General features: G+C 46.5%; 2 protein-coding genes across 12 annotated transcripts in view; both read left to right on the top strand.

The window, feature by feature from the left end:
- The first annotated feature begins 8,663 nt into the window (after positions 1–8,663).
- Positions 8,664–67,780, top strand: Dag1 (dystroglycan 1). 10 transcript variants are annotated; one of them, NM_001276492.1, is made up of 5 exons: positions 8,826–9,016; positions 19,484–19,540; positions 29,618–29,752; positions 54,231–54,628; positions 62,980–67,780. In NM_001276492.1, the coding sequence occupies exons 4-5, from the start codon at positions 54,350–54,352 to the stop codon at positions 65,380–65,382; spliced, it is 2,682 nt and encodes an 893-aa protein (NP_001263421.1). In that variant the 5' UTR covers positions 8,826–9,016; positions 19,484–19,540; positions 29,618–29,752; positions 54,231–54,349; the 3' UTR covers positions 65,383–67,780. The 10 variants fall into 10 exon arrangements, with proteins under 10 accessions (XP_030099901.1, NP_001263415.1, NP_001263414.1 ...); XM_030244041.1 differs by lacking the exon at positions 29,618–29,752 and having other exon boundaries at positions 8,664–8,861; positions 19,484–19,632; NM_001276486.1 differs by lacking the exon at positions 29,618–29,752 and having other exon boundaries at positions 8,683–8,861.
- Positions 67,781–82,221: 14,441 nt separating this feature from the next.
- Bsn (bassoon) overlaps positions 82,222–101,382 on the top strand; it is a 94,398-nt gene continuing 75,237 nt past the window's right edge. The window contains exon 1 of one of the 2 annotated variants that reach the window (XM_006511634.4): positions 82,222–82,597. In XM_006511634.4, the coding sequence (XP_006511697.1) occupies positions 82,383–82,597 (215 nt within the window). In that variant the 5' untranslated portion in view covers positions 82,222–82,382. The remainder of the gene's footprint in view (positions 82,598–101,382) is intronic. The other variant, NM_007567.2, reaches the window with a different exon arrangement.

The following is a 101,382-nucleotide window of genomic DNA, read 5'->3' as shown; positions in this document are numbered from 1 at the left end:
TGGTATACACGGGAGGCTCAGGAACCAGACACATAAACTAAGTGTGCAAAGACAGACTTGGCAACCCTAGGTAAGCAGACTCCTTTCTCTGGCGCCCTTATGGACCAGAGCTTCAGATCTCCCCTGAAGCTGTGCATACCAGGAGTTGCCCAAGTCCAGAAGAGCCCTTCCTCCTACAGCAGGGATGTCCCTTCCCTCTCAATTTTTCTCCCCCAAGGGCTGGAAGCCTGGGAGCAGACACTCCACATTCCAAAGAAGATAGAGTCAGGGAAAGTGATGCCTTTCTCTCTAAATGCTTGTTCTGACTTGACTCCCAAGATGCCTGATGCCCCACCTCCACATGACCAGCTTCTTTGCCCCTACCCAGCCTGCTGTCCTTCCTCCCCCCTCCTGTGTTTTCTCACCTGTCTTTTGACCTATGGTGGGGGGGGGGGTGGAGGGGCTGGCCGGGGGCCAGATGCTGCCCCCTCATCTCACCACATTCCTTTCATGAAGCCTGAAGGCGTCTTTCCCTCCTGGTGCCCCTTGCTCTGCAATCCTTCTATCCACCTGGCAAGCCTCAGCCTGGTTAAAGGTTAAAGGTCCCCTCAGAGCCTCAGAGCTTGTTTTTCCTTCAATTGCTCTTGCCCTTTCTTTCTTTCTTTCTTTCTTTCTTTCTTTCTTTCTTTCTTTCTTTCTTTCTTTCTTTCTTTCTTCTTTCTCTCTTTCTTTCTCTCTCCCTCTCTTTCTCTCTTCCTTCCTTTCTTTCTCTCTCTTCCTTCCTTCCTTTCTCTCTCTTTCTTTCTTTCTTTCTTTCTTTCTTTCCTTTCTTTCTTTCTCTCTCTCTTTCTTTCTTTCTTCCTTCCTTTCTTCTGTGTGTGTGTGTGTGTGTGTAGGTCAGAGGACAACTTGCTAGAACTGATCCTGCCTTCTGCCCTGTAGGGCAGTTCCTTAGGATTGAAGTCAGGTTGTCCATTTTGGTGACAAGTGCCTTTACCTGCCGAGCTATCTTCTGGCCCAGACGGCACTAAGAGACCTTTGACCTGCCTGTGGCTGTGGCCATTCCATACGTTGGTTACACCCTTTCCTGAAATTACTCCAGGATGTTCTCTTTCACCTTGTGCAGGCTCTCTGCCTTCCAACAGATGCCTTCCCATCACTAGACAAGACTACAGTCAGCTAAAGACAGCTGAGGAAGGGAAAGAATTACTTGTCCCCAGAGATGAGCCTTCTAACTGGCTATTCAATATCAAGTGGTTGGCCCTGAAATCATGTACAACCGGACTCAACAGGTTGCAGTTATATGTTTATGGATTTATACTTACATGTAAAAAGAAAGAAAAAAGAAAGCATAAGAGGCCAGGGCACTGAAGTGGCTCTGCAGTTAAACACATTGGCTACTCTTGTGGAGGAATTGGGTTCAAGTCCCAGCAGCAACCATATGACAAATTACAACTGTCTGTAACTCCAGAGCCTGGGGACCTGACACCCTCACACAGGCAGACATACAGGCAAAACACCAATGCACATGAAATAAAAATAATTTAAAATAAAAAATAATAAAAAAGAAAGAAAGAGGAAAGAAAGAAAGAAAGAAAGAAAGAAAGAAAGAAAGAAAGAAAGAAAGAAAGAAAGAAAGAAAGGAAGGAAGAAAGAAAGAAAGAAAGGAAGAAAGAGTGGAAGGCCAGGAATTTGAGAGGGAGGGAAGAGTTGAAAGCAGGAAAGGAAAAGGATTATATAGCTATTTAGATTTTAAAAAATTAAACAAACACACTAATGATCTCACATAGCTAACCCGGCCATTTTCTGACCTCCCATCCTGTCACTACTTGAGTACTAAATTTTTATTTACTGTTTGTTAATTCATTTATGAGACAGGAACTCCTTACTGTGTAGCCTTGGCTGGCCTAGAACTTGCTTTGTAGACCAGACTAGCTTTGAACTAACAGAGATCTATCTGTCTCTGCTTTTTAAATGCTGGGATTAAATGCATGCACCACCATGCCTTGTGTCTTACTTATTTATTTCCTATCCTATGTTAGGATTCAGGCGCTATAGGGCAGGGCTTCATTTGTAGTGTTTCTGGTATACAAGAAACTCAACAAATAGGCACGCATCTCTGGGTGTGTTAGGTTAGCTGTAAACCCAGTACTCAAGAAGCAGAAGGAGGAGAGCTTAGGACCTTTAGGCGAGCTTGAGCTGTGCAGTGAGTTCTGAGCTGGCAAGGCTACATAGAGAGATCCACAACCAACCGACCAACCAACCAACCAAACAAGCAGTCAAAGAAATAAAGCACATGTTTGTGGTTTTCTGGCACTTAGAAGATGGAGGCTGAAGGATCAGTTCAGAACCAGCCCCTGCTACAAGAGTTCTACAAGAAACCTGATCTTATCTTTAAAAAAAAATAAAAGTTTGGATTGAACAGTACATGAATGGATGTTTCACCCTGGCCAGGCCCTTGACTCAGACATGGTCTTCTGTTATTTTCAGTGACCACACTGAAATAGGGTCACGGGCCACGCATGCAGTCACTTGATGATGAGGTGGCCAAATGGCTCAGAACAAGTAACTTATACAATTATACAATGTATCCTTACATGGATATATTGGAGGCTCATGATGGGTTAAAGTCCTCCTCCTCTCCCCAACAGTGCTGGAGATAACATTCATTGGCTTTGTGGCTCTCCTCTCCTCTCCTCTCCTCTCCTCTCCTCTCCTCTCCTCTCCTCTCCTCTCCTCTCCTCTCCTTTTCTTTTGACAAAGTCTTGTTTAACCCAAGCTGGTCTCAAGCTTGGTATGTACTTGAAGCTGCTGGCCTTGAACTCCTAATCTCCTTCACCTCTCATGTACTGGGATTATATCTGGTCTCTGACCTCACCAGTGTGTTTGAGTACATATACAAATGCACATACCCACACAAACATGCAGGTATATCATAACATGGACATAGATAGATGAACACACAGAGATGGCTAAAGGGAGCCATGCATGGTAGCATGTGGCTGTAGTCCCAAAACAGCTCCAGAATCCCAGCAGAGGTGGGACAATATAGAGAGACCCTATATTGGAGGCGGGGTGGGAATGGGCAGGCAGGAACAACCACCAGAGAAACAGATGTCTGAAGGAGTTCTTCTCATTCAACTCAGACTAGGGAGACGAGACTTCTGGAAGCCAGCCCTCCCTGTCCCTGTCAGCACACAGCCTAGGGGAAAGTCTATTTATTTACTTACTTATTCGAGGTCCACAGTTTTCAGTGTTCCAAGGACATACAGACCAGCCTGAATATTAGATTTAGTAAATGCTGTATGACCCATCAGTATCTCTGATACTGGTGTTCTCAAGAGGGGTACTTAGGCCTAGGTCTCAGGCCAGCTCTGAGAGGGAGAGAGGAGTCAGACACACTTTAGGAGCTTTTGGATGAGGCTAATTTATTTGGGCCAAGTCTAGACTGTTGTGTCTGGCCAGTAGATCACAACCTGGGTTCTAGCCTGGAAAGGCATTTTGGAAACCTGGAAGAGAAGAGGGGCTGGGCTGCGCGAGATAAGGAAGGAACCAAGACAAAGCTCTCTGCTCAAGGTTCAATTTTTACTATTTCGGCACTCAGTTATAAAGGAAGGGGGAGGGGCCCAATTCCCGCCAAATAATCTTGGAGTCCAGTAGCAGGGTGATCACGCGATGGCTTCGGACCAGCAAAGCTGCAGGTTCCAGCAGTAGGCATGGCAGAAAGATTGAGCGGGAAGCTCCACCCCTGAGCAAGCAGGTTTCAGGCTGGGGGAGGGGAGACTACACTAAACCTAATCTGGTGTTTAGTCTGATGCTCAAGGATACAGGTCCAGTATTTTGGTAACAGCCACCCAAACTGACCTTGAGGGAACTGCCTTATCCTGAAGCCGGTAGAGAGTGGAATGTGTCACAGAAGGGCAGTGGACAGTGTGTTCCCAATGGGGATGAATTCAAACCATACTCACCCTTGCTGTGGGGTTCCTGCTGTATACAAACTTTACATTCAGCCAGGCGTGGTGGCACACGCCTTTAATCCCAGCATTTGGGAGGCAGAGGCAGGTGGATTTCTGAGTTCGAGGCCAGCCTGGTCTACAAAGTGAGTTCCAGGACAGCCAGGGCTATACAGAGAAACCCTGTCTCGAAACCCCCCCCCCCAAAAAAAAAGAACTTTACATTCCTAGAGAGGCCAAGTATGGCTCAACTGAGAGGTGTCACCCATGTCAACAGTTAAGAGCACTGGGTGTTTTTCAGGAGGACTCATGTTTGATTCGGTGAACCCACACAGGTGACCAGAAATCATTTGTAACTTCAGTTGCCTTGGTGCACAAAGTCACATGGTAGTCAAATATATATACAAACAAAAGACCATACACATTAAAGTAAAAACAAATAAATCTTTAAAAAGTAAAAATAAAGAAAGCCTGGTGGTCTGGTGTGGTGACTCACACCTGTAATCTCAGTTCTGGGCAGGCTGGGGCATGAGAACTTTTCAAAAGACAGTTTGGGCCACATAGGAGTTCCAGTGTAGCCTGAGGTATATAGAAAAGAAAAAAGGACAGGAAGGAGAAAGAAGGAAGGAAAGAAAGAAGGAAGGAGAGATAAAATGAAGGAAAAGAAAAGAAATGGAGCGTGGAAATGCAGTGTCTTACAATGGAACACAGAATTGGCAGCCAGCCGGGCAAGCCGATGGTGACGCTAAAACTTGCCTACTGGCAGTTTCTCTCTTATCAGCCATACTTTCTGCCCGGGCTGCAGGACAATTTGCCTAGTGTTAAGTCCAAACAAAGGGAACCCTTCCCTTGTTCTGACGTGGCTGGACGGGTCTGCCAGGCACTGTTCCAGGCATGCTTGCTGGTCTGGCATGTGAGTTAGTAGTCTACCCTTGGTCAGCACTGGTCTAGTCCTGCTCTGTCAGAAGAGGAGGAAGACTCAGCCCCAAGAGCCACACTCTTAGAGGATAGGGCACTGGCCCTTGGTGCCTCAGCAACATGCCAGAATAAAGAGCAAGCCCTGGAATCCTACCTTAGAAGAACGAGTATCTGTTCATGGTGTTTACTGGATTTGGTCTGAGGGAGAACGAAGGTCTTAGCTTTCACAAATCAGATCAGTCCCAAGCAAACATGGGGACGCTTGATTTGCACAGGGCTAACACAGGGCTTAGATCTTGGGAATGACTGCCAACCAGGAGGTAAGGGAGACACAACCCAAGTCCTTCCTTCTGAACAGAAATTGAGCTTTTGGGGGTGGGGTGGGGGAGCGGGGAGGCAGGGCAATTTGATATTGTAGACCTCAAACTTGCTATGTAACCAATGTTGGATTTTTTTTTTAAAAGACTTATTTATTGTTATATGTATCTACACTATAGCTGTCTTCAGACACACCAGAAGAGGGAGTCAGATCTCATTACAGATGGTTGTGAGCCATCATGTGGTTGCTGGGATTTGAACTCAGGGCCTTCGGAAGAGCAGTCAGTGCTCTTAACCACTGAGCCATCTCACCAGCCCCTCCCTCCATGTTGGATTTTTAACTCCTGATCTTCCTGTTTTTATTTTATTTTAGAGACAGACTCTTGCTAGTTACAACTCAAATAATAATCCCTACCATGAACAGCTATATAGTTATAATTAGGTGATGGTTACAATGTTAAGGCAAGCAAATTGTCAAGGGCTCACATTTAAGTGGAAGAAACAAATCTTACAAAACTGAAATCTTACAAACCTTCCTCCTTCCTGAAGCCTTAGGCTTCCTTAGGCTTCCTTAGGCTTCCTTAGGCTTTAGGAAGGAGGAAGGATGTTCTGCTGAAAGGTTAGGGGTGCTGAGGACAGACTACCAGGTCTCCCAGTTCGGAAGAGCCTCAGTCACAGTCACTTAATCTCCTCTTCAGGCACTTACAGCGTGGGTCTTTGAACTCTCTGCCTCCTGCTGTCTAGGCTTGGGATGGCTCTCCCTGCTGGAGTTCCAAGGCTGAGTCACTGGGGACCTTTTGCTGAGCTGGAGAATGGGCTGTGTAGTTCCTAAGGAGGAGAAAGGCTTTAAACTATCAGAACTAAGGGAAGTAACTAACGGGGACTTAACAACTCAGCCTTCAACCGCTTTCTAAAGGACCATGGAAAAAAACTGTTCATCTTTCTAAACCGTTTAGAATCCGCTCTCGTGATGGCTGTCAAGGGCCCATAAGGATTGGTGTTACCTTTCAGCCAGAACAGACTTCCTGTTTTCTAGGGCCTGAAAAAAAGGGGTAGGGTGGGGTGGGAAGAAACCTCAACTTAAAGCAAAAACAAAGATAGCAAAGATGTCTAAAATGTAGGGCTGCTCTGGGCTGGGGGGGGGGGGCGACATAGGTCGGATATGCCACGCCAAGAAGGCTTGAGGATAGGAGGGGGCTATCTTGGGGGGCTAGCATTCCAATGTCGGGAGGTAGGGATTGGAAAGCTTTGGTTGCCAGGATTTTAGGCAAACACTGGTCTTGTTTCTAGGACCAGGAAGGAGCTTACCTTACCCTTAGGCACTTGCTCGTCAGGTAGAGCGCATCGGTTCACCATAGTGAGCACAGAGCCCCATGGCCCTGGAAACCGTTTGTGCCTCATTTAGCAAAAGCAAGGCCAAAAAAAAAAAAAAAAAAAAGAAAAAAAAAAGAAAAGAAAAGAAAAGAAAAGGGAGACGAGGAGCAATTTGGAATCCATGTGTTCAATTAAGTATGAGAGGTTCTACTTCTTTGCAAGTAGCAGTACTCTGGAGGTCCTTGGCTCTACTCTGCTGTTTTGTTTGGAAATCGCATCTTATTTATTTATTTAGATTTATTTATTATTATATGTAAGTACACTGTAGCTGTCTTCAGACACTCCAGAAAAGGGCGTCAGATCTCATTACGGATGGTTGTGAGCCACCATATGGTTGCTGGGATTTGAACTAATGACCTTTGGAAGAGCATTCAGTGCTCTTACCTGCTGAGCCATCACACCAGCCCTTACTTATTTATTTTCGAGACAGAATTTCTCTGTATAACCTTGTGTACTCATTCTATAGACCGGGTTGGCCTCAAACTCAGAATCAGAGATCCACTTGCCTCTGCCTCCCGAGTTCTGGAATCAGAGGAGTAAGCTACCACCACCCAGCTTTTTTAATATAGTTTTTTAAAGTTTTATTCATTTCAAATGAGTATACTGTAGCTGTCCTCAGACACACCGGAAGAGGGCATCAGATCCCATTACAGATGGTTGTGAGCCACCATGTGGTTGCCGGGAACTGAATTCAGGACCTCTGGAAGAGCAGTCAGTGCTCTTAACCGCTGAGCTATCTCTCCAGCCCTATATCTTATGTTTTTATTGTGCTTGGAGTTGGTTCTTTCTTTTCACCATGTGGGTTGTGGGGACCCAACTTAAGTCATCAGTAATGTCTTTACTGTCTAAGTAATCTCTGAAGCCCTTGATTAGTTTTTGAGACAAGGTATCACTCTATAGCCCAAACTGGCCTGGAGACTCATTATGCGACCTTGACTGGCCTTCAATTTACAGCAATCCTTAAGTCGCAGCTTTATGAGTGTAAAGATTACAGACGGCAGCAACCATGGCCAGCTCATTCTCAGCCTTTCTAAAATGGTACAGTCTTAAAGTCAGAATCTGAGAAGCCATTAACTCTTCAGTTTATTAACATCCAAGGGATGGCCTGCTCTTGCTCTCCTGGATTTTAGTTCCTCTTCCTTTTCTAGGCTCTATGAGTTAGTCACGTAAGAATTGAGAAATTGCAAACAGGTATTTGAGGTAGGGCATTTCTTCCTGAAAATTTTTTCTCCTAGACTCTTCTGAAGAGAACTGCCCGTCCTTTAGGCAGGAATCCCAGGCTGAGTAGCCGCCGGGTCTGTATTCAGAATGAGTTTACTGATAACAGCTTGTGTCTGAAACTCCAGCCTGGCCCTAGGCCAAAGAGGAATGGATTCCTTCTAGCAGTGTGGGGTCAGTTAGGAAGGGAGCAGAGCCTACCACAGTTCTGATTTCCACAGGTATTATGCACTGTCAGGTTTAGTAACTTGTTAAATCTCCAGTCTCTGGAGTTTGGGCCCTCTGGTGAGCCCAGGAGAGTTAAGAACTACTTTAGGACCCTCCATAAATGGGGGAGGCCAGATTCTAGCAGTAACCACCCATCTAAAGAATGTGGGCCACCGGGGGGTGAGTGACCTGTGCTAGCGGGTCAGAGCTATTTTGAGCTCCAGAGGAGGCATTGGATTTTAGCTTTCCAAGGAGGGGGAGGGGAAGCCTGTTGTATGGCCAGCACTAAAGAAATGGGTTACCTTCCTGCCCACCCACCCGGATCTGGCCTTAGTTTCTCCATCCATATTAAGGAGAGGGTAACAAGGCCTCTCTTCCTTTGCAATTGGGAGGGCGCTTCCTGAGTGTTTGAATGGTTTAGATACCGCTTGCGTTTTGCTCGAAGGAAATTAGGGGGCAGCTGTGTGGTGGCTTGTTGTGGCCGGACCGGTTCGCCGGCCTGTCCATACCTCGATTTATTCTTCGGGAGAAGTTGGGAAAGGTGCCCCTCCCCCACCCCAGCTAGCAAGCGCTCCCAGCTACCCGGACTGGCTAAGGCGTGTCCCGGGACCCACTTGGTCGACTTCGGGGGCGGGGCCTCTACGTCGGGGCGTGGCTTTTGGGGCGGGGGCGTGACAGGCCAATGGGCAGAGAGGTGCGGGACGGGGCGGGGCCTGTGCGCGGGTGCGGCGCGCTGCGGGGCTAGCGACGCAGGCAGAAGCGGGCCGCGCGCTGAAGGCTAGTCGGCGCCGCTCCGAGTCGGCCGTGGGATTGGCTGCGGCACTCGCGTGTCAGGCGGTTGCTAGGCTCCGGCCGCGCGCCCCGCCCTCGCGCTCGGCGCCCTCTCACCGCTCGGTACGTGATCGCGCGGAGGCTGCGGCGCGGCGCTCGCGCTCCTGGGGCTCGGGGGCGGCAGCGGCGGTAGCTTCGCGCGGAGTCCCCGGGGAGTGGCGGCGGTGTCCCTGGGCCCGGAGGAGCGAACACCTGCCGCGGCCTGCCCGTGGTGCTGGGTGAGTGCGCCTCCCGCCTCTGCCTCCCGGTGCCTGCCTGCTGGGGCCGGGATCCCCGCTGCAGCCGACCGAGCCTTCCGCGGAACACCTGCTGCTGCTCCCTTTCGGCCCGGGGCGGGGACACGGCCACGGACGTCCTTGCGGGTGAGGAGGCGGCGCCGCCGCCGTCCGTGCGGAGCCGCCCCTCGGCTCTCCGTCCGGTAGCTGAAGGCTGAGGCCGGAGCTGCGCGCCGCGGCGACGGGCCAGGCCTCGGCCCCGGCCCGCGCTCCCGGGAACGCGGGGCCTGTGCATCGGCCGCGGGCGTGTGCGGCCTGCGGGCTGCCTCCGGGTTGCCAGTGGGGGTCGCGGCCCAGTTAGGAGGCATCTCTACTGTGGGGCTCCTGCCAGAGGCTGGGAAGGGCGCCGCCCCCGCCTCTTGCTTTGAGCTGCTCCGAGTCTTGGGGTTCTTTCCTCCCCCTCGGTTGCGCTTCTGTGGGAGACTCCTTTACTACCTTTGCAGTGGGTATTTGGGAAATCAGGTTCACTTGCGAGTATATTTGGAAAATGTTCCCAGAGGGAACACCATGTTGACTCAGAGTCCTTTGCTATAACTCCCAAGTTCATTTATTGACAAACTCAACGGGCAATTAAAAACACACCTCTTAATCTCTACAATTTGAGAAGCTTTTGTTAAGTTGAATTACATCAAGATTAGTTTTCGTGGTGATGACGAAGTTTTGACTGGTCCGCCTAGTCTGGGACAGTACCTTTATAGCCTAGAGGTCTAACTTGAGAGTCCAGCCTGCTGTTTCCCTAAATAAGCGAGTAGAAGTAGTTCTTGGCGTGGAAGCCAGACTCGTGAAGTGAGGGTGGTGTTTATAGAACATAACTCCAGCTAGAGTTGGGTGTGCTTCCAGATGTTTTGGAATCTGATGGAGATGGGGTGTTGCAATCATATTAGTATATATTGTGCTTAATGAGCAAGAGACATACTTTCAGAATGTTCTAGTTTAGAAAAAGAATTCCACGGTAACGGGTTGTACAGATCGATGGTTTAAATATGGAGAATTGAAGTTCTTTTTGCCTTGAAGTCAAGGACATGGTCAGCGTGCTTAAAGGACATAGGGGCTATTGGAGAAATCAGATCTCACTAGGGAGTTAGTTGCAAGGCGTGTGGGATCCTGTGTGAAGGTAGGAGTAAGTAGCACTATGCAGGCAGCACCGGGTGGGAATGTGCAAGCATTGTTGATATGTACCTCTGTTGAAATTGTCACCGGACAAGTCCTCATCATTCTAAAAAACCTGATTTGACAAGATGCATTCATTTAGTAAATGTTTGACTTTACTCCCTGGGGACTTCTGGGTAGGACTTGGGGGCCCATGTAATACATCTTGCTTTGTCCTTAACTGATTTTGGGTTCAGTGAATGAGAATCAGAACCCATGACGAGAATATGCTTGCTTGCATGGTAGCCTGAAGAGAGCCTTCCTGAGCCGTGCGTGGCCTTCAGGGCCAGCAGGAATTAGCTGGGGGACATAAAGGCTTGTACACCCGGAACCACATGTACATGGTTTAAAATAGAGCCTGGGAGTCTTCCAGCTGGACAGGTGGGAGCTCTGGGCCTTCTTTGCACATAGGAGCTCCAACCTCTTAGGGTACAGGAGCTTGAGAATGCTTTTAATCGTTTGAGTGGCATAATCTAGATCGAGTTTAGAAAGAGATATGTTGGTGGCATGTCGGGAGTGTCAGAGATGTCCAGACCTCTGGTAGTAAAGTCAGCCAGCTGAGAGGAAGGAGGACGAGCCATTTGAGAGGGGAGACTGAAAAGGTAGTGCAAAGTGAATGGCCAGCCTGATGGGAGGGGAAGCCTGAAGTCAGGAATGTTCAGGCCCAAAGTCTAAGAATGACCAAGGATTTAAAGCCATTGGGGTGGGGGTGGGGATTTAAAGCTATGTGGTAGAGATTCTGCATATCGTGGGTGAAGTTCTAAGTTTCAACCCCCAAAACCAACCTCCAAACTTTTTGTTGTTGAGACGGTCTCTTGAAGCCCATGCTGGTTTAAACCCATTTAGTGGTGAGGCTAGCATAGCATTACACTACTGACCCTTCTGCCTTTTCCTCCTAACTTCAGGGATTAGGCCTGAGCCACTATACTTAACTTTTAAAACTCTTGACTGCTGAATGGGTGGCTGACAGGTTTGCTTATCTGTTAGGTATTAAGAATGATGGGGCTTGGAGGAATTGGGGGAAGTTTACTTTGATTGGTGTTGTTGCTTATAAAAGAGATCTAGCATTTGATTGTTAAAAAAAGTCTTCTAGCTTGGTGTAGTATGGTAGCTATAAATCCTAGGATTCAAGCAATCTGAGACAAGACCCTAAGATTGGGGGTCACAGGGCAGTCTGAACTATGCTGTGAGGCCATGTTTCCAACTAACATACCTACACTGTATTTGAACATGGGGTGTTGTATTTCCTTTTTTCTTCCTTGAGACAGGGTCTCATTGCTTTAGCTCTGGCTGACCTAGAAGTCACTGAGTAGACCAGGCTGGTTTTAAACTCAGAGAGCCTTCTGCCTCTGCTTCTTTCTTGCTGGGATTAAAGGATCAGCCATCATGGTTGGCATGTTGTCTTCTACCTTACAGATAGAGGTAGTTTCTCCCACTTCCTGGGTCAGTAATGGCATGGACTGATATAACTACCATTTGCACTTAAAGTCCTTGTATTTCTGCTTCGTGTGTGTTGTTCTGATACCCAGTAGAAAACTTCTGTGTGTGTGGCTTAGCACACACTCATGAGGGCGCACTTACAAGTGGAAGCCAGAGGAGAATGTCTTTCTCTGTTACTCACCAGACTCTCGCTAAACTTGGAGCTTATCATTTTCACCTAGACTAGCTGGCTGACTGGGTCCTGGGATCTGCCTGTCTGTCCCCCGCCACCCCCAGGACTGTTGTTTCTGGAGTTACAGGTACATGCAGTCCTGCCTGCCCAGCTTGGGATCCAAATCCTTGCCTTCAGCACACACTCCAGTGTACAGAGTCATCCCTTCAGTTCCCTGGAATCTTTGTACTGCATAAAGAAATGGAGCCACAGAAAAAGGAACATGTCCACACTTTATGATAAAGTTATATGATATAACACAGTCAGGATTTGTTGTTGTTGTGTTTTCTTTTTCTTTTTATGTGTTTATTTTTAATTACTTATTTTTACTTTTGTGTATGCATCTGTGTCTATGTCAGTGTACGCCTAGTGGGTATAGATTCCTGAAGAAGAGAGCGTTGAGCCTCTGGAGCCGGAGTTAACAGAGATAGTTCCTAGTTTCCCAGTGTGGGTATTGGGGTCTGAACTTAGTTCAGGTCCTTTGGAAGAACAGCAAATGCTCTAAACTGCTGAGCTATCTCTCCAGTTCCTTGTTTTTGTTTGTTTGTTTGTATGTATGTATATATGTAGGTTTTCTTGAGACAGGGTTTCTTTGTGTACCCCTGGCTGTCCTGGAACTCACTGTGTAGACCAGGTTGGCCTCAAACTCATGGAGATCTACCCACCTCTGCCTCCCAAGTGCTGGTATTAAAAGCATGTGCCACCGCCACCCGGCTCTGACTAATACTTCTTAAAAAAGCAAAATTGATCACTGCAGCTATGCTCCAAGACCTTCGGGGTGCCCAGTTCCTCTAAGGCCCTCTATGTAAGCACTTTGGCTCCAACCTACCAGAATACCCAAGGAGTGAGTGTCAAGCTGTAACTCCCTAGAGCTAGCGTTACATACGTGTGTGTGCACATGCATGCAGGTGCCTTTAACAGTTAGGAAGCTGTAACTCCTAGAGCTAGAGTTGCAGGCAATTGGGAGCTACTCTACATGGATTCTGGGAACTGAACTCAGGTCTGCTACAAAAATGACAAGGACTCTTTTAAATCATTCCTATTTTATGTGTATGTTTTGCCTGAATGTTCTGTGTGTGTGCCTAATGACCAGAGATGTCAGAAGAGGGCATTGGATCCTGTCTATACTCCAGTTCTAGGGTTGTGTCTCGAAAATCAAAAAACAAACAAACAAACAACGACAAAGTAGTATTAGTCACAATCAGAGAGATGGCTTAGCAGTTACCTGAGTTCAATTTTCAGTCCCCACATGGTGACTAACTGGGATCCAGTTCCCTCGACTGGTGTGCAGATATACATGCAGACAAAACATCTATGTACATAAATATAAAAGGGAAGCAGCATTAGTGTTAATGTTAGTATTAGTCATTGCTCAGGTCTTGTGGGAAGCTAGTGGACTTGACCCACTGGGCCAGTAGTAAGGGGTGAGGTGGAGAGAAACTTAAGGTCAAAACCAGGAGTTTTGAAGGTGTTTGGGACCTGTTGAGTAGAAAGGTCAAGTGACCAAGCAGAGAGACTTGGAATTCCAGAGCTATCACTTTGGCTACGAAGAACACTTTGTGTCTTTGTAACTGGTAGGATTGATGAGCCACTTGTTCATCCTAGGCAGGGACTTTACCTTGAGCTACCCCAACTACATTGCTACCTCTTATCCCCCAGTTTTGTTTTTTTGAGGCAAACTCTTACTAGCTCAAGCTAGCTGCAGACTTGCAGTCCTCCCATGTCAGTATCTGGAGCAGTAGAATTAGGAGTCTGTACCATCGTGACTGGCTTCCATAACTCCCCCCCCGCCCCCCCAAGTCTCACAGTAGCTCAGGTTAGCATGGCATTCAGTCTGTCGCTTAGGCATGCCTTTGCTGAGTGCTAGGATTTATAGCCTTGATGAAGAAGGCATTAATGTACTGGAATGGCAGGTGACAATAGGCTCATTTTATGGAAGGTTCAAGAAATAAAAGAGGCCTGGCAGTGGTGGCACATGCCTTTAATCCCAGCACTTGGGAGGCAGAGGCAGGCAAATTTCTGAGTTCGAGGCCAGCCTGGTCTACAGAGTGAGTTCCAGGACAGCCAGGGCTACACAGAGAAACCCTGTCTGGAAAAAACCAAAAAAAAAAAAAAAAAAAAAATCTTAGCTGTAAGTAGTGCTACATGCCTGCAGTCTCAGCACTTTCTGTACTGGGAGGCTGAGGAATTCCAGACCAGGTTGGGCTACGTACATGGCATATACATCCTGAACAGGAGAAAGAAAGGGCATTTTATTGAAAATAAAAATGAGGCCAAACCTAGATCTGAGAACTGTTTCCTTATCTGCTGTTTAGACTTGAGTAGTTGCAGGTTGTGATTGCATGTGGATTAGGAGAGGACACAAGGCCTCATATGATCATCAAAGAGCAAGAGTGCTTGAGAGAACTTGTGCAGTGCAGGTAGGGTGTTGTTGAGTGCGTGCTGTGTGCTGTGTGCTGGTCAAGGTTTTCCCTCCTCTCTGCCTCTTCCCATGTAAAGAACATTTATTTGTATCGTTGCTACCATTTTTTTTTTGTTTTTCCAAGACAGGGTTTCTCTCTGTAGCCCTGACTGTCCTGGAATTCACTCTATAGACAAGGCTGGCCTCGAACTCAGAAATCTGCCTGCATCTGCTTCCCAAGTACTGGGATTAAAGGTGTGCCTCACCAATGCCCAGCTCTTGGCTACCATTTTTGAGCCTCTTTTCTATTTTCTTTTCCCTCCCTCCCTCCCTCCCTCCCTCCCTCCCTCCCTCCTTCCCTCCCTTCCTCCCTTTTTCTCTTTCTCCCTTCTCTTCCTCTTCCTCTTCCTTTTCCTCTTTCTCTTTCTCCTTCTCCTAGCCCTGGCTGTCCTGGAGCTTACTCTAGACCAGGCTGGTCTCAAACTCAGAGATCCACCTGCCTCTGCCTACCGAATGCTAGAACTAAAGTCATACACCAAGTCACACACTACTCTGTTGAGCTCCAAACCATTTCTTACTAGGCCCTCTTACTCTGTCTCCTCCACTTAACTGTGTTGACCCTGTAGGCTGAGAGTACAGTTAGTTAGTCTGATAACTTCATAGTAGATCTTTTGTGGTTTTGTTGTTATTGTTGTTTTTGGTTTGTTTTTTGAAACAGAGTTTCTTTGTGTATGGCTATCCTGGACTCCCTTGGTAGACCAGGCTGCCTTGAAGTCACAGAGATCTGTTTACTTTTGCCTCTCAAGTGCTGGGATTAAAGGCATGCATCACCCACCACCCATACTCTTACTAAAGTCTTTTTAAGCCCACACTTTGGTTATTCAAATAGTCTTCCTATGTTTCGAGTAATGGTACTGTAATTTCAGCTCTTAGTCTGAGGCTGCAAATTGGAGGCCAGCCTGTGCTACACAGTGAGGCACTGTCTCAATGTAGATAGCCTCCCACCAGAATCAAAGCCGACCAACCAAAACCCCAAGCAACCAATGGAAGAAAAGAGGCGGTCTTTCTCAGTCATCCTCAGTCTTCATCCTGGCCGTCCATCTCCCTTTACTCTGATCACTAGTAATACTGCTCAAACAGCAGTTTCTATAAATAGAGATTTAGAGTAGTTTACAAAATTGCACCAGCTACAGGGCCTAATTTAGCTTTAATGAATAGGGTTTCCTATTTATCTTGCTTGGGTTTGGTAAGTAAGCAGTTTTTGTCTTTGGGTCTGGGTGGAGAGAGAGATGGGCTGCTGTAGCTCAGGTTCATAAACTGTCGATAGCAAAGGTGATAAAGTCATTCTGTGACGTAAATCTGTACACAACTCAAGCAATATATGGACCTCATTTGACTCGTGTTTTATTTGATTTTTTTTGCTTGAGACAGTGCCTCATTCTAGACCTGGCTCATCTGGAACTCACTGTGTAGGCCTGGATGGGCTTGAACTGGAAGTGATCCTTCTGCCTTTGCTCTTCTAGTACTGTTAGCACATGCCTGGTATTTTAATTTAAATTTTTATGTGTATGTAAAATATATGTATGTATGCTTTTAAAATTTGTGTGTATAATGTGTGTTTCTGAGAGCATGCATGTGCATGACACATGTGGAGGGCAGACAGTAACTTTGTAGAATCAGTTCTTATGCGTGCCCTACTACGGATTTACATTCCTCTGTGTGTGTGTGTGTGTGTGTGTGTCTGTCTGTCTGTCTGTCTGTCAGTCTGTCTATCTTGTCAGTTTGTCTGTCTATGAATGAATGAGTCAGGCTCTTTGGCTGGCCTCAAACTCACTGTTGGATGACCAGACTTGCTATATAATGGAGAGTGACCTTCAACTTCTAATCTTCTTGCTTGTAGCTCCCAAGTACTAAGATCACAGATGTGTACCACCACACTCAGTTGATAAGATCAAATCCTGGAGTTTATACATGTTCAACAAGCAGTCAGCAAGCAGCTACATTTCCAGCTTGGACAGAATCAATACTGTAAGAAAAAATTAGCGTAACAATATTCTAAATAATAAGAATGTATAACTGAAAAAAACCCATGAGATGGCTCAGCAAGTAAGGCACTTGTCATCAACCTGACAACCTGAGGTCATCCCCACAACTCACTTGGGAGAAGGAAAGAATTGGCTCCCATAAGTTGTCCTTTGGCTGCCACATACACTGTGGTGTTCTCTTCCCAAATAAATATAAAAACAAGGAAACAAGAAAAAAACATAAAGAGCTCAGTTGGAGCCATGAGTAGGCACATGCTTTTTTTTTTTTTTTTTTTTTTAAAGATTTATTTATTTTTATTATATGTAAGTACACTGTAGCTGTCTTCAGACACTCCAGAAGAGGGAGTCAGATTTCATTCCGGATGGTTGTGAGCCACCATGTGGTTGCTGGGATTTGAACTTCGGACCTTCGGAAGAGCAGTCGGGTGCTCTTACCCACTGAGCCATCTCACCAGCCCGGCACATGCTTTTAATCCTAGCACAGGCAAAGAATTCTAGGCCAGCCTGGTTTACAGAGCAAGTTTCAGGCCAGTCAGAACTATACAGTGTGATCCTATCCGAACAAAACAAAACAACAACAACAAACCCCCTCCCCCCAAACTTTACTGACAGTTATGGGGAGGTGGCTAAATGGTTTAGAGCACTTGGGAACCCAGGTCAGTTCTCAGAACCCACATGCAGCCAACAAGTATTTTTTTTTTAAAGATTTATTTATTTTATGTATATGAGTACACTGTAGCTGTCTTCAAACACACCAGAAGAGGGTGTCGCATCTCATTACCGGTGGTTGTGAGCCACCATGTAGTTGCTGGGATTTGAACTTGAGACCTTGGGAAGAGCAGTCACTGCTTTTACCCACTGAACCATCTCTCCAGCTCCACCAACAAATATTTTTAACTCCAGTTCCAGAGGACCCATTGCCCTCGTCTAGCCTTTGTGGGCAATACACACACATTGTGAACAGACATATATATGCAGGCAAAACACCCATACATATAAATAAAAATAAATGCAAAAAAAAAAGTAAATCTCTAAAAACCAAAATTCAGCTGGAGACAGGTATATTTGCTCAAGCCTATAATCTCAGTACTAAAGGCAGGAAAGTTATCCTAAAGTTTAAAACAAACCTGAGCTACTTAGTGCATTCTAAGCTCCCTGGGTTACCAACTGAGACTTTGTTCAAAACAACCCCCCAAAAAGGAAGAAGGAAAAAGAAAGTGAAAAATATTCAGCAGATCATTCCCTCTAGTATCCTGTTTTTGTTTTTTGTTTTAAATATGAATAGGGAGGCGGATGGTGTAGTTCTTTGAGAGAATTCTTAATTGCCAGGCATGCATAAAACACTGGTTCAATCCCTGGACCTGAATTTATGAGTCAGGGATGATAATGCAAGCCTGAGTCTTAGACAGACAGACAGACAGACAGACAGACACACACACACACACACACACACACACACACACACACACACTCACCATCAAAACAGTGGAGCTGAGATGGCTGTATGTGCTTGCTGTTTTTGCAGTCGACCCTAGTTTAGCTTCAGAAACTGCATGTGGCCCACCTTCATCCATAACCGATCCTTTGTTCTGACCTTCGCTGACCCCAGGCACACACATTGTGTGTATACATACATTTTTACATATATACATACAGGCGAGCACTCATACATAAATAAATTTAGAAATAAGAAAAACCCAGCCGGGCGGTGGTGGTGCACACCTTTAGTCCCAGCAGTTGGGAGGCAGAGGCAGGCGGATTTCGGAGTTCCAGGCCAGCCTGGTCTACAAAGTGAGTTCCAGGACAGTCAGGACTATACAGAGAAACCCTGTCTCGAAAAAACTAAAAAAAAAAAAAGAAAAACCCTAAATGGAAAAACATCGCTGTACAAAATTTATATATGGTGGCATATCCCTGTAGTCCCAGCACTTGGGAAGTAGAGGCAGGAGGAGGATTAGAAGTTTAAGGCCAGGGGCTGGAGAGATGGCCCAGCAGTTAAGAGCACTGACTGTTCTTCCAAAGGTCCTGAGTTCAATTCCCAGCAACCACCCATAATGAGATCTGACGCCCTCTTAAATCAGCTACAGTGTACTATAATAATATATATATAATATAATAATAATAATAAATAAATCTTAAAAAAAGTTTAAGGCCATTCTCAGCTACATAGCTGAATTAGAGGGCTGCCTGGGTTATATGAGAACCTGTTTTAAAAAAACTCAGAGCTGAGCATGGTGGTGTACACCTTTAATCTTGGGAGACAGAGACAGGCAGATCTGGTGTAGCCAAGACTAGCCTGGTCTACATAGAGAGTTCCAAACCAGCCAGGAATACATACCTTGTCTCAAGAAACTAAAGTATGGGGGCTGGTGAGATGGCTCAGCGGTTAAGAGCACTGACTTCTCTTTCAGAGGTCCTGAGTTCAATTCCCAGCAACCACATGGTGGCTCATGACCATCTATAATGAGATCTGATGCCTTCAGATCTGGTGTGTCTGAAGAGAGCAATTGTGGTAAACTCATAGGCATAAAATAAATAAATAAATAAGTCTTAGGGAAAACAAAACAAAACAAAACTAAAGTGAATGGGTGCACTGAGGAAACAGCAAAACCAGGAATGGCAGCATACACTGTAACCTCAGCACTGTTCAAAGCTGGTCTGGGAAACATGAGAAAGAAGAAAAGAAATGAAAGTAGCACAAAAAATAGATGCTGGAATTAATTTTCTTTGCTATGTGAAGCTTCGTAACTTTTGGTTTTGAGTGGACTGTACATCAAACATTTCTTTACAGTGGTCTTTTCACAAGCAGGGTGACTAATGGGTGAAATGGGCAGAATCGTGAAGTGGCATTGCCTGTTTCCCCTGGTGTTGGTTATTTCAGTTTGGGGACTCAAGACTATTCTTTTTTTTTTTTTTTTTTTTATAAGATTTATTTATTGGTTATATGTAAGTACACTGTAGCTGTCTTCAGACACTCCAGAAGAGGGAGTTAGATCTCGATACGGATGGTTGTGAGCCACCATGTGGTTGCTGGGATTTGAACTCCGGACCTTTGGAAGAGCAGTCGGGTGCTCTTACCCACTGAGCCATCTCACCAGCCCCCCCCCCCTTTTTTTTTTTTTTTTAAAGATTTATAAGACTATTCTTTTCTTCTGTTCCTACAGGGCCTGTGCTCTCTAGGAAGATAAGGTTTTCAACACTGCCTGGCACTGGAGGGTGAGGTAAGACACTTGAAAAGAAAAAACTCTGCAAAGGAGAGGGGTCGTGAGCTACTAGGCAATTCTAAAGCAGTAACAGAGGAGAAAGCTGCCAGGTAATACCCTTATTTACTTAGTGGTTTTGGGGACGGGGCCCCGGCTCTAAAGCATGTTAGGCAAGCACTCCTTATCACTGAGCTACATTCTTCTTTGACCATGTGGGCCTTGGGGTTCAAACTCAGGTCAGCAGGTATGGGTGGCAAGCATCTTTATCCCGGGCTGGTCCACAGACCAAGTCTAAATGCTCCCCATCTTTAAGAGTATGTATTGCTGGCCGGGCGTGGTGGCGCATGCCTTTAATCCCAGCACTCGGGAGGCAGAGGCAGGCGAATTTCTGAGTTTAAGGGCCAGCCTGGTCTACAGAGTGAGTTCCAGGACAGCCAGGACTACACAGAGAAACCCTGTCTCAAAAAAACAACAAAACAAAACAAACAAAAAAAGAGTATGTATTGCCACAGATCCATTCTTTTTTTTTTTTTTTTTTTTTTTTAAAGATTTATTTATTGACTATATGTAAGTACACTGTAGCTGTCCTCAGACACTCCAGAAGAGGGAGTCAGATCTCGTTACGGATGGTTGTGAGCCACCATGTGGTTGCTGGGATTTGAACTCCTGACCTTCGGAAGAGCAGTCGGGTGCTCCTACCCACTGAGCCATCTCACCAGCCCCCCATTCTTTTTTTTTTAAGATTTATTTATTTTATGTATATGAGTACACTGTAGCTGTGCAGATGATTGTGAGCCTTCATGTGGTTGCTGGGAATTGAATTTAGGACCTCTGCTTGCTCCAGCCCTGACAATTTAGCTGTCTTCAGACACACCAGAAGAGGGCGTCAGATCTAATTACGGATGGTTGTGAGCCACCATGTGGTTGCTGGGATTTGAACTCAGGACCTTCTGCAGAGCAGTCAGTGCTGTTAACCACTGAGCCACCTCTACAGCCCGATCTGTTCTTTTTTGAGACAGTCATAGCCCTTAGTGACTGTGCCAATTGGCGGGGAGCTCAAGGGCAAGTGGAACACTTGGACAGGGTGTGTCATATCAGGGAGACAGTGGCCAGTGCCCAGCTTAGTTGCCTCTTTTGGTATTTGCTCTTCATTTCTATGGAAGTTGCTTTGTATTTAAAGGTGGGTGTCTACGAACAAACTCCCCTTACGGAATTTTTTCTAATTGGTATTTATAACTTGGAATAAAACAATGGAGTTTGTTTGTTTGTTTGTTTGTTTTGAGCCTGGGTCTTACTATGCTGCCCTGGGAGGGTTAGAACTTTGTATAGACCATGCTGGCCTGAAGCTCACAGACCTGCCTGCTTCTACCTTTCAAGTGCTAGGATTAAAGTAATGTACCAATCACATTGGTCCTGAAAAAATTATTTTTTTTAATTTTCTTTTTTTTAAATTTATTTATTATTATCTCTAAGTAAATCGTATTTGTCTTCAGATACACGGGAAGAGGGTGTCAGATCTCATTACAGATGAGCCAACATGTGGTTGCTGGGATTTAAACTCAGGACCTTTGGAAGAGCAGCCAGTGCTCTTAACCTGCTGAGCCATCTCACCAGACCTTTTTTTTGATTTTCTATATAATGTTTCTCTGGGTAGCCCTGGGTGTCCTAGAACTAGCTCTGTAGATCAGGCAGGACTCAGACTCAGAGTTTGCCTCACAAGTGCTGGGATTAAAGGTATGTGTGCTCCCTCCCCAAGCTGGCTCTCTGACTTCAAGGGTAGCCTGGTCTACAGAGTGAGTTCTAGGACTGCTGGGTCTACATAGGAGCCCTGTTTCCAACAACAAAGATATGATTAGGTTAGCATACATAGTGTGGGTTCCAAGATAATGATTTGGGCTGGAGAGATGGCTTCTGGAGTGTCTGAAGACAGCCCCGGTGCACTTACATATAATAAATCAGTCAATCCGTAAGAAAACTGAGACTTGAAGACGTTCCTTGCTGATTTTGCAGTGTTCTGGTCATCTTCTCTTTTACCCTGTGGCCGTGCTGTGACCGCATGCTAGAGAGACGGCTCAGCAGTCACAAGTATGTGCTGCTTTATCACCGCATCCAAGGTAGTTGTTCACAGCTATCCACAAGTCCGGTTCCAGAGGATTGGACTCCTTTTAGCCTCTGTAGGCACTAGGCATGCATGTGGTACACAGGCATACATGCAGGCAAAACATCCATACATGTAAAGTAAAATAACAATCAAGATGATTCTCAGATTCTCTACCGTGCAAATGAAGCTCCTCATTGATTGTCATAAATGCCTCCTTAATTATCTCTGTAGTCATTCTGTAAAGCTGGGTTAAGCTAGCTTGCATGTGTATTACTGGGGATCCAACTTGGGGCTTGAGCATGCTAGGCAAGTGCGTTCCACTGGGCTGGACCCCCAGCCCTTTTAAATTTTGAGACAGGATCTTGGTTAACTTCTCCAACCTTGTGTCCAAATCTCTTTCTATCCTAGACTGGCCTGTAACATACTTTGACCTTCCAAATTCAGGGATTGCAGGGGCTGGAGATATGACTTGGTAGCTGAGAGCTTAAGCTGATTTCTAGAAGATAGGAGTTTGGTTCCCAGCATCCACATCCGACCACTCTGAACCACTTGTAATTCCAGTTTCAGCATATCCAATACCTTTAGCCTTGAGGCATCTGCACTTATGTACACAGAGCCCTCCCCATACAAGTTATTAAAATAAACAAAATCTTTAAATTATTGAATTTAAGGTGTGCCTCTTCATACCTGGCCTCCAACAGATTTTTGCCAAGAAAAGTAATATAAAAAACAATCAAATTCTAAATGGCATTAAAAGTTAGATATTAATTAGAACCTTGGACATCATCTTTTTTTTTTTTTTTTTTCTGGACATTAATTTTTTGGATGGAGGGGTGTTTCAGGACAGGGTTTCTCAGTGTGTAGCCCTGGATGTCCTGGAACTTGCTCTGTAGACCAGGCTGGTCTCGAACTCAGAAATCTTCCTGCCTTTGACTCCTGAGTGCTAAGATTTATATTCTCTTGCTTGAGCCTGCAGATCATCTTTGTATCAAATCTGTCAAGAGCTCAGGTAGCCTTGCTAAAGGAGAGTCCAGTCTGAAGACCTCTTGAGTAGGGTTAAATTTTGGGTTTAGGGAAAAATAAAGTTGATTGTTAAGTGTCACATTTTTAGATCTCTGAACAGTGTTGGAAAGATTGAATTGCCAGAATGGGAAAATTTGGTGGGAGAGTAGAAGGGAGGCTCTTTATTAAAGATCTAAAAATAGAGTCCATTAAAGTCACAAATAGATAACAGTAGGGTTCCTGTCTTACCCTTTCCTGTTCTGGGTTTGTGCTTCCAGCTGTTGCTTCTGCTTACCTGGAGAAGATCACAATATTTCCCAGTAGAGTAAGTGTAGACCTGCAACCCTGAGCAGTGTACCAATCTGTATAACTCTTGAGAATGGCAGTCTGAGATGGGATTGGGAAGCTGGGGTACAGCAGGGGTTCTCAAGGGGGCAGGGCCGAGAGAATGACTGAACTCCTTGGGACAGGAGGAAATCTTTAGCAGAGGCTGATTGTGCTGCTCTCAGTGCATCCTTGAGCTGACAGGGCTTGCGGGTAACCTGTATTCTCAAAGCCCTTAGTGTTATTTCCTTCTAGTTGGCATTGCTGACTACAGGAAGGCCAATTCTGTGGCCATCTAGTTCACCTGAGCTAATTGCTAGCATTTCAGGCCCCCCCCCCTTTTTTTTTCTTTTTAAAGAGGAGAGGTCCTCTCTGATTTTAACAGTTGAAGAAAATGACTTCCTGTTTAGGCTTCTGAAAAGTGCCCTTTCCGTCTGGTGTGAGGGGGTGGAGGAATGTCCTGGCCTCCCATCTTCCATCCTGTCATGGGGCTCCAGGGATAATAGAGTCTATTGTGGGCTGTGCCCAAGGCACAGCCGTCCTCTTCAGTGTCAGCTTTTCTGTGGCCTCTGTGTCTGGGCTGCTGTAGTAACTGGATGTTGGGCGAGGCCTGTCTCACTATGCTTTATTGCTGCGGAGGGCTCTAGAACATGACTGATACGACCTTACTTTGTAGTATAGGCTGGCCTTGAACTTGAAATCCTCCTGCCTTCTGAGTGCTGGAGTATAAAGTCACACGTAGTTTATGCCATGTATTATTTTGAGGTGCTGAGGGTTCAGATCCAGGGTCTAAGCAGGCACTCTACCAGAGTTACCTATCCAGCCCCTCATATCTTTTGTTTGTTTTTTTCTTTTTTCTCTCCCTTTTTTTTTTTTTTTTTTGTTTTCGCGACAGGGTTTCTCTGTGTAGCCTTGGCTGTCCTGGAACTCACTCTGTAGACCAGGCTGGCCTCGAACTCAGAAATCCACCTGCCTCTGCCTCTCAAGTGCTGGGATTAAAGGCGTGCGCCACCACTGCCCAGCTGTTTTTTTCAAGACAGGGTTTCTCTGTGTAGCCCTGACTGTCCAAGAACTAGCTCTGTAGACCAGGCTGGCTTCAAGCTCATGTGGATCTGCCTATGTCTGCCTCCTGAGTACTGGGATTAAAGGCATGTGCCACTATGCCCAGCCAGCTTCTTGATAAACATTGTTGTGAACTTCTTGTGGGCCTGAGCCTTGTAGATCTGAGGCCATATTTAGAGAAGCAGGCCTGCTATTTCCAAGGGTGGCTGAGTGCTCACTGACCATAGGAGGTTGGGCCTCCCCCTGGGCCTTTCACAGCTTCCAAACCATCTGTAACACATAGAATTGATTCGTTTGTGAGTGAAATTGCACACTTTAATCTATTTATTTACTTATTTTGAATTTTTTTAAAAAATATTTATTTATATTCTATGTATGTGAGTACACTGTGGCTGTTTCAGACATACCAGAAGAGGGCATCAGATCCCATTGCAGATGGTTGTGAGCCACCATGTGGTTGCTGGGAATTAAACTCAGGAACTCTGGAAGAGCTGTCAGTGCTCTCAACTGCTAAGTCATCTCTCCAGCCCCTACTTACTTTGATTTTTATTGCTGCTCAGACTTACTGATGATGTTAAATGCCAATCTTGCTGGTAGGTATGAGGATTTGAACTTTTTTTTTCTATGTTAAATGCCAATCTTGCTGGTAGGTATGAGGATTTGAACTTTTTTTTTCTATTTTGATGCTGGAGATTTAACCCAGAACTGTGTACATGTTAATTTAAGCATGTACCCTACCACTGAGGTATACCTTTAGCCCCAGGTTTCTTTAAAAATAGGTTTGTTCTGGTTACAGTTGTTTTTTCCTGAGATCAACTTGTCTTTGTCACTTCTATTCCTGACTCTAGGCCTCTGGTGTCTCTGGGGAAGTGTATGAGTTTGAGTCTCTCCCTCTTCCTGCCCCCCACCCCCTGTGTGTGTGTGTGTGTGTGTGTGTGTGTGTGTGTGTGTGTGTGTGTGCGCGAGCGTCTCCAGGATTGATAAGTACATATAGAGACCTAGATGTGTGACCGCTTGTGCTGTATAGGGTTCATGAGGGGAGCTGAGCGTGAGGGTAGAGGGCACAGGAGGCGGAAGGCTCTGCTTTCTCTGTGATGGCAGATACCTGCTGAGTTTGTAGACTTTGGAATGGTCCTGGACTTTGTTCTTAGTCTTCTGAGTAAAAGATTCCATTCTTTTCTCTTTTCTGTATATCTCCTCTGCTTTTGTCATCTCTCCATTTCTGTCCCCTCTTCCCTTCTCTTTGTAAAATACTAGGCAAGTGTTTTTTTGTTTTTTTTGTTTTGTTTTGTTTTGTTTTTTTGAGACAGGGTTTCTCTGTGTAGCCCTGGCTGTCCTGGAACTCACTTTGTAGACCAGGCTGACCTCGAGCTCAGAAATCCGCCTGCCTCTGCCTCCCGAGTGCTGGGACTAAAGGTGTGTGCCACCACACCTGGCTTAGGCAAGTGTTTTAAGCAATGAGATGCTCCCTCCAGCTGCTCTAGTCCAACTCAACCTGTTCTCTCCTCTGTTTGAGCACTGTGTTGTTTCTTTCTCTGTTTAGAAAGCACCATATCATTTTTGTCAAATGAAGGAATAAAACATATGTACCACTCTAGCTACGTTTGCTCACTCTTGTTATAAGAAGGGTTTTTAAGAGATCTTGGTCATGACTTTTCAGAGATTAGCTTGCTGCTGTTGAGCAAGACAGGCAAGATTTTTGGCATAAGCATGATGATGTTGGACAGTGGTAACTGTCCTCAGCAGTAGAGACCGGAGCTTGAGGAAGGGATCTTCAAAAATAGACCCTGAGATCCTCCGTGTTGTGACCTCAGGTGAGGCCTTTGCCTTCTCTTCCTTAGTGAGACTGAGACAGTGTAATCTCAGGCTGCAGAGGACACAGATGTCCAGCTAGCAGTGTGAATGGCGCCTGGCATGTGTCTGATCATTGGCACTTGATATCTGCCCCTTTTTATTTTGGTATAAACTATGAGTTTGATATCTCATAAAACCTGCAGAGTGGAAACATGCTCAGAAGCACTTAGCTTTTACAGAGGGTCTGGTTTCACTCCCAGCACCCACTGCTGGTTTACTCCATCTGTAACTCAATTCCAGGGGATCCAGAGCCCTTTTCTGACCTTTCTTGGTACCAGGCATATGTGCAGGTAAAACATTCATACAGGTAAAGTCTTTTTTTTTTTTAATGTAATATTTTATTTAAAAAACATTTTTTAAATTGACTTTACATCCTGATTACAGCCTTCCTCCCATTCTTTTTTTCTTTTTTAAAGGATAGGGTTTCTTGGGCTGGAGAGATGCTTAGTGATTAAGAGAACTGACTGTTCTTCCAGAAGTCCTGAGTGCAATTTCCAGCTACCACACGGTGGCTCACAACCATCTGTAATGGGATCTGATGCTCCCCTCTTCTGGTGTGTCTGAAGACAGCTACAGTGTACTCATATACATTAAAAAAAAAAAAAAAAGAAAGAAAGAAAAGAAAGAAAGAAAGGAAGAAAGAGAGAAAGAAGAAAAAGGGTTTCTCTGTGTTGCCCTGGAATCCACTCTGTAGATCAGTCTCGCCTAGAGCTCACAAGGCTCAGTGTACCTCTGTTTGCTGAGTGCTGGTATTGAAGGCGTGTGCAGCACACCATCCCTAAGCCCACAGTGCTTTCTTTTCCTGTCTTGGCTCCTCTTCTCCATGGAGTCTATAAAGCACAGTAGGGGGGATAGGTCTCACTGAAGGCAGTGCTCCTGAGGGGCGGGAGTTGATGCCTCTCTCTACTTAGACATCATAGTATGCACCATATACTTGTCTCCCTGAGAGATACAGTGGCTGAGGGCCAGGAACAGAAAAGATGGAGGGACAAGGCAGCTTGGTCCCGAGAACAACCTGATTTTAAAAAGAAACCTGAGCTAGGGGTGATGAGAGAATGTGCTTAATTAGCATGGACATTGTCCCTAGTTGAATCCCTATCACCAACCCAAGTGAAGAAACCCTGAGGGAAGGAAGTCTGTGTCTACCGCAGCCGATGCAGCCCAGACTCCTTGCTTTGTAGAGTGATAATTAATCTTGGTGGCTTTATATCAGACTTAGATCTAGGGTGGAGGAGGCAGGACATCTATGTACCTTAGCTAGGCTGCAGGAGTCTGGATGCTGATGTGTTCTGTGACTGGGTTAAGATGTATAGTTTGTGTATACGTGTATACTCTTCTGTTTTGAAACAGAATCTCACTATGTAGCCCAGGCTGGTCTTGAGCCCACAGTGTTCCTGCTTCAGCTTCCTTAAGTTCCCTGTGCTATTTTTTTGGAGACAGTGTTTCTATTGTAGACCTTAAGCTCACAGTCTTCCTACTTTCCCCACATGTTGGGGTTATTAGTGTTTTATATATGTGAGCCATGTTAGTGTCTGATTCGAGGGAAGAGCGTAAGAGGGCTTCAGATCCTCAGGAGGTTGTGAGTAGCCACCTACTGGTGGGAATTGAACCTGGGTTCTCTGCAAGAGCAGCAAATGCTATTTACCTCTTTGTCAGTTCTCAGCTCATGAGTATGGTTTTATTTACAGCATTTTTTCTATGCAGTGTGTCCGGTCAGCAAGGATGGATCTGGTGGTGATGACACAAATATGGTTCTTTGCTTGTCTTTAGACAGAAGAGAAGGAAAGACAGTTTCCCTTGGTTGATATTTTTCAGAAGACTGGATTAGTGATGAGATGCCTCTGAAAGTGACCTGAGCCAGGCTGTGTGTATTTCTCTCATTCTAGAAGGTTCTGTGAGAGTTTAGGGAGAGGGCTGTGGAAAATGGAGAAGCAGTAGTTTAGATTATTTTCAAAGCCAAATTCACATTTTGGGACATAATGACGTGACTGTCCCTGATCTTGATACGGGGCCCTAAGGCAGTAGTGGCAGTGCTCCAACGCCTGGTCAGAGTGGATTGCAGAAGCCTCTTGGTTTGCTCATGATTTGGATAAAGGAAGGCATGGGTGTGGAGGATAATTTGAGATGCCTTGGAAAGAGATGAGAGCCAGATTAGAAAATGCAAACATTGCTAAAAGGAGGGGAGAGAAGACAACTCATAGTGAATGGAAGAACTTTGCATCTTTGCCCTTAATTCCTACACACTTGGAGGACATAGATTGTTGGAAAGGTCTCTGTGGGCACAGTGAGGTATGGTGACTAGAGACTACTGTGGGTAGGTGGGCTAGCAGTGGGACTCAGATAGGTGCAGAGACATTGCCAGCTTTGAGTTAGTAGAGTTCAGGACACAGTAGGTAGAGCTATTTCTTGAATGGGAAATGAAGCAGTGAAGTTAGACTGGCCCATGGATGAGACATATAAATAAAATAAATAAATCTACATATAAGTACACTGTAGCTGTCTTCAGACACACCACAGCAGAAGAAGGCATCAGATCTCATTACAGATGGTTGTGAGCCACCAGTAGTTGCTGGGATTTGAACTCAGGACCTCTGGAAGAACAGTCAGTGCTCTTAACCGCTGAGCTATCTCTCCAGCCCAAAATGAATAAATCTTAAAAAAAAAAAAAAGACATGAATAAAGTATCCAGGCAGTTGGTCATAGTCACAGTATCATCTTGATAGCCGATGAGTGTTGGGAGAGTGGGACCTGAGCAGGTGACCTCTGGGGTGTCTCTAATGGTTTCTCTACACAGCTGGTTGTCTCTACTCACCCTTCCAGGCTTGGCTGTCTTGGCAAACTAAAAAACTTCTTCTGGGCTGTGCTTCAAGTTTACTTCTTCATTTTTGTTTTCATTTACTTATTGTATATGGATGTGTTTGTCACATATCCCGTGGCAGTTAGAAGACAACTTGTGGGACATCCTTCCCTCAGGCATGTCCCAGGAACCAATTTAAGTCATAGTCAGTCATGGCAGCAAGCACCGTACTGACTGAGCTATCTTACAGGCCCTGTTGTTTTTGCTTTTAAGTTTTTTAGATTATTTTACTTCTATACATTATACATGTAGCTATTGCTTGGTGCCCACAGAGGTCAGACGAGAATGTCAGATCTCTTGGAACTGGAGTTATGGGCACTTATAAGCCATCATGTGGGTGTTGGGAATTGAGCCTGGGTGATCTGCGAGAGTAACAAATGCTCTTTACCACTAAGCCATCTCTCTAGCCTTAGGTTTCGTCTTTTGACGCAAGGTCTTCGGAACAAAGGCTAATCTTAAATTTCTGATCCTCTGTTCTGCACCTCTGGGTGGGATCATAGGCCCCATCTGTAGTGCTGTGTGGTAGACACACTGTCCCGGAGCCTACAGAGAGCCACCTGTCTCTGCTTCTTGTGTGCTCAAATTAAAGGTGTGCATCGCTGGGCAGTGGTGGCGCACATCTTTAATTCCAGCACTTGGGAGGCAGAGGCAGGTGGATTTCTGAGTTTGATGACAGCCAGGGCTACACAGTGAAACTGTCTCGAAAAACCAAAAAAAAAAAAAAAAAAAAAGAAAAGAAAAGAAAAGGAAAGAAAAGAAAAGAAAATGTGTGCTTCGCCACACCTGGCTACAGGGTGCGTTATTAGGCACTGTGGTTTTAACCTTTCTGCCTTTTACTTGTGTTTCTAAGGTCTCTCTAATCTGTAGTTTTCTCCTCTGCTCTTCCCCTCTATAGTTTTTCTTCTCTTTAATTTGCTGAAGAACTTGAGAATGAAGGGTTACAGGCTGAATTTAGGAGATTGGACCTCAGAGTAATTCTTCTTTGTTACTTCTGTGAACTGGCTGCTGGATACTGAATCTTCCGTTTCAGGTTTGGTTCCTTTCAGGCACAGTGGGGAGGGGAGCACAGCTATGTCTTTTCCTGGGTCGCTGGCCTCTTTTTTTTTTTCTTTCTTTGTTCCTGACAGATGTCCAAGACACTACTTCTGTGCAAGGATATGAGGCCAGAGTGGAGGCTGGCTTTGTCAACAGTTTAGTCATACCTAGCATAGTGTGACAGGCATTGAAAGAGGACAGTTCTGGATGCCTTTTGAGGTTGATTCTCAGGATTGGGTTCATATACCACGCCATTCTTTTCTTAACCCCTCCCCCTTTCTTGCAGCTTCTCTGGTTGTCCTTTTCTACTCCCAGTCTTATCTCTTCTCCATTTCTTTCTTTTTCCTTTTGTTTAAGTAGTGTTCTGACTGGTTTAAGTTTGAGGATTAGTATATAGCTTCTTAGTACTGAGTAGCTCACTACATGGGACTACGGAAGCCTACACTTATCTATCAGTAAAATGAGAGACTATTATGTTTGAAACGGTTATCTTAAAGCCTCTTACTATTATTACAAGACTTTTCCGAGTTTCAGGGCTTTTTAGAGGGTTTTCCTGTTTCCTCATGTAGGGGATAGTTTTACCTATAAGGAAGTGGAAAAGTGAGAACAGCCAGAATTCAATCTCTATTTATAGCTACCTCCTCAACTAGGTGGTCTCTGGGATGGTGGTCAGTCTCTGTGGGGTGGTGGTCAGTCTCTGTGGGATGGTGGTCAGTCTCTGTGGGATGGTAGTCAGTCTCTGTGGGGTGGTGGTCAGTCTCTGTGGGATGGTAGTCAGTCTCTGTGGGGTGGTGGTCAGTCTCTGTGGGATGGTAGTCAGTCTCTGTGGGATGGTAGTCAGTCTCTGTGGGGTGGTCAGTCTCTGTGGGGTGGTGGTCAGTCTCTGTGGGATGGTGGTCAGTCTCTGTGGGATGGTGGTCAGTCTCTGTGGGATGGTGGTCAGTCTCTGTGGGATGGTGGTCAGTCTCTATGGAATGGTGGTCAGTCTCTGTGGGATGGTGGTAAGTCTCTGTGGGATGGTGGTCAGTCTCTGTGGGATGGTAGTCAGTCTCTGTGGGGTGGTCAGTCTCTATGGGATGGTGGTCAGTCTCTATGGGATGGTGGTCAGTCTCTATGGGATGGTGGTCAGTCTCTATGGGATGGTGGTCAGTCTCTGTGGGATGGTAGTCAGTCTCTGTGGGATGGTGGTCAGTCTCTATGGGGTGGTGGTCAGTCTCTATGGGATGGTGGTCAGTCTCTGTGGGATGGTGGTCAGTCTCTATGGGATGGTGGTCAGTCTCTATGGGATGGTGGACAGTCTCTATGGGATGGTAGTCAGTCTCTGTGGGATGGTGGTCAGTCTCTGTGGGATGGTGGTCAGTCTGTGGGATGGTGGTCAGTCTCTGTGGGATGGTGGTCAGTCTGTGGGATGGTGGTCAGTCTCTGCGGGATGCTGGGCAGTCTCTGTGGGATGGTGGTAAGTCTCTATGGGATGGTAGTCAGTCTCTGTGGGATGGTAGTCAGTCTCTGTGGGATGGTGGTCAGTCTCTATGGGATGGTGGTCAGTCTCTATGGGATGGTGGTCAGTCTCTGTGGGATGGTAGTCAGTCTCTGTGGGATGGTCAGTCTCTGTGGGATGGTGGTCAGTCTCTATGGGATGGTGGTCAGTCTCTATGGGATGGTGGTCAGTCTCTGTGGGGTGGTCAGTCTCTATGGGATGGTGGTCAGTCTCTGTGGGATGGTAGTCAGTCTCTGTGGGGTGGTCAGTCTCTGTGGGATGGTGGTCAGTCTCTATGGGATGGTGGTCAGTCTCTATGGGATGGTGGTCAGTCTCTGTGGGATGGTAGTCAGTCTCTGTGGGGTGGTCAGTCTCTATGGGATGGTGGTCAGTCTCTATGGGATGGTGGTCAGTCTCTGTGGGATGGTAGTCAGTCTCTGTGGGATGGTAGTCAGTCTCTGTGGGGTGGTCAGTCTCTATGGGATGGTGGTCAGTCTCTGTGGGATGGTAGTCAGTCTCTGTGGGATGGTGGTTAGTCTCTATAGGATGATAGTCAATCTCTGCGGGATGCTGGGCAGTCTCTGGGATGGTGGGCATGGCTTTATTTGCTGGTCTGAACTTCTGTATATAGAAACTTAACTTACAGGCTAGTTACCTAGCATGTATCTATGCTATCTTTACAGTTATTTGCACATTTAAATATTCATTTATTTTATACTTAAATTATTAAAAATTATTACTTTTATTCATTATATGTTTGTCTATGTATACTGACTCATCTTGTTAGCTCCCTATATAATTTTGATATCAAGTAATTAAGATTTCCTGTATATCATAGTACAAGCCTAAGTTGGTGTTTGTTGTTGTTTTGAGGTAGGTTCTTACTCTGTAGCCCTTGTTGGCTAAGAACTTGCTCTGTAGAATAGGCTAGGCTTGAATTCTGAGATCAACTGGGCACTGCCTCTCAAGTGCTAGGATTTGTTAATGTGTCACCATAGCTGGCTTCTTTCTTTTTATTGGTGATATGGTGGATTGATCCCATAGATTTATGTATATATGCTAAGCACGTGTTCCACCTCTGAGCTACAGACTTGACTAGGTCTCCCTAATTTAGTGGAGCTAGACGACCTACCCATTCCAGGCCTTGATGGAGTTCTTTACCGCCTAGCTAAATTCCCAGCACTTAGTTTTTGTTTTCTTGATTTTAACCCAAGTTTTCTGAGGGTTGCCTTTCAGGGAGAAGAATGTAAAGAATTTCAGTCAGGGAGGTGTGGGCTGTGCTGGAAAAAGGGCTGAAGGGCTAGCAGCAGGCAGGGTAGTGAGTCAAGTGGTAAATCTTCTGTATTGAAACAGTTGCTTGATTAGCTCAGAACCACACCAAAGTTCGTTATTAGAGGTGGCAAAGCAGCTGTTGGGTGCTGGTATTCTCTGGCTTATTGATTGGTAACAAAATCGTAAGAGGGGAGAACTTGCCTTATCTCAGGTGGGAAGCTTTAGGCAACAGTTCCCCAACTTCTACTTCTACTAGGCTGGAAGTTGTTACTTCATTCTATAGGCTGTGAGAACCTACTCATAAATGAAGCTTCACCAAATCTGTGTAACCCAGTAGTACCCAGTAGTAGTTGATTTGTTTTTGTTTTTGTTTTTCGAGACAGGGTTTCTCTGTGTAGCCCTGGCTGTCCTGGAACTCACTTTGTAGACCAGGCCGGCCTCGAACTCAGAAATTCGTCTGCCTCTGCCTCTCGAGTGCTGGGATTAAAGGCGTGCGCCACCATGCCCAGCTAGTAGTTGATTTTTATTGATGCCACTAATTTTATTTATTTTATTCATCATCATCATCATCATTATTATGTGCTTTGGTGTCTTGTCTGCATGTATGTCTGTGTGAGGGTGTCAGATCTTTGAGTTACAGTGGTAAGCTGCCACATTGGTGCTGGGACTTGAACCTGTGTCCTCTGAAAGAGCGAGAGTGTCAGAAACAGTTGTTATTGGCAAAAATTATGCTGATCAGAAAGAAAGCCCAGGAGTGGAAGTAGACTAGTATAGACTCGCAGGTACTTCTCTGTGTGCACTGGTCCGAGGCAGAAGGTTTCTTCCCAGTCTCCCAGGATCCTGGTTCTCTGGGAAAGCTGGCTTCTCACATTCTTCCAGAGCATGCCTGTTATTCAGAGGATAACACACAACAAACCTAGAGGTTTGGAAATAGGCTTTGGTAAAGGTGACTGCTTGTGGAGCAGTGAGCGTACAGTGTGGAGAGTAGATGTGTGAGCTCGGAAGCAGTGTCTGGCTTTCCTCTCCTGTACCTGTTCCTGCTGCTCTGAGCTTGGAGTTGTTCTAGGATTTGTCTCAGCTCCTAGGGTGCTGGAGGGTCAGCTACAGAGGCAGAGAGCGCCACAGCCATGCTATTATTTGCAGTAATTACTCAGCCCATATGTTTTCTGTTGGAATTCCTCTGAGGTAGTCAAGTTTGGCTAGAAAAACAGTGGCATGTTTTGATTCATTAGTTGTTTGGAAACTCATCCTCCCATATCTTCATGATCAATCAAGCAATGGAGAAGGTTAACTTCTGTCTTGTGCTGGTCAACCCTGCTCCATTTTCTCTTCTTTTCCTGTTCAAATTATTAATGAAGTGTTTGACAGTAACTCAATACCAGTAAAAGTAAGAGGAAAAAATTTAAATCCTTAGGTTGGGTATGAATTGAAAGCCATTTTGTTAAAGTCTGTCAGTTCCACATCTAGGATTTTTCTCTTCAGATGTGTCTATAGAGTGCAGGAATGTGTACGAGAGGCCACTTGAGAACAGTGCACACACACATGCAGAGGAATAGTTATGAAATATGTGACTGAGCTTTGAGAGTGATAGAAGAAACCAAGCAAGGTGCTGGATGCCTTTAATACTAGCACTCAGAGGCAGGCAGATCCCTGTGAGTTTACGGCCAGCCTGATCTGCATAGTGAGACTCTTTCCAACCAACAAACAAACAAACAAACAAAAAACCAAACTAACCAGCCAACCAAACAATCGAAGGAAAGAAGAGCTGGGTTTGGTTTTTAATCCCAGTACATGGGAAGTTCAGGCAAAAGGATTTCTGGGCATCCGAGGCCAGCCTGAGACCTTCTTACAAAAAATAATGGTGCAGAAAAAGAGATGTACTTGTTACGTGGGGAGACGAGCTGAAGAAACCTAGCCCTTACCCGAGGGCCTAGAAAGGGGACCTGTGTTATCTTTATAAGCTTCCTAGAATTGTTTTTGTGTGTGTACACATGTGCATGTATGATCAGAGGATAACCAGTGGAGTTGGTTCCCTCCTATTCTGTGGGCTTCAGGGGTCCAACTCAGATTATCTGTTTTGGGGGCAAGCACCTTTACCTGCACAGTCATTCCTAGGCCAGGCCCATCTCCTCCCCTCCCCTCCCCTCCCCTCCCCTCCCCTCCCCTCCCCTCCCCTCCCCTCCCCTCCCCTCCCTTTTTTTTTTCCCTCAACTTTTGCTTACAGTTGTTAGAATTTGTTTTGTGTGTGTAAATTTCTTTTATTTTATTTTCCGTTAAGTCAAAGAGGACACAGGTATGGTGGTGGAAACCTGTAGTCCCAGTGTGTGGGGAATTGAAGCAGGAGGATTTACAAATTGAAGGCCAGCCTTACCTATTGTAGTTCACCTAGAGCCAGTGTAGGCTATGAGATTCTGTCTCAAAAAACAAACAAAAGAGGCAAAACAGACAAAGCCTAGCGCAGCAGCCTGTTAATCGCTATCCCTGAGTAAAGCTAGAGTGTGGTGGCCCATTCCTGTGACAGCTGGAGCTAGGGTGGTGATAGGCAGCTCAAGTCACTTTCTACTTTGTAGCAGGTTTAAGGCTAACCTGAGCTGCATGAGAGCTTGTCTCAAAAATATTTTTCAAGTAAAAAGTAGTGGCACATGCCTGTATTTCCAACAGGAGACGTAGAAGCTGGGGGGATTACTATGAATTTGACACCAGCCTGGTCTATATAAAAGTGAGTTCCAGGCTAGCTATGAAAAAGTCAGAGGGGGACGAGCAGCCAGCCGGCCTTGGAGTTCTTGTGAGGCTGATGGGGATCAATAGCAGGGATCTGACACTGGCGAAGGCTGCTTGCTGGTGGACTTGATCTTCCCTGGAATTCTGGGCCTTTCAGCTTGGTGATGTAATGGCTCCGGCTGGGTGTTTTCTTCTAGGTGGGCAAAGCTCCTTCCTGGAAAGGGAAGATGCAACTATTTTTAATCTAAAGCAAATATAGCTCAGAGTAGTCATTTCAGGCCCCAGCATGACATTTTCTTTCATTGTAACCCAAGACACTTTTGAAACAAACAAAATTCTTTATGTAAGTTGTGTTTGTTTTAAAATATAACATGGTGAGGGGTGCCTGGTGGGCCCATGCCAAGGTGTTCCCCCAAGAAATTATGCCATGCAACAGCTCTGGTATAAGGAGGTTTATTTGGGAGAAGGGAGGGGAGTGAGGACCTGGAGGAGTAGAGGCAGACGTAGACATGTAGACAGGCAGACAGATGAGAGCAGAGCCATGAGGGCAGGGAAGAGGGGACAGAGGAGGACATGGAGGGAGGGAAAGAGAGGGAGTGAACAAGTGAGCTGACCAGGAACATGAGGCAAAAGAGAGGGGGCCTGGGTGGTGGGTAATCCTTTTATGCACACCTAGTGGACCACCTAGTGTGGCTTGAGGTGATGGCATGAGCAATTGCTAGGTCCCTGGGAGGAGCCTAGTGGGATTTCCTGAAAGCTAACAGTGTTGGTAGTGTTTCCAGAGGAGAATGTTGGTAAAATACCCCAACTTTGTTTCATAAACTTGGAGGGTTTAGGGTCCTGCTGGGTATGTGTTTTTAATAGGGCTGTCTGGTGGTTGGTTCCTAGGGTCCAGAACTGTAGTAGACAAGTGCTGACAATTTAATTAGTGCACAGGCTGCCCCAGTGCTGGGATTAAAAGGCATGTGCTACCACACCAGGCAGTTGTCAGGTTTGGCAAGTACCTTTGCCTGTTGGTCCAGGTAGTATTTTCTTACTTATTTTGAGTTCTGGGGATTGAACCCAAGGCATCATGCACACTAACCACTCTTGCCTTGGCTACATGTCTTCCAAGCCCAAGATGCAATTTAGAAGCAAATAAAAGCAGGTCTTATCCGCTTTAAAATAATTTATCTTTGCTTTAGTGATGGGAAATTATCAGAATCAGTGAGCTGATTTCTAAAGATTGATCTGCATGTTGAAGGGAGGGCTCTTGCTCTGGGCTGTGGAGTATCTGAAGCCCCGCTCTGTGAAGCTGTGCTGTTGTTGGGAACTAGAGAAGGTGGTATAATGTCTCTTGAAATGGCGGAGCAGATGGTCTTTACAGTTCTTCTGGGTAGGTTCAGTATCATGTGTCACCTGTACCTTCACTGTGTCACCCACCATTAGACTTTCAGAACAGATGTAATCTGGCCACTGAGATGACTACTGTGATAATTTCATAGAAAAAGAAAGGAGTTAGATCATGGGGGATGTCTTGGGCAGGTTTTGTGAGGAAGCAGTATTTGGGGGACTGGGATCTACACGGATAAGAGAACAGGTTAGAAAACATAACCTGCTCAACAGATGCTGATGCCTTTGGTGTGTGTAGGCAGCATGTGGACAGGGCTGTCTGAGTTAGGACTCTTGGAGGGGTGATGAGTAGGAAGGGCCTAAGGTGGATTCGGCTGTAGGCTTTAGGCAGAGGAGGGAAAAGGGCCATGTGAGGAAAAGCAGCCTCTCTGTGTGCAGGTGTCAGTGGAAGCCTGGAGCTGCTCTGGGAGCAGTCAGTACACAGAGAATTGAACAGATGGCTGGTTCTGCCTCTGTTTAGTTATGTGGGGTCTTACACTGAGCAAGTGTTTGGACTTATAGTTTCCTTTCTGTTTCCTTAAGCACCTTAAGGGAGGAAGAGCTTATTTGGTGTACAGTTAATTCATATCCCCTCATTGCAAGGAAGTCAAGGCAGGAAATCAGGACAGCTGGCCACATCACAGCCACAATCTAGGGCAGGGAAAGAAAGGCACATGCTTGTGCTCAGCCTAACTCCTCCACTTTCACTCATGCCAAAACCCTTTGTCTAGAAGACGCTGCCTTTCAGGGAGGGCTGGTTCTTCCTACAGTTAACATAATTCAGACAATCCCCTACATCAAGTTCAAAGACCAGCCGCAGTGTAGACAATCCTAGAAGACTCTAGGTTGTGTACAGACTTGATCCACAATAGCAGTTGTGAGCTGCTGGGCCCATGCGGTGCTATCAGTGGTTGGCTCTAGCAAGTGTACTTGGGGAGCTGGGCTTCAAGTCAGCTCTGCCTCTTGGTGTGGATCTCAGTTCTTAATATTATGTACAATACGTTAGCTGTTCAGCAGGGATGCTAGGGGGATCTTGAGTCTCATGCTAGCCATATGTTACATTCAGAACATGATATTCCTCACTGTGGCTGTTGAGTGCAGAAGAGCCAGTCTTTGGAAGAAGCAGTGGAGCACTTAGTCTGCACAGGCACCAGGCTTATCTGTCACTCAGCCTGTGCTGACAGTGGCCCTGTGATGCTTAGAATGACTAATGAGAAAGCTGGGTCACCCAGCAACTTCAGATATTTTGAGTTCAGGCTACAAAATCTTAGTGGAACAAGGGACTGTGACTACTACCGTAAGGAAGGACTGGGGTCAGAGAGGTAGAAGGAGCACTTCTGTCTAAATCTTTACTTATGAATGTCTTCCTTGTTTTTGTTTTTGTTTTGAGAGACGGTCTCACTCTTAGTTACTTTCCTATTGTTATGAAGAGACACCATGAAGCAATTTATAAAAGAAAGCATTTAATTAGGGATTGCTTACAGTTTCAGAGAGTGAATCTGTGACCATCATGTTGGGGAGCAAAGCATTGAGCAGGCGGGCATGGCACTGGAGCAGTAGCTGAGAACCTACATCTGATCCACAAGTAGGAGGCAGAGAGCAAGATTGGGAGTTGTGTGAGCATTTGAAATCTCAAAGCACCCCACTTCCAGCAAGGCCACACCTCCTAATCCTTCCTCAAACAGTTCTACAACTGGGGACCAGTCATTCAAATATATGAGCCTGTGGAAGCCCTTCTCACGCAAGCCACCGCACACTCTATCCAGGTGGGCCTGGGCCTTTGCTTTTAAAGTGATGGGATTATGGTGTATGTCACCACTTCTGCAGTCTGAGGGACAGGGATGCTTGTCTCACAGTGTAGTCCAGTTTATGTTTGTTTCTATGTTCTTTGAGGCAGGGTCTTAACTTTCCAGTAACTTTGGCTGTCCTGTATCAGGCTGACCTCTAACTCAAAGAGATCCACCTGCTTTGGTCTTCTGAGTGTTGGGATTAATGGCGTGTATCACTGCCCCCAGCTTGTTTTTGTTTTTGTGAAGCTGTTCTTTGGGACTAGATCCTAATGTTGTGATCCTTTAATCCAGTCCCTCATGTTCTGGTGACCCCACTCATAACATGGTTTTGTTGCTACTTTATCACTGCAGTTTTGCTATGGTTATGAATTGTAATGTAGATATCTGATGTGTGACCCCTTTGAAAGGGTCCTTTGACCTTCAAAGGGGTCATTAACCCACAAGTTGAGAACCTCTGAGTTAGAGAGATGGCTCGGGGGTTAAAAGCATTTGCTGTTCTTCCAGCAGATCTGAGTTCAGTTACCAGCACCCATGTTAGGCAGCTTATAAATACACTCTAGGAGGATCCAGTGACTTCTTTTGCCTTCTGCTGACACACAAACATGTATGGTGTGCACACAAACACATAAATAAAAAAAACTTAAAAAAAAACAACAACAAAAAACAAACAAACAAGAAAACCAGCTGGTCTTTGTAAGATTGGGGTTGTTCTCAGACTTGGGTTCTTGTGTTTCAGCCTTCTGAATGTTGTCATACAGTGTATGCCACGTTTGGCTTCTTCCTGTTTCTTTAGCTAGTTCATTTTGGATTTCTCAGTGCTCACTCACTCTGTGTCCTGGGTATCTCAGTGTACTGTCTACTTTTTATTTCAAGGTTCCTATGTCTTTAAAGTGTAGGGATTTATAATAATAGCTGGTTGAGAACTGTGACCTGGACATCAGAATCTTTGGGGTGTGATTTGTATAGTCTCTGCCTAGGTGGCTCCACTGTGTGGCAGGGGGTTTAGAGTCCTTGCTCTTGCTTTCGTATAACTTTTGTACTTTGTTGAAGTAAGAACTTAGCCATGCTTACACAGCGGTAGAACATTTATTTGTCTAGCCCAAGATACCTCTGCACCCCCACCCCCACAAAGAATCAACCAGTTTTATAAAAACAGAACAGGACATACTGTCCATTAGTTGAGTGTTTCCAGAAAGATGAATGCAATCTCTTTTCTGATTCATGTACCTCCTGAGGCCACCAGAAACACTCATTTCCTTGGTGACTGTCTTCCTTAGATGAGCACTGATATCCAACCCTGGAAATGTCTTATCCTTTCCAAGCTGGAGAAACAAGGAAGGTAAATTTTGGTATGGAGCCACAGATGAAGAAGAATTTCAGTGTATATTCATCCATCAACCAAATATTTCTCTCTTTTTTTAAAGATTTATTTATTTATTTATTTATTTATTTAATGTATGTGAATACACTGTTGAAGAGGGCACTGGGTACTATTACAAGTGGTTGTGAGCCACCATGTGGTTGCTGGAAATTGAACTCAGGACCTCTGGAGGAGCAGTCAGTGCTCTTAACCGCTGAGCCATCTCTCCAGCCCAACCAAATATTTCTTGAGCAACTACTTTATACTGTTGTGTTGTAGGAGTGAGTGCTCCAGGTGAAGTGGAGCATAATTATGTTGTAGGAATACCCCTGAGAGTACTCATTATGCAGTGAACTAGGATTTGGGGACAGGAGATGTACCAATAGAGGGCGAAGGAAGAAGAATCTTTCAAGAGAAAGAGGATGGATAGTCTTGAATGTATGTAGAGAACCCATGGTTTCAGTACACTCTGAGTTGGGCAGAAATGTGCACAGGTAAAATGCAGGGCTGAGGGATGAAGAGCCAGCCACACATCTGGGTATTGTCTGGGAATGGTAGCACACTTCTGTAATCCCAGCAATGGAGGCTGAGGCAGGAAGAGCTTGAGTTCAGGGCCAGTTTGGGCTATGTAGTAAGACTCTGACTTAAAAAAAAACAAATACAGGACCTAGAGACATGGATGGCTCAGTGGTCAAGAGCACCGTCTGCTCTTCCAGAGGTCCTGAGTTCAATTCCCAGCAACCACATGGTGGCTCACAACCATCTGTAATGGGGTGTCCGATGCCCTCTTCTGGTGTGTCTAAAGACAGCTACAGTGTATTCATATATATAAAATAAATCTTTAACAAGAAAAAATAGATCCAGAACACATGCCTTTAATCGTAGCACTTGGGAGGAGAAACAAGCATATCTCTCTGAGTTTTGAGGCCATTGTGATCTACATAGTTGATAAGTTATTCTCCATTGATGAAATGAGCCAGTTCAAGCAAAATTAGAGTTTATAAAGGCAGGTTTATTGGGAAGCCACTCTATCAGGGAAGTTGCCATAGGGGAGGGAGATTTAGGGGAGGGGTAGAGAAAGAACACACAGGGAGAGGGGAGAGGATGGGGAGACCAGAGTGTCTGGATTATATAAGGAAGAGCATCTGGAGTAGGGGGGTCCCTCCCCCCCTCCCCCCCCCCCCCCCGCTTTAGCTGGAAAGTTCAGGGCAGAGGGTGGGGCATGCCAGCTTCTAGTGAACTGCAGACACATAGGGGCTGAAGGATGCTGGGAGAACCTGGAGGCCTGGAGGCCTGATTTGATATTGTAAAGCATGCCCCTCAGCCCTTTGTCTTGTGTCTGAATCCCAACAGTAGTGAGTTCCAGGACACCCAGGTCTATGTAAAGAGACCCTACCTCAAAACAAAACCAGCCAACCAGACAAAACCCCAAACAACAAAACAACAAAAACCAGGTGGGGGGAAAAGAAGCTTGGACTTGCTGACAAGGCTGGTGGTGAAGAGATGGAAGACAATAGTAGGGCTTCAGGAGATGAAGTGGAGGTAAAAGGCAGTCCTCAGTCTCAGACCTTTGGCCTCATTTTGAACTGGACTGAATCTTTGGGTCTACATTTTAATCCTCTAAGGAAGAGCAAACGTGTGTGTGTGTGTGTGTTGTGTGTGTTTGTGTGTGTGTTTGTTTTTTTGAGACAGGGTCTCTCTGTGTGGCCTTGACTGTCCTGGAACTCACCCTGTATGTAGACCAGGCTGTCCTTGAACTCACAAAAGAGTCACATGCATGTCTCTACCTTCTCAGTGCTGGGATTAAAGGCATGTGCCACTATGCCCAGCTTATAACTCTTACTGTGTGTGTTGTGTGTGTGTGTCCTTCCTTCCTTCCTTCCTTCCTTCCTTCCTTCCTTCCTTCCTTCCGATACTATGGAAAAATGAAATGAGTAATATTGTTGAAGCAAGCAGTAGGTGTTCTGTGATACTTACTTTATTCAATGATAATTTGTTATTTGCCCAAGTAATCTCCATTCATGCTGCTAATTATTGTTGTAGCTGCTGTTATTTTGTATTTACTTAGAAATAAGGTTTTGAGAACAGACTGGATATATAAAAACAAATCTTGGCCAGAGAAATTGGTGTTGCTTATTATACTTGTGCTCCCTGCCACTCAGCTGAAGGGAGTGTGGAATCCCTGGTGGTCACTTAGCCTTGTCTGCTCTTGCCTGCAGTTCTGTTGGGTAGGGACTTCTGTTTGTCTTATGAAGGGCAGAGGGGATTTAAAATGTTCGTCTACCTTATATTTTTTTTTTAGAAATGATTTCATATTGGCTGTCTCATATCAAATAAAGTACCTCTTGCTAACCATTCTGAGGGTTTATGTTTGTATACATATCACACAGGCAGGGCATGAGAGAAAGTAATAAGTACAGGTGCATATGATAGGAACCCTATTTGAAGTGCTGTCTTAGATGCTTGTGGAGTTTGGAGCTTGTTATTTCTGGTGCCATGACCAGCATCAACTTTCATAAGTAGGGGAGACCAGGAACAAGATCCATCCATGCGATGTACATCCTCTAAACAAGCCTCACCCCCCTATCTGTACTTTCTCCCTCCCTGTCATACCATCAAATTATGAATTCTTCTGTAGGTTAATTCTGGCCAGATCACTTCACCATGACCATCAGCTGGCAACCAGACCTCTGACACATGAGCCTTTGGGCGATGTTTTAGATTCAAGCCATAGCAGCGAACTTGCTTGGTGTAGAGGAGCCTATACTAAACACTAAACATCGAACTCTAGTCTATATTTGGCTCCTAATAAGCTGCACAGCATCTTCTACTGGGAAAGCTAGCAATTTGAGATCTTCAGGACCTGACCTGGGAACCTCTGCCTCTGCAGTTCCTAGAAGCTGTGCGTTTGGGTGCTTCTTTAGGCTAGCCTGATCCTGAAGCCAGATATGGCAGGTATCCCTGTTCTCCCTATTTGACATTGGCCTGCCATACCAGCCATAGTGACATAGCTTTGCAAACAGGGCTCCCAAAGAGTCCACAAGATTCCAGGTCCTCTGGAAGAGCAGCCATTGCTTTTAACCACTCAGCCATCTCTTCAGGCCCTTGAAGAACATTTTTGAAGGTTTATTAGTAGTATCAGCGTGTGTGAGACAGATGTATGGGTACACTTATGGAGGGCAGAGAGCAGCTTTGTAAATCTGTTCTCTCAGCCTATCTGTGTGTGGGTTCTGGGAAGCACACTCAGGTTACAGTCGTGCACAACAGCACTTTGCCAGATGTCAGACCCTGAAAGAAAAAAGTTTTTTTTGGAGACAGAATCTGACTGTATGTATAGCTCTAGCTGGTCTGGAACTCAGAGCTCTGCCTACCTTTGCCTCCTAAGTATTACTAGGATTAAAGACATGGGCCACTAAGTCCAGCCTCTTGAAGAAATTTAAAAAATAAATAAGTAAATATAAGTGTAACTTTTTGTTTGTTTGTTTTTTGTTTTCCGAGACAGGGTTTCTCTGTGTAGCCCTGGCTGTCCTGGCACTCACTTTGTAGACCAGGCTGGCCTCGAACCCAGAAATCCTCCTGCCTCTGCCTCCCGAGTGCTGGGATTAAAGGCGTGCACCACTATGCTAGGCTAATATAAGTGTAACTTGAATGGATGGTATATGTCTATAATCCCAACACTAGGAAGATTAATACAAGAGGATCAGGAGTTCAAGGCCAGTTTGGAATGCTCTCTGAAACCCTGTCTCAAATGCTAAAACCATAAACAAATTTAATATAGCCTACACTGTGTTTGTGAAGCCAACAATAATGCATAGTAAGGACTCTGGGCTTTGTGTACGCTCACCACTCACCCTCTTACCCAGGCTCAGCCAGGCTTTCCAGTCTGGGAAACAGCTCTGCTAACGCTGAGAGCCCATATGGCTGGACTAATTTTTTTTTGGGGGGGGCAATCTTTTATCTTTTATGCTGTATTTCTCTTATGACTTTTCTATGTTTAGATATATTTGAATACAGAAATGTTAGTATATACAATGGTCAATATTATTCATTACACTCAGTTTCTGTAAGTTTGTGGTCAAGAGAAATAAGCCATACTATAAAACCTCAATGTAAATGTATCACCTAGGTTTGCATTATATGACATTCATATAACTGTCTGACACATGCTCAGAGTATACCCTCATCATGAAACAACGGATAGTCATGCTTTTCCAGGTAGGTGCTTCCCAGAACTAAAGCTGCCTTCTACCTTTCCAAACTCCATCTGTACTTATGCTAACTCCCACCAACTCAATACAAAGGGACAGAGTAGCACTACCATTTGAAGGCAGGGTCAGGAGTCAAGGAGACCTGCCCTGAGAAGAAAGGAGAGTGAAGAGGCCAGTGCAAGGTCATGACCATATTTAATCTGCTGCTCCCTCCCCCCAGGAGGCAGGGAACTCATGGGATATCTGCAAGGGTGAAGGGCTTCATTACATTCCTCAATGACTGACTGACCATGCAGGAAGGCAGTGACCACTTGGTTATGTTTTCAAGTTAAAAGCTAAGCTTCCTGGTTTGTTTTTTTTTCCCATTGTAATAGGAAAGACTAAAAACCTCTAAATGTAATCTGGCTTTAAAGAATTGAATTTAGAAAACTCTCATGGCTGCTGGTCTTTCTGACCTAATTGGCCAATGATGTAGAACACTCCCAAATCACTGCCCTGCTCCTTTTCCTCCACATACAAAAACATACTCTCACAGACCATTTACTGCAGCCAGTGACCCTGCCAACAGCCTGTGATACAGGGCTGAGACCTCAGAAGGTCAGGGCCTCAGGATCAAAGAGGATGTCACAGCTCTGTGACTGAGAGCCATGTACACGTACTTGCTCTAAGCTGCCATGGTAACAAGTGTTTTAAAGGGATACTTCAACCTTCTGTGTTTAAAGTCCTGACAACTTGCTTAAGCTACCTTCTTTCCTGAACACATTCGTAAAGCTTGACCATCAGGAACATATTTTTCATGCCAGAAGTACACACCTTGTTTATAAATCAACAAGACAAAACTGGTGCCTACTGTCTTTGCCCAGGGAATTTCCTGCTAGAAGAATTCCTCCCCTCCCACAGATAGTTTTGTTTAACTTGCTCTTTTACTTGATCTTAAATCTTAACCATGGCTGCAGCTTCTGAGAAATCACTAACTTTCCTATGTTAGGTTCATACTTCTAAAAGAACAAAATGCCCAAAAGAGAGAAGAGATCCACTTAGGGTTTCTGACACCCTTATACAGATATACATACAGGCAAAATACCAGTGAGCATAAAATAAAAATAAATTAGATTTAATTTTTTTCCTTCAATAATCTTACCTTACTGAAACTTTATAAATTTTTCAGGTTTTTTTTTTTTGACACAGATTAGAACACAAATCAATTGCACATTGAATGGCTCAACATAATTTCTTTAAGAATTGACTCTAGGGGCTGGAGAGAAAGCTCAGTGGTTAAGAGGTCCTGAGTTGAGTTCCCAGCAACCACATGGTGGCTCACAACCAACCATAAAGGAATCTGATGCCCTCTTCTGGTGTGTCTAAAGACATCAACATTGTACTCAAATACATAAAATAAATAAATTTTTATTTTTTTTGGTTTTTCGAGACAGGGTTTCTCTGTGTAGCCCTGGCTGTCTTGGAACTCACTCTGTAGACCAGGCTGACCTCGAACTCAGAAATCCGCCTGCCTCTGCCTCCCGAGTGCTGGGATTAAAGGCGTGCGCTACCACTGCCCGGCAATAAATCTTAAAAAAAAAAAAAATAGAATCTAAGGCCTCACATGCTAAGCAGGTGAACATCCACCCCAGTTCCAAGTTTTATTTATTTATTTATTTATTTATTTATTTATTTATTTATTTATTTATTTTCGAGACAGGGTTTCTCTGTGTAGCCCTGGCTATCCTGGAACTCACTCTGTAGACCAGGCTGGCCTCGAACTCAGAAATCCGCCTGCCTCTGCCTCCCAAGTGCTGGGATTAAAGGCGTGCGCCACCACTGCCTGGCTTCCAAGTATTATTTTTAATACAGAGTCTTACACAGTTGCCCAGGCTAGATAGGACAGATTTCTGTAGTCTAGGCTGAGCTTGAACACACTTGTAACCAGACTCCTCCCCTCCCCCCTTCTTCTTCTTCCTTCTTCTTCTTCTTCTTCTTCTTTTTTTCTTGGCTTTTATTTTGAACATGGTATACCATATAGCTCTGGGTGGCTGGGAACTCTCGATGTAGACTAGGCTAACCCAAACTTACAGAGATCTCTTCTAGAACTCTTCTGTTTCTGCTTTCTGAGTGCTGGAATTCAAGGAATGCAAAAAAAAAGAAAAAAAGGAAGAAAAGAAAAGCTTTTTTGTTGTAAAACCAGACAGGAGTGATGATTTATGCTTGTATTCCCAGTGCTTGGGAGATAGATACAGGAGGATCAAGAGTTCAAAGCCATTCTTTGCTTCATAGCAAGTTTGAGGCTCCATAAGTTACAAGAAATGCTGCCCTAAAACCAAATAGACAAAATATAGAAATCCCCCTTTCAAACCCACTTCCCTAGAAACAAACAACATAGACACCTGCTACCCTCTAGCCTGGGCCTACCCCCAGTTTTACCCAAGAGGTCTTCAGAGTCAGCTTTGAGTTCCCCCTGAAGGCTCTTCCAGCTGCTCTCTCTCCCCTTCCAAGTAGGGAAGTAGACCTTTAACTTGTGCATGCTGAGCAAATGCTGTACCTCAAAGCTACATCCCATTCCACCCCAATTCACACTTTCTTATTCATAAGTAGGAGTAAGTTCTTAATACTGAAAAGTATAGTAACTATATAAGCCAGCAAGCTGCTCCTTTTTAAATGTACTGTACTATATATAATTCTATATGCCCTACTGTTATTTGACTAGCAGCCTAGTAGGTTTTACCCAGTGGCCACAGTGTGAGTGCTACCTTGTATTGTGGTTAGGCATCAGGAACTTTTTAGCTTTATTGTAATTTTATATGGCCACTATCATAAATGTGCTCTAGAACATTGGTATGAGCCTTGTGACTATCTAGTTAAGTGGATTACTGTTTGTGTTTTGTGATTTGGTAATGCATATAAAGTCTTAATTGAATAGAATATGAAATTTAGAAAGACTGCTCAGTAATTGAAGCCTCACACCTATCCTTCAGGGTAAGCAGTGTGCAGATGTGTGCTGAAGTGTTAATTGTGTGGTCTTAAGATAATTGTAGTTTGCTTTCATTGGATTCCTGGATGCCGTGTGAGTTGAAGGTACATTCCCACTTGCATCCTACCGAGTCTGACCATCCACCCCTGGCCCCAGCCCCCACTTCCACTACACCTCCTGTACTACCTGCTTTAACCAAATGGATGATTAGATTTAGCCCTTGTCTCTGGGCTCTTTTGAACCCTTTTCCATCCTTAGTGACCAGTTTAGGCATTGATAGTTAAAGACTGGACCTTGTTATGGAAATGAGCTCCTAAGGCATCCTTGTGGAATTTTTTTTTTTAATGTCTAAATTGCATGATTCTGAGGAATGCTTTGATTTTTCTGGAGACAAGGCCTTGCTATGTATCCTTAGCTGACCTTGAACTTGCTGTGATCCTGTCGCCTGTATCTCTGCCTTCCTCCTGCTGGATGCTCGGTTTGAATAATGTTTCCTGGTTAGTTTTGCAGTGCTGTGGACTAAGCCCAGGGCCTTGCACATACTAAGCAAGCACTCTTCCAGTGAGCTGTGCCTCTAGCTCAGCTCTTGCATAAACGTCCCTGTGTGGTGTGTGTGTGTGTGCGCAGGAGTATGTGTATGCAGGGGCAGGCAGAGCAGAGGCCAAGTCCTCCACGGTGTTGAACTTACAGGGTTTATACTGCCTGGGAGCCAGAACTAGGTTCTCTATGAGAACAGCACACTCTGAACCTCTGAGCCATCCCTTCATTCCCAACTTCAAAGTCCATAACTTACTTAAAAAAAAAGATTAATTTATTTGTGTATATGAGTGATCTATTTGCATGTATGCCTGTATGACAGAAGAGGGTATTTTACAGAAGTGGGCATCAGATTCCACTATAGATGGTAGTGAGTCACCATCTATAATGTGCTGGGAATTGAACTCAGGACCTATGTAAGAATGGCCAGTGTGCTCTTAACCTCTGAGCCCTCTCTCCAGCTCCATCATGTTATTTAAAAATGTGGCATGTGTAAGTGCTTCATGTTCAACCCAGGCCCTTGTCCCATGGTAAGCATGTCCGCTAGCCCAGAGTTGGTTTGGTTTTGTTTTTGAGACAGGGTTTCTCTGTGTAGCCCTGGCTGTCTTGTAACTTGCTGTGTAGGCCAAGATGGCTTGAACTCACAGAGAACTGAGCACCTCTGCCTTCACACTGCTGGCATCAAAGGTGTGCTATGCCTGTCGCCCTGAGCTTGTTTATGCTATCATTTTCCTTTCTCTTTTTGTTGAGGAGGTGGGGCGTACTGGAGATTGAACCCAGAACCTCTAACCATTAGTTATAGTCCCAGTCCTTTGCATTTTATTTATTTATTAATACTCCTGAATTTGGGTCTTATTAAGTTGCCTGGGCAGGCCTTGACCTTGTATTCCACCTACCTCAGCCTCTTGAGTAGCTAGGATTATAGGCCTGGCTCTAAAATAAACAACCCAAAACTACTTTTGGAGATGGGATCTCACTATAAAGTTGAGACTTCAATTCTTTTCAATTTCCTGGCCTTAGCCTCCTAAATATTGGGATTGCAGGGAGGAGTTAAAATGAATCTTGTTTAAAAAAAAACTGCATAAGTTGGGCATAATTGTACATGCCATGGAGGCAGGAGAACCAGGAGTTCAAGGCCAGTACCCACTAGAGGGTTTGAGGTCAATTTGGGCACAATATCCTGTCTCCGAAATAACAAAATAGGAGAGAAATTCATGCCATAAAATCCATGCCATAAAATTCATCATGTGAACAGTTTTTAAGTGTGACTTAATAGTGAATAATATTTAACCACTGCATGTGGAGTGTAATGGAGTGTGGAATTGCTCAGTGAGCCTCCCACACAGGGTATTCAAAGTCAGCTTGGATTACAGACCAGGGTCTAGTAGAGAAAAGCTGTTTAGTTCTGGACTTTCAACTGTATTCTTCCCCCTTCTCTAGCACATGTTTTCACCTGTGTGTGTGTGTGTGTGTGTGTGTGTGTGTGTGTGTGTGTGTGTGTGTGTGTAAAGGTTGAGGTCTTTGCTTCATTTCTGTGATGATTGGAAAAAAAATCAAGCCACCATCAGCAGAAATCACTGCCCACTGTAGCTTTCCTTGGTACCTGTGATAAGTGAGGATTTACAAGAAGTTTTCTAAATGAGAGAAGCTTTTAAAGTAGCTTTCCTTGTTGATAGACAGGATAGGTGCGCTTACTTCTCAGAGGTGGCAACTTTCTCTCCCACAGATTTTTACCCTTAAGTCTGTTTATGTGGCCCTGGCTGCTTTTGACTGACTGGGCCTGGTTGTTCCTCCCCATGGCTTGAAATCATCTCTTACCAATATCATGCCAGGTCTCCATGGCAGAGAAACCCTGGTGCTTCCAGAGTGAAGAACAGTTCTTAGGTGAGACTTGAAATTCTCACCAGCAGCTTTCTTTATCTGTGTTACAGAGTACAAAAGACCTTTTAAAGACTGGAAGCAGAAAGTCCGCTTGTCTTTTTCATATTTGGAGTCCAAATAAATTTCACAGCATTGGGTTTCGTTGTGTTTAGATACCCTGTTTGCCCTTTAGATTGAACTGCTTTAAACTGGTTAACTTTACAGAGGTTTTGTGTTAATATTGAACTCACAGTATTGAATTATAACTTTTGTGTATGTGGACTAAAAAAGCCTTTTTGTTAGGTGTACCCTAAAGTGATTGTTTTAATTAAAATTTCTTTTTAATTTTCCCAAGACCATTTAAAACAGAGACATAGGACTTCATTATTTTAATTGTGTTTTAAGAGGAAAATCTCATTTTCCTTAAATGTTTTAATTACAAGAGTGAACAGTAGATGTCTGACAGTGTCAGTAAGGCTTTAAGGTAGCAGAGCTGGTGAGTGTTCCCCTCCATTCTAGCAGTGTGTGAAGTAAGTAGAGTGTGGTTAACAAGGAGTTGAATCTCACAACTTTTCCTTTATTCTTAGAGAGTGAAAACTTATAGCTGCTCTTTAAAGAGTTTTTAGGTTAAGATAGGTAAAAGTTTTATTCCTGGAGTTTTGGTTATTGTGGACTGAATATATCATATGTGCATTTAATTTTTGAACTCACTGAGTGAAGCACTAACTGAGTCCCCCAGGAGCACAGGCACACATTACATGTGGGGAGGCACCAGAGTGGTCCAGAGCTGCCTTTGTCCCAGGGCCCAGGTCTGTGGGAATAAGACTCTCTCCTTCTCAGGAACTCAAGCTTTCTGAACATAATAGGGTCATAAGGGCTTGGTGCCACACTGGCACCTACTTGTCCCTCCCAGCAGGTGACATGCTTCAGTTATGTCTAAGTAGGGCTCTGTATAGGTGATAGGAAAGGTTAGAAGGCCCCTTTCCTGCTGCATTCATTCTGCCTCAGCTGACTGGAGTCCTTGCCAGACACAGCATAGTGATTTTGAGTCCCCATGTATCAAATGGCTGATGTATAATTTCTACTTCCAAGGCAACTTTTGATATTTTGGGTTACCTTTTAGGTACTTATGAAATGTCACTTTGCTTCTGCCCATTTGAGACTTCCATTTTTAGATTAAAGGCATCTATCTGATAGATTACTGCAGACTTCCCAAGAGCTTGGTGGAAGTCTTGTCTTCAAATACTCTTCTACCTTCAGGCGAAGATGTGGCTGTTAGATGCTTACTGTATGCTTGGCTCAGCAGTGAGGTGGGGGAGTCTCCCAGCTCTCAGGGAAGTCCTGAGCAGCCTGAGAGGCTGCTCCTACACTGCTGTCAGAGAAAGAAGGCTCAGTCTTTTCCAGGTTCTGTAGGCACCAACACTTTTTTGTAGTCCAATCTGGCCATGTGAGTAGTGGAATTTAGGTGTGTACCACCCATCCAAACCTCTAACACATTTAATTAGTTAAACATTTTGGGGTGCAAAGTCTCCCTGTTGTAACCCTCCTGGCCTTGAATTTGCTAGGTTGCCCAAGCTGGGTGGCTACAATCTGTTAGGAGAAAGGGCACAGTGCTCCTGACGAGGCACACACAGTTAACACTTCATATACATGTACACCTTCTGTGACACCAGGACTCATGGCCGATCCTCTGAATGGACCGCACTTGCCCTCACTCACTGCTGTCAGAGCTCTCCTGAGAGATGAAGTTTGAAATCCTCATGTCTTAGCTTCTCTGCTGCTAAGATTTTAGGCCTGTGTCACCCATATTTATTTGGCTTCTTCAGCTCTTCTAATACCTTCCAAGTTTCTCTGGTCTATGGGGATAGAGAGTGTCTAAGGCTGCTGTCAGACAAACTTATCTTTTACCCTGTGTACCAGGGCCACTAGACATGTTGTTCAGAGAGCCAAGGTGTTTGTTAAGCTCCAAGAGGGCCTGTTTTGATGCAATTGTATTTTGCTGGCATAGGGCATCCCTGGGAGCGCAGATTTGTGTGCACTGCCCTGCATCCCTGTCGGCACCACACTGCTCATCTCTCAGGAGAGCTCTGACAGCAGTGAGTGAGGGCAGGTGCGATCCATTCAGAGGATCCGCCATGAGTCCTGGTGTCACAGAAGGTGTACATGTATATGAAGTGTTAACTGTGTGTGCCTCGTCAGGAGCACTGTGCCCTTTCTCCTAACAGATTGTAGCCACCCAGCTTTATACAGCAGTGATTGAATTTGTACTGTTCTTTGGGTTTTGATCCCTGCCAGAAGGTCACTCTGGTGACCAAGAGTGAGCATTTGAGACTTGTACAAAAATTTTCCAGAGCTAGTCAGATGGCTTAATGGGTAAAGGCACTTGGTGCCAATCCTGATGAATTATGAATCCTAAGATCCATGTGATAAAAGGAGACCCCAAAAGTTATCCTTTGACTTCAGTATGCCTGCTGTGACATGCACCCTCTCCCCAGTAAAGAAATCATAAAAATTAAAATTTGTCCCAGAGGGACAGCTTAATATAGGCATGTAGATATAATTTACAAGGCTTCTAGCATAAGCAGGCATGATTCTTGCTTATAGAAAGCCAGCATCAGAAAGATATTCGGGCTGCTTTTAGCCAAGTAGCAGAAACTGTCTTTTCTCCCCAGAGCATGGAAAACCAGCACATAGTAGTTGGAGTTGTGCCCTGGACATTGCCTGACTGCTAAATGCAGAGCTGTTAGTCATGCCTGTGAAACAGACACCCCATGTGACATGTGACCACAGATAGTAGGACTAAGCTCATGCTTTTAGTGGGGTAGGGTTTGTCTTATAACTAGTGCTGTTTCCAAATAAGCTAAGATTTAAAATTGAGAGTCAGGCTGGGGAAGTAAAAGATCTACTGGACCTAGTAGATTAGATGGAAAAGTAAATGAACTATATTAGAAAAAAAAAGTAGTAAAAATGAAAAGGCCCACACCCTCCTGTGCATCCATTAGGTGAACGCCTAGTACTGAAATGTACCCCTTCCGTGCTTCCAGGAGTTGAGCACAGGCTTTCCACATGCTCGACAGGAACTTCACTGCTGAACCACACTCAGCCCAGCAGCTGGGCAGGCTAGGGAGGGAGAGTGGGGAACAGACAAGTAGTGGAATAAATAGGGCAGAGTCTCCAGATACCGATGGGAGTTTGGGTTTTAGTTACCATTTCAAAATTTCCCCAACACTCATGGGAACAGAATTCAAATCCAAAAGTTATAAAACTGGTCTCCAACTCCCTATAGAGTCCAGGATACTTGTATTTCTGGTCCTCCTGGCTTCACTTCCCAGGGCTAGGATTCCAGGCCTGTGTCACCATGTTTTGCAATTAAGTAATTAATGCCCATACTACCCCCCCTTGTGTGTGTGCGTGTGCGTGCGCGTGTGCGTGTGTACAGTAGGACAACTGTGGGAACCAGTTCTTTCTTCTCTCTCCTGCCATATGGGTTCTAGCGATTGAACTCAGGTTATTAGGCTTGGTGGTGTGAATCTTTACTCAGCGGCATCTCGCTGGCCCTTGCTTTGTTCTTTGAGACAGAGTCTTGCTGTAGAGCCCTGGCTAATCTGCTGGTCGTTCTCCTTCCTTTTCCTTCTGCCTCCTGAGTGCTAGGATTTACAGGCCCAAGTGTGTGCCACCACACCCTGCTTAAGATTTATTTCATATCACATGATTCAGTAGAAAACACGCTAATGTCATACATACCTGAGTATGCAGATTTGTCAACGTTATCATTCTTCCATATTTTTATGATTGATCTAAGAAAATTTGGAGAGTCTAGAGAGATGGCTTAGTGATTTAAAGCATTTATTTGTAGCTCTTGCAAATGACCTGGGTTCAATTCCTGTCACTCATATGGCAGCTTAAAATTATCCATAAGTACGGCTCCAGGGGATCTGAAACGTTTTCTGACCTTTGAGGACACAGGCATACACGTGGTGCACATACATGCAGGCAAACCATTCATACATAGAAAATAACTCAGCTGGGTGTGCTGGCGTACTCCTTAGATCTCAGCACTCTGGAGGCAGAAACAGGTGAGTGCTAGGCTGGCCTGGTTTACAGAATGGGTTCTAGGGCAACCAGGGCTACATAGGGAGACCCTGTCTCAAAAACCTAAAATAAAATAAAATTAATAAAGATAAAAGGAAAAAAGAAAGAAAGAAAAGGAGAAGTTGAGTGTGGTGTTTTAGGCGTGTGTTTGTAGCTTTACTGGGCTGGGAATGTGGCTCAGAAAGGTCTCTAGCATTCCTCTAGGGGCGGGCTGCTTAGAGGCAGAATGTCAGCTAATGTCATTCATTTAGAGTTCCCTCTCACAACAAAACAAACAGTTGGACTTAATTCCACCTATTTGTATTTTACAGAATTTTTTTGTTCATTTAGTAATGTGAGTGATTTAATACGCTATAGTTTCAATATGTATTATCCCTTTAAGTTACTTTTCGATGATATATTCACTTATTTTATATGCACTGGTTTTGCTTATATGCATGTCTGTGTGAGGGGGTCAGATTCCCTGGAACTGGAGTTACAGACAGTTGTGAGCCACCATGTGGGTGCTGAGAATTGAACCTGGGTCCTCTGGAAGAGCAGCAAGTGCTCTTAACCACTAAGCCATCTCTTCAGCCTTCCCTTTAAATTACTAATGAGGTATTTTACGTTTTGTTTTTATATAAAATTTCAAACTTCAGTGTTATTTTACACTTACTAGACCAATCAGTTTCCATCAGTTTCCATCGCTAAGTAGCTGCTGAAGGACACAGGAGTAAGAGGCTCTAGTTAGGGCAGAATGTCTTGGCAGAACACTGGGGAAGTGTACAGTCTCAAAGCCGCCAACATGGTTTGAATGTTTGAATCTGTTCTTCTCTTGTAGGCTCTGGGTGCTCTAGGATGGAACAGCTGTGCAGAGGGTGAGGATCCAACCCTGGGACCACATCATTTGCTTTCTTCCTTAGCAACTGGTGGCTTGAACAAACACTAGCCTGGGTGAGGATGTCTGTGGACAACTGGCTACTGCACCCCCTCTGGGGACAGACCTTTCTCCTCCTCCTGTCTGTGGCTGTGGCTCAGGCCCACTGGCCCAGTGAACCCTCAGAGGCTGTGAGGGACTGGAAGAACCAGCTTGAGGCGTCCATGCACTCAGTTCTCTCCGACTTCCAGGAGGCTGTTCCCACCGTGGTTGGCATTCCAGACGGTACGGCTGTTGTCGGGCGCTCATTTCGAGTGAGCATTCCAACGGATTTAATTGCCTCCAGTGGGGAGATCATCAAGGTGAGACTGCATGCAAGCACAGCTGAGGAAGGAAGAGGCCCCCTCTTCCACTTAGTTCTGATACTCGATGCCTTTTCCTCTTTTGTTGTATCTTACTGATTTATCTATTGAGACTGGGCTGGCTCGAGCACTCACATGTATGTATGAATACCACATGTGTGCCTGCCACCTGCAGAGATCAGAAGCTGTCAGACTCACTGAGCCGTGACTCCCACCTGAGCCATTCCTCCTTTAAGGCCCAGGCTGGGAAAGCTCCCAGCAACAGCTTTTTCTTTCTTTTTTAAATTGTGTGTGCCACTGAAGTCAGAAGAGGATGTGCATTCCTTGGAACTGGGGTTACACATGGTTGTGAGCTCTCATTTGGGTGCTGAGAACCAAGCCCTCTAGAAGAGCACCCAGTGCTCTTCACCACTGAGCCGTCTCCAGCCACAGCCCAGCAGCACTTCCACTTTCGGCTCTCAGTTGAAACTTTCACAAAGTCTGGTGTGGCCTTTCTGACATACAAACCCAGCCTTCTAGGTTGAACAGCCGCAGATTCCATGCCAGTCTTACCTGGAAGAGGTGAATCTGTTGCTCCTTTCCTTTTAGTGTGGGTGAGCTTTTCCCTCTGGACTCCATTCTCTGTAAATCATAGTCTGTTTGCAGGGTGGCCTTACTTCGGAAGACCCTAGCTCATAGAGCAGGTGAATTCTATAGATCAATATCAGTTTCGATCTCTCTGTCTCTGTTGTTGTTTGTTTTTGAGACAGGGTCTCACCATGTAGCTCTGGCTGTCCTGGAAGTTGCTTTGTAGACCAGGCTGGCCTTGAACTCGAGAGATTCCCTTGCTTCTGCCTCCTGATGGCTGGGATTAAAGACGTGCACCGCCAGCACCAGCCCATAGAACTCTTCTACTCCAGCAGGCAGATGCTAATCTATTAGTTAAAGACTGGTAGCTCGAAGGATATGTTGCTTGCCTGATTTTATATGACCCTTTGAGTGTCCTGACTCTGCATTGGTTGCCTTTGTTCCGGTGGTTATTGGAATGTTTTACATGGGTTAATTTTGACCAGAAGTATCTTGAATTGATACAGTGACTTAGATATTTGTAGTATCTGGCAGAGACATATAATGAATGGGCTTACCAGGAGCATAAAGAGCTTTTACTGGGAAAACAGGATTTATCTGAACATATTTATCTGTGGAGAACAAACAGTTTAGTAGCTGATGAGCCTTTGGGAGAGCAGATGAAGTACTGGGGTGTAGTTCAGCAGCAGAGGGCTTGCCCAGCACACTGGACTAAGATTCCATTCTGTAGCCACCCTGCTCCTCAGAACCAGGGCTGTGTGGACTGAGGGTTTGGAAAGGTAATGCATGACCTGATTCTGGGAGCTTCGCTTTGCTTTTCTCGCCTGTGAAAATAAGCTTAAAGAGGATTTACTTACTTATCTTGAGACAGAGTCTTCGCTGGCTTCTGAACTATGATCTTCCTACCTCTTCTGCTGTGTGGTGGGATTACAGGTGTGTGCCGCCGACCTGAATGAAAAGTCAGTGGTAAAGCAGCAACCGAAGGGCTGGAGAGAGAGAAGGCTCAGGAGTTAAACACTTGTTCAGAGGACCTGGGTTAAATTCTTAGCACATACCTGGTGGCTCACAACCACTCATAACTTCAGGTTTCAAATACTTCCTCTGCCCTTTGAGGGCACAAAGGATGCATGTGGGACACAGACATATATGCCAGCAAAACAATCATACACATGAAATAAAGTAAATACATCTAAAACCAAAATTTTAAAAAAGTTACATACACTTGCAAAGTATGTGAGAGACAAAGGAAAAGTTTTTGTGGCTTCCACCATTTTCTATGCTTATTAAGAGGTGGATGTACTACATATACAGATATTTTAGACTGACCCAAGATTTGTAGGTGTTTGTGTGTGTGTGTGAGTGAGTGCCAGCTGTGTATGATTCTGCAGGATGCAAAAGAGGGCACTGGATCTGTAACAGCTGGAGACACAAGTGGCCCTGAACCACTCAGCATGGGTGCTGGGCACTGAACTTTGGGCCTTGTAAGAATTGTAGCCTTTTTTCCTTTTCTTTTCTCCCTTTTTTTCCTTTTTTGAATTGTAAAATAATTACAATGTTTCTCCCTTCTTTTGTCTTCCCTCCAAACCCTCTCATATACCCCTCTTTAGACTTTTGGAAATTCGTGGCTTCTTTTTTCACTCATTCATATATATGTGTGTGTGTATATATATACTCATATATATATTCATATATATATATATTTGTAAATACCACCTGCTCGGTCTGTATAATGTTACTTGTATGAGTGTTTTCAGGGCTGACCATTTGGTACTGGGTAACCAATCATCATGCTCGCCCTGGGGAAGGGCACCTCTCCTGCTCTCAGCGTTCTCAGGTACCCACAGTTGTCTGTGTAGGGTTGAGACCTCCTGGCCTTTCTCCATCCACTTTTGGGATGTCCATGGGTTTTATCCTTGTTACAGCTCACATTTGGGCAGTTATATTGGTAAGACCTATGGGTGTTTTATTTTGTTTTGTTTTTGAAATAGGCTTTCACTATGTAGCACTGGCTGGAGTGGATCTTACTATGTAGACAGACTATCCTTGAATTCACAGAGATCTACCTCTGGCTCCCAAGTGCTGGGAAGAAGAAAGTATTCTTAGCTGATAAACCATTTCTCCAGCCTTTACTGTTTAATTACATTTATTTGGGTGTGGGTGTGGTGAGGGGAGTGTGTCTTGGATCTTGTGTGGAAATTAGAGGAGTTGGTTCTCTCCTTTGATGTGGGTCCTGGGATCAGCTCATGTCTTAGTGTCAAGTCTAACAACTCCAAACACTGAGCCATCTTCTGGTCCTGGTTGTATTTTTAACGTTTTCTTAATTTGCTGCAGCTTGAGTTCTATCCCATGATTTTTTTTTTAATTTTTTTTTTTTATTATTTGTTTATTGTATTTTGGGTGCACTGTAACTGTCTTCAGAGACACCAGAAGAGGGCACCAAATCCCACTTCAGATGGTTGTGAGCCACCATGTGGTTGCTGGGAATTGAACTCAGGACCTCTGGAAGAACAATCAGTGCTCTTAACACTGAGCCATCTCTCCAGCCCTTATCCCATGATTTTTAATACTTACTATGACTGTACCTGTCAGTGGCTGTCCAGTGTTATGTTTCTTTCCTGTCTTTGAAATGGTGTCTCACTGTGTTCACAGAGATCTGCTTGCCAGTGTCTTCCCATTAAAGTGGTGTGGCACCGTACCTGACATAAGGAGCATTTTAGGTCAAATATGTCAGCACATGTTTATAATCCTAGTCCTGGAGACGTGGAGGCAGGAAGATTAGGAGTTCAAGGCCATCCTAGGCTGGCATAGTCAGTTTGAGACCAGGTTGAACACATGAGACTCTGTCTGAAACAAGCAAACAAGCAACAACAGAAAGAGTACTTTAGATGTTATCACCAGGATTTCTGTTTAGGATAGTCTCCAAGTCAGAGCTGACACCTTCGTGCCTGTCACCCTCTGTCCAAGCCGTTCCTTGTTCCTTCTCAGGAAGCTCTTTATCTATGTTCTTGACTCACTCAGTCTTTTTCATACTAAAGTAAGAGACATTTTGTCATTTTGAATCTACCCAGTATCCTGTTACTGATCGGCATTTAGATCTAGGCCCTGAACTCTGTCCCCAGCTCTCCTTTCTCTCCCCATTGCTCTTTGTCTCTTACCCTCTCTTCGTCCGCCCCTTTCTGTTCTGGTTACTCCTCTCTCAGGGCTATGTCAGCCTGTTGGCTCTATTCTCCTTTCCTTCTGCCCTTTTTCTTAGTATTGTCATCTCTCAGATTCAGTTTGAACATCCTTTGAGCTATTAGAGTCCTGTTCTCCATCTAGTGAAAGCAGCCTTCCCACAAACCCTGTTACCTTCTTAAATGCCTGTCCTGGTCTCCCGCCATAGTGCTTGCCTATAAACCCAGTATTCTAGGAGGCTGAGATGGTTGAAGGCCAGCCTAGGTTACAGAGTAAGACTTTGTCTATAAAACAGAAACAAACAAACCCTCAGTAATAAATACATGCTTGAAATTCTTGCTTTATGTTACTTTGTATGTTGTCTCCTGTTACCCAGTAGACCTTCAAATGATTCTAAGCAGGCAGAGTGAATAAAGATTCCTTTCCACCTCAAACTTGGTTTGAATTCTCAAAACCTCTGTACATTGGTGTTGGGTCTGGGTCGTAGTCTGTCATGGAGAGTCTCCGGCTGCAGGTCCTCCTATGTGCCCAGCCTGTACCTTGGAGAGCCAGCAGCAACGGGTAATTGGGGAAGAGTTGGTGTCAGGTAGGAGGGAGCAAGCCTAAAATTTTAACATGCAGGAGGATTTCTTTCAGTTTGAGCTCAGTTTCAGCTGCAGAGTGAGGCCCTGTCTGGAAAAATAAAACAAAAAAGGCAAGAAACACTTCATATCACCTGAAAGAGTGATATATATATTGATAAGATGTCCCTGCAGAGCCCTCTCAGAGCTCTCACTTTGGCACAGCCTGTGGACGTGGCTTTTTTTCACCCCTGCTTTGTTCAGCCTCTTTGCTTTCAGACAATGTGGACTTTTCCTCAGCCCAAGCTGTCGGCTGGCTGGGAGCAGCCCTTGCTGGGACTCTGCTCAGCCGCTGGCATGGGCTGCCTAATTGTTTCCCTGAGAACAATGGCTACTCTCTGTAGTCAGGAAGAGGGGTTCATGAAAGGGGCTTTTTTGGGGGGGGGGATGCTTGAGAGCTTTGTGGCACTGCAGCCTGCGTGAGATGAACTACAGTTTCTTCCTGCCTCGAGTGGGTGTTCCCTGGTTCTGAATGGACCCCTTGTGAGCATGGCACACCGGGAAGTGTGGGTTGCCAAAGGAAAGCGTCCTTGGGAGTGGGCTGTCAGAATGGTATTTGTCCAGACTCATCAACTTAAATACTTATTGAAAATAGAGGCTTCCCTGTTTTATTTTTTTATTTTATTACTGGCAAGAGCTGAGAAATAAAATGATAAAGTAAAAATAGATGCCAAGACTTAGGGAGAAGGATTGACTGTGAGAACTCTTTGAGTGGCTATAACTGTGTTTAGCTGCTCTTTTGGGGAGATTTTTCTTCTGAATATATATGTTCATGCTTGAATGTGACTGGCATGTGTGCAGTCACCTGCAGAGGCCAGAAGAAGACATCAGATTTTCCGAAACTGGAGTTATAAGGCAGTTGTACTCTTAACCACTGAGCCATCTCTCCAGTCCCAAAGATTAATTTTTAGGGGAGGATAGTTAACATCAGATAAAGTACTTCACAGCTCAGATCAGAAGGGTACTGGCTGGCCTGGAATGTGGTCCCGTGGTCCAGGCCTTTGAGAGAGGAACCAAGTATAGTTCTGACATTGATATATCTGGATGTGGGATGAGTGATTCTCCCTTGCAGTTCTGGCTGTTTTACTTGGCATGATGTCTGGCCTTCTAGCCTCAAGCTAGACCTGTGTTCTCTCTCTGAATGTAGCTCTGCTTTGTGACTGCCACACTTACCATTTGCAGAAGGCCACAGGATAGAAAACAAAGGGTTATGACTGCTTCATTTGGGAGTGCTTCAGAGGGTTTCCTGTGGCTCCTGCAGCCAACCTTCTACGTAACCTTGCAGGTTGGCCTAGCCAGGGGAGAGAGCTGAAGGTTAAGGGCCAGTGACAAGGTCTGAGGAAAGGTTTTAGGCACTTTACCTGAACAGGTGGTATAGGTTTTAATAGGGACCATGGAAAGAGGGACCCTAGCATATCTGTAAGTGGATACAGGAATAGGCCCAGGGCTTGATGAGTACAGAGGTACTTGTTGGAAGATGCTATCATAGAGATGCAAAGGACCCACCAGAAGGTTTGTAATATGAGGGAATTGATTTTGCAGGCCACTGTCAGCAGTACAAGTGCTTGTTTATGGAGTCTCATTTCCCTGCACTTCCTGCGTAGATGTATCTTGCAGGCCTGAATGGCAGCACTTACAGTTTTTTGGTTCATAAGCTCATTAAAATTAATTCAGTCATAGTTTTGTCCTTTTGGCTATATTTACTGCCTTGTTGAAACTGTGAATGAAATCTTTTTTGATGAAGAATAAGTAATGGAAACTCCTACTCAATTGCTCTTTCTCCATGCCTTGAAGGGTACTGGTTTAGAGTAGAGCCTTTGGTTGTATTTCCTGGCATATAATGCATATGGGTACTTCTCTGCTACAGCCCCCTGCCAATCTGGCCACAAACTTTTCCATCTTCCGAGTTCTGTGTAAGAAGGCCTAAGTACAGAATACGGAATCAGTGCCTTAGAGCTGAAATCACTAGTCATCTAACCTTTTAGGCTAAAGGGGATTGGGTTGGTTGTTGTTGACAGGGTTTCTCTGTGTATCCCTGGATGTCCTTAAAATTCATTTCGTAGACCAGGCTGACCTTGTTTCTAGTGCTGCCATTGAAGGCATGTACCACCATACTTAGCTGGGGATCAGAATTTTAAATCTGGCATTTAAAGTCTCTGATAGAAGATGTCTTGTGTACAAACCTGAGGTTTGAACTGGAGTCTCCTCCAAACATTCTGGCTTTTGATGGGAAGGAGACCTAGGCAGCCACTGGGATGCCCAGAGGCATGACATTAACCCCTTTGCCATAGGACCTATGTTAAGCTGTGGCCTTAAACTAAAAATAATCCCTGAGCTAGTGTTGAAAATTTCCTCCTGTTGTCTATTGTGTCTCTGGACCAGGGGGCTGAAAACACTTTCAGTCAGAGCAGAGAATGCCCGACCTCCCCCCCCCCCTTGCCCCACCCCCCTGTCTCTGTCTCTGTCTCTCTCTGTCTGTCTGTCTGTCTGTCTGTCTGTCTCTCTGTCTGTCTGTCTGTCTCTCTCTCTCTCTCTCTCTCTCTCCATGGTTTTAAGGCGTTTATTGTAGAAGGGTAGGGAGAGGAGAAGAGTAGAGAAGTAAAAGTGGGGAGGGGGAGCAAGAGGGCAAGAGAGTAAGAGAGCGCGTGACCTTTCTTGAATCAGGGGCAGGAGTTTGTATTTCACAAAGGTGAGAGGAGCTGAACATGTCAGCCAATAGAAATTCCTTGTGTATGTCACTGAGGGAGAGGACTCGAACACTGAGTTCATCCCTGAGACAGACACCTGTGGTCGACATTGTTCTAGAATAATTTTAGTTGCCCTACTCTGAGGACCGTAGTTGTTGGGGTTTGAGAAGTGGGATTCATTTAGACAGACATTACAACTAATTATTTTATAAGAAATGTGTACCTTATTAATCTTTATGCATTAAGTGATGATTGTAAAACAAGTCATTCGGGGTATGGACCTTCCTTCTCCCCAGACGTATGTGCGCTTGCGTTTGTGTGCGGCAAGGTACTAAGCTGGGCCTATGACTTGAGCAGTGTGTGTCTGCCAAGAGTAATAGAGGGGACTGGAAAGAGTGTTTCAGGCTGGAATAAAGTAAGCTGACAAGGAGGGTGTATTACTCGTAGAAAAGTCCACAAGAATCTTTGATTTTTAATTTACATGTTTTTACTGGTCGTGTTTGTTTGTTTGTTTGCTTTTACCTCTGTGTGTGTGTGTGTGTGTGTGTGTGTGTGTGTGTGTATAAATTATATGTAAGTACACTGTAGTTGTCTTCAGACACCCCAGAAGAGGGCATCAGATCTAATAACGGGTGGTTGTGATTCACTGTGTGGTTGCTGGGATTTGAACTCAGTATCTTTGGAAGAGCAGTCAGTGCTTTTAACCGCTGAGCCATCTTTCCAGCCCGCTGGTTTTATTTTTTAAGATTTACTTTTTTATATATGTATCAGTGTGTTTGCCTGCATGAGTCTATGTGCTCATGTGTACAGTTGCTAGAGGAGGCCAGAGGAGGTTAGGAGCTCCAGAAGCTGCAGCTACAGCTACCCAGTGTGGGTGCTAGGAACCAATCCCAGTCCTCTTAACTGCTGAGCCATCTCTCTAGCTTTGCTTGGTTGTTTTTAGAGACAGGGTCTCAACCTGTACCCCAGACTGGCCTTCAACTCATCTCTCCTTAGATCTGCCTCTTGAGTTCTGGGATTACCCGTGAGCATGATGCCCAGTCAAAGTCCGTATGTCCTTAAGGACCGTGACATCCTAGTGTGTGTTAGTGTGTCCCAGTGCTGTGTGGCATGTGACAGGATGTCATGTGATAGGGCACTACTGCTTTCCTTAGGAGGTGATGAGTTGGATTTCCCAGCAGGAATTGTAAATCATTCCTCTAGCTTATCACACACCTCAGGTTAGAGCTTGGTTTATTATGGTGATCATTTTAGGCCAGGCCATGATGGTAACATTTATAACTCACACTTTTGTCTCTTCTAGGTGTCTGCAGCAGGGAAGGAGGCCTTACCGTCTTGGCTACACTGGGACCCACACAGTCATATTTTGGAAGGCCTTCCTCTTGACACTGATAAAGGTGTGCATTACATCTCAGTGAGTGCTGCACGCCTGGGAGCCAATGGAAGCCACGTCCCCCAGACTTCCAGTGTGTTCTCTATCGAGGTCTACCCTGAAGACCACAATGAGCCACAGTCTGTACGGGCAGCCTCATCAGACCCTGGTGAGGTAGTGCCATCTGCCTGTGCTGCTGATGAGCCAGTGACTGTCCTTACAGTGATTCTGGATGCTGACCTCACCAAGATGACCCCAAAGCAAAGGATCGATCTGTTGAACAGAATGCAGAGCTTCTCAGAAGTAGAACTTCACAACATGAAGTTGGTGCCTGTAGTGAATAATAGACTATTTGACATGTCGGCCTTCATGGCTGGCCCAGGAAATGCAAAGAAAGTGGTAGAGAATGGGGCTCTCCTGTCCTGGAAACTAGGCTGCTCCTTGAACCAGAATAGCGTCCCTGACATCCGTGGTGTAGAAACCCCTGCTAGGGAGGGTGCTATGTCTGCCCAACTTGGTTATCCTGTGGTGGGTTGGCACATTGCCAATAAGAAGCCCACTCTCCCCAAACGACTCCGGAGGCAGATCCACGCCACACCTACACCTGTTACTGCCATTGGACCCCCAACCACGGCCATTCAGGAGCCACCATCGCGGATAGTGCCTACGCCTACATCTCCAGCCATTGCACCTCCAACAGAGACCATGGCTCCTCCTGTCAGGGATCCTGTTCCAGGGAAGCCCACGGTCACCATTCGGACGCGAGGTGCCATTATTCAGACCCCAACTCTGGGCCCTATCCAGCCTACTCGGGTGTCAGAAGCTGGTACCACGGTTCCTGGCCAGATTCGCCCAACACTGACAATTCCTGGCTATGTAGAGCCCACAGCCGTTATTACTCCTCCAACAACTACCACAAAGAAGCCACGAGTGTCCACGCCAAAGCCAGCAACGCCTTCAACTGATTCGTCAACTACCACAACTCGGAGGCCAACCAAAAAACCACGGACACCCCGACCAGTGCCCCGAGTCACCACCAAAGCACCCATCACCAGGTTGGAGACAGCTTCCCCACCCACTCGAATCCGTACTACCACCAGTGGAGTGCCCCGTGGGGGAGAACCTAACCAGCGGCCAGAGCTCAAGAATCACATTGACAGGGTAGATGCCTGGGTGGGAACCTATTTTGAGGTAAAGATTCCATCAGACACCTTCTATGACAATGAGGATACCACTACCGACAAGCTCAAGCTGACCCTGAAGCTTCGAGAGCAGCAGTTAGTAGGTGAGAAATCGTGGGTTCAGTTTAACAGCAACAGCCAGCTCATGTATGGCCTGCCTGACAGCAGCCATGTGGGAAAACATGAGTATTTTATGCATGCCACAGACAAAGGGGGCCTCTCCGCTGTGGATGCCTTCGAGATCCATGTTCACAAGCGCCCACAAGGGGACAAGGCTCCTGCACGGTTCAAGGCCAGGCTTGCAGGGGATCCAGCACCGGTGGTGAATGACATTCACAAGAAAATTGCTTTGGTAAAGAAGCTAGCTTTTGCTTTTGGGGATCGAAACTGCAGCTCCATCACCCTTCAGAACATCACTCGGGGCTCTATCGTGGTGGAATGGACCAACAACACTCTGCCCCTGGAGCCCTGCCCCAAGGAGCAGATCATAGGGCTGAGCCGCAGGATTGCTGATGAAAATGGGAAGCCTCGTCCTGCCTTCTCCAATGCTCTGGAGCCTGACTTTAAGGCTCTGAGTATTGCTGTGACGGGCTCTGGCAGTTGTCGGCACCTCCAGTTTATCCCTGTGGCACCACCCTCTCCTGGAAGCTCAGCTGCACCAGCCACAGAGGTTCCAGACAGGGACCCCGAGAAGAGCAGTGAGGACGATGTTTACCTGCACACCGTTATCCCAGCCGTGGTGGTCGCGGCCATCCTGCTCATTGCTGGAATCATTGCTATGATCTGCTATCGCAAGAAGAGGAAGGGCAAGCTGACCCTTGAGGACCAGGCCACCTTTATTAAGAAGGGGGTGCCTATCATCTTTGCGGATGAGCTGGATGACTCTAAGCCCCCGCCCTCTTCCAGCATGCCGCTCATCTTGCAGGAAGAGAAGGCTCCCCTCCCACCTCCTGAGTACCCCAACCAGAGTATGCCCGAGACCACTCCTCTGAACCAGGACACTGTGGGAGAGTACACACCCCTGCGGGATGAGGATCCTAACGCACCTCCCTATCAGCCACCCCCACCCTTCACGGCTCCCATGGAGGGCAAGGGCTCCCGTCCCAAGAACATGACCCCATACCGATCACCCCCTCCGTATGTTCCCCCTTAACCCACAAGCGCCTGGGTGGAGGCAGGGGTAGGGCAGGGGCCTGGAGACAACTTGGTGTTGTCTGTAGAGACCGGTGGCCCACAGGCCATTGCCCACTGGTCCCCAACACCTGACCTAGCACACACTGACAACAGGGCCTGGACAAGCCCGCCCTCTCTGGTCCTCCCAAACCCCAAAGCTGCTGGAGAGACTTTGGGGGACTTTTTTATTTTCATTTTTTGCCTAACAGCTTTTTGTTTGTTCATAGAAAAGTCTTCGCTGCGTTTTTTGATGGCTCTGAAGCACTGTTTGAGTAGAGGTAGAAGGAGGGAGCGAGGAACCGTGAATGAACTCGCAGGCAGTGCTGGGCGGCCCCAGCTCTCTGCATTTTGCCTTTAACACTAACTGTACTGTTTTTTCTATTCACGTGTGTCTAGCTGCAGGATGTAACATGGAAAACAGTAGCTAAAGATTACATTCAAAGGACTTTCAGAAATTAAGGTTAAGTTTTTACATTTAATCTGCTGTTTACCTAAACTTGTACGTATAATTTTTGGGTGGGTATGGGAAATTGCTTTGCTAAAAATAAGATCCCAGGGTGTTTCAAACTTAGAGAAGACCAAGGGACAGTATTTTTTATCAAAGGAATCCTATTTTTTCACACTATGTCAACTTGGTTGCTCTGATATCCCAGAGCCTGACTGAGGGCCTCCTGGTCCTGGCTCGGGTGCCAGGGCCCTGGTGCTGGGTTCGCTCTCCCGCTGTTGCCAGGGGCTGGAAGCTGGAGGGGCCTCTTGGGCCATGGACATCCTGACCTCTACCCCATGCACGCTAGTGGCCTACCACCAAGGGGGTCTTCATTTCTGTGGGAAAGGGACTCCAAAAGGCATTGGTGGCTATGGCCTCCAACCTAGGTGCTCCAAGGTGGGCCAGCTGCTCGTAGGGGCACCTGGGAAGGTCGAAGGACTCCACCTCATCAACCTTTCTTTTCCCTTCTCTGTGGTTTGGTTTGGTTTGGTTCTGTTCTTTCCCTTCCCTCTTAAAAGGAATATCACGGTCTTTGAAACACTCAGTGGGGGACATTTTGGTGAAGATGCAATATTTTTATGTCATGTGATGCTCTTTCCTCACTTGACCTTGGCCACTTTGTCCCAACAGTCCACAGCCCTACCCCATATACCCTGCCCCTCTTCTCTGGCGCTCCAGTCCTGGGCCGTGGGCCTGTGGCTGGGGAGGAGTGCCAGCAATAGTTCATAGTAAAAGTCTGTGGGCTCTCAAAGCTAATTTTTTACTAAAGTTTTTATACAGCCTCAAATTGTTTTATTAAAAAAAAAAAGATTAAAAAATGGTGATGCTTAGCAGCAGTTTGTATAAGCTCCTAGTGTCAACTCCATGGGACTGATGGCTTTGCTCATTTGGACCCTCCCCTCCTTCTTTTCCTAATGGGTTAAATTCTGGATTACATAGAGGCTTCCTTTGCCTTTTTTAGCAGAACATCGTCCATCTGTCTGCATCTCTGTCCCATGACTCAGGGGCACCCACTCTGCTTTGATTCTCCTCCTTTGGAAGAAACCATTTTGAGCATGCCTTTTCTTGATGTCTGAGTTATTTCGGGTACCTTTTAGGGAGGAATGCCTTTTGCAATAATGTATCCCTTCCCTGATGGAGGGTGGGTGGGTGGACCCAGGCTCCCTTTGCACACGGAGCAGTACCTTCTAAGCCATATCGACTGTTGAGCAGAGGGTGTGCTGTCTCAGGAAGGAAAGGCCAGTAGTTCAGAAGGGTTGCTTCCAAATGGTGGTTCTTCTGCTTTCTCCACAAGGCCTACCCTTCCTGCTCAGCCCCCAGGAGGGTTCTTTGTAGTGAGCACTCCCCATGCGGGAGTCTGCCGATGAGTGCTTCATGGATGGCTGGTGACTGGGCCTTGTGCTCCCAAGCTCTGGTCCGAGCTGGAGTTTCCCTGATGTCCCAGAGTCAAGAGCAGGGATCTGATCCGATGAAATTATTTCTGGTGACCTCATCAAAAATAAATAAATAAATAAACAAATAAACAAATCCCAGTATTCCAGGTGAGGGCTTTGGGAAGCCCTCCAGATAACTCTTGTTGCTCTTAGCAACCCCACCATTGGGCATTGCCATGTAGAGAGGAGGCAGGCCCAAAGTGGCCTGTTGTCATAGCAACTGGAGGCAGTGGGGCAGTGAACAGAATAACAACAGCAACAATGCCTTTGCAGGCAGCCCCCTCCCTGAGCCGGCGATGGCCATCAGACTCTGAGACAGAGAGCCAATCTCACATTCAAGTGTTCACCAACCACTGACGTGTTTTTATTTCCTTCTATATGATTTTAAGATGTGTTTTCTGCATTCTGTATAGAAACATATCAAACTAAATAAAAGCAGTGTCTTTATTACAATGTCATTGCCTCTGACTGTCTATTTACCTGGGATCTTCTGGTTCCTGGGCGTGAATGGTGGGAGAGGATCAATCATGGTAGAGAAGGGCAGCTCAGGGAACCTCTGCAGAAGCTGCCATTTCTGTGCCGCCGGGACCTCTGCCAATACGCAAGCTGCTTCTAGTGCTCCTTCTGCCTTTAGTCAAGACTAACTTTAGTCCTCAGTTTCCTCATTTGCCAAGGTAGGGTATAACTGGGAGTCTAGTGGATGGGGTGGAGCGTGATGGGAGATGTGCCTCAGAAGAGGCAGCCTCTCTGAAGGCTGGGGTGGAGCTATGCTGATGGAAACTCTACTGTGGCTTTTATCGTCTTTTGTCCAAAAATACCTATGGGCTTGGGATTGGCTGGTAACCTTAGCGAGCGGTTTCTAACCAGGGTGCTTTGTGCTTGAGCTTCCAGATTCTGGGTGGCCAGCCCTAAGGTGGTGCCTGTCAGGATGTAGACGGGCCTAGGTAGAATGAGCGTACTCCATATCTAGGAAAGGACAGGTGTTCTCCTGGGACAATGCTCATACAGGAAGTAGAGATGCAGCAGTTGTTGCCAGAGGGCCAGTGGTTACAGAAAAAAACGGTGCCTCTTCTGGTTTGTCTCTGCTTCTACCAGCTCACCATGAGTCTTTGCACCCCACTTTTCCTGATGGTCCAAAAGTGTTTGCAGTTAGGATATAAATGTGTAGCACCTTGAAAATGCCAAGGCAAAACCAGCCTAGGCACAAGGGCAGACATGGTGGGGCACACCAATAACTCAAGTTCTTGGGAAGTGGAGCGAAGAGGATCAGGAGTTCAAGGACAGAGTAAGCTACTTAGTAAGTTTCACCTGGGACTCATGAGACCTTGTCCAAAGATACCACATCAGGAAAGACTCCTGACAAGTGTTCAAAGGCACATGCCTCACGGAGCCTTCTAAGCATTGCAGCAGGAACCCCGTAGATGACCCCACAATTGCTCTCAGTTAAGCTGACCCTCAGAAAGCTCAGCTTAAGATGAAACTGAGGATGATCGAGAAGCTACAGGCTGCACGGGGCTCCAGCTGCTTCCTGTCTTCTTTGCAGGAGGTGAGTTGCTGTTGAGCCTGGTAGATGGCCTGCTCCCCAGCCCTCAGGCCAAGTTCCTATGATCTTGTCTTGGTGGAAGTGAGTCTGCCTATGAACAGAAGGTGATAGGAGGGCAGGGGGCAGGCAGAAGGGTACTAAGAGGAACCTGTTTTTCTACTTGATTTGACGCAGGGCTACTTCCTGGGATCCCTCCAGCAAGGCTCTCCAGTCTGTTATTGAGGTTAGGACAGTGCTGTCTCCAAGGGGCTCCAAGATACCCAGTGAACTGGGGCATGGAGTTGAGATAATGGATTATAGTCAAGAGTCGGCCCTCAAGAGAGGTAGAGAGAAAAGCAGAGGATCTGAATTCTTAGCAATCTTGTGTAGACACTTCCGTGAGAGCCAAGCTCTCTGGATCAATCATGGGCGAGACAAGGCTGTTGGCTAGAGGACCTAGTGTGTTTATGAACGGTGACTCGCCTGGCTTCTAGACTATTGCTAAGATGTAGCTTCTAGCTTCTTTTTCTATGCTCCTGCCAAACGAGCCGCTAGGAGGAGCTCTTCCCTGGTTTCTTTACAATACGCAAGGTCTATTCTCAAATACCGGTCCTTCAAAGCTAAATTTTAGTTTCAGTATTGCTGTCTTAAAAATCCATATCAGAGGCCGGGCGGTGGTGGCACACGCCTTTAATCCCAGCACTCGAGAGGCAGAGGCAGGTGGATTTCTGAGTTCGAGGCCAGCCTGGTCTATGGAGTCAGTTCCAGGACAGCCAGGACTACAGAGAGAAACCCTGTCTCAAAAAAACAAAAAACAAAAAACAAAAAAAAAAAAAACAAAACCCAAAAAACCAAAACCAAAACAAAACAAATCCCTATCAGTCTAGCACAGTAGCACACGCCTGTAATCCTGGCGTGTGTGAAGCAGAGGCATTAGAGGAGTTGAAGACAGTCTTGGCTACATAAAAAAATCTGAGATCAGTCTTGGCTACATGAGACTGTCTTAAAACAAAAAGCCTGCAGTGGCACACACTGTAATCCAGCATTCAGGAGCCAGAGGTTTATGAACCTCTCTGAGTTTGAGGCCAGCTTTGTCTGCATGGTGAGTTCCACTCCAGCCAAGACTACTTAGCAAGATCTTGTCTCAAAAAAGGGGAGATGGCGCCAGGCATGGTGGTGCACACCTTTAATCCTAACACTTGGGAGGCAGAGGCAGGCGGATTTCTGAGTTCAAGGCCAGCCTGGTCTACAAAGTGAGTTCCAGGACAGCCAGGGCTATACAGAGAAATCCTGTCTCAAAACCATCCCCGCCCCCCAAAAAGAGGAGGTGGGGAGCAGGAGAGATGAAATGCTCTCCAGTTCAGAGCACTTGCTATTTGTTAGTCCTGAGGACCCAAGTTCAGTGGCTAACACCCACATCTGGTGTCTCAGCCTCCTGGATGCCCTCTTCTGGTCTTTGTGGGGACCCACACCCAGGACATACATTTAACATAGATACACTTACACATAAATAAAAACAGATCTTTAAAAGTGAAAAGGAAAATGAAAGGGAAAAGATAATCGGTGTGGTAGCACTTGCTGTTAACCCCAGCATTTTGGGAGGAAGGTAGATCTCTTTGAGTTCCAGGTCAGCTAGGATTACACAGTGAGGTCCTATCTTGAAAATAAGAAAAAAAGAAAGAAAAGTTATTTATTTTACTCACTTTCTATAAATTACTGTCTTTGATGCACGATGGCTAAGGCAGAGAAGTTGGCCACATTTTTCCAAACTAGCGTAAGGCAAGTTCCATTCCTAGGTGTGACCCCAACACTATTATTTTGTTTGTATTGTAGAAGATCAAGGTGTTTTTTTTTCCAATTTTTATTAGGTATTTTCTTCATTTACATTTCAAATGCTATCCTGAAAGTCCCCCATACTCCCCCCACCCACCCACCCACTCCCACTTCTTGGCCCTGGTGTTCCCCTGTACTGGGGCATATAAAGTTTGCAAGACCAAGGAGCCTCTCTTCCCAATAAAGACCAACATTTTAAATAAACCTCCTAATGAGGGATGGATTTACCACTTCTTTATGAGGACTCTAGAAGATGCAGAGGAGACAGTAGTTTAAAGGAGGGGTGCCCATCTGCTGGGAATTCCAGTGGTAGGAGCAACAGTTGACACCTACTTTGCTGAAGATGACTCGAATTTCATCTGAGACCACGTCTCTTGGGGGTTCTGTGAAGCCCAGATCTCTAGGCAGGTTCAGGACCAGAGCAAGGATTAGGTCTCAATTTGATAGTGGCTCCACAAGCACGCCAAGGAAGCCCCAGCTGACTAGCCCCAAAGGAGAACAATGTCTCCCGACTACCAGGAGATAGCGCTATAGGACTAAGAGGCCAGCAGTGGGCGGGGCTTGAAGAGGTGGGTTGTGGGTGGGAACAAGAATGCCGCAGGCATCAGAAAGTCGGGCTGTGTGCTGGAATGACTTAGGGAGGGAGGGGCTAAATTGCGCCAGCATAGCTGGGAAGGGAGGGGCCACCCGGATGTGGGCAGGACTGAAGCAGAGAGGCGGGCGGAGCGGTCCTCTAGTGGCGCTCAGGCTTCACTACCCTGCTGGGTTCTGAGAATGTGTCTGGTAATCCGAGGCTGTCATTCACATAATACATTCTCTCTCCTAAAAGGAAGCCTGCAGGGGAATGGGTGACGTTGAGGCCCTGGCTTTGCGCTGGCTTCTGCTCTGGGGTTTGAATTCTGCCTGCAAAGTTTGAATTCTGGTGTATTATATAGTCCTTAGGATTCTAACTACTCGTCCTAGCAAGATGGCTTAGTGTAAGGGCGGTTGCCTGAATTTGATCTCGTGATCCATATGTTGGAAAGAGAACTCTTGAAAGTTGGTTTCTGATTCAGATTACTAAACAAATAAACGTGGGTTGGGGAGACCCTCATCCTTTGCCAGCACAAAGTTCTCTCTTACTTTAAGACCTGTGCTCCATGGAGTCTAATTTCCACAATTTGGGTTTGTTGGATTTGTAGTCTCTCCTTCTTCGATCCTGAGAGCATCCGAGGCAGGGGATAGCCTGATAGGGTACTTCGGGATTTGGGAGCGTCTAGACTAGCAGTTAGGCACATCTGGTTGTTGGAGTCGTTTTAGTCTGTACTCCTGGGCAAAGAACATGACCCGAGAAACGAATGGGGATGGAGAATTGGTGGCTCATTCTCTTGTGGACCTGGGGCCTGAGTGCCCTGAAACGCCAGAGAATGCCTTTCCTCAGACTGTCCAGCTCCCGGCACACACTGGGAGAGCAGGTGATCGCTAGCTGGCCAAGAACGCTGTTGTTCTCTGTCTACAGGGTAGCTTAGTCTCAGGATATAGGGACAGATAAGTTTGGAGCCTACCACAATGGGGCAAGCTGAGGATAAGTCAGCCTTCCTACACAGTGACTTGAACTTAGTGCTCCAGGATCATGCCCCACTTCCCTTAGATACTAAGGGAACCTACGGTTAACAGTCTAAGGTTGAGAGCACACTTGGGGGTTGATCCTTTGGGGTCAAATGGCCTTTTCACAGAGGTTGCCTAAGACATTAGAAATCACAGATATTTACATTACACTTTACAACAGTGGCAAAATTACAGTAATGAAGTAGCAGCGAAAATAATTTTATGGTTGGGGGGTTACCACAACATGAGGAACTGTATCAAAGGGTCTCAGCTATGGGGAGGTTGAGAACCACTGTAAGTCTTAGAACGTCTTCTAAAGAAGGTCTTGGGAAAGAGAGGTGGAGCAAAGAGCTGGTCCAGTTAGTGTCAGAGGTGGGTGGACCTCTGAGGGAGTCTCTGAGAGGAAACTAGCTTTGTTTCAGATGCATTCATCCTCAGGGAGCCCAGGGTTGAGATGGGCAGGAACTGGCCATGGGGATTCTGATGTGGATGTAGACCTGCTGGATGCAGGAGCTCATGTCCTGTAGCATGTGTATGTGTGTGTGTGAGGGTGTATATGTACATGAGGGTGTGTATGTGTGTGAGTGTGTGTATGTAAGGATATGTGTGTGTGTGTGAGGGTGTGTATGTGTGTGAATGTGTGTAATGTGAGGGTGTATATGTGTGTGAGTGTGTGTATGTAAGGGTGTGTATGTGTGTGAATGTGAGTGTGTGTATGTGTGTGAGTGTGTGTATGTGTGTGAATGTGAGTGTGTGTATGTGTGTGAGTGTGTGTATGTGAGGGTGTGTGTGTGTGTGTATGTGAGAGAGAGTGTGTGTGTGTGTTGGGATGAGATGAGAATACTTGATTTTCCTGTGTCTAGTGTATGCTTAGAGTGAGGACAGTGGTGCAGCTCAGTTTGTAGTGTTTGCCCAACAAGCATAAAGCCTGGGTTCCATCCCTAGCACCATAAAAACCAGATGTGCCTTGGAAGACCAACAATCCCAGCACCGCAGAGGTGAATACAGGAAAAGTTCAAGGTTTCCCTCCTCTACAGTGGTACATGTATTCAATCCTAGAATTTAGGAGGCAAAGACAGGTGACTTTGCCTGTGACTTTGAGGCCAGCCTGGTCTACATAGCAAGTTTCAGGACACCCAGGGCTACATACTGAGACCTTGTTTCAAAACAAACAAACAAACAAACAATTAAGACTAAAGGGAATGTAGTGCAAATGAGAGCTTGAAGAAGTGCTGACTGTGAGTCCCTGGGCCCTGCCTCTATGATAATTATTCCCCACAACCCTGCTGTGGGTCCTGAGGCTGCACACTCCTGGAACTCCAGCCTCCTTAGAGAGATTCAGGCTCAGGAAGGGCTAGGATTCTTAGAGCAGCCTTGGGAATGGTCAGGGGTGAGCCTGTATGGAATTAGCATTAATAAAGATGGGGAAGACAATTCAATTGCTCACGGCCTTTCTGCTTACAGCAGATGGAGCCCGTCCTTTGCCCAGAGTTACTTGGAATTCTTTTTTTGTTACTTGGAATTCCTAGTCTGCACTGTCAGCTTTTTGCCTTCCCGGAAAGCTGGTGCTCACACCAGGCCTCCCAGCTGGAGGGGTTAGCAATACAGAAATAGTAACGGTAACCCAGATGTTGCTGCCTAACTGACACCTGCTCCCACCCAGCCCAGATCCTGGGGCAGCCAGGGCAGTGTCTCCTCAGACAACCTCAATGTCCAAGGGTAGTGTCAGCCTTCACTGTCTGGTGATACCATGCTTAAACTCACTACTACAGGTCAGGACACTGAGGGCCAGGAAGCAAGTGCATTGGGTTCGGGGTCTGGTTTGAGCAGCAGACTGGCAAAGGTTAGACTTGGATATCACAAGCTGAAGACATAATAGTTTCAACAGTCTTGACTCTGTTGTATCTCTAGAACCTAACTCAAAACATCAGTCAAGTTTAACTGACTGAAACCACCCATCTTGGCAGACACTAGGGCATCTTTGCCATGAAGGTCTTATAATCTTTCGTCTTGCCCCGGGGTTTGGTTTTGCTCTCAGGGACTTCAATCCTTTGCCTCATTCTCCCCTTCCATTCTGGGAGGACAGAAGCTTTCCTGACAGTTCTGGGGAGCTTCCTAAGAAGTCAGGAAAGGGGCTGGTGAGATGGCTCAGTGGGTAAGAGCACCCGACTGCTCTTCCGAAGGTTCAGAGTTCAAATCCCAGCAACCACATGGTGGCTCACAACCATCTGTAACAAGATCTGACGCCCTCTTCTGGTGTGTCTGAAGACAGCTACAGTGTACTTACATATAATAATAAATAAATCTTAAAAAAGAAAAGTCAGTAAAGATGACAGGGCAACCCAACCACCCTGATTGGGACGCAGATGTCACTCAGTGAAAGAAATGGCTTTATCTTACAGTAGGAGGTCCCATGTAGCAAAGGGTTAGTCCCAGTAATGTCCTTGGGTTTGTATTAGGAAAGAATAGGGGAGATGAACCGGGAGGGACCCTCTTGATGGACTTCCCTGAATACAGGCAGAACAGTATGGTAGAGAGGCTGTCTCTTTCCCCTACAATGAGACACGTCTGACCCTCTGTTGTCTTACTGGTAACCAGAGGATGCCGTGAGGATGTGACTTCTCACTGGGGCCTGCTCTCCCCCACCCGGGGAACGAAGGTGGGTGAAGGGCAGTTCATAGAGATTCTGGGGGAGAGAACTCAAGCTGGAGCTTCAGGCTGGGAGTTTCCTGTAGTTTATCAGTAACAATTTGTATGTCTGTCTTTCTCTTACAAACACAGCTCCTGAAGGACGGCTCCCGTGGGCCTCTCTGGCCTAGCACTGAGGAGTAGAAGAACAGGCATTGGAAAAGAATGAACGTGGTGTACGTCATGGAGACAGGCGGATCCAGCCCGGAGACCCGCAGGGGGCGGGGCGCAGAGGGGCCAGCAGAGCAGCATGTTTTGACTGAGCCGCTTACAACTTGCAGAAACCACGGTTTCATTATTTTTTTTCTTGTCACAACAAGCCTTCGAACGTGTGTAACTCTACTAGCGATGGGGCTTAATTAGCTGTCTTGGGAGCGATATGCAGGGGCGGTGGGGTTACGCTAGTGGCAAATATTTCTGATGATTTGTTTTTTGTTTTTTGTTTTTTTTTTTTTCAAACTGCCTCTTTATAATGCCAGTAAAGATTTACGCGCTGCAGCCGGAAAGGTTCTACACGGGCAGAGCATCCGGGGAACTCTATACTTTCCAGGTTTGGTCTTTTTCCTCTTGTTTCAGGAACCGTGGCCAGCTGAAGACTATAGTATGAAACTGAGTTTGTTTAGGCCAGCAGGGGGTGAGGGGAGTAGGGACCGTGGACTTGGGCAGGACAGGATAAGGTCTCTTTGCAGACTCCTGCCTACCTGGTGAGTGCCTGATTCCCTGTCTATGGGTGATGCCAGCCTGGAGGGCAATCTTCTCTAGACTTCCCTCTCTCCCTTTCAGTTCTATTTCTGTCTCTCCTACCCAGGGGAGTATTGGGGGCTGGAGTTGCATCTCACTAGGAAGTATGACAAACAGTGGGGATGGAGGCAGAAAGGGGGTTAAAGTCCTGGCGATAACCCTGAGTTCTCCCAGTCTCTCTGAAACAGCCCAAAGTGTCTATGGCATCCCAACATCCAAAAATGTCTTCAGCCATTCTTTCTTTTTGTATGCATGTTTTTTTCTTTTTCCATTTTTTTTTAAAGATTTATTTATTTATTATATGTAAGTACACTGTAGCTGTCTTCAGACGCACCAGAAGAGGGCATCAGATCTCTGTTACAGGTGGTTGTGAGCCACCATGTGGTTGCTGGGATTTGAACTCCGGACCTTTGGAAGAGCAATCGGGTGCTCTTACCCTTGAGCCATCTCACCAGCCCTCTTTTTCCATTTTAAATTATTTTTTTATATATATTTCTTACATGTATGAGGGCTTGAATATGTCTAGACATCACATTCATGCAATGCCAGAGGATGCCAGAAGAGGGCGTCAGATCCCCTAGGCTTGGAGTTAATCCTTTTTAATTTTATTTATCTTTTTATTTATTATTAGATATTTTCTTTATATACATTTCAAATGCTATCCCGAAAGTTCCCTATACCTCCCTCCGCCCTGCTCCCCTACCCACCCACTCCCACTTCTTGGCCCTGCTCCCCTACTCACCCACTCCCACTTCTTGGCCCTGGTGTTCCCCTCTACTGGGGCATATAAAGTTTGCAATACCAAGAGGCCTCTCTTCCCAGTGATGGCTGATTAGGCCATCTTCTGCTACATATGCAGCTAGAGACATGAGCTCTGGGGGTACTGGTTAGTTCATATTGTTGTTCCACCTATAGGGTTGCAGACCCCTTCAGCTCCTTGGGTGCTTTCTCTAGCTTCTCCATTGGGGGGCCCTGTGTTCCATCCTATAGATGACTGTGAGCATCCACTTCTGTATTTGCCAGGCACTGGCATAGCCTCATACGAGACAGCTATAACAGGGTCCCTTCAGCAAAATCTTTCTGGCATTGTGCAATAGTGTCTGGGTTTGGTTTGATTATAGGATGGATCCCCAGGTGGGGTGGTCTCTGGATAGTCCATCCTTTCGTCTTAGCTCCAAATTTTGTCTCTGTTACTCCTTTCATGGGTATTTTGTTCCCTATTCTAAAGAGGAATGAAGTATCCACCCATTGGTCTTCCCTCTTCTTGATTTTCTTGTGTTTTGCAAATTGTATCTTAGGTGTTCTATATTTCTGGGCTAAAATCCCCTTATCAGTGAGTGCATATCTAATGACTTCTTTTGTGATTGGGTTACCTCACTAAGGATGATATCCTCCAGGTACATCCATTTGTCCAAGAATTTCATAAATCTATGGTTTTTAATTGCTGAGTAGTACTCCATTGTGTAAACGTACCACATTTTCTGTATCCATTCTTCTGTTGAGGGACATCTGGGTTCTTTCCAGCTTCTGGCTATTATAAATGAGGCTGCTATGAACATAGTGGAGCAGGTGTTCTTATTACCAGTTGGAACTTCTTCTGGGTATATGCCCAGGAGAGGTATTGCTGGATCTTTTGGTAGTATTATGTACAATTTTCTGAGGAACCTCCAGACTGACTTCCAGAGTGGTTGTACAAGCTTGCAATCCCACCAGCAGTGGAGGAGTGTTCCTCTTTCTCCACATCCTCAGATGCTGGCAGATGCATGTGTGCATGTGTGCATGTGGAAGGGGGGGGCACTGACCACACACTGATTCCTGTGCGCACGTGGAAGGCTGAGGTTGACATTAGGTGTTGTTCTCAATTGTTCTCTACCTTGTTTTTGTTTTTGTTTTGAGACAAGATCTCTCACTGTACCTGGAATCGCTTGGCTATTTGGCCATAGAACCCCATGAAGTCTTATTTATGGGACTACCGGTACACCACATGCCCAGGTTTTTACACGCTGGAGATCCACGCTCAGATTCTCATGCCTGTGTGACCATGCCACCTTCTCAGCCCTGTCTCCTTTTCTTGCCTGCAAAGTGTCTTCTTTACCCTGGTATACTTTTTCTTTTCTTTTTTAATGTGCTGGGTGACCACAGGCCTGTGCACCTGATCATATGTGCCTGATGCCTGCAGGGGCCAGAAGACAGTGTCAGATCTCCTGGAAATGAAATTATGGGTAAATTTGAACTATCATGTGGGTGCTGGAAATTAAACTTGGATCACTCCGGAACAGTGGATCTCAATCTTTTTCATGCTGAGTCCCCTTAATACCGTTCCTCATGCTGTGGTGACCCCTAACCATAAAATCATGTCACTGCTACTTCATAAGTGTAATTTTGCTACCGTTATGAATCTCAATGTAAATATTTTTGGAGATGACGGTTTCCCAGCGGGGTGCCGACCCACAGGTTGAGAAATGCTGCTCTGGAAGAACAGCCGGTGCTCGTACTGCTGAACCATCTCTTCAGCAAAGTTGTTGTATCGCTCAGGCAGGCTTTCAATTTTTCCTTCCCCTGTCTTAACCTCCACCCGTAAGATCCAGGACCACGGGCATGAACCATAACTCCTGCCTTTCCTCAACTCCTTAGCAAATGTCTCAGTGTACAGGCCAAAGAAGCAAACCCATGCATGTCCACCCACCCATTCCCTTTGGGTGTGATAAGAAGATACAGTCAGCTAGGGAGCTTTGGGGCCCTGGAAAACTCCTGTAGAGTCTTTGAGTCCACGCTGTCCCTGGAGGGACTGCAGCTCAACCTCCAGGGAAAAGCTACCAGATGCACCACACAGTTGTTTTACAGTCAAAGTGAAGTGTCTTGAGTGGAGACGGTTCACTGGCCGCCACTCCGTGAAGAGACACTGAATGGAGCCTGTCTTTTCCCTGGTCCTCATCAGATCAGCAGCCTAACAATGATAATTTTGGAGTGAAGGTCAACCAGCTCTACCAGCCCTCTTTGTCGTGGTAGAACTCCTAGCAAGTGCAGGTAGGAAAATGCTGAGAGCATTCCGGAGAACCAAGAGCAGGGGTCAGTCCCTAAGAGCAAGCCAGTGAGATACGATTGTTCCATCTGTTCCATCGAGAAGTCTAGCCGAATCAAGAGCCCTCGGCCACCAGGGGTTAGTACTGCCCCATGGTCAGTAGCTGCCCTTGGGATGAAGGACGGGGGTGGAAGTGGACAGGAAAGATGTGTTCCAGGAAATGGCCCTCAGAGGGAAGGGAATTGTTTGACTTTGAGAGAGGAAGGGCATTACTAACCTATACTTCCAGGTCCTCCTGGGTCCACTGTGCATGCCCTTTTTCACCATGGTAGCAAAGACCCTAGAGGTCTATTTGCAGCCAAGAATCTACCCTGAGGAGAACAGCTCCCCAATCTTACTGGCTGGATAGGGCTAATTACTCCCCCAGGAACTAGGGACATGTTGACTTGAATCTGTGGAAAGCCACAACTTCTGTGATTTCTACAGAAACAAACCAAACAAACAAATAAACAAACAAAAGCTGTGTTTTCCGCCTTCTAGCTGGTCCAACCCACGTGTTGTAGAAGACCATCCTCTGAGCACAATAGCGATGACCATCTTCAACAGAAACAGGTGTGACTGTTCACCAGAGCCCCTCAAGATCGTGCCTGTTGACATTCCTTCACGGTAGCAAGGGCCAGGACCCTCACCTGAGATCCCAGGCAATCCCTTTTGCACCCCCTCGTCTGCTGTTTGCAATTCTGTTCTAATTGTGTGTGGCTTGTGGTCTTGGGAGGTGTGTAAATGTATAGAGGATGGAAGGTTATCTGTAGATGGGGACAAGGGAGACTCCATCTATGCGTTTGTGGGAAAGTTGTCATTCATGTTGGGTGTGACACTTTCCAGTGAGATGGGTGCTTTGGAGTCATGCATGCTCTGTAGGTGAGTCCAATAACCTCATTGGTTTGCCAGCTTGGATCTTGGTGGAATTACTTTGTCTGGTTTTAGTGCCCTATCAGGAATGCATTTTATCTCCCCAGGTAGAGGTCCCAAGATGTCCCACTAGCTGGTGTTTGTGAAGCTAAAACAGTCTAGTATGGGACAGTCTGACCAGCCATGTTGCCTATGTGTCACAAATCCCCAAGAGAGCAAATGGCAGCATTATCTGTGTGTGCTGGACTCTCATTCTTGTGTGTCACCCCCCACCAGTGACTTCACCCTCAGAGCCTCCTTATTACAAGCCCTGTTACTATCCTAACTTTGCACATGAGGAACTAGGGGCTTGGTGATTCCAAGGTCCCACTGGGAGTAGCCGATCTGAGATACTGACTCACATGGTGCCTGTTCATAAATAGTCACCAGAAACGAAACAAAAACTCTCTTCAGCACAGCAAGGGCACCACAGGGAAGGCTCTCCTCCCTCAGTTCCAGACAGGCTCAGGAGTTTAACCAGAAGCATAGCAGACATGTAAGAAAACAACAGGAAGTTGGGAGACTCTGAATTCCTTCTCATTTTTACCTGCCCCATTACAGAGTTTGGGGAAAAGCAGCTTTGGATGTTTGGTGGAAGAGCTGAAGTCCATTTCCTGTACAGACAGCTCTGGTCTGTCCATGTTCACCTGGACCATCCCAAGTCAGGTTGGAACTCTTTTGTTTTTGTTGTTCAAGGCAGGGTTTCTCTGTGTAGCCTTGGCTGCCATGGAACCCACTCCGTAGACCAGGCTGGCCTTGAACTCAGAGATCTACCTGCCTCTGCCTCCCAAGTAATGGGATTAAAGACAAAAGCCACCACTACCACAACATGAGAGGTTAGAACTTCTGATATTTAATACATTCTTCAGTATTAAGAGAATGATATAGATTTCTGAAATGCAGTCAAGTTACTTAAGCCCTCCTACATAGCCATGATTTAGAGCCACAGATGGTTTAGAATATAGTCTGGGTTTTACAGTCATTCTTTCTCAGGAGAACATCTGAGGCCCTTATAAGGAGACAGGGGCTTTGCTGCCTGTCCCTACCAGGCCAGCCTCCCACTTAGGCTACTCAAAGGAAGGTCCTTTCTAACAGTTCCCTTGGACAGAAAGTGACACTGGCCCCACGTAGTACCAGACACTACTATGTTGCTTTGGTTGTCTTGCCTTTCTTTCCTCCCTTCAAATGAGGACGAGAAAGTTTACTAAGGTCTCAGGCTAATGAGGGAAATTTACAACCCTCTGGACAGTCCCCGAGGGCCACAGCAGAAGGCCACCAATAACTTCTCTTCTCTGGCCCCAATTTCACCTGACTCTGTACACCCTCTCTCCCTTGGGTGCTTCCCGAGACTCTGGGTCTATGGGACTCAGCCTCAGTATGAATCCCAGACGATGCTCACTACTATTTGGTTTTCCCCACAGCAATATCCAGCCCCTGACGGTCTGGCCCCAACATCTCAATCACTTTACACCTCTGAACAGACTCCCATTCATCTGCATCCTGCAAGTCTCTCACAGAGCCTGTTCTATGCTTTACCTACCAGGACAGCCTCCTGCTATATCTCACAATAGCTTGCCCCAGAACATGCTATATAGATAAGCCTGAAGTCTCACAGAGATCTGCCTGCCTCTGCTCCCACGCGCTCGGAAGAAAGGTGTGTACCACGATGTATGGTCCTTATGGATAGAAAGTGCCAGATTTCAGGCCGTGGACAGCGCTATGCCACCTTGTGGCATTTTCCCCTGCCTTTTCTTTTTGTCTATTTCTCTTTTTCCTTTCCCTCTCTCCCTCTTTCTTCTCTCTCCCTTTTTAAAAATCATGTCATTTGTTTGTTTGTTTGTTTGTTTGTTTAAGGCAGCATTTCTCAGTGTAGTTTGGTTCTCCTGGAACTTTCTCTCAGAGCGGGATGGCCTCGAACTCAGAGATCCTCCTGCTTCTGCCTCTCAAATCCTGGGATTAAAGGCGTGTGCCATTAAGTCCGGCTGCAATAAAAGTTCTTAACTGCTAATTCATCTCTCTAGACTATACTTTAACGGAAGACATTTTTATTTGTGTATGTGTATAGCTGACGGAATGGGAGGATGTGGAGAGCAGAAGACAACGTGGAAGTCGGTTCTTTCCTTTCACCATGTGGGCTCCTAACTCACAGCATCAAACTTGGAGCAAGCATCTTTACCTATTGGTCCCTTTTGCTGGCCCGGTTTTTTTTCTTTTAAAATGGTTTGGTGTAGGCTGGCCTCGAACTCACTACGTAACTAAGGATGACCTTGATTTTCCTGCCTCAATCTCCTATTGACTGGCATTACAGACGTAGGCCACCACTCAAGGCTCTTAGTCGCTTCTAAGGTCTAGTGAACCTCCAAAGTGGTCCAGCAGATTGCAGCCAGCCACCCGAGGCCGCCGGCCTTCATTCAACACCCGCCGGCCGCGTTGGCTGCGGAGGGCGCATGCGCGGGTTCCGGAGGCCTTTTCCCGGCGACCCCGAGGCTGGTGCGTGGACACGAGTCTTCGCGGGCTGGCGTGAGCGCGCGCGGGGAGGGGGGGGGGCGTGTGCAGGGCAGGAGCGCGCGCGACGCGCATGCGCAGCAGCAGGCGGCTGTGCGAGCCGAGCTGGGAGATGGCGGCAGCTGCGGTGGAGCGGAGAGTGTGAGCGCCGCCCGGGAGCCGCCGGCCCGGGCGCAGTGCGACCCCGACCCCGCCCGCCCGCCTGCCCACCATGGGCAACGAGGCCAGCCTGGAGGGCGGCGCGGGCGAAGGGCCGCTGCCGCCCGGAGGCTCTGGTCTGGGTCCGGGCCCCGGAGCAGGGAAGCCGCCTTCAGCACTAGCTGGCGGCGGACAGCTCCCCGTGGCTGGCGCTGCGCGAGCGGCGGGACCCCCGACCCCTGGTCTCGGTCCGGTCCCCGGCCCTGGCCCCGGCCCCGGCCCGGGCAGGTAAGAGCGCGCGTCTGGGCTCCTGGGGGGCAGGGAGCTGTGGTCCGAATCTGGGGCCGGGGCCTGGAATCCCACGATCTAGTGGACAGCAGGTTCGGGTCTGCCTGCACTGCGAATCCTGCCAGATTGGCGTGAGCTGGGTGGTCAAGGTGGGCAACCCTAGGTTCTCCAGCCGCCCCGCCTTGACAGGACAGGATGGTGAGTACAGGGTTAGTCAGGGCCTGCAGACCGTGACTTCGTCACAATCCCCCAATTCTCTTCCCCATAGCGCAGGGGCCCAACAGCTCAGGAGGGGCTTATGTAACCTTAGTCTGGTCCCTCTGCACAGGGGAGCAATGGGATGGAAGACATCCTCCCTGTCTGCCAGCGTCTGCATATGTCCATTGTGTTGGGTCGAGAAAGAGCACAATGGGAGTGGCTGTCAGGGAAGATAAGTGTCACTGCTAGGAATAGGGAAAGATGGGAATAGTTGAGCCATGAACTTGGTCCTTTGCTTTCCTCAAGCATTTCGTGCCTGTCACTGTCTCTGAGGAAAGGAAAATTGCCCACCGGATACTATCAGGCCCTATAATACTCGCGGTCATGTGCTTTCGTCAAGGGTTTGTGAACACTTTCAGGTGAGGCAGAAAACGCTATTGAATTACCTCCCACCAGATATGAACTCATGGCTTAATGATTTAGCTCAACACCTCCGGCCAGTGGGAAAGCCAAAATCCACATAGACTGGTTTAAACCAAATAGATCTGGCCAAATATTTTTGAGCCCAGCTTGTTTCAGGGTTTGCCAAACCCAGATTCTGCAAAAACAAGTGGCATGGAAGGCGGAGGATGTGAATGTTGGCCTGTGTCAGCCGACTCAAGACTACCAAGAGATGACAGGGTAAAACGGAAGGCGTTATTTTTACACCAGTTGGGCCTGGGGAGTATCGTCCCCCTTGGGGGGAGGTGTTTCTATCTCCATTCAAAGCTGCCAATATCTATGTTGCTTTGCCTTTTCTGGTACACAGAAACTCCAAGGAAGAATAATGTTTGCTTTTTCAGACACCCAACTGTGCCTCCTGTGTTGATTTCTTCAGGAGTCTTTTCTTAGATAACTCACAGTGATGCAGAGATGTCAGTAGCCTGAAGCCATCTCAAACAGGCCAGCCCATGAATGTAGCTTTTAGAGGAGGAACTGGCCCGTTTTACATTTGCTTTGACAGTAATGCAGTTGAGTACCACGCAGCTCTTAGCCCTGGACACACTGCCCATCTCGCTGTGTGATGAGATGCTTGTTTTGGGTTTTAGCCTGAGAAACAGGCTCGCCAAGCTTCAGCTCTCTCCCTTCAAGGAAAAGCTACAGCTGAATGGAAAACCACCTTGTTGTTATATGGAGAATTTACCATCTCCCTTCCGGATAACCAGACTGGCTGCTCTACTAGTTGTTTATCCGACATTGCAGAGGCAAGCATATGGAATTTTGGAAAGACCTGGCGGATTAGAGGGACAGGACAGAGGCTGCTGCTGTATACTGCTCATACGGCTCAGTGTTCCATTTGTGCTCTACCTATAAGTCCTGCTTCAGGGAAAACCTAGCCACTGCCATCATGCAGAAACCATGGGCTATTGCTGGATTTTGCAGTCACAACACATTTTGCCAGCTGTGGGTAGGGCTCACACACTGGCCTGTGTGTGTGTTCCTGAGGTCCTTCAGTTTTGAGGCTCAGGGGCTGAGCTGATTTGTCAGTAACACTGAAGACTGAGGACCCTTGAGGTCCTCTTCTAGCTCCTAGTCAGTTTATCACTGCACCTCAGCTAAGCAGTCAGCCACTTCTGTCTGTCTGTCTCTGCCTCAGAGTCGGGATGGCTTCTAGGTCCTTTCACCAGTGCATCTCAGGTACCTGATACCAAATTTAGCATGTTCTGTTCTGAGATGCTGATGAACAGATTGGCCCATTGATGGAGAAAAAGCCCCATGGCATGAGCCCCAGGCATTCAGCAAAGAGCATTGCACAGGGATATATTTGTTTCCAACAAGGCCTTGAATTTTATAGCAGCCAGAAACCTTATAGTATAGGGGAAGGGGCCAAAAGAAGGTGTGATGAATTTTCTAACCCCATAGGGGAAGAGAAGTGAGGTTCTTAGGGAGTGGAATCCTGCTTCTCTCCGATTGCCACAGCACCTCCTGTCACCTCAAGCTGAGTTCGTTCTTTTCATCCTCCTGCTGAGCTGACTCGGGCTCTGTGAGGGGGCGGCTTCAGCGTTCAAGGCTGAAGAGCCTGACTTGAATTCAGTAAGCATAGGTGCTGCCACACCCATAGTGATGCTGTCTCTGGGCCTCCAGGGACGATGGCAGAGCCTTGGGCACTGCATAGCTTCACAAGGAAGGATTTTCTGTGTCTGGTCTCAGGTTCACCTCATATAGTTCTATCAGCTCTGCTTTTCCTAAGGAGACAGATTGGAAGGAAGCTGATCTCTGTCTCAGACTCTGCTTTCTAAGCTAAGTGACTTGGTAGGGGCTGCATCCTGTCAGAGGAAGGAACAAGCTTCATTCATTCATTCATTCACTCATTCACTCACTCACTCACTCACTCAGTCATTTATAGTGATGTATCAATGTGCAGCAAGGGCATAGATGATGCAATTTTACCTGTGCATGTATCCATGACATACCACCAGGTTAAGGCCAGACCTTGTAAGAACCTGAGAAAGTAAGGAGCTGGGAGGTAGTACTGTGGCAGAGTGCTTAGTCAGCACCTATAAGGCCCTGAGTTCAAGTCCCAGTACCACCACAAAACAGAACAAAAACCTGCTCATTGAGTACTGGAGAGATGGTTCAACAGTTAAGAGCACTGACTACTCTTTTAGAGGACCTGGAGTCAATCCCTGACATCCACATGTTGGGTGGCAGCCATCCATAACCTTCAGTTCCAGGGGATCTGACACTTGCTTCTGGCCTCTATGGACACCAGGCATACATATAATGCATAGACATACATGCAAAACACTCATACACATAAAAATACAACTTAAAAATCCTTACACGAAGCAGGGAGGGAGAGATGGTTCCGTGGTGAAGAGAGCTTGCTACACAATCATGAGGACCTGAGCTTCAAATAACTGGGCATCTCATGAAAACCTGCATCCCCCAGTGCTGAGCAGGCAGGATGAGAGGATCAGTGAGACTTGCTGGCTTCCAGCCGCTCTGAGAAGAGAGCCCCAGCTTCAAAGGGGGCGAGTGGAGAATGTTGAAGAGGACCCTCGAGACCTTCCTTTGGCATCTCCCTGTATGGACACAGGTGAACACACCCCCTCCCCCAACTGTGTACGTAGATTTAGGCACATTCACACACACAAATAAATTTTAAGCAACTGCTTTAAAATTGCACAAAGGGCCCACATAAATCCGTGGCAGCCCACACATCTCGCCCACATCATCTCGCCCACATCAGCTGAAAGAACGTGTAAATGTTTTGTCATGTGCAAATTGATCTTCAATAAATTAGCTGAGGTATCTTAGCTACTGAGAACAAGTACTGGATTTGGCTACATGGACAGTATGGAAGAAAACCCATTAGGTCCCTACCCACTAGCACTCAGTCTGGTTGGTTAGGTCCCTCTTGAAGAGTCACATCGTGGATAATCTCAAGGAAAGACTGGGCAGCCTAGTGTCTACATATGGAAGGGTTTTCAAGTAGGAAGATTAGAAAGACACATTTAGGTTTCAAGGGAGAGAGACACACAAAACATTATGGGAAAATCACTGGAATTCAGGGGTAGGGGCGGGAAGAGGAATGTGGTCTACCTTGGCAGAGACAGTGAGCAAAGAGACTGAATGCAAGAGACTCGGAGAGAGACAGGGACAAGCCAGCTGAGACATCTCTCTCTAAATGCCCATCAAAAGCCACAGTTCCCTTTTAGTTCATACGACATGGAGAAGTCTTGAGGCAAACATGACAGGAACCCTTATCATTTGCTGGAAGGTGAGAGTGCCCACGAACCACGTGGAGTTCTTTTCTCAAAACGGATTCATCAGGCACAGTGTCTGAATCCAGGTCCCCCGCATTAGCTGATAGCCGTGGACTAGCAGTCTACAGTGAACCTGTGAAGGCAGAGCGATAGGTGGAATTGCCAGATTTGGAAATAACCGTCATTTGTCATTTAGAAGCCTTGTCTGGCCCCAGTGGCTGAGTTTTCTGGGAGTACAGGTATGAATTGAAGTGACCTTCCTTTAGAATAGTGACATTGTCAATCTTACCTGGAGAGGGCAGCTTTGTGACATTGTCCCCAGCACCAGTGGGGCTGTCAGGATGCTGTCAGTGGCTTGCTTTTTTTTTTTTTTTTTCTATTTTGGAGACAGAGTCTTATTTTGCAGCCTAGCTAGCCTGGAATTCACCACATACATAACCCAGGGTGGACTTGGACTAGGGCTGCCCCACCTGCCTCTGCTTTACAAGAGCTGGGACGACAGGTGTGAGTGACCAAGCCTGGCTCTGAGTTAAAAATTCTTTTTTCTAGTGGAGATATTAGGAGAAGACAGGCTATTTAAACAAGCAAGCAAGTGAGCAAACAAACAAACAAACAAACAAAACACGATGACTATGGAACACTTCAGCATATGTAACAACAGAGAGGATTGTCCACTAAAGCCTCATGTTCCAATTACGTGGATACAGGCACGCTCAACTCAGCCAATCACGTTTCCTTTACCTCCCTTCTCACTGAGACAAATTCCAACAGTCCTACATCCCATCAGCAGCATCTCACTGTATCCTTCCAAGAAATGAGCTCTGAATAAACGTAACCATGACGACACCATCATAGCTGAGTAGGTATTTCTTTCCTCCCAGGGAAGGTATGCTAGGAATCAAACCCAGGGCCTCAGAAATGCTGGCCAGGCACCCTGTCTTCAGCTAAACATACAGCCTGTTCTTTAAAAAAAAAAGATTTATTTTTAATTATGTGCATTTGTGTGTCTCTGTGCGTGAATATGCATCTGAGTGCAAGTGACCGAAGAGGCCAGAAAGACTGGCTCTCTCTCAAGCTGGGTATAGGTAGTAGGAGCCACTCAACATGGGAGACGAGAACTGAACCTGGGTCCCCTGCAAGCACAGTACACGACGTTAACTGCTGAGCTGTCTCTCCAGCCCTCCAACAATCTCTCCTTAATCTCAGGGATCATTTGGATGTGGGTCTGTCTTCTGATCGTGTTATAGATTTTGGCAGTTGGTTTGCACAAATTGTGATATATAAGGTAAATCTAGTCCCTTTAAATTGATAGACTGTCTCTGAAGTTGTTCGTTCTGTAATTTATGTATTACATCTCTGAGTCATTTGTTCTTTGATCCTTCATATTCTAGACTGAGCTAATTGCATTCTTATGATGTCATTTAAGATGTATCTTGGCTAAAGTTTTCCTGAAAAATTGGATATTATAATATTATATTTAGACTCTATTCTAATCCATGCTTTATTATTATTATTATTATTATTATTATTAATTCATAGTGCTGGATTTCAAACCCTGAAGCGTCATACATGCTAGACAAATGCCCTACCACTGAATTGTATGTCACAAGCCCAGACTTCATTCATTTTGTTATTTTTGAGACCATGACTTGCTATGTTGATCTTAAACATACTTAGCCCAGGGTGGCCTCAAACTCTCAATCCTCCTGCCTTAGCCTCCAAAGTGCAGAGCGGCATGTGCTACCACGCCGGGCTGAAATTCTACCGTTAGAAGAAGGGATTTGTTGAAGGATTCAGATATGGAGAGAGGAGGAAGTCGCTAAAAATAGAGCCAGGCTTTGGACTAATTTGGGAGCCAAAGAACAATGTACTGGGTCACTTTTTCTTCTGTCTCTGAAATTTTCCTGATTTGGGTTGGCACTGAGTTTAAGAAGCCAACGCTTTCAGAGTCCTGCCCTTTGACCCCAGCTCACGTGAGCCCTCTGTATATCCGAAATAAGAAGCTGCTAGGAGCTAGGTTTGAGGGGTTCAAGCAATCCTCAGCTCACTGGTCTCGCTCCGGGAGCCCATGGTCTGTCCTGTTGAGCTGGGGCTGATCGTGCCGTCACATTGGGTCTCACCGTGGTTACTGAGTGGCTGCTTCATCGCCGACAGTCGGCTAGGTTTTTTATTTCTCTCTTGCCCTGCCATGCCGTGCAAACCCTGCAGGCCCCATCTGTCCTGGCATCTTTGTCCTTCCTGCCCCGGAACTGTTTGAAAACTACAACGGCGACCGAGGCCTGCATGCTTGCAGCAGTGGCTGAGGGCCACTTCGGGATATGAGTGAGGCTTGATGAACAAGTCTAGCTGTGGGGCCTCCGGCCTCAGTCCTCCCGTTGCCAGAAGCATGTCATGTCGGTAGCAGCACCAAACTCAGGGACTTGCCCAAGTTCTGCTCCTAAGGGACCATCTGCCATCTTCGCGTAGAAGCACCATGGGGCGGTTGGCTATAGTTGGGACCGTGGCCTGTGGCTCCCTGTGGTAGGGAAGCTGGAATTCTGGCGCTCTGCCCTCTGTGGTTCCCTCCTGTCAGGCCGGACCTTTAGTGGGTGGGTGTCTGCTGGTTTTTCTGTCTTGTGTGTGTGTGTGTGTGTGTGTGTGTGTGTGTGTGGTTCTGGGAGTTAAACCCAAGGCTGTGTGCATGCCAGCCTAGGCAAGTGATGCTTGACCACTATCCTCAGCTCATTCCCGCGGCATTATTCTCCCTATCTCACTTCTACTTAGGACTGAGCGGCTGAGGCCATTGCGCATGCTCCTTCGCTCATCCGAATTGCATTCTGGGGCCCAGCAGGGTGTTAGGATGTTTCCTTCCCAGCTTTGCTTTTATGCACCCACGGTTCTAATGAGAGCTCTGATCAAGAAGAGGCTTTACCTGCTGACTGACTCTCACTTCTTTCTAACAAGAAAATTACTTAGAGGCACCCTAGAACCTTTTAAGTCCTTTTCAGGCTCAAGTCCAGAAGTGCCTGCAGAAGCCTGGCCCAGAGCAGGTGGTTCTGATGTCAGAGCCAAGGGTGAAGACTCTGCAAGGAAGTGGGAGTGGTTTCTGAGACCCAGTCTCACATACAGAGGGGATCAAAGGGCTCTAACGGCTTGTCTAGGAGCTCCTGAGAAGTCTGTCCTACCCGCGAGTGACGCTGGCCTAGGGAGGAAACAACTCTCACAAGGATGCTGAATAATTACTGCAGAAATGTGGGTGATTTGGAAAAGAGGGAAGATAAGGACACTCTTCAGTAGTCACATTGGTGTATTGCTGTGTATGTGGGGGTTAGCAAGGGACTACCTGTATGTGTGCCTGTGCATGTGCCTGTGTGTGTGTGTGTGTGTGTGTGTGTGTGTGTGTGTGTGAGAGAGAGAGAGAGAGAGAGAGAGAGAGAGAGAGACAGAGACAGAGACAGGCAGACAGGGATAGACAGACAGAAAACAGAGACAGCGGGAAGAGAGAGAGCATTGGGTGGTACATATTTAGAAAAGAGGAAAGCCACAGATGTTAGACCTTACCTACCACTTTGAGGCAAGGTCTCTCCCTCTCTTTAAATTTCTTAAAATTATTTTATTTTATGCATATGGGTGCTTGCTTGCATGTGAGTCTATGCAACATGTGTATGTCTGGTGCCACTAAGACCAGAAAGGACATTGGGTCCCTTGGGACTGGAGTTATAGATGGTTGTGAGCTGCCATGTGGGTTTTGGGAATTGGACCCTGGTCCTCTGGAAGAGCAGCCAGTGCTCTTAACCACTGAGCAGTCATGGTAGTCCTACATACCCTTTTATCTTATCTTTTTGAGACGGGGTCTCTGTATAGCCCGGGGAGTCTTAGAAACTTTCTGTGTAGACCAGGTTGGCCTTGAACTCAGATCTGCCTGCCTCTGCCTCCTGAGTCCTGGTAATAAAGGTTTGCGCCATTATATCCAGCTCTCTTGACCTTTTTAAAAATACTTTGGTTTTACTTATGTGTATGCATGTGTCTGTATGAGGATTTGTGAATGTCAGCGCCTGAGGAGGCAGGAGGCATGGACACCCCCGGAGCTGCAGTTATACAAGTTGTAAGCTGCTGCCCAACATGGATGCTAAAAATCAAACTCTGCTCCTCTGGAAAAACAGGAAGTAGCCTGGACCATTCCTGTCCATGGCCATCTAAGTCGGGTCAGCCCCCTTCTCGTTGTAGGACCACCACAATTACAGACACCTACCACCACATCTGGCGTTTTGTTTGTTCTTGGGCTTCAAATGGAGGTCATGTTTCTGTGGCAAGCACTTTACTCCCTGAGCCTAAAGGTTTTTGGAGGGTGGGGTGGGAGCGAGGTCCCATGTGGCCCACACTGGCCTTGAACTTGTGACCCTCCCCTTTGCTTCCTCCTCCTCTAGGTATGTGCCATTATACCAGGCTTTTAACAGTATTTATTATATACCACGTGATGCTTTAAAACATAGAAAAATAGTGTGTTTAGTCACTCACATACTTATTTTCTTGTGGTGAAAAAGAGTTGAAATCTGCTCAGTGCTTTTTCAAGAGTATAATGTTGTTATTAATTTATTTTTCCTGTCTAACTTAGAGTTGTTTATCTCTTGGCCAAAGTCTCTGCACTCTCCTCTTCTGTATATTTTATATGTGGGAACCCTTGGGTTTTTTTTTTTCTTCAGTGAAATAGAAATGGTTTTTTTAACTTAAAACTTATTACTTACATATTTTGATGCTGGTAATTGAACCCAGGGCTTCATATATCCCAGGCAAATGCTCTGCTGCTGAGCTACATCCTCAGTCCACAAGGAAATGTTTTCTTGTTTGAGACAGGATCTCAGGTAGCTCAGGGTGACCTCAAGCTCCCCTTGTAGCTGAGGATAATTTTGGAGTTGTGATCTTCCACCTCTACCCCCAGAGTGCTAGGACCCCATGCATGCACCACCATGCCATTCTATGCAGTGCTGAGAATCGAACCCACGGCTTCAAGCACACCGGGTGGATGCTCTACATCTGGGCTACATGTCCACCTCAGCGTTGTTTCGTTTGTCAGTGTCTCACTGTGTAGCCCAGACTCGGTTTTAGTCTTCCTGCCTAAGCCTTCTGAGTGGTGGGATCATGAGCACCTCGCCTAGAGTAGGGTTTTAAAGGAACCACTCGAGCCTATGCTTGGTGAGCCGTGAGAACAGAAGAAATAGCATAGAATGAGTGCGCTCCGCCCTCCATGGACTTGTGGTCTGAGGAGGGACAGACAGACATGTCCAGATCTCTACCCTCTCTTTCCTCTTCCTTCTTGTCCTTCTCACCTCTGCTTCTCTTTGTCTCACGGAGGTAGGATAATCAAAAGCACGATTTGAAGGGATTGTATTATTCCATATCCTAAAATAGTAGAACATATATTTGTATAGTGCTTTACAGCTTACAAAACACATTCAAAACATTAGCTTATTCTGTTGGGAGCTCCAAAGACCTAAGATGAGCGTTTCAGAACAGCTAGCAAGCAGACGTTAGCAAACCAAAATGCCTTACACTGAGCACAGCTGGAGAGCCGTGTCATTTCCCTTCCTCCTGCTCAGAGAAGATGGAAAATTTAGCAAGAGGATGGGGAGGGCTGTGGGGAGGCAAAAGGATCAGGAAGTAGGACATTTGGATAAAGGACAGTGTGGGGTGCGGAAGAGTGGGCCTCCTGAATGCCGATCAGAAAGCCAGGTTTTGATCATTTGATGTTGCCCCAGACGCCACACTGAGTACACACACCGAGGAGATCTTTAGGATATTCTTGGTTTATTTTTGAGCTTCTGAGGCTCATGCTTGGTAAGGGCTCCGCCACTGACCCACTCCCAGGCCCTTAAGTTTTCAGTTTCATCATCCCTAAAATGAAGGGTTTACCGGATAATTTCCAAAGCCCCATTCACCCTTGACATTTGACCTCTATGAGATGAATAAAAAGGGAGGGGATGATTTCCATTGTTCTTCAGCCCCACTGAGAAGTCAAGGTCACAAACTGGCCATGGGGCTCACACCTGTAATCCCAGCATCCAGGAGGCTGAGGTAGGAGGGTCACGCTGCCTTCCGGGCCAGCATGTGTTTGTTAAATAGTATATCAGCCTGAGATACAGAATGAGAACCTGTCTCAGGCAAAACAAGATGATAAATAAAAAGCACAATGTGTTTCCATCAGGGGAATTAAAAGCAGCTGTAAATAGAGGGTGGCTCATTTACTATGTTCTAGAAACTTCCTAGAATGGACAAAGGAAGTCAAGCCTGGAGCCAGGTCGATGGCACTTTCCCTACAGGTGGCTGCTTGGAAAGTCACTGGCCTCCATGCACTGGGGTAGCCAGCGATGCAAGCGAAACCTAGGCCAGCAGAGCCTGCTGTGGGCTCACCGTTCCCTGCTCTGGGCCCCCTCACCTTCTGAGCATCTCTCTCCCCATAGGCAATGGTCTATGTGCCTATGATTGCCAGAGGGAGCTGGAGTTGGGCAAAACTGTGAGGGGGGAGGTTGGCACAAGGGAAGGCGAGCCCAGAAGAGGCTAGTTTGGTCTACTGCACTCATGCAGTTGGACGGTGGAGTTGACACCTTCATTTTAGCGGGAAGAGCTGCCCTAGGCCTCTGTGGGCTTAGGCCAGACTCTCTCAGTGTCAAGGTCAGTACGTGAGGGTGGTCCTTTGAGAATATGGCTTGGCTTCAGCAGATAATGTGTGTCTGCCCCTAGCCCAGCCCTAACAGATGCTAGAATGGCTGCTGTTATCTCCCGGGCAGAGCTCTGCCCTCGTATGAACGCGAAAGTAGTCAGCAGTCTTTGGTCTTTCTCAGCAGACTCCTCTGTTAGGAAACTCCTGTTTCTGGTTACTTGAAGTGGATTTCCTTATATTTCTTGTTGGCTGGTCCTCGGCTCAGAGGTTTCACAGGTATCTGTTATGAGCCTCCCTACCTGCCATGTTCTCACAATTCCTCAGTCTGGTCTTCTCTGACTTTGAGACTTTCAGCTCCTTTGGCTGTCGTGGGGACAGTTGCCTACCTAGGCTGGTGTGCCCAAGGCTCAGTACTCTAAAGACAGGGAGACTCGGAGACCAGGGCCCTGGCTTAGCACGTGACATGGCTTATGAATGACAGTCTGAAGATCAGAGCCTTCACTCATGCCAGCAGCAGAAAATCTTCCTCTGCCTTTCTGAGATCTTCATGGAAGCTATCCCCATGGCTGTCTAGCCTCTTGCAGGCCATCTCTGCACGAAGGCTGAGTGACTCCCATTTGGAAACGTGGAGCCCAGGTGTGCATCTGCGGGAGCCTGTGTAGGTCCTGCCATGTCTGCTCTCTGTATGCCTGGAGATTCTTTGCAACCTAGTGAGGTTTTTGGATCCTATGTTCCACTGGAGAACGAGGGTAAGAATTAAGGCAGTGTTTGTTTCAGGAGTCATCCTCTGAGGGCATATCCCTCTCCTGCGTCCTTGTGAGCCCACATTCTCGAGCCCCACATCTGACCTTGAGTGGCCAGTGTTAGAGTTTCACAGCCAAGGCCTTGCTAGCTGATGTTTGGTGAGTTGCCAGCTGAGGAGAGAGGGAGAGTCAAAGTCGGATTGGAGAGGCCAGCGCCCCTTTACCCTGGCCACAGCCCCCTGTGCATTGCAGAGGAATCACTGTGCAGCCCTGCTCTTTCCCTGCTGGCCTTTCCTTAGGTAGCCCAGTCTCTGGGTCTGCAGGGGCTGCACTCACAAGAGCAGCAGGTGCTCAGCAGACACACCGAAGGAGAAATGTGGAATGGTGAGGGGCTGGAGAGATGGCTCATTGGAAAAGGGCTCACTGCCAGATGTGAGAACTGAGTCTCATCCTCAGAACCTACTCCTGATCCTCCTCCCTCTGCCAGTCAGTCCTGGACCTACAAGTGTGTTTGCATGCCCACACGCATACCCAGCGTATCCCTTCTCTTAAACTAAACCAAAAAGCCCCTCACTCCTGTACAGTCTTGAGACATTGTCATTACTATGTGTTGGCTTTATTCTAACACATATGTATGCGTGAATATAGGTAGAGTGTAGAATGTGTGCACATGTGTATAGTTATTTTTTTATAATTATAGGCATATTCTAGTCACATTGTGTCAATAGGAGTGTGACATTTACTGTGGCTGGAATTTTTTAATATTTTTATTAGGTATTTTCCTCATTTACATTTCCAATGCTATCCCAAAAGTCCCCCATACCCTCTCCCCCCACTCCCCTCCCCCTCACTCCCACTTTTTGGCCCTGGTGTTCCCCTGTACTGGGGCATATAAAGTTTGCAAGTCCAATGGACCTCTCTTTCCAGTGATGGCCAACTAGGCCATTTTTTGATACATATGTAGCTAGAGTCAAGAGCTCCGGGGTACTGGTTAGTTCATAATGTTGTTCCACCTATATGGTTGCAGTTCCCTTTAGCTCCTTGGATACTTTCTCTAGCTCCTCCATTGGGGGCCCTGTGATCCATCTAATAGCTGACTGTGAGCATCCACTTATGTGTTTGCTAGGCCCCGGCGTAGTCTCACAAGAAACAGCTACATCAGGGTCCTTTCAGCAAAATCTTGCTAGTGTATGCAATGGTGTCAGTGTTTGGAGGCTGATTATGGGATGGATCCCGTGTATGGTTATTTTAAAGTAATAATGTAGCTATTTTTTTCCCTAGCAATAATACTAGTGAATATAAGTTAAGATCCCCTGGGGTATATTTGGTCTTTAGGTTATATCTTTCCAGAGACATATAGGCTCATGTCTTGAGCTATTAGAAGTTAGTCTTTCCTGTGTGGTTATGCCATTAATAAGATAAAAAGTTAAGCTCCTTTATTCTAGATTGTTTTTAATTTGTAAGGATTGGTTTTGAGTACTTATCTGATTTCACCATATTACTGTGCAATAAATCAGCCAAAATTCAGTGGCTTCAAATAACAGTTCTTTAAAAAAAAATGTTCTCACTCAGACATTTGCAAGCTGGATAGAATTCACTGATGTAGGCTGGACTCCAGGCTCCACTTAGTGTGTGCTTCATCCTCCCTGGGCAGCAGGCTAGCTGCTGGTTCTTGCAATAAAGATGACAGACACACGAGTGTGTTTGAACTGCACAGGCCTCTGACTTACTCATTGTGGTGGTCTGATTGAGAGTGGTCCCTATAGGCTAGTATTATTGGAACACTTAGTCACCACTGAATGGTTCTGTTTGAAAGGATTAGAAGGATTAGGAGGTGTGGCCTTTTTGGATGAAATGTGCCATTGGGGGTTGGTTTTGAGGCTTTAAAAGCCCGTGCCAAGCCCAGTGTCTCCCTCTGTGGATCAGGACATAGCTCTGAGCCACTGCTACAGTGCTATGTGTCCGCTATGGTCTCCACCAGGGTGGCAGTGGACAAAGCCTCTGAAACTTCAAGCAAGCCCCCAATCAGATGCTTTCTATTATAAGAGATTGTTGGTCATGGTGTCTCCTCACAGCAATAGAACCGTGACTGACACTCATGTGTTGTTCATTTCCTTTAGACAACACAATTCGTGGTTAAGCCCAGTGTGATATTGTAGTCACCATACATCCCAGAACTTGGTGATGGCAAACAAGCATTTTGGTCAAGGTCTATACTGCAGGGATCCAGAAAGGGCACACTGGGAGTGGCTCATTTCTGCTCCTTCTTCCCTTCCTTCTGTGATAAGAAACAGTTTCATCAGCATTCCCTGTCCCCACCTCACTTCCCTTTTTGGAGACAGAGTCTCAATATGTAGCCTTGGCTGGCCTTGAACTCACTGTGTAGAACTAGAGATTCACCTGCCTCTGCTTCCTGTATGCAAGGGTTAAAGTCCTGGGATTAAAGGCAGAGGCTACTGCACTTGACTTACATAATGAATCTTGATGATCATCACTTTGTAGCTGATTCAGAACTCCTACCTTCTCTTTACATCTGCACTCTGGTCCCCTTGTGAACATAACATAATTTCTCCATGGACATTGGGCTGCAGCATCACAGTGAGGGACCCAACATCGAACTCCTAAACTTAGGCCCTGTCCCTTCCATTCATGGAATAATGGCCAATAACAGGAACACACATGCTAGTTTGTGTTTCCATCAGTGTGGGATTTCCTCAAGTGGATTGCTTGAAACAAAATGGCAAATGCATAAGTCAGTGTTGAAGACAAAAGTAGAACCAGAGAGCTGGCCAGTTGTCGTGGCTAGTTACCAGTCAGAGGCGGTGGCCAGTTGTCGTGGCTAGTTACCAGTCAGAGGTGGTCCATACAGCAGGGATGGAGGTGACATGCAGAGCCGGAGGAGGTGAATGTGGTCACAGTAATCATCTTCTCAACGTGCTCTGCAGGTGCAGCAGGTGTTTGCTCAGAGTTGGCTGCAGAGAGCTGGGAAAGAGAATAATCCAGAGAACCCTTGAGCTCCGCCTGAACGTCTGGTGTTGTATGTGGAGAGGAGTGGGCAGAGCCTAAGTTTAGGAGTTCCATGTTGGGTTATTGTGCTTGGCTTTCCCCTGGTGCTTGAGAGCAAACCCAGGGAGGTGCTCTGGAATCCAAGGGCCCGCCCCCCCCCCCCCCCCGGGCCAGGCTGTGATTGGCAGGCATCCAAGTGAGGTGACAGCCATGTTGGGTAGTCAGATCCAGGCGACACCGTTAGGCAGCACTTCACCTGCGAGTGCTTTCCTGTAATGCCACCTGGTTCTGGAAGAGAGACATAATGGTGGAAGTAAGGCAGCACTGGCGTTCCAGGAGAGCGAGTCGAGTACGTTCAATTGAACAAACATTAGTCTTATCAAATGATTTGTTGGAAACGAAAGCACTCAGCACGAGGCCTGGCATGACATGACTATTAATTGAGGCCAGGTTTCATGGACAGGCCCAGGAACGAAAGGTGAATGAGACAGACTCCTGATTTCCTATTTTAGCGAATGTTTGAGTTAAACTTGATTAAGGGTCTGTTCCCTGGCCTCTGGGGGCTCTTAGGCAGCGGGTGATGCCTGACGGGCTCAGAGGGCCATGGACCATCCTTCTTATGCCCACACACAGCTGCTAAGGCAGCATTTAGAGATCAGACTAGACAATGAACTTAAAAGACCTGTCTAGTCCAGAAGATCTCAGAATATACAGCTAGCTAACTCAGAGCTTCAGCCCAGACCAGCAGAGCCTCTGAGGACAGCATCCAACCAGAGGGGCTGCTTTGACTCCTTAGTTCTCCTCTCCATGACACTCCATGAAATCTGACTAAGGGTTTTGGCTTTCAGCTTGAGTGAGAGTGAAGTGAGACAGGCCCGCCTTGGCAGATCTGGGGGCTGGAAAGGAGGGGGCTGCTGTGCTGACCTTGTGCCCTGCTCATGCCAACGTGGGTACAGACACCACCACTCACCCGGGCTAGGAATGCCTCAGAGTTCAGCAAGTGGGCTGTGTGGCTCTTGGGGCTGGCTAAGAAGCTGGTGAACTGGACTTTCCCAATGGCCAGATGTCCATCCTGTGCTGCAAGGAAGGTGCTTAGTGCTGACTGCCTGCTGTCCGAGATACACCACCCACAGAGCAGAGTCACTGGGCCGTTCCTACTAGGACACTCTGGGAAGTTGTAGTGCGTGAACTGATGTGGGAGAGGGAAGGAGGGACAGACAGACCCCGGCAGCTTGCTCTCAATGTTCCCAAGAGATCAGGCCTACCACACTGCCTCCCGGTCCGTTTCTTTGTTAGAGTTCATGCTGGAGACCACATAGTCCCTGCTCACATTGCTGCTTTGCATTTACCTGGCCGTTCTGCTGGAGTCTTTGCTAGCCTGAGCTGTAGAAATACACAGACCTAAGGGCAGAGGCATAAACTTCCCCAGGACTCCACAGATAGATGTCGCATTCCTAAATGGTAAAGACTAAAAACCTCTATACTCCTGAACGTTGAGGAAGGAAAACAAAAATGCTCTTAGAGACCAGAGATCTTTGTGGTGACCATCGGAGTGATACCTTCTCTTCCGATGTAAAGACCCAAGAGTGATAAGGGCTGAACCCAGCTGTAAGGTTTGGCAGGGGACACAGGCTTCAGATATACTCCCTCAGCTTCCTTTGCTGTAGTACATTGGTGTCTCAGGGAAGGACAAAATCCTAGGTGAAAACACACATTGCTTTGTGTGTGTGTCTGTGTGTGTTTGTGTACAGCTGGGCAGGCACAGATGGAGACTAGAAGTCAGCCTTGGGTGTTGTTTCTCAGACACTGTCCACACGGCTTAGGCCGCGTCTCTCACTGGAAACTGGGGCTCCCTGACTAGACTGGCAGGCCATTGAGCCACGGGGATCTCTTGTCTCTCCCTCCCTGTTCAGTGAGCACTTTACAGAATAGCTCTCTCTCCAGGCCCAGTACACACACTGCTTTTGGAAGCAGTAGTGCTAGTAGGTAGGAACCAAGGGATGTGTTTGTATGCCTGTGTGTCTCTGACTGACAGAAGGTCAAGTTCACTGTGGGGTGATTCCAGATTGGTACTGGGCAAGCCAGAAATGGGGTGGGGAAAAAGGGCCTCCCCATTCAGTGAATGACTCTTGGGGATGAAGAAGCTTTTATGGCCTGGAAGGGATAGAGAGCCTAGTGTGCCTCGGACACTCTGCTTGCCCATGTGTGGGCTCTGAGAACTGATCAGAGGGAAGCAGAAACCATCTTCTTGGTAGCCTTGCCTTATAAGACCCGAGTGTGGTGGCGCATGCCTTTAATTCCAGCACTCAGGAGGCAGAGGCAGGCAGATTTGTGAGTTCGAGGCCAGCCTGGTCTACAAAGTGAGTTCCAGGACAGTCAGGGCTATACAGAGAAACCCTGTCTCGAAAAAACAAAAAACAAAACAAAACAAACAAAAAGACTCCAGCAGAAGAAAAAGGCCTAGTCCTGCTGGGTGGGGCTTGGAGGCATGGGCTTTGCTACCATGTGACCCAGGGCAGTGCACTTAATCTGGCTCATGTCCCAGAAGCCTCAGAGCCTAGTTGGGAAGAGGACAGAATTCATGCCATCCCTTCTTTCTCCGCCTGCCAGGGAGACAAAGTATGCCTCGGCTCCTCAGGCAAACATCAACATGCTCTGAACATTCACAGAGTGCATGGCCTTCAGGAATGAGGGCCATAACCCGATGTGAGTGAAGTGAGTCATAGCCTGATGAGGGAGTCCAATGGTGTGTGGTAGGGGTGGGGTGGACATGTGGTACAAGCCATGCCTGGCTGCACAGGTGACCCCTGAGCTTCACACACATCCTGCTCTAATATGCATGCATGCATGCACACATATGCACATGCACACGCATGCACACATGCATTTGTGACCCTGATACCTCCTGGGACCCTGGGGATAGTCTACTGGTGGGATAAGTGCACAATGTTCCGGTTTTCAGCGGCCCCAGGCCTCCCTCTGGGCTCAGATCCTGTTGATTTGCCTTCTGCAAAGTCGCTTTGGGTTTTGTGTACCTCGTTGGCTATCTTCAGCCTCCTCCGGCATTGTTTGCCCTGCCTGCATGGATTCCCAGGTCTCAGCCCTCAGCTGTGTCTTCCTCTACTAGAGCATTGACATAAAGAAAAAAAAAAGTCACGTGCTGATGGTTTGCTAAATTCCGTAGCTTAGGTCCCTGACCTGGGTACCCCAGGCATGGGCTGTGCAGATTCCCCCACTGTCATGCTCTCCCGCTTTTGTTGAAACCTCAGTCTACCACATAACTCCGCTGCTCAGGGTCTCTTCTCCTGGGAAAGCTTGAGTCTGTTGTGCAGCGCAGTGAGCTGACGTGAAGACTTCGTCGTGGTGGTGATGGTTGGTTTTGAGACTGTGTAAGCTCAGGCTGGCCTGGAGCTGGTGATCCTCTTGCTTTAGGCGTTTGAACACTGGGATTATAAGAGCTTACCACCATGCCAGGGAAGGCTTTCTGAGGCTAGGGACATCACTGATTTTGTTTGATGTTCATAGGAGATCTTTAGCAAGTCTTTTGTTTGGCATGGAGCCTTTTCCTAGTCCTGGGCTCCCTGGGGCCCAGGGTCAGTGTGAGTAGCTGAGTAGGGTGTGGTTGATGGATCAAAGGCAGTTCTAGTGGGAAATGTCGCAAGCAATAAGATGGAGTGAGCAGAGCAGTATCTTTTAGAACTTGGGGTGGTTTGCAGTCTCTCCAGCTATTCATTCACCTCTAGTTTGACATTCAAGGGTCAAGAAGGTTCCTGTCTCTGTCCACCGAACTCAGCTGTTGTGGGTTAGAGCTGACTCTGTGAACCGGGCGTGGTAGTACATGCCTTTAATCCCAGCAGCGCTTGGGAGGCCGAGACAGGAGAATCTCTGTAAGTTTGAGGCCAGCCTGGTCTACATAAAACCGACTCTGTAGGACACATCATTGCCTCTGCTTTTCTTTTCTTTGTTGAAACAGAGTGCCATGTAGCCCAGGCTAGCCTTGAATTGGCTAAAGATGAACCGACTACCTCTACCTCCCAAGTGCTTGCATTATAAGCATGAGCCACAATGCCTGGGTAATCCTAGCTTGAGTCTCACTGTATATATCAGGCTGGTCTTGAACTTACAGAGATCCTCTTTGCCTCTGCTTTCTGAGTGCCAGGATTTGTGCACCATCACTTACAGCCCCGGGCTGTTTTTACTAGACCCTTTCTCATTACCAGGGTCAACTTTCTTTTTGGTGGTTCCACATCCCTCAAGTGTGCTTGCAGAAGAAAGACGGAAGGCCAGCAGACAGGCAGATTCTTCTAGGTGCCTCTCTTGGCAACCACTGTCATGTACTCAGATCTGAAAAGAACCCCTGACCTTGTGGAGATGTGCCCATCCTCTTCTTCCTAGCCTCTGGGCCGACACTTAGGATACAATGATAAGAAAAGTCATTGCGTCCAGTTCTCA

The sequence above is a fragment of the Mus musculus genome, chromosome 9 (assembly GCF_000001635.26).
Source record: "Mus musculus strain C57BL/6J chromosome 9, GRCm38.p6 C57BL/6J".
Taxonomy (NCBI): domain Eukaryota; kingdom Metazoa; phylum Chordata; class Mammalia; order Rodentia; family Muridae; genus Mus; species Mus musculus.
The sequence above is the reverse complement of the archived record's forward strand: the minus strand, read 5'-3'. Positions and strand labels throughout refer to the sequence as shown.

What these genes read in the sequence shown, in the direction of transcription:
- Dag1 (XM_030244041.1), top strand. Translation starts at nt 54,350, where the DNA reads ATGTCTGTGGACAACTGGCTACTGCACCCCCTCTGGGGACAGACCTTT. An exon ending in CCAGTGGGGAGATCATCAAG is followed by an intron (nt 54,629 to 62,979) that starts GTGAGACTGCAT and finishes TGTCTCTTCTAG; the next exon opens with GTGTCTGCAGCAGGGAAGGA.